Here is a 121,933-nt window from a genome sequence, read left to right as displayed (position 1 = left end):
GAAATATATAAAGAAAAGAATAATAATTCTGAAAAGAAAATAGCAAAGCAAAATAGAAATGAATGGAATAATTCTTTAAACAAACAGAGAAAATTGGAATGCGATTGTCCTATAAAAGGACAATGTAAAATTAATCAACCTATTAAAGAAGAAGAATTTTTAGATATAGATTCTTTAGATATTGAAGATAATTGTGTAATAATAGACTTAGAAGACTTTAATGAATTTTTTAAGGGACATAGATAAACCTATGTGTGAAATAAAATTAAAAAATCCAGATATAAGAATATCTACTAAAAGCATTAAACATACTATGATTGATGAAAAGGATTTTAATCTTCATATAGAAGAATTGAGTAAGCTAAGATTGATTAGGAAATCTGATAGTAGACACCGATCAGCAGCATTTATAGTAACGAAACATAGTGAAATAGTATGAGGAAAAAGTAGGATGGTTATCAATTATAAACGACTAAATGATAATACCATAGAAGATGCTTATAATATTCCAGATAAAGATACTTTAATTTCTCATATACAAGATTGTAAAATATTTAGCAAATTTGATTGCAAAAGTGGTTTTCACCATTTTAAATTAAAAGAGGAAAGTATTGAATGGACAACATTTACTACACCTCTAGGGCATTTTGAATGGTTAGTAATGCCTTTTGGGCTTAAAAAATGCACCAAGTATATATCAAAGGAGAATGGATGAAATTTTCTTAAAACATAAAGAATTTTGTATAGTATATATAGACGATATTTTAGTATATAGTAAAAATATAAAAGAACATATAGGACACTTACATGTAATATTCTCTGAGTTTGTTAAACATGGAATTATAATTAGTAAAAAGAAAATGGAATTGGGAAAAACTTATATTAAATATTTAGGATTAGAATTAGGAGAAGGTACTATGAAACTACAACCTCATATTTCCCAAAAAATTATAGAATTTCCTGAAGATTTAAAAGATTTAAAAACATTACAAAGATTCTTAGGATTATGTAATTATGCTAGAAATTTTATAAAAGATTTTGGTAAATATTTAGGACCATTATATAGTAAAGCATCAATAAAAGGACAAAGGTATTTCAATAATGAAGATAAAAAATTAGTTAGACAAATAAAAGAATTGGTAAAAGGTTTGCCTCCTTTAGCATTACCACTAAATACAGATTATAGAATAGTAGTAACAGATGGATCAGAATTAGGATGGGGAGCTGAGTTAAGAAAAAAGCCTAATAAATATTCAGAAAAAGAAACAGAACAAATATGCAGGTACGCCAGTGGAAAACATAAAGTAAAAAATCTTAGTGCTATAGATTATGAAATAGAAGCAGTAATAAAAGGATTAGATGCATTTGAAATTTTTATTGTAAATAGAGAATTTACTTTAAGAACTGATTGAGAAGCTATTGTAAAATTTTATAATAAATTAAATGAAAATAAATTAGAAAGAAGAAGATGGTTAATATTAAAAGATAAATTTATTAATCATGGGTACAAAATTAATATTGAACATATTAAAGGAGAAGATAATTATATAGCTGATTATTTATCCAGAACTATAACTAATTCTTGATTATAATTTTCAGATGAGACCAGGAAACAATCCTAGAGCAATTATGTATAATCAAGAACAACAGTAGCGTATCCTAGAACAGAATCCTTATCAAAGACCAGTAGAACAGAAAACTGTAATACCAGCTACAAACAGTTTAAATTTTGGTAATGTTAATCTCCAAATATACCCCAGTTCTAATATATCTTTCAGACCACTAGTAGGACAAACTTTTACTTTGGAACATAAATGTATTTTAGATAATTTATGGGTCTCATATAATAAAGAACCTAAAGATAGAAAACATTTTATAGCAACCATGAATGCTTTAGGATATACTTTTAATTTAAGCCAAGAAAGATTTAGATTTTATGTTGTATTTGAAGGTAATAATCCTGGAGTCTTTAATTCCTGGATAGATGTTGTAGAATCCACCAGAAATTTTAAAAATCCAAAGTATAAAGGTTTTCATACAATAGATGAAGCTTTTTCTGTTGCAAGATCTTTCCTAGGTCCTCATTTTCATATCCATCCTTCTCTCAGAAATTTTACTGAACCATTACCATATCTAAAAGCTTCCAGTAGTCAGACAAAAGTTATATTTTGTGATCATTGTGAGATCTTATCCAGAGCGATCAGAAATCTTAATGAGGAGAGAGAATATCTTGTTGAAGAAAGAGAGAGACTTCTGAAACAGATATTTATATTACAACAAGAAGTAAATAAATTTCAGCAAGAATCTTATGGTTTCCCGGCCACAAAAGCGGGTGAGATAGGTAATTGCTCCCTTCTGAGCAATCAAGAAGCTAGCATAGAAGCAGGTTCTATGCCTTCACAAGCTCAAACGGTGCTTGTTGATGAAAAAACAAATCCGTTAAAGGCTGTGGCTTTGCCAAAAAGCCAAGAAGAAAATACTTTAGAAAATTAAAGAGAAAAATAGAAGAGATATTAAACGCACAAAAGGAGATCAGACAGCTAGTAGAACCAGAAAAAGATAAAGAAGAAGAAGATATATCCTCACCAATCTCTGGAGATTCCATGGACACAATTGGAAGGCAGAACATTGGAGACAAAGTCTAGGCGTCAGACTCTATAGCCTAGCCATCAAGACTCTATACTCTAGCCATAAGGACTCTATACTCTAGCCATCAAGACTCTATGGAAGTTTGTCAGAAGAAAAGAAAAGTGTCGGCAGAATTATGATCACAGAATTTGGGAAGATAATCTTTAACAGTGAAAGTCGGCAGGCCTTTTTGTAAATTTAAGTGTCGACAGGGTTTTTTTTTTTAAAAAAAAAAGGGTAAAGTCTTTTGTCAGGAATCAGTCTTTTGAATCTGAAGTGGCGATGGGGCCCAATGAGCACCCGACTCAGAAAAGACAGGATTCCTTGTTTTATTTTAATTCTAGTTTCAATTCCGTATCTATAAATAGGAGTACTATCTAATTGTAGGAGATATCGAGTGAAGTGTGCAAGTACCCTGAAATAACAACCTCCATGTGTTCAACTCTGTAATCCTTCTCTGTTTATAATAAAAATATTTTATTTGCTGAAAACATAAGCTCGCTTTTATTCTCTCAGTTCCTCTAGACATCTTTCGGGGATTTCTGAAAGGGAAATCCTTCTCCTTTCCTAAGGTATTACCATGTCTTCTTAAAAGCTTTTATTTTACGCATATGTATATTCTTCCCCTTGTTAGTTTCTCTTCTGTATATTTTATATTTTCTCATAACTTAAAACTGAGTTAGGTAGTCTTGCCCCGTCTGGTATGATTAACTGTTCACCAACCTAATGGAGTCAATAACATAACCTTGCGAATAGGATGTAGAGCCTAGCTAGGTTAAAAAAAAAAAAAAGGTCTTGAATCGGCCAACTCCGACCACAGACCACAATTGGTGAATACGGGTATGTATAGAGACTAGAGAGTACTATTAGTTTTTTTTTTTTTTTTTTTTGGATATATGATTTCTTAATTTTGGATGGGAATTTCACATTACACATATTAGTTGATAAGCGCCACAAACAATCACGACGGTCTCTCAGAGCAAGCTGCAGTGAGTTGCACATACATAAACTTGCCATGTGGTAATTGGGCACATGTCTGTGTAACTTGTTGTATTTGCTAGATAAGATATTAGTAAATAATAAGTATGGTAATTTATTTTTTTAATTGCAATTGTTTTTTTCTCCAACAGTAACAAGTAACAACTCAACCATAATGAGTAAAAATAAATGACTAACGGGGGAAAGAGAGAGTAAAAAGCCATAATTAATAAATATTCATTTGGGTTTAAATTATAAAAAAAATTATAGGAATATTTTTTGAACCATTAAATATAATTTTTTTTTAAAACTAATTGTAATTAAATATTGAATTCACAGAAAATTTACAACAATGAATAATTGTTAATTAATATTGATAGGAAATTATTAATATTTTTTTTTTAAAAAAAATTAGGTTCATCTATTATCAAATTATTAATATAATAATTAATACTTGTAATAATATACTAATTAATAATTTTAATTATTTTCTATTTAAAATTAATGAGTATAAGGATATGAGATTTTTATAGAAAGAAGAGTCAAAATTATTTTTTCATTATTTTTAATAAAAAGAAATTGGCCAACCAATTCGAAATCGTCACTCTCAAATTGTGCCATGTGGTGCAGTTGGCCCATTTTCCTTTTTTGTTTGTTCAAAAAGTAAGAAAAAAGAATGTCAAAGGGGGGTGTGCGTCAGTAACTACCCGTAACAGTAAATAATTTGTACACACACCCTAAAGTAATATTTTGCAAGAATAAAATCAACATTCGATCAAAACTTTCTTCACAAAGAGGCTGTAGATCATGTAACAAACTTCATCCCTCCTAAGCAATAAAACTCTGTGATAGAGTAATTTGGAACTAATAAAGCTATGGATAATTCAACTTAAAATCTACCTCATCCTATCATATGGGAAAAAACTTAAATAAGTCAAATTCTAAATGGCATCTAGCTTGGAAATTGGACGGATCACCTCAACACATTTCGTCTTTCTTTAACTTTTGGGGGACATTTTACTTACGAATGAAAATAAGGTGAGAAGACATGTCCTCTACCAACCTGTGTCCTAGGTGGTAGGAAAATCTCGAGATTTCAACTACCTATAGAGGGTGTTTGGTTCAAGTTTTTGGAAAGGATTACCGGTAATCCTTCTTTGGTAAATGTAATTACCACGTTTGGTAGAAGGAATAAATTACGATTCCTGGATATCCAAGGATTACCGGTAATTTGATTTATAAAGAAAAGTCACTATTCAGATTACCAAAAATAATATGGTAATTCGGAATACCAATCAGAATACCAAGTAAAGGGAAAGCACAACAATAAATTTTGAGACAAAAATACCCCAATACACATAAAAATCTAGACTCAATCTATCAATTACAAAAGTAAAAATAGTTTGGGGTTATTTTTGTAAAATAACCTCATATTCCAAGTCATATTTCGTTCTAAACCAAATATGGAATCAGTAATTTTTACCAATATTCCCGGTAATATTTTGGCGAACCAAACACATCTTTCGTAAGATTCCAAGTAAACTCAATTTCTACTGAATTCCCATTAATCATGATTCCCGGTCACTAAAAAATTTCTCCTGTACCAAACACACCCATAGGGTATTATTCAAAATCTCGATATTTGAAGGGGAGTCTTTATGCATCGCATAGGGAAGATTCAAGGAGCTTACGAGGAGGTGCTCACAATAAAGGAGAGAAGGTGCATATATTCTACAAAGGGATTTCAATGACCTATAGGGTATTACTCAATGTCGTAGCTGGAGGGAGCATGTCAGAGATTATGCTTACAAGAGTTATGGAGCTAATTGAAAAGGTGGCTTCTAAAGATAACGAGGTCACGCCATCACAACCCAAGAGAGGAATTATGCAGTTGGATGGGTATGGTGCTATGTTAGCCAAGCAGGAGAAGATGAATCAAAAGTCGGGGACTCTTACGAAGTTGCTTACATAATCTCAGATCTCCTTCGTTAATGCCTAATTTTTTGTGGTTTGTGACGCATATGGCGGTCCTCGTCCTACTAACACTTGCGATGCAATAGTTGTAATAGACCCAACCCAGGTGAATTCGATTTGGTACAACCAAAGGAGAGAGAACAACCCCTACAACAACACTTACAATCCTGGATGGAAGAATCATCTTGCATTCTCATACAAGCCCACACTGCAGCAAGCTACTCTGGGAATTCAACCAACGCAGCCTAATTTGTCTGCTACTTGGGAGATAACTTTTGAGAGTTTGACTCATACGACTACTAGTTTTATGGAAGACATTAAGGCGTCTTTTAAAAATCAAGAAGCTTCCATAAAGAATCTGAAAATCAAATTTGTCAGCTTTTCGGGCAATTAGCTGAAAGGACTCCAGGAACCTTTCCGAGTGATATAGTTGTTAATCCAAGGGAGCATCGTAACATTATAACTACAAGGAGAGGGATATTAATTCAGCCTCTGAAAAAGCCCGCAACTGCATTGAGCAGTGATAGTAAAGCTGAGGAAGAGAAGCCTGCTGAAGAGAAAGCATGAGAAGCAGTGGATGAGGATGTCATTATTATTGGTGGAGAGCTGAATGAGAAAGTTAACACCTCAAGGAGGAACGTAATGAAAACTTCCATGGAGGAAATGATGAAGCTACTTAAGAATAATCCTCATGCTAAAGCTCTGTATCCTTCAAAGATTAAAGCAGTAAGCTCAGAATCAGCAAGCTCAGAAGCAACAACAATCTAATTTTTTAGATATGTTCAAGAAGCTGCACATTAATATTCCATTTGCGAAGGCTTTGGAACAAATGCCTTCGTACGTTAAATTTCTGAAGGAGATCCTAACCAAGAAGTGAAAGCTTACAACAGAAGGATCCTCTATATTGACAGATTGGTGCAGTACGATCATGCAGAAGAATTGCCTCCAAAATTAAAGGATCTGGGGAGTTTCAGTATTCCATGTACAATTAGTTCGATAACTGTGGATAGAGTCTTATGTGATCTTGGCGCCAGCATCAATGTCATGCCATTATATATGATGATGAAGTTGGGAATCATAAAAGTGAAGCAGACCAGGATGGTACTGCCACTAGCATACCGCTCCACCAAGGAAGCTTACGGAGTCATAAAGGGCATACTCGTTAAGTGGACAATTTCATCAATCCGATGGACTTTGTTATCTTAGACATAGAGGATGACAATACTGTTTCCATGATCTTTGGGAGACTATTTTTAGTAACCTCCGGAGCATTGATTGATGTGCTGAAGGGCGAACTGATCTTAAGGGTGGAAGGAGAAAAATGTATCCCTAAGGTCCTTGAAAAATAAGTTCCACCACCTACAGTTCAATCAGAAGAGATATTCTTTATTGATGAAAAGAGGGTAAAAGAGGAAGGCAAGAAGGATAGTCAGTCAGATGAGAGTTGCAAGCCGACAATATAGATGTAAAAGCCTAAGAGCAAGGGAAAGCATGTCAAGACTAAGTTCAGAGTTCTTGAGGCCACTCCTTTTTATCCATATGCATGTGAGTACTGTTATGGCAAGGCATAATTTATGAGAAAAAGGATGGTGTTATCACTGAGCTCTAGCTACAAGCCACCATGACCACAAAGTTGTCGCGTCAAACTCGTGACATTAAACAAGAGCTTGTTGGGAGCAACAATTAATCTATTTTAGTGTTAGATAAAACCAATGAATTCCTAGTTTTATTTATTCCTTTCCTATAATTTGATATTCAATTCTATGTTATGCAATTAATTTGTTTTCCCACTCCTAGTTTGTTTATGACCGGATCACTCATAGATGAACACATGAATCTTGCATGACAATAAGGATGTTGGTGTAGGATTTCGATTGGTTAATTGCTGGGTTTTGTTTGATCTAGGGATAAACTTGTGAATCTATGACCTTTAATTCTTGTTCTTAATGTTTGCCCTAGGAGATGTCACTAAGGGATTAGGGTTTTGAATAGGGTAAATGATTGAATCTCCACGGGATTGGGGTTTAATTAATTATGAAAAAATTGTCAATAACATGAATTGAATGTTAGTTATAGGAACTAGTAGATTCATTAGGAAGACATTGGGGAAATCAGTTCCCTAGCTATGTTTTGCATTCTTGATTTCACACTGTTCTTGATTCTTGGTTCTTGACTATTATTCTTGTTAATTAATTGTTAGTTTTATTTTGAATTTTATATTTCAATCATGTTCCCAACAACTTTTATAGTTGATCCAACTTTGATTATATAGATAAATTATTGCTTGATGGATCAATCATCGTGGAAACAATAACTCTACTTATCACTTTATTATTTATACGATCGATATGTTTTCCATAATCGTAACAATAATCATTATAGTAGTCTTATTTACTCAAAAAATTATTCTCACTTTATATAATAATCTTTTTTGTGTGCCCTTAATATGGTAATTATTATGGAAATTTGTGAGCATTTTGTACCGTAATCATTATCATGATCCAATCCTACTTTTATTAAAATATTGTTAGTATTAGAGATATATAAAATCATTAATGTAACATCATACAACAGCTTAAACTTTTGGGTTGAATTGGTTTTTTACATGGAGAATTAAGAAACTGACTTACCACACTAACAACAAATGAAATATCAGACTGAGTGACTATGAGATAATTCAATTTTTCAACCAATATTCTATATTTTTCAGGATTTTAAAAGGGCTCCATCTGATTCGGTAGAAGCTTGACATTTGGATCCATAGGGATATCAACAGACTTAGAATTTAACAAAGCAGTCTCTTCAAGAATATCCAGAGCATATTTCTTCTGATATATCACAATTCCATCTTTAGATTGGGCCACCTCAATTTCCAAGAAATATCAAAGTTTTCCAAGATCCTTGGTCAAAAAATGATGACATAAATGTTGCTTCAACGAAGTAATCCAATGATTATCACTACATGTGATGACAATATCATCAACATACACTACCAAGTAGATAGACTCGGAAGCGGAATGACGATAAAAGAGATAATGATCAACCTCACTCTGAGTCATACCAAACTATTGAACTACATTGCTAAATCTGCAAAACCAAACTCGTGGAGATTGCTTGAGAGGATATAGAGACCTGAGGATACGACAAACAAGAGTTGACCCCCTGAGCAACAAACACAAGAGGTTGCTCCATTTAAACTTCCTTCGCTAGATCACCATGAAGACTTCAAGTTCAATAAATCTCGTGTAAGGAGACATGTTTGAGATATATAAAATAATTAATATAATTTTATGCAATAATTTAAACTTTTAGATTAAAAAATTGGTTCTTAACGGTTACTTTAAAATACAACGAAACTAAATTGTTAGCTGGACAGATTAGACAGAAACTCTAATTACGAGGAGAAGCCACACCGCCTTATATAGCAGTGAAATCTTCCCATTACCTTTTAGTCTTTGGCTATTGTCGCAAGGAAATCAAATATCATTTTTCTTTCTTACTTTTCTTATATTGTAAATAAAAAAAATGGAATTATAGGTGTAGAAAATAATTAACTATATTATAATGAGATAATGAAAATTGTATATCATAAAATGATGTGTTTGTAAATATACATTATTTTTTAGGATTAATATTTCTCATGTTGTAAGAGATAAATTTTATCTCTTACACACATATAAAAGTGTGTGCGACTATGCAAAGAGGAAAGAGAGAAAAGAAATTATGAATCTCAAACACCTTTATGTGTGTAGAAATAAAATTATCTTTTAGAAAAAATGAAACAGTAATCTCTTCCCCTTATCCGCTTAATCTTTTAAAAACTGAAAATGTAAAACGTATCAAACCTGTACTGATCTGTCAATCGAAGCTATCTTCCTTCCTCGAGTGAAAAAAAAAAGATTGGAATTAAAAATAGAGAGGATAATAATAATAACAATATTAACCAGAGCAGAGAGGATTAACGTCTGCTCGCATTTCCCGTGCAATTAGAGTGTGCATGACAACTATTTTATTCCCTAGTACTATTTCTGAAAAGAAATAATTATTTTCTATTTCTGTGCCTTGGAACAATTTCTGAGAAAAAAAATATGTTTGATAACGTGTTCTATTTTTATTCCGATAATGAGAATTGTGTTTGATAACACAACAAAAAATATAATAAAAAACAATTCCTATTAAATATAAAAAAATTTCGGATCATCACTTTTCTTTCCATATGGTGTGGTTATGGTGGTGGTGGCGGCAGCGATACGAAAGTGGTGGTGGCCGTGATGTGGTGAAGATAGAGGTGGTGGTTGTTACGACAGTGGCGGTGGTAATGGTGGCGGCAGCGGCAGTAGTGGTGGGGATGGTGGTGGTGGAGGTGACGACAGTGGCTGCGACAATGGTGGTGGGTATGGTGGTTGGTGACGAAACCAATGGTAGCAATGACATGATGGTGGTGGTGGTGGTTGTGAAGGCATCGTGGTGGTGGTGGTGGCAGTGGCTGTTGCGGTGGTGGTGGTGGCAGTGGTGGCGATGGCGGTGGTGGGGGTGGTGTAATGGTGACGATGGTGACGGTAATGGCTGTGACGATGGTGGTGGTGGTTGGAGGCGGTGGTGACGGTAGTGGCTGCGGCAAGTGGTGGTTGGTGACAGTGGTGGTGATGGTAGTGGTGGCCGCGTGTGATGGCGATGGTAGTGGTGACGGCAGTGGTTGCGATGGTGGTGGTGGTTGATGGCGGTGGCGGCGGCGATGGTAGTTGTGGTGGTGGTGATGAGTGGAGGTGGTGGTAATGGTGGCGGTGACATCGTGGTGGTGAGGGGTGGTGACGACTGCACTCTAGGTACGATAGCGGCGACGACGATGGTGGCGGCAGTCATGTCGGGATTATGGTAGTGTTGGTGATGATGGTAGAGGTGGAGAGTGATTAAGAGATAAGTGTTTCTCATTTTGTGCCCGGGAACAAAAAAATAGAAATTTTTTGTTTTTTTTTTCTGTTCCCCAGCACAAAATTAAACCGGTTTTACCAAACGAGTTTCCTATCCATTTCTGTTCCCAAGAATAGAAATTAAAAAAAAAATTGATTCCAGGAAAGTTGTCATGCACACCCCTAGTATTCTCTATAATTAGATAACTTAAAGAAACCTTATCTTTCCCTTATATATATATGTGTGTGTGTGTGTGGGTTCGTTTTTTCTGCAGTTACTGCAGATAAGTTATCTGCAGTAAGCCCAATACGACGTCGTTTTGGACGGAAATCGTGGTTTTTTTGTAATTTTAATTTATTTTAAGGTTATAATAGTCTTTATATTTATAATTTTTTAAGATTTCAATATTAAAACGACGTCGTTTTGAGAATAAATGCAGATAACTTATCTGCATTAACTGCAGAAACATTTTTCCATATATATATATATATATATATATATATATATATATATATATATATATATATATATATATATATATAAGAGATAAATAAGAATCATGTTGTAAGTAAAAAATTGGTGTCATGCAACCACTGTCGACAAGAAAAAGTCATCGAACACAGTATTACTGCTTTTCATTTCTTTTATTGTTATTTAACTTGTCGTTATTTTGTAGGAAAAATTTTTTTGACCGTATTACATGACGAAACCAAAGGCCTGTATATAATTAGATATAACCGGTGGGATTTCTTACCCCACCCAAACGGATATGAAGACATCAATGTCCACTCTTATCAACTTCATTCCCTTGTCTCTTGTGGCATATTTGTAGCCCCTATATATTGCTTACGTATGGCTATAAAAACTTCATCTTTGGATCTTACAATTCTTATTTCTACTTAGTCTCCTCTCCCTTAAAGTCTTTAACTACTCCCCGCAAAAACAGACAGGCCATAGGTCAAAGAAGGCTTCAAGGTAGAAAAACATACCTAGCTACATTCATATATACAAAAAGACAATCATTGTAAATTGGCTAAGACATTTAGGTAGCTATCATGGCGGGAGGAGGATTTGCATCAGCCGGAGGGAACACCGAATTTGAGGCGAAGATCACATTTACTGTCATTATATCTTGCATAATGGCAGCCACCGGTGGTCTTATGTTTGGTTATGACATTGGAATTTCAGGTACTTACAAACTTAATAACATTCGATATTAAATTAAATCATATTTAATGGGTGAAAATTGTGAATTGCAGGCGGTGTCACATCAATGCCTAGCTTTCTGCAAAAGTTTTTCCCAGACGTATACAGAAGGACACAGGAGCATGGGATTGATAGTAACTACTGCAAATATGACAATCAAAACCTTCAATTGTTCACATCCTCACTCTACCTTGCAGCTTTGGTTGCAACCTTATTTGCCTCTGGAGTCACCAGAAAACTAGGCCGCAAGCAAACTATGTTGATTTCTGGGGTTTTCTTCATTATTGGAACTGTCTTAAATGCGGTGGCAAATACCCTTGTCCTCCTCATTATAGGCAGGATCATACTTGGCTGCGGTGTTGGTTTCGCAAATCAGGTCATTACATATATATATATATATATATATATATATATATATATATATATATATATATATATTCCAAATTTCACTCTACTTTTAAATTCTATTTTTTGTTTTAATTTTTTTCATACATCATCTTTCTCCTTTAATGCTGCTGATTCTTGATCAATTATAATTTTCACAACAGGCTGTGCCAGTGTTTCTTTCTGAGATTGCACCCACAAGAATTCGTGGAGCACTTAATATCATGTTCCAGCTTAACATAACCATTGGAATTCTCATAGCAAACATTGTCAACTGGTTTACTGCAAAGTAAGTTTAATAATCCTTATATAATTAATAGAAATTTGATAGGCACAAAGACTACATGATTTTATTTTGATTAATTGAAATTTTTGTATTGGACTCTAATTGTGTAAGTTGGGGAATAGGATTGAAGGTGGATATGGTTGGAGGATATCAGTGGCATTGGCAGGCATTCCAGCTCTGATGCTCACCGTGGGGGCCCTCATAGTTAATGACACTCCCAATAGTCTTATTGAGAGGGGTTTTGAGGATGAAGGAAAGGCCGTGTTAAAGAAGATTCGTGGTGTGGAAAATGTTGACCCTGAATTTCAAGATATCGTTAAAGCCAGTAAAGTGGCTAAAGAGGTCAAGAACCCCTTCTCCAACCTCCTCAAGCGCCACAACCGCCCTCCTTTGATCATTGCTATCCTTTTGCAGGTCGCTACTTATTTTTCATACTTGTCATTTATCATAAAACAAGAAATATTTCCACTTTTAAGCTTAAATCGTTATGTGATGAATGGACATCAAGGCAATTATTAATTGTATCTAGTAGCATCGTACAAATTTGTTGATTGGTGTTTTGCATAATTTTTTATTTTGAATTTTCTATTGGTATAGGTCTTCCAACAAATGACTGGTATAAATGCGATCATGTTCTATGCTCCGGTGTTGTTCAACACATTGGGATTTCAGCATGATGCTTCACTGTACTCAGCTGTGATCACAGGAGCTGTGAATGTCCTCTCCACCTTGGTTTCGGTGTTCTTAGTAGACAAAGCTGGGAGAAAAGTGCTACTGTTGGAAGCTTGTGTTCAAATGTTTGTGTCTCAAATGGTGATTGGAATAATACTTGGGTTAAAGGTACAAGACTACTCAGATAGCTTGAGTAAGGGAATTGCCATGTTGGTGGTGGTCATGGTTTGCACATTCGTGTCATCTTTTGCATGGTCTTGGGGACCACTTGGGTGGCTGATTCCTAGTGAAACATTTCCGCTAGAGGCTAGGTCAGCTGGGCAAAGTGTGGCTGTGTTCACTAATATGCTCTTCACCTTTATTATTGCACAAGCTTTCTTGTCCATGATGTGCCACCTCAAGTTCGGGATCTTCTTATTTTTCTCGGCTTGGGTGCTTGTTATGACATTATTCACAGTGTTCCTAATTCCAGAGACAAAGAATATCCCCATTGAAGAGATGACTGAGAAAGTTTGGAGACGACATTGGTTTTGGAAGAGTTATATGGAAGATTAAATTCGAGGCCATATGCATGTGGAATTACATTACCTTGAATATATCGTACTGGGTAGGCACACATATCCCGTATCAAATAAAAGGTCTAGTGAACCATACGAAGAGAGCTCTCTCTTTCTTTTTTAATCTTTGTGTATGTAATTTACATCTTTCATCCAAAAATAGTATTCCCACATCTTTAAACTTTATATGTTTAGGATAGAAAAATAAAAAAGAAAGTCTGTTAGAATGTAACTTTTTAGTGTTTTACTATCTGGATTTTTTTGCATAATATTGATTAGTGTATTTTTTTTAATATTCAAATGTTACTATTTTTATTATTATGATGATGATGTTATCAAACCAAGTTTGGGCTTAGAAAAATCCTATAAATTTCTAGTAATAAATCGTGTAAAGAAAAAAAAATTTGAAAATGAATACCAAGGTATAATAAATTTCTATAAAAATTACTTGCAAACAAATATTTCAAATAATCAATTAGACTCAAAAGATTAATTGCCTGTTCTTTTATGTTAATAATTATTGAGCTTGTATTGGTACAAGTTAATGATAAATGTTGCAACAAGAGGATGCAGTAAATGTGGCAAACGAAATTTGATAAAGCAATACTCCTTTAACTGGAACACTGACCATAATGCTACTGTTTGGAACAAAAATTGTCCAACTGTCACATGAACATTAAAATTTTCTAAAGTGTCACGCGTATAAATTTGCTACAGCAAGTAGCGAACTTTGTTTGCAGATGTGGAACCTAGTTCGCTACTACCAATAGAGAACTAGTTGGTCAAAAGTCAGACTGCTCTGAACAAAAACAAGACACGTGTCATCCTCTACCTAGTTCGCTACCTTACACAACGAACTAGAACTAGTGCACAATCCATTTTTTTCTCTTTCTCTTACTCTCTCTGCCAAGTTGTGCTCAGATCTCTTCTTTGAAAATTTTAGTTGTAAAACATCGACTCTTCCACCATTGGATATGGGGTTCCTTCCCCTTCCCACAAATGTATCACTTTTCATTTCTTATTTCTCTTTTTACTTACTTCTTATTCTTCTATTGCCAGTTTTTTATTGTTTTAATGGCTTAAACTAGTTTAAAGTTATTGACTTTCTCCATTTTCGTGGATGCCCATTTATTGCTCATCTATGATTGCAATGTAAGTTTATTTATGATGCAGGGTATTGACTAGTGGTTTGTAGGTTTCACCTTTCTATATTTTTTTTTCCGGGGTTGGTTTGTTATGTATATTTATTTTGCGGTGAGAATCCTTCTTTCCTTGGCTAAGAACTATTTCTCTGCCTTAAGGTTTTTCTGTTTCTTCGTTTCTATTTTGTTAATTAGGTTTAATTGATTGAACTCTGTCTGTAGTTCGTTCCTACGATTGCATTTTTTGTTTCTTTTGTTTATGGAGTTGTTGAGCTCATGGTAATAGAGCTTAGAAAGTAAGAGAAATAGTTTTGGTGGTTAATAATTACTTTATTATTTTTTGAATTTGTTCAATGTGCAATCAATGTTTCAAGCGAGAAACTTATAAAATTTTCAAGAAGAGAACTGAACACAACTTGGCAGAGAGAGAAAAAGATTAAAAAGTTGACTATGCATTAGTTCGTTGTGTAAGGTAGCGAACTAGGGAGAGGATGACTGTTTTCTGCTTTTGCTTAGAGTAGACTGGCTTTTGACCATCTAGTTCGTTATTGGTAATAGCGAACTAGGTGCCACATCTGTAAATAAAGTTTACTGCATGTTATAGCAAACTTGTACGCGTGACACTTTGAAAAAATTTACTATTCACATGATAGTTTGACAAATATTTTTTCAAACAATGGCGTTATGGTCACTGTTCCCCTTTAACTTGAATTCATTCGGAAAAACAAATATCTAGTTTACATCACATTTTTTTTTAAATCCTAGTGGGTCATCTTTATTTTGCTTCTCATTTCAGAAAATATATTTATTATTATAGATATACCGAATACTCGGATTTTTTGGTAAACCACTCCATATCTCTTTTATTAAATATGAAAAAATAACATATTTATATTATTTTTACTTCTATGATTATTGCCTTTTCATGTTTTTTTTTCATTTTGAAAAAAAAATACTTATTCCCTGAAAATGTGCTCCTCGTTCCTTAGCACTGGGTGTGCCAAGGTTGAATTCCCAATGCTCTGCAGACTACAGAAACTTGCAATAGTGAGGTCTGCAAGAAATTTTTTCCTGAATTTAGGCACTGTGTTGTTTCCGCCCCACATAAGAATAGGAAAAAAAATCTCATGCTCATAATTACGTGCACGTTGCGAAAGCCGATGATTTGTTATTACCATTTCAGTTATAAGTTCCTAATAGTGAATTGTATATTGTATCATTTCCACATTCTATAGCTGTTGACAAACAGACCACAATTGGTTAATACGTGTATGTATAGAGAGTACTATTAGTTATAGGGTAAACAACTTCTCTTTTCACGGGAGAAGTTGTTTTTTTCAACTGAAAGAGATTTTTGGTGGGATCCATGGGTTGTTTTGAAAAAAACAAAACAAAAAAATTATCACACATTTCAATGTTTGTGAGATATGAGTGCTGCAACAAAAAAACATCACCTTTAAAAGGAGAAGTTATTTACCCTTAGTTATATATATATATAGGGGTTTGATTTTTTCATGTTGCATGAGAATTCAATTCTCATGTTGTGACTCAACTAGTGGTGGGTCCCATATTTATTAAAAAAGAAAAAGAAAAGAAAAGCTTTGCACGCAAATCGAAGGGTCATAACATGAGAATTGAATTCTCATACAACATGAGAAAATATTTTCCCATATAGAGCTTATCGTTTCTTAAGCTACTTGAGATAACTTTATCTCCTGCTACTAAATCATAACCGTACAAAGATGGATCATTGGTGATAAAGGAAGGGAGAGAAAAAGAGAATCATAATCATTCAAAGATGAATCAATTAATATAAAGAAATAAATAAACAAAGTGATGTGGTTTTAGGGTGGTTGGAGATAAACTTATTTCAAATTGTCGGGGAAATATTTTTTCCATATAATATATAGAGATATGATCCGTTTACAAACTTTTTTTTGCAAATTACACTAGTACGATCGGTTGTACACTGCATGATTAAAGTATGACCGGTCGTACTTAGTGTAGTTTGTAACCAAAAAAGTTTGTAAATATAACATGCTCCTAATATATATATATATATATATATATATATATATATATATATATATATATATATATATATATATATATATATAGGGGAGGGTTCTTTTGACTCCAGAGTAAGACTTTTAAGTCTTACTCCAAATCTCAGCCGTTGATGGACGGAAATCAACGGTTGTCATTAATAGTATAATTAATAATTAATTAATTAATATAACTTCCTAAATTATAACCGTTGGATGGACGAAAATCAACAGTTAGGATGGAGAGTAAGACTTATAAGTCTTACTCTTGAGTCAAATGATCTCTCTCCATATATATATATATATATTGGGTTCGCTTTTTCTGCAGACACTGCAGATAAGTTATCTGCAGTAAGCCCAATACGACATCACTTTGGGCAGAAATCATGATATTTTTGTTATTTTATTTTATTTCAGGATTATTCTAGTCTTTATAATTATAATTTTTTAATATTTTAATCTCAAAACGATGTCGTTTTGAGAGTAAATGCAGATAACTTATTTGCAGTAACTACAGAAATAGTTTTATGATATATATATATATATATATATATATATATATATATATATATATATATATTACACCAGTTTAAGTTACACTCTCAATCTTGGCCATTGATCTCACTTATATCTAAGGGCTCTAATTTTTTAGTAATATGAGTCATTGGATACAAGTGGATCAATGATCAAGATTGAATTTATATATATATATATATAGTATGATCATTTTACACCAGTGTAAGTTACATTCTCAATCTTGTCCGTTTATCTCACTTATATCTAAGGGTTCTAATTTTTTAGTAATGTTAGCCATTGGATACAAGTGAATCAATGATTAAGATTGAGTGTAAGACTTCTAACTCTTACATCGGTGTCAGAATATCCTGCCCTATATATATATATATATATATATATATATATGAGATTACTATTACTTAATTTTGGATGGATATTTCACATTACACATATTAGTTGATAAGTGCCACAAACAATCATGATTATCTCTCGGGGCAAGCTCCCTTGAGTTGCACATACATAAATTTGTCATGTCGCAGTTACGCACCTGTGTGTATAACTAGCTGTATTAGTTAGATAAAATATTAGTAAATAATAAGTATGGTAATATATTTTTTTAATTGCAAATTTATTTTCCAAGACTAACAACTCAACCATAATGAGTAAAAAGGAATGACTAACGGGTAAAAAGAGAGAGTAAAAATCCAAGATTTAATAAATATTTATTTGGGTTTAAATTATAAAACAATTATAGGAATATTTTTTGAACCATTAAGTATAATTTGTTTTAAACTTAATTGTAATTAATTATTGAATTCACAGAAAATTTTCATCAATGATTAATTATTAATAAATATTGATTGGAAATTATTAATATATTTTTTAAAAAAAATTAGGTTCATCAATTATCAAATTATTAATATAATAATTAATACTTGTAATAATATATTAATTAATGATTTTAATTATTTACTATTTAAAGTTAATGACTATAAGGATATGAGACTTTTATAGAAAGAAGAGTAATATTATTTTTTCATTATTTTTAATAAAAAGAAATTGGCCAACCAATTCGAGATCGTCACTCTCAAATTGTGCCATGTGGTGCAATTGCCCCATTTTTTATTTTTTATTTTCAAAAAGTAAGAAAAAAGAATGTCAAGGGAGGGGGTGCATTATTAACTACCGTAATGGTAAATAATTTGTACACACACCCTAAAGTAGTGTTTTGCAAGAAGAAAACCAATATTCGATCAAAACTTGCTTCTTAAAGAGGCTGTAGATCATATAGCAAACTTCTGTAGATCATATAACAAACTTCATCCCTCCTAAGCAATAAAACTTTGGTGACAGAGTAATTTGGAACTAATAAAGCGATGGATCGATGGATAATTCAACTTAAAATCTACCTCCTTCTATCTGGAAAAAAACTTAAATAATACAAATTCTAAATGGCATCTAGCTTGGAAATGGGACGGATCACCTCAACACATTTAGTCTTTCTTATGGCTTTTATTGGGGGACATTTTAATTACGAATGAAAATAGGGTGAGAAGACATGTCCTCTACTAACCTGTGAAACAGGGACACACCTTTTAGGGGGACACCGACACGTTCGGACACGCGTCCGACACGTAGTTGACTTTTTAGGACACGTTGACTAGTGGGACACGCGAATTTGACCGTATCCCACACGCGATCAACGTAAATGAACACGTTTTGGGACACGTTTTGCATTTTTTTTGTAAAAAAGAAAAATTACAAATAAAAAAATACAAAATATTTAATAAAAATCAGAAAGTCTGAACCCTATTCTCCTCCGATCCTCTCTCACGCCGGAGACTTTCTTCTTCGTTGTCGGTGGAGGAAAGTAAAGAGAAGGAGGTCACCAAGGAAAAGACAAGCATGTTCTCTGATTCTGCAGTTGTGACCGCTGGCGCTGTTCATGATGCAGTTTGAAGGCTACAATATTTTTCTGAATTTTAATGACCAAGATACCCGTTACACCTTCACAGGTACTCTCTATAACTCTTTGTGTCTCAAGAGAATCAAGACATTCTTTAGAGATGATGATAAGCTGCTACTTCAGCGTAGCGACCAAATCTCACCCTCTATTCTTAAAGCAATTGAAGATTCTAGGGTTTCTATTGTTGTTCTCTCTGAAAACTATATTATATATTAAATATAATATATATTATATGTATTAAATATGTATTAAATATAAATTATATTATATATTAAAAATTTTATTTAATATCAAAACGTGTCTTAACGTGTTCAAATATGACATTTTTTAAAATTAACGTGTCGGCGTGTCGTATCGTGTTGTGTCCCGTGTCCGTGTCCGTGGATGATTGCTACTAACCTCTGTCCTAGGTGGTAGGAAAATCTCGAGATTGCGATCCACGTTTTTTGATACTGTTCTTGGTCTTAGAAAGATTGACGGTAAGTTCTTCCTCGCTAGGAATGTGCTATTTTGTTCTCCACGTTCTTCAGAGAGTGGCTTCACTCAAATCTAGCCTAGCCCATTAGGGTGTACTAGAATCTTTCAACCATCATACCCTTTTTATCTTTCTGATGACAATTATTATTATTTTTTCATTTAACCGGGGATGAGCGGACAATGAAAAATGGTCGTTGATGGTGGAGGATAAGTAGCTATGGGTACAGTGATTGATGATAGAGTTAATTTTATTTTAAAGTTAATAAATATATTTAATTGATTTAATATTATAGTGTAAAATGGATAAAAAAAATTTTTATACAAAATGGATAATTATTTTAATTGAAAGTACAATGTAGTTTTTTGAAAAAGCACCTTATTATACAGGACGATATCATGTAATTTGCCTAGATAGTTACGTGCATGGTGGCACCAGTGAGTCATCATGTCCAATTTGACTAGGCTTATAAATAAATTGACAACCTTAATTTATTTAGTATCCTTGGTGGCCTTATACGTATTATTTTTGAAAAAAATTCAAACTAATTTCGTTTCCTTTTTTCCTTGCAAAACAATTATAAATATAACAAGTGCAAAGTTTTCACCAACACCATCTGGGGAGGGGCGTAAGTACTGTAATCATTGGACTCGCACCCGAACTCTGGATTAGTTCCATAGACAGCTCAAAGAGTCGAACCCGTGGGGATACCGGGGGTTCTGATTCGCCTTAAAGAGATAATTAGGATCAGTGTAAAAAAAAAAGAAGGGCAAAGTTTTAACTGTTGTTCTGTCTGAAAGACAGAGATGTCCAGCCGGTGGCTGGTATATTTTATGTAGGATCTATGTGCCCTCTCTCAGGTATATGAATGAGATACCTATGATGGTAGGCAGTTCACTGTGCACAATAATAATCGACATAGTCAAGACGTGAGGTGTGTGCGCAGTGATAAGCTAAAAGATAAGGGTTTTGAGAGTGTGTACTTTATTGATTTAACTCCTTATTTATAGAAGAGTTACCTAATAGGAGTGTACTTCTGGGCCCCTTAGGAATATTTTGAATGCCCAAGTTCAACTGCTTAGCTGTTTGGGATAAGATTGTCATCAATAGAATATTCTCTTCCTTTTGTGATGTCTTTCATTGACCCTTCTAGAATATGAACCTTTGTCAAGTCCATAACAACTATAGTGACAATAGAAATGGAATAAAATGAGATAGCATAAAATAAAACGGAATGAGATGCAATAAAATTAAAATAATATCTTTATTTAGATATTTAATTTATGATAGAATAAACTCTCCATTCTATTTAATTCAAACCATTCCAATAATAACACTATTGTTATTCTTTTTTCTTTTTTTTTTTGTAAATATTGTTATTCTTTTTTATTTCAATCAATTCATATCCTAAATAAATAAGCTCTCACTCGCTCCAACCATTTACTAAAATCAAATCAAAGAAAATATCACTCTCACTTTCTCTTCAACTTGTCTGTTTTCAAGATTGCGCTGTGCATGTGTGGATCACAAAAGCATTGAACAAGTGAAGTAAAGACTAGCTCCCTTGATCGGAAATAACCATGGCTGGCGGAGGCTTTACCACCACCGGCGGCAGCGGCGGGAAAGATTTTGAAGCAAAAATAACTCCGATCGTCATCATTTCATGCATAATGGCTGCCACCGGAGGCCTTATGTTTGGATATGACGTCGGCGTTTCAGGTAATGGTTTCTTCTTTCATATACATAACAAGATGAAATCTTTGCATGTTTTCTTGAAGACAAGGATGATCTAGCTAGAACAAAAAGCTTTCGATCTTTAATTGATTTTCTCGTAGCATTTGATGTATAAATAGAGGCCGAATATTTTTATCCATTTAATGAAAAAAAAAGAGTAAAAAAAAAAACTCAAGACGAGTTTTATATTCTCAAATATTTTAATCTTTTATTTGCTTTTATGTATGGATGATGAAATCTTCATATATAATCTATTTTTCTGAAATAATAGTCTTCCATTTGCGTTCACACCTTTTTACAGCGATCGTGATAAGTTAAGAACCACATAATCTGCTAGCATGTTCCCTTTTCTGCTAGTAGGCCACCATGTCTATGTCCTTTTAGTTTCTTTTTTGTCCTTTGGATCACTTCATACGTAACCAATTTATCATCAAGTAAAATGCTAGTTTTCACGAGAAGATATTCGAAAAAATTTACGAATTATGACGTGGTTGGTTGGGAGGACGTGATGTGTGTGTGAATTTATTTTCAAAACCATTATTTACCTTACCACTCATATGTTCGTATGCACTTTTACTTTAGTAGTCAACTTAATGAGACTCTTGTCGTGATGAAATAGAAGTGTTGTAGCATTAGTTAAATCCATGGCTTTTTTTTTTTTAATTAGGTTATATTTACAATATTTTTCTTATAAGTATGAGTTTAATGTTTTTTATATTGTATGAGAAAAATTTATTTCCTACACACATATAAAAGTTAATGGTAGAATAAGAAAGAGAAAAAAATATATACTAGCTCCATACACTTTTACGTGTGTAATAGGAAATAAATTAATCGTGTATAACATGAAAAATAATAAACCCTATAAGTAGTTTATTTTTATTTAATTTAAATTAAAGTAATGGCTTCCATTCAATATTATTTATTAGATTTTCATTCAATATTAATAGTAAAAATGATTATCAAGTTATTATTATTTTATTTTTATTGACGGGGGATGTGGGTTTGAATCAGGTGGTGTGACATCCATGCCACAATTCTTGAAGAAGTTCTTTCCAGAAGTGTTTAGAAAGACAGTGGAAGAGGAAGGTGTAAACAGCAACTACTGCAAATACGACAATGAAGGGCTGCAGCTGTTCACGTCGTCTCTGTACCTTGCGGGTTTAACGGCAACCTTCTTCGCGTCGTATACCACTCGAAGGTTGGGTAGAAGACTCACCATGTTAATAGCAGGCTTATTCTTCATCGGTGGAGTTACCTTTAATGCTGCTGCTCAAAACCTTGCCATGCTCATCATTGGCAGGATCTTACTTGGTTGTGGTGTTGGTTTTGCAAACCAGGTTAGGCTTTTTTTTTTTCTTCTTTTTCCCACTACATTATAACATTCTCAATCATACCGGTTGAGATATATAGTCCCACATTGGTTATATGTGCAACTAATGTGGAGTTTATAAGGCCTTGAGCACTCCCACACTTTGAATTAACTTTTGGGGTGGTGTATTCCAAAGTTCTTTACAATACCAAAATAATATTCATTCGATCAATTAAGATACAAACAAAAGATATGTTTAAAATAAGTTTGTACTTCAACTAGTATATAGCATCGATAAGTAACTTGTTTGAGATTACATATGGTAATATATATTTTTTTAATTAAACACATATGGTGATAATTAACTTATAGTATTTATTATTTTATATATGCATTGATTAGCGTACGTGTGATTTTATTATTGTATTTCTTTTTAATATTATTTTTTGCTTTAATAAAAGAGAAAATAAATATATAGGATAATTATTGGAAGTAATTAAAATGCCACTGTTGTCCTTTTTCATTGACTGTTCTATATGTGATTGACACGTATATGATAAGATATTTTAGGTCACGTTTAGGATTATTCGTATTTGTCCAACAAATGTCCTTTCATAATTTGCTGAACAGAATCAAGGTTTTGTTTTCTATGGAGTTTAAAAGCATATTCTAATTAATTGGACACTCTCTTGTATACTTTTACCAATTTGATGTATGGTTGTTACCTGTTTTAGTAACAGTAAGTAAAATGTTACTTTTCACCGAGTTTTTTAGTTAAATGTCACCTGAACAGTGTTATTTTTTAATCTGTCACGAAATAAGTTCGTTACCCGATGTAGCGAACTCGGTTTGCTGACGTATCACATTTTTAGTAGACACTAAGTTCGCTACACGAGGTAGCAAACTCCATACTTTTTTTTTTGACTTGGTACTTGTTATCCACTAGAAATGTGATATGTAAGTAAACTGAGTTCACTACACTGGGTAGGGAACTTGTTTCCCTGGCAGATTGGAAAATAATATTGTTCGTGTGACAATTAAATAAAAAAATTTGATGAACAGTGATATTTTGATCGGTGTTCCCTCTTTTACAAGTCAAAATTAGCTGACACAGATTCTCGTGTCCCTCGGTTGAATACAAAATTAGGTTTTTGTAGTTTTTACTAGGCGTGGCGTATGTATCTTTTATATAGAGAGAAGATGCATGGCCGACATACCTGACAAAAAATATAAATAATTTGATAAATAAAAAATCCAGGGAGAGCATTGTCATTTAGTAGACATATGAATGCCCCCGCAACAGTATTACGAATTACCACGCGCCAGGTGGAAAGCAAGTTTCTAATTTAAACTAAGATATTTCTGTGACAATTACACAGTTTCCTAGGCTAACCCAAAGTCTCCATCACCGGCTAGTTTCGTCAACTCCAGCGCACCTTTCCGGCATTAAGCTATATTTATTGAGATATTATTTTCTCACTCATGTTTGATACAAAGTGGATTAGTTCCACTTTTTTTCTTTCTCTTTTTTTTTTGGGTTATACTCACTTTTTTATGTATTGCATGAGATAATTTATCTCATGCAACGTGAAAAAACATTTCCCATATTTATTATGGGGTTTTCTTTTCATGTCACATAATAATATTTGTTAGAGAAAATATACTCTTATTGTGTAGAGGGTATTTTTCTTTCCTACACATACATCGATTTTCGTATTTTCTTTTTCTTTTTCTATAAGTGGTTGGATCCCACACATGATTATCTCTATAGCATAAAGGAGCTTATCTATTGTTGCATGAGATTAATAAAACCCTATTTGATAGGCCATAAACATAATAAATAATGAGATCCATTATTTATTAAAAAAATAAACAATTGGAAGAATAGCACGAAATTTGATATCTTATAAGATGATAAAATTATATCCTCTCACATGAAAAAATAATTGGGTTTTATAATTCTCGTTCAATATGAGAACTGAAATCTTCCTACACACCCTTTGATTTCTGTGCTGACATGGGTTCTATACATAATTTTTTTCTAACATATGTGTTTCACATATTTTTTGTCTCTACAACATAAGATTTCAGTAACTTAAAAATTATAAAACTCAACATAATTTCTCATTTACTATTTGAAGTTAATGGCACTTACGGAGATTACTTCGTGTTTTCTCTCATTTAATTACATGATTAAGAATCTCTTCGGAAAATTTATTTCTTGGTCCCCTCCCTTTTTTCTTCTTTCTCCTCTTTATTCTTTCTAGGCGGATTATAAAGGTCGGAAGTGCTGAATATTGTGTCTCAGCAAACTTTGAAAGTGCCAAATAAAACATAATTTATTCAATTTTGTTTCTGGTTCACGAATTCTATCTCTATCTTATCTTTTAGTCATTACTTGGACCTTAACTTTGACTCCTTAAGTAATATAATACAAACGATACAGTTAAGTTGATTCTGGTCTAATTTAATTTTAAATGGAAAGATTTAACCATTTGACTAATATTTTAATGATGTGAGAAGGCAAGTTCAGATTAGTAACAATTACCTTTTGGAACTGACTAATATTTTAAATTGACAATGACAGGCCGTGCCAGTTTTTCTTTCTGAGATCGCACCTTCAAGAATACGTGGAGCATTGAATATATTGTTCCAGCTCAATGTCACCTTTGGCATTCTCTTTGCTGAGCTAGTCAACTACGGCACCGACAAGTATGTTACTTGAGCGCTCCTCGTTGCATCCTTTTGTTTGATTTATTAGTTCATTAGAAATGGAAATGAATCAGATGAGCTGTGTGTTAATAAATTTAACATATATATAGAACAAATAACAGCCAGTGTAGCAGAGGCAGCAAAATGGGTCGACTCGTTCCGATTCGTCATCAACTCGACAAAAATGAGTTAGCCTGTCTTGTCCCACATTTCGATATGGGTTAAAAATCTCAACCTATCCCATTTTATGGTGGGTTGGCAGATTGACGGGTCAACCCGTCTAAAAAATAAAATAAAATAAAATTATTTTATTAATTTTAAAATATTTTTTATTTTCATTTCACAATCTCTTTAATTTTTTACCAATCTCAAATCTAAATGGATACTAATATAAAGTCAAATATTTTTTAAAAACTTATTTTTGCCTCAATATATGGATAACTTTTATAATAAATAAAGTTTTTCTTCTTTATTTTTTTAGGGAGGTACTAAGATAAAAAAAAATTCATATCACAAAAATTTAGTGACAAATAAAAACTACTTATTAGTAAAAAAGAAAAAAACTGACTAGCGTACCCGCCCCGATCCACCGTCAACCCGTTTTGACCCACAACTAAGCAGGGCAGATTGAGGTGGATTGGTGAGTTGAAAAGTATAATCCAACTCGCCTCATTTTGGCGGGTTGGCAGGTTGACCCGTCGGGTTCAACCCAAATTGCCACCTCTACAGTGCAGAAGCTTAACTAGTTTCCCCTGTGTTGGCATTATTCAAGCACAGGTGAAAGCATGACTACTAGAATTAAATTAATGACTATAGCTGTTGGGACGGACTCAGTCCCTCAATCTCGGCTAAGAAGCTTTTATGAAAGTTAAATGTTGAGTTCGTAGCTCGGCACAATCAGAAATTGGCCTGAGTCATCAGGTTGGCCAACGCAGCAAAAACAGAAAGGAAAATGAGATAGGGAGAGACAGATAAATAAACACAGCAAATTTTTTACGTGAAAAAATCTTCTCCAATGTAAAGAAGTAAAAACTCACAGGATACTAGTCTAGAATCAAACTTCCACTATGTAAATAATATTTTACAAAATATCAAACTCCACCAACAAATGGTAGTACACTCAAACCTCATCTACAATGGTAGTATTATCTCAAACTTCCTTAAGAAGGTTTAACACTCAAGCTTCTCCCTAGAGTTGCTCTCAAAATTATCTCAAATCGTCTAACAAGCCAACCTCTCCTCCAACTCTCAACTAATGCTTATATGGGGGAGGAGAGAAAGTTCTAGAAAACTAGGATTTTTTAAATCCCTCAATGGGCCTGGGGCATTGAAGGAGGAATAGCCCAACAATATGAGGGTGGTGCTGGTCAAAATTATCGAAGTTGATGACCTAGAAAACCAACTAAATTATGACCAAATCTGTGACTTCTTTGACACATCCCAACACAAGTGTTTGTTTATGGCCATAGAACGAAGGCTTCCCTGTTATCAATTATTTTATCCTGGTGATAGAGATGTCTAGTCGATGACTGGTATGTTTATGTTGGATCTATCTAGATGTCCTTTCTCAGGTACCTATAGCGGATACCTTAGAGAATAGCGAATCAATGTGCACTATAATAATAACGACACAGTCAAATGGTGAGATGTGTGCACAGTGACCGCGCAGAGAGAGAGTTAACCCTCTATTTATAGAGAGGTTACCTGTCATGAGTGAATTTCTAGGCCTCTCTTAGAAATATTGGGGTTCCAGTTCATGATTCATAGCTGTCATACTATGATTCATATATTTAAGGAATCTTTTCTTAATTTTTCCTTTAGTCGTTAGCCCTTTCAGAATATGGACCTTTGTCAGATCCATAACAATTATAATAATAAATATTTGTAATATTTTTTATATAATGTCAATTAATTTTAAAAATATAAAATTATGAAAATGTAACTGAAATTAAAGGGAAAAAAATTCTAACGACTAAGGAAAAATACGAACTCACGCAGCAGCCCAAGTAAACTCTTGGTTTATCTTATCGCAACCCATCTGGGTAAAGGTCCATATTGTCCAGGCCCAGAAATGTGACTTCCGTAATGATTGATCAAATAGGACATGAGAATGTTGCTTTCAAAACAATTAATCAATGTTATTTTGGCAATGGATTATAAAGAAATCCTGTAATCTATGATTAAAAAAATAAAATAAATACAAGGTACTTGGTTTTGAGGCAAAATAATGGGAAAAGTGTTTTTCATTCTAGATGATACAACTTATATCCTTTCACTCTTACAAAGGGTGAGACCCGCACCTTTTATTTTTTTTGTCCACACTCTCTCCTCATTTATGTATCTTTTTCTCTTACTTAAAATAACATAAATTTACATTCTTTAAAATAACACACACTTTACCCCAGAATAATTGCCAATATGTTTTAGACAAAATGAATTCTGAATCTTCTGCCATTTATTTTGTTTTGATTTTACCTTGGACTATTATTGTTCATTGTTGCTGATGCTGACCATCCATTGTTGATGTTGTGTCCCGCAAGAACAGAATCAAAGGTGGGTGGGGTTGGAGGGTATCTCTGGGTTTGGCTGGTATCCCAGCACTGCTCCTTACCTTGGGAGCTTCATTGGTGGTGGACACCCCAAACAGTCTCATTGAGCGTGGTCGCTTTGAAGAAGGAAAATCTGTTCTGAGAAAGATTCGTGGCACTGACAACATTGAACCTGAATTCTTGGAACTTGTTGAGGCAAGTCGTGTGGCTAATGAAGTGAAACACCCTTTCAGGAATATCCTCAAACGCAGGAACCGACCCCAACTTGTCATTTCCATTGCCCTCCAGGTCACTGCTATGTTCTGTTAACATTTTTTTACATACATGAAACAAAATGCTAGTTGAATCAGTATGCTCAATTGAAATTTACTGATTGATCTTATTGTTCCATTTGGGTGTTCAAAAAAACAGATTTTTCAGCAATTCACTGGCATCAATGCCATCATGTTTTATGCTCCAGTTCTTTTCAACACATTGGGATTCAAGAATGATGCTTCCCTCTACTCTGCTGTGATTACTGGTGCTGTTAACGTCCTCGCAACTATGGTCTCAATCTATTCAGTGGACAAACTTGGACGTCGAATGCTGTTATTGGAAGCTGGTGTTCAGATGTTCTTTTCTCAAATGGTGGTAGCGGTTATACTAGGATTCAAGGTTAAAGACCATTCTGAGGATCTCTCAAAGGGTTTTGCAGCGTTGGTGGTTGTTATGGTGTGCATTTTTGTTTCTGCATTTGCATGGTCATGGGGTCCTCTTGGTTGGTTAATCCCTAGTGAGACATTCCCATTGGAGACTCGTTCAGCAGGGCAAAGTGTCACTGTCTGTGTCAACTTGCTCTTCACATTTGTCATTGCACAGGCCTTCCTCTCTATGCTTTGCCACTTCAAGTTTGGCATCTTCTTTTTCTTCTCTGGATGGGTCTTGATCATGTCCACCTTCGTGCTTTTCCTGGTCCCCGAGACCAAGAATGTCCCCATTGAAGAGATGACAGAGAGAGTGTGGAAGCAACATTGGTTGTGGAAGAGGTTTATTGAAGATGATTATGTTAAAGATGAGAAAGTAGCCAATGATAAAGGCTTTGATCCGGCTTCTCAGCTGTAAATTAGAGGAATCCTGGCCAATAGTTTGGTTTGATAAATAAGCATTTTAGGTTCTATGGAGTACATGGTTAGATTTGGTTATTACATCTAACCATGTTAGTGGCCTATACCTGTAATATTGTAATGCCACGGAAATTATCCTGTTTTGCGAGCCATGTAACATATACTATGTTCTTTTTCTTTTTTTTCTTTTTTTTTAAGAATAATGTAAGAGCTTAGTCCTAGCATATTATTTGTCTTTTGTTTAAATTGTTTTTGCAAGTTCGTTTCCTTAATTTGTAGTTTTTTTTTTCTCTTCCTGCAAACAAGGGATAGCACATGCAGAATAACATTTCTGATGCAATAGCTTCAGATTGAAGTGGAAAATATTGTAAAACTAACAAATAAATAAACCAGCATTAAGCTGGAGGCAAGCTTGGTGATCAAGAATGCAAGGAGGAGTCATGATGTATTACATGGCAGGCACCTAATATATATAATGGGTGTTAAAAGGAAAACAAGTTTAACCAATAAAAAGACCTTATTTGTATTTGAGAACTGCTCACCACCTGAATTGGATGCTTATAAATAATGATAATGTAGCTTTCAATTGGAGGTTGTATAAAGCGAGTGCTATATACTTAATGCTTCTGTCATGTGCAAAGCAATGTGATCACCAAAGGGAAACAATATATGGTGGTTGCCATTATGATGACAGTCACCAATTATTTTTTACAAATAAAAATACAACAATGGTCATCACGGTGCACCCACAAGTTTCTGTAGCAGCACAAACTCATACGATCTGCCCCAACATTCTTTCCTTTCAAGTCTCACAACCTTACAACTATACCCACAACCAAGACTACCAATTCTACAAATAGTAAGGATATTATATAGAAGATCATGGAATTATTATCATACCAATAATCAATATTTAATCAAATATTTACTTTCAATAAAAATACGAGCTGAATCAGTCCGACCCAGCATGCAAGTTTGAGGGAACAGTGGCCAAAGTGGCACTGTTGGAAAAAAAATATTAAAATGTCACGCCAACAGTAAATTTTGTCAAAATGTCACGTGGCATATTTTACTACACTGTGTAGCGAAATATGTGTGCAAATAATTTGCTACACGGTGTAGCGAAATATGCCGCGTCAGAATGCTCAGAACCAAAAATGTCACGTGTCAGGGAGAATTTCGCTAGCATTTTTGGTTCTGACGTGGCATATTTCGCTACACCGTGTAGCAAATTATTTGCACACATATTTCGCTACACAGTGTAGCGAAATATGCCACGTGACATTTTGACAAAATTTACTGTTGGCGTGGTATTTTAGTGTTTTTTTTTATCAACAGTGGCACTTTGGCCACTGGTCCCAAGTTTGACTCATATTTACTTTATCGTAATATGTCTCACTCACTTCTTTAAGTCACTAAATAATACTCAAAATTTCTTTTCAGTTTTCTCTGAGCAACTGAAGTTTTACTTTTATATGGATTTGGAGACATCCGAACAAAATCTCAATCCTAAAATTTTGTCTCACTTTATTGTAAATATAATTATAAAACTGGAAAAAAAATTGAAAACAGTTGAATTCATGGACTGCTGTGCAGTTATGTATTTTTATTTTTGGATCTATTTATCAGTTATTCGAATAGTTCGGTTCAAATATTATTAGACCAATTATAGGAGGCAGCTCTTTCAAAACTTTTTTCTCCCTTCTTAAAGCTCAAACTCAATATTTCTAGTTAACGGGAACAAATTTCTTACCACTTGATATATGCACAAAAAACCCATAACATATATTACCTCAATTATGTAAATTATAATTATCAGCTATTTCTATTAATTGAAATAAGATACCTTAAATAGTACAAAGCCAAAAAGTAGGAGTGCTTATTACTCAGAAACCCCACTACTAACCAAACTATCAACGCAATGAGATTAATCAGATTATGCTGACCACGCGTCGTTCAGAAAATTAATTGCAAAGAGGCTTTCATCAAACCAATTTATTAACAAAGAGACAGGGACCTATTAATTAGCTTTGGCATTCTTCAAGTTCTCCAACTTCCAATGCCCTCAAAGATAGGTAGTCAAAAGGCTCTATAAAGAGTAAAGACCCCAACCTCAGGAAAAGGAGACACAAAAAACAAGGAAAAGGAGGATCTCTAGAGCTTACAGCCATGGCTTTGGTAGAGAGAGCTGTGGTTCTGTTCATAGTGATGATAGCTGTTCAGGTTTCATATGCAGCGGTATACAAGGTTGGGGACTCTGCTGGCTGGACTACCCTTAACAATATAAACTACAGGAAGTGGGCTGCTCCCAAGAACTTCCAATTTGGTGACACTATCAGTAAGTCCAATTGCATGGTTTTTTTCATGTAATTATGTTGTTTTCTGTTCATTGTTAGCAGATATACGAGTTCAAACTTTTTTGGAAAATGGAGAAGTCCTTTTAATAGTCCTGAGCCCTCTTTTCAGAATGATAAGAAGACAAACAACAGTAGCACCATTTTACAATTTCATGATACCCTTTTCTAGCAATGTCCAACTTTTGTAGAAAACTAAAATTTCTCATTTTTTTGATTTTTTTGCCTCAATTGCCCCACCAATGCACTTCCATGGCGAGCATTTCTATTTTTAATCTTGCTACTCTTTGTTGTTAAGATAAAGTATGTGTTTAGGGAGGTCCCTACACAAGACTCCTTAATTTTTACTCGCCAACATAGATTTTTGTTTTCTTATGTTTTCTATTATTGTATGTAAGACTCATTTACACATCAGTTTCATGATGAAGTTGTAAACTAGCATGACCCACCACTTCCACTTGCATTAACCTTTTGTTCTCTGTTGCTCTGCACGAGCTCTTTTGGATACAAAGAAACAAAACAGCATGCAATGAGATTGTTGGTTGGCCTCTCACCTTGGCCACTTACAAATAATAGTATATTTAATAAACATTCAACTCAAAATCATTATAAAGCATGGTCCTTACTTAATTATGATTATTAATATAGAAAGAACTCAAATAGTCGGTGATTGTATTTTCAGTATTTGAATACAATGCCCAGTTCCATAATGTGATGCGAGTGACGCATGCCATGTACAAGTCATGCAATGGGTCATCCCCTATTGCCACCTTCACCACAGGCAATGACTCCATAAAGATAACCAATTATGGTCATCATTTCTTCTTCTGTGGCGTCCCTGGCCACTGCCAAGCAGGACAGAAGGTTGATATTAACGTGCTCAGGGTTTCTGCAGCGGCACCTACTCCATCAGCTTTGAACTCTCCTACAGTTCCAGTGGTCAATGTACCTGCACCTTCTCCTAGCAGTGCTAACTCATTGATTGCTCTAAAGGGAGCCTTTGGTATGATGGGTTTGACCATAGCAATCCTTGCTCTTGCTGTTTCTAGCTATGCTTAATAATACGGAAAATTTTCTTTGGTTTGTGGGCCTTTTTTATTTTCTTCTTGTATTGGAACTGATCAAGGGAATTTGTCTTATTCCCTCCCCTACACTACATCGTAGGCACGTTTGTAAACTATTTTGAATGACAAGAAAAACATATATTAGCTATATTACAATGTATTTTTCCTTTACATGTAGGATTTCTAGGAGTTATGGTTGGGTGAATTCATGAGAGTAGGTTGAAAGAAATAGAAATATGAACATCAAAATTCCTTCCTGTGGCAAATTTTATATTTTGCTGTGTCTCACTTAGTTGTCTTTGTGATACATATAGTGGGGGATTAATACAAGGCTGATATATCAGACAGTTTAAGGTCTTCTAAAGATGGAAACCATAAAAATTGGTGCACACAAGCTTATCTGTTATTATTGACCTTTCCTTCCCCCACACACAAAAAAAGAAAAGAAGAGAGAGTAAAGTTAGAGGATGAGTGCTTACAATTCTGATCTCAACACAGCTCCTTTTGTTGCAGTTGGAGCCTCGTGGGGTGCGTGCTCTGCAAATGATGGTTGTAGGTTGATGATATTGATAACTGGTTTATTTGACATTTGTACCAAGGCACGGGCACCCCTAAACTCTAGAGGAAATATATGAAAGGATGACAAAAATGAATAACTTTAGCCATTCCATTTAAGATTTGGGCATTGATTTTTGGTTTCCAAAAACAATATTATAATATTTAATTATTTAATATTTGAATTTAATTTTGTTTCACGGTCAAAATAAAACAATACATTATCATCCAATTTAATCAAATATCAAAAACAAGATTAGAAATAAATATATTAAAAATGCCATTGAATGAGTACATATCCATAAATAAGAAGAAGAAAAAACAAAATTACAAATAAATTAATTAAAAAAATCACTAAAGTAATTTGATCTTAAAGAATTGGAAGCTAGAGAACACTACGAATGTTAGCCGGAATGTAGCATTATTTTTATGAATAAAAATATGACAATAAGTTGCAGGATCGCTCCCATTGGATGCTTCTGCCAAGTCACCTTACGAGGCGAATACTTGAAGTTTACGATGAGGATAGCTTAATCAAGTGTCTTTATTTTATCTCTGATTTTTTATTTAATTATTTTTTTGGTTAGAAAGATGTCCAAGACCTGTTGAATTGTGGGGGGGGGGGGGGGGGGGGGGGGAGGGAGACCCTCAATTTCACAACGTTTTCTGAGAAGAATCAGTTGCTGAGAGCTCACTGTACATGTCAGATATCGCTTTTGAGAAGCATTCCTTGGCTTGAGGCCTCTTAACCTGAAATGATATTACGAATTATGATGTGGTTCGTTGGGAGGACATGATGTGTGCGTGAATTTATTTTCAAAACCATTATTATTCGTATGACATTTGTTAAAAACATAGCATTAGTTAAAAAAGTAACATTTCTATAACTTATGACTCTGAGTAAAAGATATGACTTTGCATTAATAAAAAAAATAAAAAATACAGTGGCTCACAACCATTACTCAGGTAATTTATACAGAAGTATAGGTAAGTTGAGAGAATTTCGAAATGTTATGAATTAAGAACAATCAGGAAATCCCTTGAACTAAGTGCTTTAGCCTCCCTCTGTATACTCTGTTTTTTTTCTCTCTGTTTGACTTTTATAGTGGGAGTTGCACCTCAAAACCCCTTCAACTAAGGGTGAGCGTGAGGTGTATACAAAACATGTAAAAGTTTTGTTAATTTTTAATTACTTTCATTTAAAAATAAATATAAAAAATATAAAAAATGTGTTAAAACTTATGATTTTTTTTTTTTTTTAAAAAAAAAAGTAACCTACGAATATTTAAATTAATATGTATATAACGTTATTGAATGAATAATATGCGAAGGTAAGTGGTCAATCAAATTTAAAATTCAAAAAGCGAAATAATTAATTGCAATTGCCTCTTTCCCCTCATAAATGTTAGCAACCGGTAATCGCCATTCATTTTCATTTAATAACGTTATTCTTTACGTGGCCTTTAGTGATAGAGGGTTCAGAAACAATGTTTAAATATAAAATAAAGAAATTTTAATTCGATTTTTATTTATAGATCTATTTTGATGAACACCATGCTATTTTTTATTTTTTTATGATTTGCAGATTCGTGTTATATTTTATCTTTCATTATATTTTAAAAATATGATATACGTATAATAAATTTAAAATTATATAATTATATAAGCACTCATAAAATTTGATTCACTTTATTTTCCCACTCATATCATTGGTTCATTCCATTTTCCCACCACATTTTCGCAAGCCCTAGCTTCATCTCTGTTTGCAAATGGTAAGCCTCGATCTTTCTTCTTCTTCATAGCTCTTCCATTGTCATTGTCACATAGTGGTTCTTGTTTGCAGACACTCTCCCTAGTGGTTCTCGCTCGATATTTGTTTAGTCTTCCCCTTTCCTATAGTGGTTCTCCTTCGATAGCTCTTCCTATGTTGGTAAAATTTCCTCCCCTTTTCTTCTAGTTTCTTCTATTTTGTATTTTAACTTTTTGGTTTGAATCGACATGAGTAAATGATTGTTTGTTTGTTGAATGCATTCAATGTTGGAATACCAGAGTTTCAAAATGGAATGGGGCACTTGGTCCAGAAGGTACTTGTCACTCGCACCCTCAAACTGAAGAGGCTTGGTGTTCCTTGCAAACATGTAATCCTTATTCCTTACTTGCTTATACACTATGCATTATTACGCTTAAGTATCTACTCTGTGTGTTTTTTAGCTGATATCATTTTTTCTGTAACATACATTGTTGGGGTTATTAATTCTTGTAGATTTTTTTCTTCGTAGAAGCACTCATGAAACTCCTAATATTTTAAATTTAGGTTTTTTTATGCCTTTTATGATTTAGGGTTCAAACGCCTTCAGTAGATATGAAAGGTTGCGTTTCGGTTGGAGTAAATAATAGGGAGGAGATGAAGGTTTCGCTTGAGGGAAGTTTGGTCTTCGGTTTGCTTGAGGAGGGTTGTTGATTGAAGAGAATAGCTTCAGAGTGTGAGTAATAAAGAGAGTTATAGGCGAGACATAGGGGAATGGAATGGTGTCATCAAGTGAGTTCTTTAGGGACAAGTGGTCAAGGGCATGCGCACAAGATAATGGAAAAGCTCTTGGACACATGGATGGCATGCAATGAAGTTGTATATCAATTGCTATTCAAGGGTTGCATAATTAGGGAATGCCAAAAGGGCTTGAGGGTTTGGGAGCATAGTATATCAATTGATATACTATTAATTTATATACTATATATGCTATTCTACGAGAGCACCAAAGCACCTTGTTCCCATCGCTTATGAGGATTCATGGATTGTGCTCAATGGGTCACTTCACACTTCTATAAGAATGGCCCTGATGAGTGGCTCAATCGCCACGTTGATCTTGGGTTGGTGTTCTTCGCTGGGGACAGTGCTATGGACAAACATTGCACACCAAACATGTGTCTTCGGGTCGGAACAGAGGGGCTTCCCGGTATCAAGCTTGAAGGGATTACTTTGGTTCATTATTTCTTTTGGGCCATGGAACGAACAGAATATGAGGCAGAGAAAACTGAACACCTAGCCATGGTGGAGAATTTGTGGCTTTTTACATGCCCAACATGGAATGAAGAAAAGTGGGTGCCACTGTGTAGTTGAAGTGATGGAGGTAAAAGGAGAAGGCCAACAACGCTCTCTCCTTGCTCAAGCGTATTGTTTCCTTCACTAATCACAGTTAAGTATATGAAATGCATAGTATATCAATTGCTATTCAAGGGTTTGAGGTCATGTGTGATACTTTGGAAGTGCAATCGAAATGAAAGATTTACTGGTCATATAATGGTTGTCTAGGTGAATAAAAAAAAGATGTAATGTGTCAAGTTGAAATCCATGTGTAATAAACGGAGATAAGGGCTTGGATGCCACTTATCGGTTACTCATCAGTTGAATTGGCATTGCCTAGCCACATGTGTGTCATGCGCAAGGTAAGATGGCAAAGGGAAATGAGACATGGACAATATGTGCAAAATGAGTGGGAAAGGAGTGAGAACGTGGAAGACATGCATATGGATGATGGCTTAAGAGTTTTAGTCGTAGGTTAGAATTAATTTATGACCCTGTTAAAGTGCCAATCCCCTGCTCCAAAATCCTGGACTTTTGATTAGTATAAAGAATGATTTTTTATTTTCCTTACTTGGAATTGCTTCTCAAAATACTAGAAAAGTAAAAAATCTCAACTAGTTATTGTTTTTGTTATTAAGTAATTTATTTAGTTGTGTATTTAAATAAATATAATTAATAGTAAACCTCGTTAGTGTCAACATTCAGGTGCTGTAATGTGCAATTTAGGAGGTCAATAATTAAAGATCCAATATGACAATGTGTATCATAAGTAGTATGTGCCAATAAACTTAGCCATATGGTCGATATTTTTGGGCTGCATATGGAGGACATATTTTAGCAAGAATGGATTTGGTTTCAAGGGATACTCCATGTCATGGTCAATTTATCCTTTGGGGGAGTGGGAAGTGGGCAGAAAAGGTGGCTTAATGCTCCAAAATATAACAAGTGTGTTAACATAAATAACTTATTTTATTTATCTAAAAAATTAGTATTAGAATTGTGTGAACTTTTTAAAATACAAATAATTTAGGGTTTATATCTATACTCTCTTCAAAAAAACAGAGTATCGTACTAAATTCTAGAAGACATTTGTCTGTTTTCAAGATTGCGCTGTGCATGTGTGGATCACAAAAGCATTGAACAAGTGAAGTAAAGACTAGCTCCCTTGATCGGAAATAACCATGGCTGGCGGAGGCTTTACCACCACTGGCGGCGGCGGGAAAGATTTTGAAGCAAAAATAACTCCGATCGTGATCATTTCATGCATAATGGCTGCCACCGGAGGCCTTATGTTTGGATATGACGTCGGCGTTTCAGGTAATGGTTTCTTCTTTCATATACATAACAAGATAAAATCTTTGCATGTTTTCTTGAACTCAATGATGATCTAGATAGAACCAAAAAGCTTTCGATCTTTAATTGATTTTCTCGTAGCATTTGATGTATAAGTAGAGGCCGAATATTTTTATCCATTTAATGAAAAAAAAAGAGTAAAAAAAAAACTGGGACGAGTTTTATATTCTCAAATATTTTAATCTTTTATTTGCTTTTATGTATTGATTGTGAAATCTTCATATATAATCTATTTTTCTGAAATAGTCTTCCATTTGTGTTCACAGCGATCGTGATAAGTTAGGTTCCTTCCCTCTGTAATGGGAATCCAACAACTTAGCACCACATAAACTGCTAGCATGTCCCCTTTTCTGCTAGTAGGCCACCATGTCTATGTCCTTTTAGTTTCTTTTTTGTCCTTTGGATCACTTCATACGTAACCAATTTATCATCAAGTAAAATGCTAGTTTTCACGAGAAGATATTCGAAAAAATTTACGAATTATGACGTGGTTGGTTGGGAGGACATGATGTGTGCGTGAATTTATTTTCAAAACCATTATTTACCTTATCACTCATATATTCGTATGCCCTTTTACTTTAGTAGTCAACTTAATGAAACTCTTGTCGTGATGAAATAGGAGTGCTGTAGCATTAGTTAAATCCATGGCTTTTTTTTTTTTAATTAGGTTATATTTACAATATTTTTCTTATAAGTATGAGTTTAATGTTTTTTATATTATATGAGAAAAATTTATTTCCTACACACATATAAAATTGTGAGGGACTATGTGAGAATAAGAAAGAAAGAAATATGTACTCTATATATTTTTATGTGTGTAGTAAGAAATAAATTAATCATGTATAACATGAAAAATAATAAACCCTATAAGTAGTTTATTTTTATTTAATTTAAATTAAAGTAATGGCTTCCATTCAATATTATTTATTAGATTTTCATTCAATATTAATAGTAAAAATGATTATCAAGTTATTATTATTTTATTTTTATTGACGGGGGATGTGGGTTTGAATCAGGTGGTGTGACATCCATGCCACCATTCTTGAAGAAGTTCTTTCCGGAAGTGTTTAGAAAGACAGTGGAAGAGGAAGGTGTAAAAAGCAACTACTGCAAATACGACAATGAAGGGCTGCAGCTGTTCACGTCGTCTCTGTACCTTGCGGGTTTAACGGCAACCTTCTTCGCGTCGTATACCACTCGAAGGTTGGGTAGAAGACTCACCATGTTAATAGCAGGCTTATTCTTCATCGGTGGAGTTACCTTTAATGCTGCTGCTCAAAACCTTGCCATGCTCATCATTGGCAGGATCTTACTTGGTTGTGGTGTTGGTTTTGCAAACCAGGTTAGTTTTTTTTTTCTTTTTCCCACTACATTAAAACATTCTCAATCATACCAAAATAATATTCATTCAATTAAGGTACAAACAAAAGATATGTTTAAAATAAGTTTTTACCTCAACTAGTATATAGCATCGATAAGTAACTTGTTTGAGATTACATATGGTAATATATATTTTTTTAATTAAACACATATGGTGATAATTAACTTATAGTATTTATTATTTTATATATGCATTGATTAGCGTACGTGTGATTTTATTATTGTATTGCTTTTTAATATTATTTTTTTCTTTAATAAAAGAGAAAATAAATATATAGGATAATTATTGGAAGTAATTAAAATGCCACTGTTGTCCTTTTTCATTGACTGTTCTACATGTGATTGACACGTATATGATAAGATATTTTAGGCCACGTTTAGGATTATTCGTATTTGTCCAACAAATGTCCTTTCATAATTTGCTGAACAGAATCAAGGTTTTGTTTTCTACGGAGTTTAAAAGCATATACTAGTTAATTGGACATGTCTATTGTATACTTTTACCAATTTGATATATCGTTGTTACCTGTTTTACAAGTCAAAATTAGCTGACACGAGATTCTCGTGTCCATCAGTTGAAGACAAAATTAGGTTTTGTACTTTTTACTAGGCGTGGCGTATGTATCTTTTATATAGAGATTAGAGAGAATATGCATGGCCGACATATCTGACCAAAAATATAAATAATTTGATAAATAAAAAATGTAGGAAGAGATTTAACCATTTGATTAATATTTTAATGACATGATTCTGGTTTAATTTAATTTTAAATGGAAAGATTTAACCATTTGATTAATATTTTAATGATGTGAGAAGGCAAGTTCAGATTAGTAACAATTACCTTTTGGAACTGACTAATTTTTGTTGCTTCAAATTGACAATGACAGGCCGTGCCAGTTTTTCTTTCTGAGATCGCACCTTCAAGAATACGTGGAGCATTGAATATACTGTTCCAGCTCAATGTCACCTTTGGCATTCTCTTTGCTAACCTCGTCAACTACGGTACAAACAAGTATGTTACTTGAGCGCTCCTCGTTGCATCCTTTTGTTTGATTTATTAGTTCTTTGGAAATGGAAATGAATCAGATGAGTTGTGTGTTAAAAATTTAACATTTATATAGAACAAATAACAGCCAGCAGAAGCTTAACTAATCTCCCTTGTGTTGACAGTATTCAAGCACAGGTGAATGCATCACTAGCAGAGTAGTAGTAGCAACCCATCTTGGTAAAGGCCCACATTGTCCAGGCCCAGAAATGTGATTTGCGTAATGATTGATCAAATAGGACATGAGAATGTTGCTTTCAAAACAATTAGTCAATGTTATTTTGGCAATGGATTATAAAGAAATCCTGTAATCTATGATTAAAATAAAAAAAATAAAAAATGCAAGGTACTTGGTTTTGAGGCAAAATAATTGCCAATTTGTTGTAGACAAAATGAATTCTGAATCTTCTGCCATTTATTTTGTTTTGATTTTAACTTGGACTATTATTGTTCATTGTTGCTGATGCTGACCATTATTGATGTTGTGTCCCGACAGAATCAAAGGTGGGTGGGGTTGGAGGGTATCTCTGGGTTTGGCTGGTATCCCAGCACTGCTCCTTACCTTGGGAGCTTCATTGGTGGTGGACACCCCAAACAGTCTCATTGAGCGTGGTCGCTTTGAAGAAGGAAAATCTGTTCTGAGAAAGATTCGTGGCACTGACAACATTGAACCTGAATTCTTGGAACTTGTTGAGGCAAGTCGTGTGGCTAATGAAGTGAAACACCCTTTCAGGAATATCCTCAAACGCAGGAACCGACCCCAACTTGTCATTTCCATTGCCCTCCAGGTCACTGCTATGTTCTGTTAACATTTTTTTAACATACATGAAACGAAATGCTAGTTGAATCAGTGTGCTCAATTGACATTTACTGATTGATCTTATTGTTCCATTTGGGTGTTCAAAAAAACAGATTTTTCAGCAATTCACTGGCATCAATGCCATCATGTTTTATGCTCCAGTTCTTTTCAACACACTGGGATTCAAGAATGATGCTTCCCTCTACTCTGCTGTGATTACTGGTGCTGTTAACGTCCTCGCAACTATGGTCTCAATCTATTCAGTGGACAAACTTGGACGTCGAATGCTGTTATTGGAAGCTGGTGTTCAGATGTTCTTTTCTCAAATGGTGGTAGCGGTTATACTAGGATTCAAGGTTAAAGACCATTCTGAGGATCTCTCAAAGGGTTTTGCAGCGTTGGTGGTTGTTATGGTGTGCATTTTTGTGTCTGCATTTGCATGGTCATGGGGTCCTCTTGGTTGGTTAATCCCTAGTGAGACATTCCCATTGGAGACTCGTTCAGCAGGGCAAAGTGTCACTGTCTGTGTCAACTTGCTCTTCACATTTGTCATTGCACAGGCCTTCCTCTCTATGCTTTGCCACTTCAAGTTTGGCATCTTCTTTTTCTTCTCTGGATGGGTCTTGATCATGTCCACCTTCGTGCTTTTCCTGGTCCCCGAGACCAAGAATGTCCCCATTGAAGAGATGACAGAGAGAGTGTGGAAGCAACATTGGTTGTGGAAGAGGTTTATTGAAGATGATTATGTTAAAGATGAGAAAGTAGCCAATGATAAAGGCTTTGATCCGGCTTCTCAGCTGTAAATTAGAGGAATCCTGGCCAATAGTTTGGTTTGATAAATAAGCATTTTAGGTTCTATGGAGTACATGGTTAGATTTGGTTATTACATCTAACCATGTTAGTGGCCTATACCTGTAATATTGTAATGCCACGGAAATTATCCTGTTTTGCGAGCCATGTAACATATACTAGGGTTTTTTTTTTTAAGTATAATATAAGAGCTTAGTCCTAGCATATTATTTGTCTTTTGTTTAAATTGTTTTTGCAAGTTTGTTTCCTTAATTTGTAGTTTTTTTTTCTCTTCCTGCAAACAAGGAATAGCACATGCAGAATAACATTTCTGATGCAATAGCTTCAGATTGAAGTGGAAAATATTGTAAAACTAACAAATAAGTAAACCAGCATTAAGCTGGACGCAAGCTTGGTAATCAAGAATGCAAGGAGGAGTCATGATGTATTACATGGCAGGCACCTTAATATATATAATGGGTGTTAAAAGGAAAACAAGTTTAACCAATAAAAAGACCTTATTTGTATTTGAGAACTGCTCACCACCTGAATTGGATGCACATAAATAATGATAATGTAGCTTTCAATTGGAGGTTGTATAAAGCGAGTGCTATATACTTAATGCTTCTGTCATGTGCAAAGCAATGTGATCACCAAAGGGAAACAATATATGGTGGTTGCCATTATGATGACACTCACCAATTATTTGTTACAAATAAAAATACAACAATTGGTGCACACAAGCTTATCTGTTATTATTAACCTTTCCTTGTTTAGTCCTAACAAAAAAACGAAAAAAAGAGAGAGAGAGAGAGAGAGAGTAAAGTTAGAGGATGAGTGCTTACAACTCTGATCTCAACACAGCTCCTATTGTTGCAGTAGGAGCCTCGTGGGGTCCAGGTAACACAGCAAAGCGTGCTCTGCAAATGATGGTTGTAGGTTGATGATATTGATAACTGGTTTATTTGACATTTGTACCAAGGCACGGGCACTCCTAAACTCTAGAGGAAATATATGAAAGGATGACAACAAATGAATAACTTTAGCCATTCCATTTAAGATTTGGGCATTGATTTTTGGTTTCCAAAGACAATATTATAATGGTTAATTATTTAATATTTGAATTTAATTTTGTTTCACGGTCAAAATAAAACACTACATTATCGTCCAATTCAATCAAATATTAAAAACAAGATTAGAAATAAATATATTAAAAATGCCATTGAATGAGTACATATCCATAAATAAGAAGAAGAAAAAATCAAAATTACAAATAAATTAATTAAAAAAATCACTAAGGTAATTTGATCTTAAAGAATTGGAAGCTAGAGAACACTACGAATGTTAGCCGGAATGTAGCATTATTTTTATGAAAAAAAATATAACAATAAGTTGCAGGATCGCTCCCATTGGATGCTTCTGCCAAGTCACCTTACGAGGCGAATACTTGAAGTTTACGATGAGCAGAGCTTAATCAAGTGTCTTTATTTTATCTCTAATTTTTTATTTAATTATTTTTGGTTAGAAAGATGTCCAAGACCTGTTGTGGTGTGGAGGAGGGAGACCCTCAATCTCACAACGTTTTCTGAGAAGAATCAGTTGCTGAGAGCTCACTGTACATGTCAGATATCGCTTTTGAGAAGCATTCCTTGGCTTGAGGCCTCTTAACCTGAAATGATAAATGCATGTACACAAAAAATTATATACTGCAACATAACAGGTTGAAATGAAAAATATATAATCTGAGGACTCAAAGCTTGCCTTGAATGTTGGGGTCAGAAGACCATTTTCCATCGTAAATGGTTCAAGCACCACAGTGACAGCTTTTACAAATTCAAAACCTCTAAGCTAAAGGGAATCAAATAAAGATAAAGAATTTTAATAGTATTAAAGATGAGGTGAAATTATAAGTAAGCCCGTAACAACATATGAATAACTTACCTGAGCCTCTCGTCCAAGAGCATCCATGTCAGCCAAGACAGCTGCCCTTGCTCTTGGATCATTGCAAAGTTGTGCTAAATCATTATACTGCACCCCATGCCCACAAAACAGAGTATTAGTTATTGTAGCAGACTCCTTTCCTAAATCAATACTAACAAATCGGAACAAAATAAAATAATTAGAGTAAATTTCATGAACTTCCCTGGAAATTTGATTAAAATAAAGAATTCTACCTACTTGATTTCAAAATTACACAGAGGCCTGCCTTATTTTTAGATTTAACATATTATAAACTCCACATGGTTTACATAAATTCAACGTGAAATTTTGTCAAGCCTCAAAGGATGACATATAATTTACTAAGATTAAATATAAAAGAACCAACATACGATTATGAATAAAGAACCGCAGGTGAAAAATAGGTGCAAAGCACCACAACAGAGCCTATTTGTTACTTAAAATTATGCCATAAAAAAAAGGAGCAAAAATAAAGAACCACAACAGAGCACCATAATTGACCCAGAAGTAATTTCTTCTAGGACCATGCCATATCAAATATATGTAGTTTATACAATCGTATGATCAGCTATCAAATAAAAGTAGGTTAAAGAGTAATTGTTCACACTATTTCAGGTACAACTATTAGCAAGCAAAAGTACATGCAAGTCCCAAACTTACTAGGCCAAATAATTTTCTTTCAAGAGGCAATTAAACATAAGAAGGAGTGCTTTAGATCTTTGCATAAAAGTCCCAGTGAAGAGAACTTGCAAAAGTTTAGATTGGCGAGAAAAAATGCAAAGAAAGCAGTGCAAGAAGCTAGAGGCAAGGTTTTCGCTGATTTGTATAAAAATCTCAAGAGCAAGAATGGTGAAAAAAGTATATATAAACTTGCAAAAATAAGGGATAAGAAAAGTAAAGACCTCACCCAAGTTAGATGCATCAAGGATGAAAATCAAAAACTTTTGGTGAGAGATGAAGATGTAAATGAAAGATGGATGAACTACTTCAACAAGCTATTTAATGGGGATGGAGATATAAGCGAGGTGGACTTGGAGGACGCTTATGATGATTTGAATAGAAGATTTGTACGCAGAATTAATACACATGAAGTTAAGGAGGCTTTAAAGAGGATGAAGACCAATAAAGCCTTGGGACCTGATGGTGTCCCTATTGAAGTGTAGAGAGACATGGGGGATGTGGCAATAAAATGGTTGACCAATCTTTTCAATAAGATTCTCCAGACTAATAAGATGCCTAATCCATGGAGGAAAAGTATGATTGTGTCTATCTACAAAAACAAGGGAGATATACAGAATTTTTCAAACTATAGAGGCATTAAGCTAATGAGCCATACTATGAAGTTGTGGGAGAGGGTTATTGAGCATCGCTTGAGGAGAGATACCAAGGTTTCTGTAAATCAATTTGCATTTATGCCAGGAAGATGTACCATGGAAGCCATTTTCTTGATGCGACAACTAATGGAAAGATATCGAGAAAAGAAGAAGGACTTACATATGGTGTTCATAGACCTTGAGAAAGCATACGATAGGGTTCCAAGGAAAGTTTTATGGTGGGTTCTGGAGAAGAAAAAGGTACCATCAAAGTATGTAAAGGCAATCAAGGATATGTATGATGGGGCTACTACATGTGTGAAAGCTTGTAACGGAACATCAAGTTATTTCCCTATCACGGTAGGTGTACACCAAGGGTCGGCTCTAAGTCCTTATCTCTTTACCTTAGTTATGGATGAACTAACAAAAGATATTTAAGAGGAAATGCCATGGTGTATTCTTTTTGCAGACGATATTGTGCTTATTGATGAGAGCAAGGAAGGTGTTAATAGAAAACTCGAATTGTGGAGAAGCACATTGGAATCTAAAGGATTCACATTAAGTCAAAGCAAGACTCAGTATTTGAAGTGTGAGTTCTCTCTGGTAAGAGACGTAGACCAAGATCCCGTGAATCTAAGTGGTCAAGAGGTACCCAAGAAAGACGCTTTTAAATACTTGGGCTCCATTTTGCAAAAAGGTGGAGAGATTGATGAGGATGTAAATCATAGAATCAGAGCAGGGTGGATGAAATGGCGCAGTGCATCTGGTTTTTTGTGTGACCGCAAAATCCCCCTTAAGTTAAAACAAAAATTCTATAAAACAGCAGTAAGACCTGCAATGCTATATGGAGCTGAATGCTGGCCCGCACATAGGCAACATGAGCATAAAATGGGAGTAGCAGAGATGAGGATGTTAAGGTGGATGTGTGGTTATACGAAGATGGATAAGATAAGAAATGAAGATATTCGACGAAAGGTAAGAGTACTACCAGTGGCTGAGAAGATGAGAGAACATAGATTGAGGTGGTTTGGGCACGTAATGAGAAGGCCCCTGGATGCTCCCGTAAGAACAGAAATTTGTTACCAAGAGCTCAACACAATAAGAGGTAGAGGTAGACCGAAACTTACTTGGGGGAAGGTAGTAAAACAAGACTTAATGGAGTGGGATATAGATTGGCGGACGGTATATGCCTTAGAACGGAATGGAGAAAAGCTATAAGCATGGTGGAGGGTTAGACCTGTTGTTATTCCTATGTTCCAAATGGTCCCTTTTTAGTCCTTTTTCCCTTCATTTCCCCTTCCCCTCTTCTTCTTTTCCCTTTCTTTTTTACTTTTATTTATATATATATATATTATTACTATTCTATTTATTTATTTTTATTTTTACTTTTATGTTTCTTTTTTTTCAACCTCTTTGTATCTTTCATTTGGGTTCATCTACCACCGACCCCAATTAATTTGGGATAAAGGTGTTGTTGATGTTGATGTGATGATGTTGTTTTCACAAAGTTAAGAGTAAGTCGTTATCATACTTATATTCCAAACTATATTGTGGACTAAAGAAATCTGATTCAAAGTTACTGTCTATTTTACTTATATTACTCTTTAGTCCACAATATAGTTTGGAAAATAAGTATGATTGTGAAGTGAAAATTAGATTACTCATAATATTGAGAAAATAGACAGTGCTTAAAACTTAGTTTTACTAGGGCAAATAACCATCACCAAATATTTTTAAACATTTAATCAAGTTACAAACTAACGTTAGGTTATCCTGAATTGTAAATCTACTAAAAGTATAATTCATTGCAAGGTTTTGAGAGAGACATATTCAACAGGAAGTCAATAAACAGTCAAGAGGAGCATGAACTTAGCAAAATTGCACAATGTCTACAAAGCAGAGATATCAATTTTTCTCATAGCAGTTAAGAAAACGCCTTACGAGCCAATGGATGTGAATTAGAAGATTAGAACAACAAAAAAGTTTAATCTACCATTATGCCTTCTGAAGCAGCCCATGCTTTCAAGACATCATGGTCCACCGAGACAACAGCTACCAAAGAAGAATTTAGGCTATCACCTATAAAAGGAAAAAGAAGCATAAGCAAGTTGTAGAGGGATAAAGGAAGAGACTAGAGAGACACAAAGGACTGCAGGCGCACACATCGAATTTGTAAGAATGACTCATTTCCTTACCATATACAAAGCACTGTGCCACAAACTTGCATTTGACATATACATTTTCAATCTTTTCTGGAGCAATGTACTCGCCTTGTGCCAACTTAAAGATATTCTTCTTCCTATAATGAAATGAAAATCTTTGATTCATATGCTTGAAAAATTCAGCCAATGTTGTAAAAAGAGTGCTGAGAAAGTAAACAGGAAGCTAGAGGTCGTGTTTCTAGTTCATCTTGCTAATATATAGAAGTTAAATGGAGGCAGTATACAGTTACAAGTGTTATTACAATAGCACTCAATGAACAAAGCACCCACAGAAGATAGTAAGTTCACTCTAAAATGCCAGGGAAGTATACTCATTGAGCAGAACACACTTGCGGCCAGATGAATTAAACAGGGACAGTATCAATTTATATATGGATGGTACTTTAAGAAGCCATGTTTCTTATTAAATAATATGGACTATGGTGCGTTTGTATTGACTTTTTAAAAAAGTCCTTTTTATCACTTCCTTATTTTAAAAGTACTTTCTATAAAAGTTATAGCTATTTAGATTTTTTTAAAAATATTTGATTTTTGAAAAAAATATTTAGCTTTTGACTTTTATTTTTTTTTAAAAGCTAAAATTTTCAGCTTCCAAAAAAAAGTAGGTTTTTGACTTTTTTTATGACTTCTGCTTTTTTTAAAAGCAGGTATCCAAACAGACTTTTTTCAAGAAGTGTTTTTTTTTCTTAAAAAAAGCAACTTTTGAAGAAAAAAAAGCCTATCCAAACAGGCTAGTGCTATCTCACCTATCAATAATTTTGAGTCGTCCACCAGGTAACCACGTCCCAATATCTCCTGTATGCAGCCATCCCTCCTCATCAATGACTTCTCTCCTGCTCAATTTGATTCAAATTCAGGTACATTTTAAACAGGACAGGGTAAATTTCATTCATAAGAACCACAGAACAGGCAAGGTGGTTACGTCTGAGCTTCATCTTTGTAATAACCTTGAAAAATAATGGGACCCCTGACACAAATTTCACCACGGGGATTCGGCTGATCATCAGATGTATAGTTCATTTCTGGAACATCTACAAGTTTTATCTCTGACATGAAAGAACAAAACTCTTAGCACTAGGCATCACAATCGACAACCAAAATAAACTAAATAAAACTACATCTTTTATATTCTTTTCAAATTAGGAGGGGACAGGTAGAAAAAGGTTTTCAAATCCCTCTTCTTTTTATGATTATTATCAAATTTCACATTTTTTATCAGGTCATAATTCAGATTCTTTGAATGATGTCATGAACCAACTCTCACAAAAATTTAAAATTGTTAAACATGAATGATTTTAAGAGTGGTAAAGATACTTGATAGATCATAATTTGGAGATTTATCTTGGCTTAATTCTCAATTAATTTCCCCTGTTTAATATCTATATTAGGTAGACTTTGTGTTGATTTGAAGTAATTTGCCACTTGTTATTTATTTTGGGGAGGAGCAACTAGCATTATGAGATTTGGGTTGTTTATGTGCAATTTATTTCCAATTTCTAAGAAGTCGATTTGGGCCTCTTACTTGTTCATTTTTACATTATGTAGGAAAAATACAAGGAAAAGGAATTAAAAACAAGGGAGGAGCCCAAATCAACGAGCCTGCTTAAAAAGGAAGACAAAAGGCCTTCACAAGGGACCACATTAGTAGTGTGACAAGGAAGAATACAAAAGAAAGCTTTTTCTTGCATGTTTTCCAGCCTGGAGGGGAGAGAAAAACTATTAGAAGTGGAACATGCTCAACCAACGCAAGGAAAAGGTGTCATGGGGGCTACTAATTAAGAAAAGCGTGAAAGGATGAAGAGAGTAGGGAGGATATAAAAGAAAAAGGAAAGAGAAGCTGATAGGGAATCCATCCATTCAAATTCTCCATCTTCTTCTTCCTCCACCATTGTTCCATTTTACAAGCTTTAATTTTTGCATTCTCCAGAACGTACTTTTTATTTTTGTTTCATCAGTTCAAGGATTGAAATAGGACAAACTTTGTAATGTCTCTGTTTCATTTCTCTCGTCTTTCTGTTTTAAATTTAGTCATGCTCCATATCATGAGCTAAATCTCTTATGGTTGGAATGTACTAGTACTTATTCTAGATGTTTTAGTTCAAGAACTTTTAGCAATGGATTGTGGACCGAATTCTGATTTTTTTTTTTTGCTGAGGTGACTGACCTCATTCAACCAGTCTAAAAGTTGGCTCCTGGAAAGGTGCAATTTCTGAAACACAGTTTTAGGTCATTTGTTGTCGTACTAGCTCTTTAGCTTTTGCTCACAAGTTGCTCTAGGAACAGGGTATAACACATACTCGTTAATTGGTTTTTGATCTGAAAATCACTCTAGCAATTTCATTTTACGAGAGGAATCTGTGAGATGGAATTCCAGGGAGCAAGATTAGTATGAGAGGAATCTGTCCTAACACATAAGCAAACCTGAGTAACAATCCATTTCTGCTTCAAGATGCTTGGTTAGCTCATTGATTCTGGTTTTGGGGAACGTATGCTCTAGCCTTTCTTCATCTTATTTCACTTCATTTTAATTGTGTTGATTTTAATTTCAGTGTAAGTGTTTATTGACAAGGAAAACTCAAAAATATTTAATATTCTGCATTTACACTTTGATGCACTTGTTCTAATTTTTTGCTCCCAGTTCCCGATACAAAATTTCTCCTAATCTGTCTACTAACATCATTTCCAGTTTTTCCCATACACTAACTTCTATTATTTGACTTACGCACTTTTTCTGTCGAAATGATAATCTAGAACATCAATACTCCCTTTATTACTTAATGTGTATACTTGCACCTGTGAGCTCAGTAGTTGCTCCCTAATTGCCTTCCTTGGCAATTGCTACATTTGCTCTATCAATGCTCAACTGTGATTGAAAGGTTACAGGTTCGAATTCAGGAAATAGTCTCTTTGCACATATACAACGGTAAGGCAGCATACAAAGATTACCATCACCAATGGTTTAAAACATGAATGGTTTCAATATTCATATTTCTAACCCACCCCCACATACAAGAGCTCTTTGGACTTGAAGGGTGGACAATACATAGACCCACCTATCCTGTGCAAAAAATCCCACAATATTTATTAGAAGAATAGGGATAACAAAGGTTGAAGTCTAGACCACTTGATCATAGAGGCTCCAATACCATATCATGAACCAACTCTCAGGCATTTAAAGTGTTAGGTCGCACATGAATTATTTTTATATTTATATTTCTAACAAAAGACAAAAATAAAACTGAACTACGTGGAAACCCATATAAAAAAACACCTCAGCAGTCCGTTAGCATGCATAAATTAGGCATGAAGGCTGAGTCAAGAATTTAGCTAACATTTTTATAGAACAGCATATCAAACAAAGAAAACAGCCCATCCCTTAAAGTCAGTACCAAGGCAAAGAAGAAGAACATTTAAAATAACCACAAATGATGGGATGTTGCAATTAAAATTAAAAAAATAAATTAGATTTTGACCATTTCATGATCAAGTTGGTTGCTATGTGGCATTACCTGACAGTTAAGATCAAGCAGGTTAAACATAAACGTACAGCCAGCTATGTGATGTGAAATTCATACTAAGTACTCACCACAAGCTGTATTAGGAGAGCCAACATGACCACCAAGATTGTCACCCTCATCAATTAAGGTTATAACACAAGTAGTCTCAGTCATTCCATATCCTTCAGTCACTCGACCACCAAAGCAGCTGTAAAATACCAGGAAAAAAATTAATTAAAAATAATAATAAGAGAAGGACAATCCTCTCTAGCAATATAAACTCCAATATTATGCAAAACTTACATCCTTAAAAATTCCATGACATCAGGTGATAAAGGTGAGGCACCTGACACCATAAGACGAACTCTTCCTCCAAGCTTGTCCTTTATTTTATTGAAAACTAATCTGTCCCACATTGGAGATGGGTTCTTGCCTGAAACAAATGATAAAATGGATGTAATTCATTGTTATTGTGAATTCTTTCAAAACTGAATTTTCCTGAGAAATAACATGTTTTCCAAACAATATAAGAAATCAGAAACACTTGATTATAAGCTCAAGTTGAACCTCAAGCTATTTGTCCATAGAAAGTTGGAATTGACAGAGATACACAACATTACAAACTACTACAACAAGTATGCCTAACTAAGATAACAAACTTGTTTTATACTTTCCTGGGAAACCAGGATTGATCTTAGAACAAAATTTTGTTTAAACAATCAGAGCCATACTATAGCTGTTGGTTTATCATATTTAACTCAATACAAAGAAAAAAACCTGAACACAAAGAAGCATAAATTTTACTGCTGATGCCCAGAATTTTAAGCAGTGCTACAGCAAGCGCAGAAAAATGCTAAAATCTAGAAAACAGTACTTCACTACTGCTAATATTTTATCAATATATGAAGAGAATAGTGCTTTCCAACTACAACACAAGTTTAGCAGCAACTTATTTCCCTATCAAGGGTAGTTTCATCAACGAATGAAGAGTGGGACATTAGGATAAATGTTTAGGGTACAACAGCTATCACGTACATATCATAATAAATAAATGAGGTAAAATAACTATATAAATGCATCCTACGCAAAAGATAGCTCATTGTGAACACATTTTACCATGCAATAATGCCTGCCTTTTAGCATTGTAGGCAGCATTAAATAGCCTCTCCCTCAGACCACCGGATGTTTTAACAGCATTAATAATACTGCCAAAAAATATCCAATTGAATGGCACAATGAACATAAAAGAAGCTAATGAACAGTTCTAAAAAGTACAGTATAAATGTATAATTAATCTACCCAGCATATATTCTATTATAAAGCCGAGGAACGCTACAGAAGATGGTAGGTCTTAGAACAGCTAGATCATCCATTAATTTCATAGTATCCTGCATGCAAATGTTAAAAAGATGTTAGGCTTATCTGAAAATATTACAGAATATACTGAAATAAAATTAATCACAGCAAAATCTACCTTAACACATCACATAAGGTAGTGCCTTGGTTTGACAAGTTAGCTTGGGACACTAAAGTATATTACTCAAATCAGATTAAATTACCTGATAAGACAGCTTAACAGTCAGGCAGAAAAGGTAGTTATTATTCAGAAAATTTACATACTAGGTTGAATCCATGCATGGACAAAAAAAATCCATACAAAACCCAAGGAGACTTATTTAAAATATTGTTATTCGTACAGAAATCTTTTTACCAATCAATGCAGCATTTCATGAAATGGCAAGTATGAAAATGTAAATATGCTGGCCTCATAAAAATTTATATGAGCTCCTTAAACTACAGTATAATATAAGAGAAATCTTTATTTCTATCTTATTTTAAAACTAAATAGCTATAAGCACCAAATCCATGCAATACAAGTCTAAAGCAGCAATTATAACACATTAATTTTTCAGAAAAGCATAAGCACATTTAAAATGATTAGACATATGCTAAATAAAAGGAAGAAAGAAGCATATTTTGTTTAAGACACACCCCCTGGTAGAATCCCACTGCAATGCCAGTATATACTACATTGACCTGGTTTGTTCGTTCATAAATGTGTGCCAAAGGGAGATAGGATATATAACTGAAAATCAAAAGAAATTAAGGTAAAGACATTAGAAAAAAATATCACAGCCAAAAACATTAACAAATATTGTATACATTTAAAATGAACTCACATATCCGAAGGCTTGAAGTTATCATTTAGAGAGAACCCAGCAACAGTTGCAATAAAGTTTCCATGAGTCAAGACAGCACCCTGACCAGAATTTATTGAACAGAAAGATGAAGAAGTATTTTATATAGCTACTATAAGCAAAGCAATCATTTTAGGGGAATAATATACCACCCAGAAAAGTAAACCACAATTTTATAAGAACCTACGCACCTTTGGGGTTCCAGTTGTACCACTTGTATAGCAAATGGTTGCAACATCATCAGGTTTTGGCGGGAAAAAGGGCTGAAGATTACTAAGCCCCTAAATCCAAATCGCACAAACAATGAGGTAAGAAATATATTAAATAGCAGCAGATCAAATCAATTGCAACACCATTTACAAAGAGACTTAAAACTGATAGATAGATAGATAGATAGATAGATAGATAGATAGATAGATAGATAGATAGATAGAGCACAACATGAGTGACACTTCCTAACTAATCCAGGGAAGCCTATAATATAATATAATATAATATGAACACACTATCTGTTGCTCCATAAAATCAACATTTTTTGACAGAAAACAATTAGATTACCTGATTGAGTAGCTTTGAATATGTAATAACCTGGACTCCAGCTGATGATGGTAGTGATGAAATTTGATCATCCATACCTCCAACCACCTGCATAGTAACTAAAGATAAGCCTGGACTTACTTTGTGAAAGAACATGTAATTGCAAACATAAGCCATAAATTCACACATACCACAATTAGACGTACAGTTGGAATATCAGACAAGTAGCTCATCAACTGCACCAAAATAAAGACGTTATCATCCACATAACATATTCAGCGACTTTGTATATTATGATAACAAAAAGTAATATAAAATTATAAGCTTTAACTGAAACTTGATTGCTAAGGAGAATGGGAATTTGGGATAAAAATTCTTAAGTTCCAATTCTATAGATAATAGTGACTACTGATGAGTGAGAAAGGTTATTGAAAAAACAATGATTTAGACTCAATATACTTAATACAGAGTATTTGCATATGGGGATGCATCAAGCTCACACAGAGACATCAAAAAGGGAACTAATGATTCTATAGTACTCAATATGAAGATAATAGAAAGGGTATGCCATATTGAGTTTAAGTTGAAGCTCACAGATACTTACTGAATTTAATGTTTGAGACACACAAAATATAACTTGTACAACAGCATGATCAACAATATACTTGACAGCATCAGGCCCTACAGAGCAAGCATTTTCTTGCTGTTAAATCTAAAGGCTAGGCCAAGGTAAATATGAAGAAGAAAAAAATTCCTAGATCAATTATAGACAATATACCAAGAGTATCATATAAAGGCACCGATATGTATGAGTACGCAGAGCAAGCATGATCAACAATGACCCACTCAGGTCTGTTAATAAAATATAACCCAATGCTGGAGCCCTGCAAATGAACATGTAAACTATTGGTTAGATGATTTTATGTGTAAAAAATAAAATAATAATCAATCATATAACCATAATCTAGCATTCACCTTTGGGATTCCATAATAAATCAAACCAGAACCTATTGCAGACCGAGCAGTACCTGCTTCTCCATATGTCATCCATTTGTACCTTAAAGAGTGCAGGAAGAATGGAAATGATGAGTAGGATGTAAAATAAATTTGAATGGAAAATCAAGATCATAGACTGATAACTGAGCTGCTTACTCTCCAACTGTTCCATCAATGCGGATCCGGGTTCCCAGATATTTGCAGTCTTGAAAAGTATCAACTGAGCGCCTATTATTACAGAGTTTGATAAAATACATATCAATTTCTCAGGCATGAAAAGTAAATCCTTATTAAAGTATTGCTCATCAATTTTATCAAGTTGAAAATAAAATTTTGCAGAGAAAAAGGAGTAATGCTCACACAAAATTATCATGCAGTGTACCAATTTCAGGATGATCTGGAAACCTGCTCACCAGCTTCAGAGGAGAACGTGCAGATCTGCCAAAAAGAATCAAAATAATATCAGAGACTTGGCCCTAGAATGACGTATAACAATTGAGATTAAGAACATTGGAAGAGGTATACCTATATACGTTCCACTTTCCTGTCTGCAATTTCTCTGGGAGTACAACACTGTACCCTTGTTCTGCTCAGAAGTAAAGATCAGAAATTCATAACTAAAGCAAGTAAATTCAAGAAGAAGGTAATGTAATAATACCAATAAGCCATGCATATGAAAAGATTCATTAGTCAATGGTTATAAAAAATTCAGCAGTTGTTAGTAAAGTTCAAGAAATGTCAGCATTATGAATATAATCAACCTTTGAGTAATGTGATCAATAGTGGTCATAGAATTAGGACAGTCTGCCATTTCTAAACTCATTTCCCTTAATTAAAAACTCCAGAATGTGTTACCAAATAATGATAAATGACATTCCAATTTGATCTTAGCTCCTCCCATTGACTCCAAAAAATGTAAAATGAATCTGAACAGAATTCAGAGAGATGGAGGAGCAAAAAAAATTTATTATGTCAGACTCCACTCCATGCCAATTTATTAATTCAAGAAATACTTTCATAAACCTAGTACACCTAGAATTGGTGCAATAGGTCAATCACATCATTGATTAACAGGTAATAATCACAGTTGATTAACAATTATCTATCAAAATTAGTGATGTGATTAGCTTAGGTCGCCAACGTAAATGGACTAAACAAATCCGCACTTTTTTTTCTTTGCCTCCAAGTCCAAATTCAAAAACGACAAATCACATTCATCCACAAACAATAAAAAACAGAATCGGATCCTCCACACAGTTACACCACTATCATGTCCAGAAAGAATCCTCTCATGTCAATAAATTAGCGGTTATCTTTTCTCACTCTCTCCCAACACTTTCTCTCTCTCTCTCTCTCTCTCTCATCAATGATTTGTCTATGACCGACTGATATCGTTTCGCATGTGGTGATGTGAGTCGTGAGAACATTCATTCCCCTGTTCTATCCTATACTCATTCATCCAATTTCCCAAGTGAGCCCCGCAATTGCAAGGATAAAACTGGTGAAGATTGAGTACCGGAGAAGAACTCGCCGGCGGTTGGATTAGATCGGAGGTAGGAGGGAGAATCGTCGGCGGTGGCGGTGGCGATGAGGTGGGAGTGAATGGCTCTGAGACGACGTTGCGCAGCAGGTGTGTGATCCATGAGATTGGAACGAACGACAATCTCCGGGTGGCGTTTTGGTGTGTGTTTGTCTTCTTAAAGGGAAACAAGATTTAGAAGAAAGACACAATGTAGTTAATGAAGAACTTTATCATGCTTGATTGACGAAGCGTGCTCCATGGTACATGCATTTGAATATTTCCCTTTTTATTAATGAGAAAAATATTTTTCATTTTAAATTACATAAAATTATATTATTTTCAAAACATAATTCTCCTGCGCTGAAAACAGAATTCATTGCCATTATGTAATAGCTTTTTATCTCGTTTTCTTGCCTAGTGTTTTTTAATAACGTGAAGAGAAAAAAAGTATATTAAAAAATATAAATAACTAAGAGGTTATCACATCCATTCTTTAGAACTAAGAGATTATATTTATGACTAAGTAAGTTTATCACCTCTTATTATTATTTTTTATAACTGTTCGACAAAATCAAATTAATAGTTATCTTTTGATCCAAATTTCCTTTATTAAAAAAAAAAAATCTTTCTCTCTCTTCAAGCATGTTGGTTATAAAAGATGTAACCAGAGGTAATAAACTTAATTGGTGATAAATATAATTTTTTTGTCATTATCAAGCATTCAAGCCATGCCTCTTGAATAATATTTGTGAAGGAATCAACATTAACAAACGTTTGTTCTAAAGTTATAAATATTGATCCATAAGTGGGATAAAAAGACTTAAAAAAGGACATATTGAGATGAGATTACAGTATGCGTATTTTAAGACGAAACTCGACAATATGAATGTGCTTTCATTTTTAAGGCATCAATGTTCTATATCTTCGAACATAGCGTTGATGGTTGCAAGGCTTAAGAAACATGTTATTATGTTAAAAAGCGTATTTTGAAGTTATATTTACCATCTCTTTTCATGGTCATGTCCAAAAATTTCAACATCGCTCCTAATCCTGCAATCTATGTTGTGTTTGTGTGTTGAAATTTTTCTTTGGCAAGCGATTAGGTTTATGGTAATTTAATCCGTTCTTGGTCGAATATGTATTTTGTATGGATTATGTAGATAAATGGTTTTCAAATGCAAATCCAACCATCTTCAGATTTTCTCTCGATTTTTCAGAATCCAAAAACCCCAAGTTTAGATGCAGTGATTTGAGTTTTAAGATTCCTACATTTTTATTTTTAATGTTCATACTTGATATTTTTCTCCGGTTCGGTTATATGCAGTCAGCTGAACTGGATTATAAACCAGTTAACCAACATCATTTTTAATCAAATAAATGATTCGGTAATTGCACTGTTTTTGTTGGATACTGATGGTGCAGTTTAATTCCGTTCATATTATGGTTTGGGTTCACACAGGATTTTTGTATACCCCCGCTAATTAGTATATATGACATTGCCAGTAGATCACATAGCATCAACAAAAATGAATGCAAAACATGTAAAAGAGAATTTACAGAGACGTTGAAACATTTGAAAACCTGTAGGCCTGTCCTCTAAACCTGTAATTCAACAATTTATATATCAAACTTCCTAAACAACACTGATGATCAGAAACTCCCTCTCAAGGATGCTAATAATCTTGTTCTTTTGTACTTTTAGAAGAGCTATTAATTGCTACGAGATATCTGCATCAATGTGAGAATCCATATTAATAACTAATAGAAGAATCTCAATATTAAGTTCAGTCACACATTTTCAAGACACTTCATTTGACACGGGGTTACAAGATTAAAAGCTATATTTTTTATTACTAGAATTTTAAATAACTAGGCTAAACAGAAACTTTTAAGAGATGTAGTCCAAATGAAATCAAAAGATTGACCGGAATAAAGATTGCTCCTCTTTTTTCTATTTCTTTTTTTTTTTTGAAAAGCAAATTGTTCAACTGCCACAAGATAGTAAAGATTGCTGAATTTCTTCTTATTTGAGATTTATCCTAATTAAATAAATTTTTGTCAATTTATTAAACTGCGATGCACTTATCTAATGCTACTGAACCAACCACTTCAAAACGGAATAATAAATCCAACACTGTCAATATTAAAACAGGGAAGTGGGTGCAGGGTACCTAGAAGAATGGATGTTGTCTGGAACTCTTGCCAGATACTATGATAAACAGCAAGATCCATGTTCAGAAACTTGGCAGCAAGATTTGCAGCTCCAGCAGCAATGTCATGGGGTTTAAATTGAAGCCATAGAAAGTTCCGAAGCCTGCAAGACATTTACCAGCTTCGGAAAACCATACAAGACACACAACACTACTGCTAGCATTGCTCAACACAAAAAGAGATACAAAGTAGTCAAACTAAACACCCGAGGCAACACTAACAGAAGATTCTTGAACAATTTAGCAAAGGTACCCACCATGACAGATCATAACAGCTATTAAAATGAGCAGTAATATGAATTAGATAATACAAATAGCATTCAACATTCATACCCAGTGGAAAACACAAATTTATTAACTCCTCACCAACTAGAAAAGCAGCAACTCAGGAAGAATACTATTCCAATAATCTATGCACGATTGCTGATAAGAGTACCAAATTATTGAATTATCATATACTCTCATTCAGTGAATCTATCAGACTTCCAGACCCCAACACTGCAGTGAGGGCTCTTAACTCCGGAAATTTATGCAAATTAAAATAAGAAAGCATGAATGGAGAGCAGCACATTGCAAACAAATGAATCTTACAAAGCTAATGATATTGCCACATCTTCTCAATATTTTCACCTGATATGCGGAGGGAGACCCTCGATTTCACAATGTTTTCTGAGAAGGATCAGTTCTTGAGAGTTCACCGTACATGTCAGATATTGCTTTTGTGAAGTATTCCTTCGCTTGAGGCCTCTTAATCTGAAAAGTTAAATGCAAGTATACAAAATATGATATACTGCCACATATCAGGTCGAAATGAAAAACAGATTATGTGAGGACTCAATGCCTACCTTGAATGTTGGGGTCAGCAGACCATTTTCCATAGTAAATGGTTCAAGCACCAAAGTGACAGCTTTTACAAATTCAAAACCTCTAAGCTGCAGGGCATCAAATAAAGATACAGATATTTAATAGTATTAAAGCTGAGGCGAAATTACAAGTTAGCCCAAAGATAAAATGAATAACATACCTGAGCCTCTTGTGCAACAGCATCCATGTCAGCCAAAACAGCTGCCCTTGCTCTTGGATCATTGCAAAGTTGTGCTAAATCATTATACTGCACCCATGCCCACAAAACAGAGAGCAACAGTTATTCGTATCAGACAGCTTTTATAAATCAACGACATCACATTGCAGCAAAATAAAATAATTAAGGTGAATTTTATAAACTCCCCTTGAAATTTGATTAAAATGAAGGATCCTACCTTCTTGATTTCAAAATCATACGGGCCTGCCTTATTTTAAGTTTTAACACAATACAAACTCCCCATGTTTTATACAAATTCAGTGTAACATTTTGACAAAACCTCAAAGGAGGACTATTAGATTTACCAAGATAAAATATAGAAAGCCATCATACAAATAAAGAATCACAGGTGCAAAGCACCACACCAAAGAGGCTATTAGTTACTTAAATTTATGCAAAAAAAAAAAAGGAGCAAACATAAAGAACCACAACAGAGCACCATAAATGACTCGGAAGTAATTTCTCTAGGATCATACCATATCAAATATATGTAGTTTATTCAATTGTATGACCAGCTATCAAATAAAAGTTAAATGTAAATATTTCAGGTACAACTATTAGCAAGCAAAAGTACATGCAAGCTCCAAACTTACTAGGCTAAATAATTTCTCCTACAAATTTGTTTTCACAAAAATTGCAATTAAGTCCAAATCATACTTATTTGTCAAACTATATTGTGGACTAAAGAGGAATCTGATTCAAAAATACATTTGAAGACATTTTCAAATACATGCATGAAGTTTTTAGTCTCCATATGCTTGAAATACATGCATGACAAATAGGAATAAAAACTATAGGGAATATTACAGTTAAGGATATCCTGGCCACATTTTTCAAATTTAGGATGAAAAAAAAGAAGAAGAAGAAGAAGATTGGTCCAGTTACACACTAACCATCATTGAATATTTTTAACCATTTAATCAAGTTACATACTAATGTTAGGATATCTTACGGGTTCGATCCTCACCGCCCCCCATTTAGTTAAATAATTAATTAAGTCTTGTGGAGATTCTTAGTACAAGTAGGTGGGTTGTGCATTGTCCACCCTTCAAGTCCAGTGGACTCTCGTGTGAGGGGGTGTGTTAGAGAATAGTATAAACCATTAATATAGCCTCACTCATTTGCTTAAGCTTTTGGGTTAAATTGGTTCTTTACACATACTAATGTTAGGATATCCTAAATTGTAAATGGGTTTAATGTTTCTTCTGTAACTGGAGATAATCTAGGGAAAGATATTTTTGTAATTTTGGTTTACTTTGGGGCTAATGTTAGTCTTTTATCTTGACAAAAAAAATTTCCCATATCATTTTCGGGTGACGGGAGAAACATCAAATCCATTGTAAATCTCCTAAAACTATAATTCAATGCATGGTTTTGAGAGGCATATTCAACAGGAAGTCAATAAAACAGTCAAGAGGCAGCATGAACTTAGCAAAATTGCTCAATGTCTACAAAGCAGAGATATCAATTATTCTCTTGAAAGTTAACATACACCTTATGAGCCAATGGATTTGAATTAGAAAATTAGAACAACAAAAAAAGTTTAATCTACCATTATGCCTTCTGAAGAAGCCCATGCTTTCAAGACATCATGGTCCACCGCGACAACAGCTACCAAAGACGAATTTAGGCTATCACCTATAAAAGGAAAAAGAAGCATCAGCAAGCTGTAGAGGGATAAAGGAAGAGACTAGAGAGACACACAGAAGATTGCAAAAGCGCACACACTGAATTTGTAGTAATGAATGGTTTCCTTACCATATACAAAGCATTGTGCCACAAACTTGCATTTGACATATACATTTTCAATCTTTTCTGGAGCAATGTACTCCCCTTGTGCCAACTTAAAGATATTCTTCTTCCTATAATGAAATGAAAAACTGATTTATATAATTGAAAATTTCAGCCAATGTTGTAAAAAGTGTGCTGAGAAAGTAGGCAGGAAGCTAGGGGTCATATTTCTAGTTCATCTTGCTAATATATAAAAGTTAAAAGGAGGCAGTATACAGTTATAAGTGTTTTAACAATAGCTCTCACTGAACAAAGCACTGACAGGAAGATAGTAAGTTCGCTCTAAAGTGCCGTTGAAGTTTACTCATTGAACAGAGTGCACTTGTGGCACCATGACTTAACAGGGACAGTATCAATTTACTGATGGATGGTACTTTAAGAAGCCATGTTTTTTACTAAATAATATTGGACAATAGTTAGGTTGGTGCTATCTCACCTATCAATAATTTTGAGTCGACCACCAGGCAACCACGTTCCAATATCTCCTGTATGCAGCCATCCCTCCTCATCAATGACTTCTCTCCTGCTCAGTTTGATTCAAATTCAGGTATATTTTAAACAGGGAAAGGTAAATTTCATTCATAAGAACAACAGAACAGGCAAGGTGGTTACGTCTGAGCTTCATCTTTGTGGTAACCTTGAAAAATAATGGGACCCCTGACACAAATTTCACCACGAGGATTCGGCTGATCATCAGATGTATAGTTCATTTCTGGAACATCCACAAGTTTTATCTCTGAAATAAAAGAACTGTTAGAGAATAATATAAACTATTTAAAAAGGCTCTCACCCAACACCTTAAGGTTTTAGGTTGAAATGGGTTTTTACATGGTATCAGAGCTTCAGTGACCATGAGTTCACGAGTTTGATCCTCACCGCCCCCACTTTCAAGTGGAATTAAATAAGTATAAGGTAAAACCAAAAAAAAATAAAAAATAGACCTGTGCAATATCCACTCTTACGTGTGAGGGTGTGTTAGAGAATAATATAAACCATTTAAAAAGGCTCGGGTTAAAATGGTTCTTTACAAGAACAAAACTCTTAGCACTAGGCATTACAAGCTACAGCTAAAATGAACAAAATAAAACTTCAGCTTAATTCTTTTCAATGTAGGAAGGGACAGGTAGAAAAAAAGTTTTCAAATTCCCTTTTTTAATGATTATTATCAAGTTTCACATTTTCTTTCAGGTGATAATTCAGATTCTTTTTGAATGATAAAAATAAGATTGCACTGATTGAAAACCTATATAAAAAACCCCTCAGCAGCCCATTAGCATGCATAAATTAGGCATAAAGGCTGAGTCAAGAATTCAACTAACATTTTTACACAACATATCAAATAAAGAAAACATGCCCGCCATAAAAGTCAGTACCAACGCAAAGAAGAACAACATTTTGAATAACCACACAAATGATGGAATGTTACAACCAAAATTTAAAAAAATAATGAAAAAAAATACAGTTTGACCGTTTCATGATCAAGTTGATCTATCTGTAGCGTTACCTGACAATAATAACAAGCAGGTTAAACATAAACGATCAGCAAGCTATGTGATGTGAAATGCACACTAAGTACTCACCACAAGCTGGATTAGGAGAGCCAACATGACCACCAAGTATGTCACCATCATCAATAATGCTTATAACACAAGTAGTCTCAGTCATTCCATATCCTTCAGCCACTCGACCACCAAAGCAACTGTGAAATAGATGCCACATATCATTCAACCATGAAAAAAATATTAAAAATAATAATAAAAGAAGGACAATCCTTTGGCAATGGAAACACCAATATAATGCAAAACTTACATCTTTAAAAATTCCATGATATCAGGTGATAAAGGTGAGGCACCTGACACCATAAGACGAACTCGTCCTCCAAGCTTGTCCTTTATCTTATTGAAAACTAATCTGTCCCACATTGGAGATGGGTTCTTTCCTGCAAAAAATGATAATATTGATGTAATTCATTGGTGTTGTGAATTCTTTCAAAACTGGTTTTTCATGAGGAAGAACATGTTTTCCAAACAATATAAGAAATTAGAAACACTTGATTATAAGCTCAAGTTGAACCTCAAGCTATTTCTCCATAGAAAGCTGGAACTGACAGGGATACACAACTGCACAAACTACTACAACAATTATGCCTAATTAAGGTCACAAACTTGTTTAATACTTTCTTGGGAAAACAGGGTTGGTCTTAGAATCCAAAAATAAATAAACCAGCCATACTATAGCTGCTGATTTATCATATTTAAATCAATTCAAAGGATAAAATCCAAACACAGAGAAGCATTAGTTTGACTGCTGGTGACCAGACTTTTAAGCAATACTACAGCAAGCGCAGAAAAAGGAAGCTGTAATATGCTAACATCGAGAAAACATTACTTCATTACTGATAATATTTTATCTAAATCTTAAAAGAATAATGCTTTCCAACAACAACAAAAGTTTAGAAGCAGCTTATTTCTATATCAATTGCAGTTTTCATCAACGAATGAAGAGTAGCAAAATAGGATCGATGTTCAGGGTACAACAGCAATAAGAATTAAGATGTATGAATGTATTGTATTCAATTGTATATAGAACTGTACAAGAGTTCTCTATTTAAAGAGGTTAAATGACCTAATGGGCCAAGCCCAAATAACCTTCTAGAATAATAGAATAATAATAATAAAATACAATACTATTTCTAACAATAAGGTATGTAATATAATGAATAAATCAGGTAAAATAATTATAAAAATGCATCCTACACAAAAGAAAGCTCATTGTGAATATATTTTACCATGCAATAATGCCTGCCTTTTAGCATTGTAGGCAGCATTAAATAGCCTCTCCTTCAAACCACCAGATGTTTTAACAGCATTAATAATACTGCAAAAATCCAAATGAATGGAACAATGAACATACAAGAAGCTAACGATCAGTCTAAAGAGTACAGTATAAATTTAAAATTAATCTACCCAGCATATATTCTATTATATAGCCGAGGAACACTACAGAAGATAGTAGGTCTTAGAGCAGCCAGGTCATCCATTAATTTCATATTATCCTGCATGCAAACGTCAAAGAAAATGTCAGGCTTATCCGAAAATATTACAGAATAAAGTGAAACAAAATTAACCATAGAAAAATCTAGCTTAACACATCATATAAGGCAGTGCCTTGGTTTGACAAGTTAGCTTGAGACATTAAAGTATATTACACAACCAGATTAAATCACATGATAAGACAGCTTAACAGTCAGGCAGAAAAGGTAGCTATTATTAAGAAAACTTGCATACTAGGCTGCATTCATAATCCATACATGGATAAGATAAATCCGTATAAAACCCAAGGATACTATTATAAAAGATTATTATTCCTACAGAAATCTTTTACCAATCAATGCAGCATTTCAGAAATGGCAGGTATGAAAATGTATATATGTTGGCCTCACAAAAATTTATATGGGCTCCTTATACTACAGTATATTGTAAGAGAAATCTTTATTTCTATCTTATTTAAAAACTAAATAGCTATAAGCACCAGATCCATGCAATACAAGTCTAAAGCAGCAACTATAACACAATAATTTTTCAGAAAACCATAACCTCATTCAAAATGAGTAGATAAAATACTAAATTAAAGGAAGAAAGAAGCCTAAATAGTTTAAGACACACCCCCTGGTAGAATCCCACTGCAATGCCAAAATATACTGTCATGACCTGGTTTGCTCGTTCATATATGTGTGCCAAAGGGAGATAGGATATATAACTGAAAATCAAAAGAAACTAAGGTAAAGACATTAGAATAAACTATCACAGCCAAAAATGGCAATGAATATTGTATATTTAAAACTAACTCACATATCAGAAGGGTTGAATTTTTCATCCATAGTGGACCCAGCAACATTTGCAATAAAGTTTTCATGAGTCAAGACAGCACCCTGACCAGAATTTATTGAGTAGAGAGATGCAGCAGAAATATTTTATATAATACAATAAGCAAAGAAAGCACTTTAGGGGAATAATATACCACCAAGAAAAGTAAACCACAATTTTATAGGATCCTATGCACCTTTGGGGTTCCAGTTGTACCACTTGTATAGCAGATGGTTGCAACATCATCAGGTTTTGGCGGGCAAAAGGGCTGAAGATTGCTGCGTCCCTAAATCCACATCATACAAACAATGAGGTAAAAAATATATTAAATAGCAGTAGATCAATTCAACAGCAACACCGTTTACAAAAGAGACTTAAAACTGATAGACCAAATCGATAGATAGAAAGAGCAAAACAGGAGTAACACTTCCTAACTAATCCAGGGAAGCATATAATATAATATAGAGTAGATACCCTTTTGGGTCCTCAACAAACAATACGGAACTCATTTTAGTCCCTTAGAAAAAAAAATTACCCATATTAGTCCTTTTGAGGGACTAACATGGGTCTTATTTGAATTTCAGACGGACCACAATTTAAAAAAACTAGAATTTCAGAGAGACCACAAGTCGATTTTTTTTAAAATGGGTTCCGTGTTTTTTGTTGAGGACCCAAAAGGATATTTACTCTACAATATAACACATTATGTATTGCTCCATAAAATCAACCTTCTTTGACAGAGAAAATGATTACCTGATTAAATAGCTTTGAATATGAAATAACCTGGACTCCAGCTGCCGATGGAAGTGACGGAATTTGATCATCCATACCTCCAACCACCTGGATTCGAACTAAAAATCAGCATGGACTTACATTGTGAATGAACATTTAATTGCAAACATAATCCATAAATTCACACATACCACAATTAGACGTACAGTTGGAATATCAGACAAGTAGCTCAGCAACTGCAAGGGCAGGCAACATGATACATAAATTTTGCAATAGAAGATTGACAGTTATATACAATAGGCCAGCAAGAAAAAGTAAACAAAAGTGGGTAAGAACATACCCACATTTTATCTGTTACATCATAGGATGACCTATTAGTTGATGCTAATCATAATGTAGATAACAAAAGCTCTTCTTTTATACCCCAAAAATAAAATGTCATCATCCACATAACATATATCAGCAATTTTGTACATTATGATAACAAAACCTAATATAAGATTATAAGCTTTTAAACAAAACACCAACCTGTAATCACTGAATTCGGGATAAGAATTCTTAAAGTTCCAATTCTACAGATAATAGTGACTACTAACTAGTGAGCTTACTGGAAAAAAATGATTTAGCTTCTTCTTTTTCTTTTTTTTTGGCAAATGTGATTGGTCCCACAAAAGTTAACCATATATGGCCTTTGGAGTTTGTCTGGTAAGTCAGCACATGCATTCTCCTTTTGAAGAACATCTTACTTCAATCAAACGCATTTTACGATATCTGAAATCTACATGTAAAGAACCAATTCAACCCAAAAGTTTAAGTTATTGGGTGAGGCTACATTAATGGTTTTATATATCTCAACACTCCCCCTCACACGAGAGTCCATTGGGCTTGAAGGGTGGATAATGCACAGGCCCATCTACCTGTACGAAGAAAGAAATTCCACTAGAAAGAAAGTAGGGGACAGTGAGGATCAAATCCGGTACACCGAGGCTCTAATACTGTAATACCCCATATTTTTATTAATAAAATAGTAATAATAATAATAATATAAATTAATATGGTAATAAATTATAAATTAGTGGTAATAATAATAATGTGTGATAAATTGTGATTAATTGATTGATCATTGATGCTTTAATGTTTGATTATTTGATTGGTAATGTTTGATTGGATTAGGATAAGTCAACAAACATAATTTGATTAGATACGATGAGTCAGCATTGAATCAATAATGAGTCAGTAATGAGTTAGCGATATTTTGAGATATAATAAAAAAATAAAATAAAATAATGTATGAAGCCAATATCTGAGTCAGATACATCAATAAAGAAAAAGGAAATAAATGCACGAAACCCATATCCGAGCCCAAACCTTCAGCTATAAATAGAGGCCTAGCTTAACCAAACCAATTCACTATTCAACATTTCTCCTCTGCTACTCTATTTCTTCTTACTCCAAAAATTTATTTTATTTTATTTTTATATTCTTCTGGTTACCAACCGGTTCTCTGCCCCAAATTATTCTCTTTCTTCTAGAAGCTAGCGAAAACGGAGACCAGGTAATCCTAATCCCTAGAGAGTCATAGATTATATTGATATGAATTTTGGTATATGTAATCCTATTCGTAGGTTTTTTCTTTTATATAAAACTTGGATGTAATCCTAATCTCTAGGTGGTTTAGGATTTGTTGTGTATGAATTTTTATTGGGTGTGTCTTATTCTTTAGGTAGTTATATGTTTGATATATGTAATCTTAATCCTTAGAAAATTTTAGGATGTTTTCATATATTATATGTAACCCTTAGGGTATTTAAATTAAATTATTTTAACCTCTAGAAATTAATTGGATTAATTATTAGATTTTGGCTTTACTCTAATAGATGTGAATATTTGAATTCTGATTTGGAAAAATTATGATATGATGATTGGATTTGGGTTTTACCCTTTGAATTTTGATTTGGAAAATTATGATATGATGATTGGATTTGTGTTTTACTCCAGTAGATGTTAAATGTGAAAATTATGTATTGTTGGATAACGGATTTGGAAATTATGATATCATTGAAAGATTGAATTTGGAAATATACTCTTGATTAAATTGATGTGGAAATCATGAAAACTATTTGACAATGATGAGAATCGGGAAAAGATTGAATTGATTGTGTGTGATTGTAATAAATAATAGTGGGAGGATAGCTTTGGGATGGTACCTCCCAAAGTGATGAACACAACCTTTGGGCTTTATGCCTTTGATATTTATTTGATGTGACAATGATGTTTCCGTTCTTCCCAAAGTGGTATCTGGCAACAGTGGTTATTTCCCGGGGTACTAGTAGCAACTTTGGGAAGAGGTGTGCACACTAGGATTTGATATTTTGATGATGGCCAATTTTGATGATACGTGGCTGGCAACAGTGGTTATTTCCCGGGTCACGGGGTAGACTGGCAACCGTGGTTATTTCCCGGGTCTATCATGGTTCTCTTCCCACTAAGTACAATGAACTTAAACATGATTAATAATGAAATGTTATTTGATTTGATTATGATGAATGTCATTGAGTTGTGAATATTACCATTTATGTAATATTATGATTAATGTTGTGTTGAATATGTTAGTTGATAAATTACCCTTACTAAATACAATAAATGGACTAAATAAAGATTAATATAATTAATAACGAGTTGATACTTGATTTGAATTTTTGAGTTATATTACTTGATTTAATTATTATGAGTTCTATTTATTTATTTATTTATTTTTGTATTTTGATTGGGATTACCAGCTTTGCTGACTTTTGTGTTTGTTGACTGCAATGATCCTGCGGCTGCGGGGGAGCAGATTTTCAGTAAATCAGGTTGCAAGGATGGGGCTAGCAGTGGGCAGTGAAGATACGAGTCAGGATTTCTATTTGTAATAAATATTATGTATAAAAAAAAACTGTAGTCTTAGATTTTTATTTGAATGTAATAGAGTTAGCCTTGCACTTGTCCCTGTACAGGTGCGGCGGTAACACTTCCCAAATTCGATTATTTTGAACTTCCGCTGTTATTTATAAAATTATTGAATTTATTTATGCTATTATAAATTGTTAGAATTTGGGGTGTTACAAATACCATGTAAAGAACCAATTCAACCCGAAAACTTAAGCTATTGAGTGAAGCTACATTAATGGTTTTATATATCTCAACACTACACCAGGGAAAGGCTTATTCTTTGAAAAAAATGAGCTTAGAAATGTGGAGGATTTTACAGATGGAAATTGGGTAGGTTCGGCTGAAGACAGAAGATCAACTTCAATTTATTGCACAAAGGTTTGGAGCAATCAGGTTACTTGGCAGACCAAGAAACAAACAGTTGTAGCCTGTAGCAGTGCTGAAGTATAATTCAGAGCTCCTACTCAAGGAACTTGTGAGCTGATTTGGTTAAAATGGTTAATGAAAAAAATGAAAGTGCCTAGCCTGGCTCCTATGAAGCTGTACTGTGACAACAAAGAAGCCAACAATATAGGCTATTACCCAGTTCATCACCAGATATGTTGAGATAGACGAACACTTATCAAGCAAAAGATAGAAGATGGAATAATCTGAATGACAAATGTGCCTACAAAACAAGTAGCAGATTTCTAACTGAAGGGTTGCCTAGGCTAAGTTTTGAGTGCTGGTAGACAAGCTAGGAATGACTAACATCTACTTACCAGCTAGGGGGAATGTTGACAGCTCTTCCCAGACATGCTTCTTGATTTCTAGGGAATATTTTCATGATGATTTATTCCCAATTATTTCCCGATCCTTAGCTTCCTTATTTCTTGCAATTTTACTGATTTCAAGGTCTGTATTTTTAGGAATTTTTTAATGTAGATATTCTGTACCTAGCCATCTGAACAAATATATACAGAGAATAGAATTTCTTCTCGGATTACACATACAAATGGTCCAGAAGTCAAGAAACCCAAAACTTAAAACTTGATAAATTTAACGAAGAGTATTTGCATGTGGAAATGCATCAAATTCACACTGAGACATCAAAAAGGGACTAACTGCAGTACTCAATATGAAGATAACGGAAAGGTCCATGCCCTATTAAGTTTAAGTTGATGCTACCATATACTTACTGAATTTAACGTTTGAGACACGCAAAATATAACTTGTACAACAGCATGACCAGCAATATACTTGACAGCATCAGGACCTACAGAGCAAGCAATTTTTTGCTGTTAAATCTAAAGGTTAGGCCAAGGTAAATATAAAAGAAAAAACATTTCCTGATCAATTATAGACAACATACCAAGGGTATCATATAAGGGCACGGATATGTATGAATACGCAGAGCAAGCATGATCAACAATGACCCACTCAGGTCTGTTGATAAAATATAACCCAATACTGGATCCCTGCAAATGAACATGTAAACCATTAGTTACATGATGTTATGAACTTATGTGAAAAAGAATATAATAATCAACCATATAACAATAATATAGCATTCACCTTTGGGATTCCATAATAAATCAAACCAGAACCTATTGCCGACCGGGCAGTACCCACTTCTCCATATGTCATCCACTTGTACCTTGAGTGCAGGAATTCGGAAATGATGAGAAGGATGTAAAATAGTTTTGAATGAAAAAAAAAAAAAAAGGCCATGAAAGCCTCATAGATTGGTAATTGAGCTGCTTACTCCCCAACTGTTCCATCAACACGGATCCGGGTTCCCAGATATTTGTAGTCTCGAAAAGTATCAACTGAGCGCCTATTATTACAGAGTTTGACAAAATACTTATCAATTTCTTATTAGAGTATTGCTCATTAAGATTACTCGTCAATCTTATCAAGTTGAAAAACAAAAAATTGCAGAGAACAAGGAGTAATGCTCACACAAAATTGTCATGCAGTGTACCAATTTCAGGATGATTAGGAAACCTGCTCACCAGCTTGAGAGGAGAACGTGCAGATCTGCCAAAAAAGAGTTAAAATAATATCAGAGACTTGGCCCTAAAATGGTGTATAACAATTGAGATCAAGAACATTGGAAGAGGTATACCTATATACGTTCCACTTTCCTGTCTGCAATTTCTCTGGGAGTACAACACTATACCCTTGTTCTGCTCAGAAGTAAAGATCAGAAATTCATAACTGGAGCAAGTAAATGCAAGAAGAAGGTAATGTAATAATACCAATAAGCCGTGCATATGAAAAGATTTAGAAGTCAACGGATATAAAAAATTCAGGGGTTGTGAGGAAAGTTTAACAAATGTCAGCATTATGAATATAATCCACCTTTGAGTAATGTGATCAAGAGTGGTCATAGAATTAGGACAGTCCGCCATTTCTAAACTCATTTCCTTAAATTAAAAACTCCAGAATGTGTTACCAAATAATGATAAATGACATTCCAATTTGAATCTTAGCTCCTCTCATTGACTCCAAAAAATGTAAAATGAATCTGAACAAAATTCAGAGAGATGGAGGAGCAAAAATATAGCAACGCCATTTCGTATATCAGGCTTCACTCCATGCCGATTTATTAATACCAGAAATAAATACAAGAACCTATGGTGCACTAGGCCAATCACATCATCAATTAACACTAACCCATTAACTAAAGGGATTAATTTAAATCCGTACTCTTTTAATTTGCCTCCAAGTCCAAATTCAAATACGACAAATCACATTCATCCACAAACAAAACAATAAAAAAAACACAGAATCGGATCCTCCACACAGTAACACCACTATACTAATCATATACTCATCCATCCAAATTAAAAAGTGAGCCACGCAAGTGCAAGGATGAAATTAGCCAAGAGAGAGTACCGGAGAAGAACTCGCCGGCGGTGGGGTTCGATCGGAGGTGGGAGGGAGAATCGTCGGCGGTGGCGGTGAGGTGGGAATGAATGGCTCTGAGACGACGTTGCACAGCAGGTGCGTTATCCATGAGATAGGAACGAACGACAATCTTCGGGTAGCGTTTTGGTGTGTGTGTGTGTGTTTGTATTCTTAACGTAAACGGGAGAAGATGTGGAATGCGAATGATGAATGATGAATGATGAACAAGATTAGATTTAAAAGAAAGACACGGCAATGGCACGCACAACGATGTTAGTTAGGATAGAAAATAACTTTATCATAAAATTCATTGAGGATGCGTACTCCTTTGGACATGCATTGAATATTCAAAAAGACCAAAACATAATCCTTCCCTGAAAAGGAATTTTATTATTATTATAATTATACTTATAAATTATTATTTATTATTATGTAATAGTTTTTATCTCTCTTTTAATATCTTTTTCTTGCCATGTGTTTTTAATGACGTGAAGATGATGTCTACGTTCAAAGATAAAATTAATAGTGACATCTTTATGAATAATCACTGCATATGGATATATTTTATTATATGTTTGTGGGGAATTATCAGTTTTGTAAAAGGATGTAAGTTGTGTTCTTTAAATTTTTTTACTTTATGTATTTTTAGTAACACATACTTATAATTTTTTTTATTTCTCCTTAGTCACATCTGACGTGAAAAATAAAAATAAAAATAACTTTTTATATTATAACTATGTACTACCTAAAATAAAAAATTGTATTTCTAAAAAAATTAAACCCATGTTTGTATCATATATTTGTTTGTTTCTGTTTTATGCTCTTTCATAATAAACAAATTCCTTAACATGGAGACGGAGGAGACTATTATTCATGTTCTTCGTGATTGTAGACATGCTAGAAAAATTTGGCAATCTTGGTTTACAGGTTCGATACCCAATTCCTTTATGAATTCAAATTTGCAGGATTGGTTGACTTTAAATATCGATAACATGTGGTCCTCCAATAAAGTGAAGGACTGGAGGGATATTTTCTTTACTACTTGTTGGTTTTTGTGGAAGTGGAGAAATTTGGAGATCCATGAAGATCATTTCTGTCATGATAAGCAATCGCAGGCTTCAATTTGGATGTTTGTCCAACAGATTCTGCAAGCCCGAATTTATCAGCGCCGTGGTGATTCCAACGATAGCGTTTGGACAGCCCCCAAGCAAGGGTGGGTTAAGTTGAATTGTGATGGAGCTTCTTCTAGTGGCATGAAAAAAGCTAGTTGTGGTGGTATATTAAGAGATCACAATGGATCCTTTTTGGGAAGCTTCTATTGTAATTTAGGTTCTTGCAATCCTCTTGATGCAGAATTATGGGGATTACTAAAAGGTTTGGAACTGCTTTGGGGAACAGGATTAAAAAGAATAGAGCTAGAATGTGATTCTAGTCAAGCCATCCAGATGTTAAAGGAGCAGCATGAAGATCCTAGGGACTCTCAAGTCACTAGCAGATTGAGATTATGGTTAAAAGCAGATTGGACTATTCATCTTGTTCATACCAAGAGAGAAAACAACAAATGTGCTCATTGGTTAGCTAAAGCTGGGCAGACTAATAATCTCTATTTCAAGATTTTTAAAGATCCTCCTCCTCAGTTGATAGAACTTATAGTTGCTGATGCTAGAAATATGTCTAGCTTGTTAGTTTCTGATTTGTAATTTCTTTCTGTTTTTGGGGCTTAGCCCCTCTTTCTTTAAAAAAAAAAAAAAAAAATTCCTTAACATGGAGACGGAGGAGATGGAAACTTGGTGCCGGCCTTAATGGAAGACGCGCATATTGTCCGTCACTATCTTCTAAAATAAAAGGATATCCACAAGAATCAGGGTCAACCCACGTTAATTTTTATGCGTTTTGCTTTTCATTATTTTTAAGCCGATTAGAGGTTCGTAGTACTTTTTAGGCATATTCTAATTAATTATTTTACTCAAAATAAAAAAGGTGGATGAGTTGAGCCATTTTAATAGAATAAAAAAAAAATAGTTTTTGATTTCCTATCAATATATTATTAAATCTTCAGAGATATTTGATAATCACAGCAATTATTTAGAATCTAATTATATTAATAATGTTCTAATACATAATTTGATAATAATAGCGAGAGAGAAAAAAGAAAAAGCTGACAATAACTATCTTGTAAAATTAAGAATACCATTATACCAAGAGAGTTAGAAGTATACGTTTTTGTTACTAAGCATTTGTTCTGTTAGTCTCATTTATACCATGCCACTTGAATAATATTTATGAACGTATCAACAAGAAGAAAGCTTATCTGGGTTAAAGAAAAGGGAAAAAGATTTCTTCTCCTATTACTTCTAACAAGAACAAAGTAAGAAGTAGGATTGTTAAACGAATCAGGAGCCTTTGGTTCGGCTCGTGAAAGCCTGAACTTACATGTCTAAGATTGGTTGTTGGTACCAGGCTTGACTTATATAAAAGCTCGTATAATAAAAAAGCTTCAAGCTTCAATTCAAAAGCTCGGTTTTAGAACTTCTCAGGCTGACCTAGTATATTATTATTATTATTTTATATTTTTTATACTACTTGTAATAGCGTTCTCTTTCTTCTCAATCCATTTCATTCTTTTTATTGGTTAAACAGACTTTTTGAATGATTTTGTTCTATATTATGTTGTTTGGATATACATTGAATTTATGAATATTTATAGAATTACGTTGTATATTCTATTTGGATAAATAGTTGTTGTCTTATTTTTTTTAAAACAGACTAAATCATGCGTTTATTTTTTGTAAATAAGTCAGGTCACATGTCGATATTTATATTTTATAACAGATAACAGACTTGGTCAGGCTGACACATTTAAACACAAATTTAACCTTTTAAGATCAAAGTTCGACCCGACTCGGCCCGTTAACACCTCTAGTTAGAAGTATATGTTTTTTTTTTTTTTTTTTGGAGTTACTCAACCCTAATTATCTCTTTGAGACGAGTTGGCTCCCTCCGGTATCCCCACGAGCTTCGACTCTTTGAGCCGGCTATGGGACTAATCCGAAGTGCGGGGGAACAGTGATGGCTAAAGGTTCAGCCCCCTCCCCAAGAATTCATTCAGCGGGAATCGAACACATATCCAACCCCACTAACTCAACGTCAATTTACCAACTGAGCTGCACCCATTGGGTTTAGTATATGTTTTTCTTATGTTGCATAATAAATTTATTCTCCTATCACTCTCTTTTTTATGTTCGTGTTAACCATTTTTTATTTTCTATTTTTTTTAAAAGAGTCTTACTTCTTTCTTTTTTTTTATTAGGAAAACGCTAACTTCTTATACAATGTAAAAAGTTGCAATCCCTTAAAAAATAAAAAAAGTATATCGAGATAGAATATGCTTTCATTTTAAAGTATCAATGTTTTGTAATCATTCGAAGGTAGCGTAGATGATTGCAAGGTTTGAGAAACACCTTATTATGTTAAAACAACATTGCGTTATGTTATCAAAAAAAAAAAAAAAAAAAACAATATTGCGTTACGGTCATATCATATCCAAAAATTGAACCTTTTTAGAATGCGTTATATTTTTATGATAATAATACTTTGTCAATACGATGGGCTAACTTTCTTGTTTGTCGTCCGTTGAACTCTTCCCTGAAATCCTATGATCAATAACGGCGACTTGACTAGATTTGGCTTATAACGGGACGGTACGAATGTGAGGTTTTTGGTCAATCTGTTCCGTCATGTTCCGCACCTCACATTTATATAAACATTATGTTGGATTTTAATTACTAATAGAGTTAGCTGTATCAATTATTTTTGTTAATTTAATATTTATTATAAAAAGTTTAGTTTATAAGTAATATTTAACTAATTTTAAGAGAATAATTAATTTATATAAAATTATTTCAAAATATTCTTAAGCATCGGAAGAGTGGGAATAATGGTTTTTTTAAAAGATAAATGCAGGTTTTAATCTTTCAAAAGTGTTACTTAAAGTTTGGGTTAACAGAACTTAGCCCTGTTCTCAAGATTAATCATATTGTCTAGATATGGGACTTGGTTTGGTTCGAACGAAAAATAATTTCCTTGAATTTAAACAATTGATAACGAAACTAAATAAAAGCCCGTTTAAAATTGTAATGGTATTTCTTTTCATTTATTAAAACCAGTGTGACTAAGCCATTAAGAAGGATTAGTGTTGAGAAATTTAGGTAGTTTGTATTAGATTATATGTTTAATTTTCACTATTATATAAAAAATTAAAAATAAAATCAAAGTGCCTTGGTCCATATTGTCATCACGCTGTTAATTCTTTTTTTTTTTTTAAGCTTCCCCGTATTTAAAAGAAAATATTAAAAAAAATCAAATGACAGTATTATTTGGGGGGTTGATCCTTTAATGTCTTATTTAACCTGACATAGTCATATTGAATAATTATAATCATACAAAGATAAGTCAATAATAATAAAAAAAAAGAAAAAAATATTATAATAAGTAGTTATAAATTTTTTATCATTGATTTATTTTTATATAATTATAATTTTCATGCCATGGTCATCCAAAATAAATCCATTTATACTGTTGTAACGCACGTTAGGTAAATCCTGTTACGCACAAAAGCAACTTGATTACCCCTCACAGAAAAAGCTTGACCTTCACCCAAAAAAGGTGCCTGTACACTAAACCGACAATTCAAAAAGTTGAGCATGCAGCGACATAAGTGATGATATATATAAGCTAAGATGGCTTTTGTACACGTGACTTAATGCTGTTTGTAAACAAAAATTAGGTTAAATAAATTTTGAATAAAGCTTTTATAATAAAAAATTCTTTTTTTATAATAATGAAAAAAAGTAAAAAGTAAAAAGTTCCTAAGAAGAGTTTTTTTTTTAAAGTCTTATCAGCTTTTTTTGAATTGCATGCTTTTTTTTTTTTTGAAATTAAGAGATATAGAAACAGGAAGAGAGTTTTCTTGAAATATATATTTTTAAGTTAAAAAATTTATGTAATTATCAAATAATTTTTAATTTTTTTAAGATTTTTTTTTAACTTTAATTTATAAGTAACTTTTAGCTTAATAATAAAAAAAAATTAAGAGAGACACACGAGAGTTACTGCAATGAAATTCGTGACTATCTAATCTCTTTTTCTTATAAGTGCAAACACAAAGATAAGAAAGAGAAATAAGTGACCCAGTTCGCACACCCTAATTTTAGAAATTGAATCTGGTACAATGATCCTTGAGCACAAAAGCATTCCAACTGAAAGGTATCAGAGAATAAGAGAAAGAAGAGTTGAGAGAAGAGAGAATCTGTATTGTATTGAAAGACCAGAATATCACATTGTGTTGGACTAAGCCAAGAGTACAAGTATTTATACAGTTATGCTTAGACTATGATTAACTGATAACTAATTAAATCTGTTATAACAACTAAGCTGAATATAAGGAAGTAGTTAGATCATTTAACAGATGAGTCAACATCTATTCTTTCATTCCCCCGCAAACTCAACATTGAAGGTATGGAGAGGGTGAGTTTGTCTCTGAACTCCAAGAACTTAGAACTTGACACTGCTTTGGTTAGTCCATCTGCAATTTGGTTTACAGAAGGAATATGACTCACAACCACAGAGCCACTAAGTATCTTTTCACAAACAAAATACAAATCAAGCTCGAGATGTTTTGTACGAGAGTGAAAAAGAGGATTTGCTGTAAGAAGAACTGCACTGAGATTATCACAAAATATCTGAGGCGTGTTCGAGTAAGAGACCCTGAGTTCTGACATTAAGGATCTGATCCAAGTCAGCTGCTACAATGGCAGCTAGACACCTGTATTCAGCTTCAGTGCTTGAACGACTTACCACTCCTTGCTTCTTGGAAGACCAAGATACTAAGTTCCCTCCTAAGAAGATGCAGAACCCAGAAGTGGAGCGTCTATCATCTACATCAGAGCCCCAATCCGAGTCACAATAAGCAAGGAGCTGAGGTTTCAGAGAAGGAGCAACAATTAAACCCATATGAGCAGTTCCATGAAGATAGCGCAAGATGCGCTTAACTGCTTTCCAGTGAGAATCCAGAGGTGTATGCATGAATTGACACACTTTGTTAACAGAGAAAGTAATGTCTGGACGTGTAATAGTTGCATATTGAAGTGCACCTACAATTGAACGATAAAGAGAGGGATTATCAAATTCACTGCCATCACGAACTGAGAGTTTTAAACCAGAAACCATTGGATTTGGCATTGATTTACTAGTAGTTAATCCTGCTTTAACAAGCAAATCAGCAATGTATTTGAACTGAGAGAGGTGCAGAGTACCATTAGGTAGGAACTTTGCTTCAATACCCAGAAAGTAATGAAGAGATCCTAAGTCTTTGAGAGCAAATTCAGCATTGAGAGCTATTATAAGTGAGGAGATCATTGTTGAGGAAGAACCAGTGATTAAAATATCATCAACGTAGAGTAGAACATAAGTTGTAGCAGTATGATTGAATGACACGAATAGTGAAGAATCACATTTGGTGGAATGAAAACCAAGCTTGATGAGAGTACTGCTTAGTTTCTCAAACCAAGCACGAGGTGCTTGTTTGAGACCATATAATGCTTTGTCTAATCTGCAAACAAGTGAAGGATTATCTGAGATAAAGCCTTGTGGTTGTGTCATGAAAACCTCTTCTTGAAGAGTACCATTAAGAAAGGCATTATTAACATCTATTTGTCGGATAGACCATCCTTGAGAAAGGGCAAGAGTAAGAACAATCTGAATAGTCACAGGTTTGACAACTGGACTGAATGTTCCAGCATAATCAAATCCTTCACGTTGATTGAAGCCTTTTGCAACCAATCGGGCTTTGTATTTATGAACAGATCCATCAGGGTTGTACTTTACACGAAAAACCCATTTGCATCCTATTGGTTTTCAGCCAAAAGGTAATGGTATCAATGTCCACGTTTTATTCTTCATTAGAGAAGCATATTGATCTTTCATGGAATTGAGCCAATGAGGCTGAGCTAAGGCCTGAGCTACATATGTTGGTTCTAATGAAGTAGTGTAGAGACGAGGCTTGAATACACCAGCTTTTGCTCTAGTTATCATGGAATGATTATTTGTCAAGGGAGCATGATCAGCAACAAGATCAGTAGCAGTAGATGGTAATTGTAATGGAGCAAGATTATTAGCAGACCTGCAAAAAGAATTTGAACCAGATGGCAAAGTAGGTACAATACTGTTAAAGGTGTTAGTGGAAATTGCAACATGTGAGTCACTCAATGGTAATGAAGGAGTAATGGTAGGAATGAATGGTGTATGATTTGGGATGGATGATGTGGTTTTAGTTAATGGTTTGTCTGTAATTTGTTTATAGGGAAAAAGATGCTCATCAAAAATGACATGTGGAGTAATAACTATTTTTCCATTTGGTGTGAGACATTTGTACCCTTTATGACAAGGACTGTAGCCTGGAAAAGTACATTGAGCTGACCTATAATCTAGTTTGTGAGCATTATAAGGTCTGAGATATGGATAACATGCACATCCAAAGGTCCTGAGAAAGGTATAATCTAGTTCTTTTGCAAACAGGAGCTGATGGGGAGAGATATGGCCAAGGTTAGGTGATGGAAGAAGATTGATAATAATGCATGCTGATATAAAAGCATCTTCCCAGAATCTTTGTGGCAAGAAAGAGGTGGCAAGCATGGATAAACCGGTTTCAACAACATGTCTGTGTTTGCACTCAGGTGTGCCATTTTGCTGATGAATGTATGGGCAGGATAATCTATGGATGATACAATGGGTTTAAAGAAAAGGTTTGAGAGCTAAGTATTCTTTTGCATTATCAGTTTGTAGGGCTTTGAATTTGGTGTTAAGTTGAAGTTCAACCATGGTTTTGAATTGAATGAAAAGAGAAAGTACTTGGGATCTGTTCTGCATAGGAAAGAGCCAAGTGTATCTGCTGTAAGCATCTATAAAACAGATATAATATCGAGAACCATTATTGCTATTAATTGGAGCTAGTCCCCAAACATCTGAATACACAAGGTCTAATGGATTGTGATATGTATTTACAGAAGAAGAAAAAGGTAATTGGTGCATTTTGCCCATACAACAAGGACCACAAACAATTTTATTTTCATTTCAAAAAGGAATTTTACAATGAGTAAGAAAGGATTTTACAGTTGAAAAGGAAGCATGTCCTAATCTAGTATGCCATAGCTCGAGATTTGAGTTGCATTTATTTGTAGAAACATCAGTTTCTGTTTGAACTTGAAACACGGAATGGTTGGAAGCAGAATGCTTGGGATACGAATGCTTGGGATGTGAAAGTGTTTGTGCTCCTTCAAAAGCATATAGACCACCTTTAAGCTTTCCTTGGAGAAGTGTCTCCTTGGTAGCCTGTGATTTGACATAGCAACTATTAGCATGAAATTCAAAAAATACATCATGATCTTGAGCAAATTGTGAAACACTCAAAAGGTTCTTTGACAGTCCAGGTACATGAAGCAGGTTATTTAAAGGAAAGGATAATGACTTTGATGATGAATGTAGTAAAGAGTGACCAATATGTTGAATTTTCATACCTGCACCATTACCTACTTTGACATTTTCTTGCCCTTTGTAAACAGATTTAGAGATCAGATTTGATTCATCTGGTGTAAAGTGATTTGTGGCACCTGAGTCTGGGTACCAAGTTGGATCAAAGGCTATGTAGAAATTAGTGGTGTCATCTTGATATGTTGATGTACTGGCAGTTGTAACATTTGCCTGAATTCTTGAATTCGATGATTCTCCCTGTTTTGATCTGTTTTGTTGCTGAAAAGGATTTGCATAGCTTTGATTGAAACGATTGTAACATTCAAAGCCTATATGGCCAAATTTACCACATACTTGGCACTGTGGTTTGCCAAACTGCTGATTAGTTCTAGGTCCATTTCTGCCAAAACGGCCTCCGTTGTTGAAAAATCTGCCTCTATTAAAGTTGAAACCTCTACCAGAATTATTTCCATGAGATCTTCTGATGTTCATCTGAGCTATGTTAGCTTGTAGCACTCCAAGATCACTTTTCTTGTGCTTTTCAATGCGTTCTTCTTGAGCCATTAATAGAGCTTCAATTTCACCAACTTTATATGGATCTGTTCTAGAAGTAACAGAAGTGATGAAATGATCATAGTCTTCACCAAGACCATCAAGAATTGCATCAATATGCTCCTCTGTAATAATTGAAGAACCTGTTGCTGCTAAAGAATCTACAATTTTCTTGATTTCTATCAAGTATTTGGAAATTGAAGAATCTTTCTTGATGTTTTTCAGTTGAATTTTCAATTGCTTTAGTTTGGCTCGAGTTTGAGAAGTAAAGAATTCTTGAAGTTTGCTCCATATTTGGAAGGAAGACTTACATCTTACCATTCTTGTATGTAATGATTCTGACATTGAAGCAAGTAACCAAGACATGAGAAGCTGGTCTTGCTGCTCTGCAGAATTTTCAACTTCATCAGTGATGAATCTTTGTAAATTGAATCCTTTTATTGTTGCTAAAGCTTGTTGCTTTCATGGAAGAAAGTTTCCTTCTTCAAGTTTGAATGACACAGGATTAGAAAAGGTATGGAGTGTAAATTGAATCGGCTGAGTTGGTTGAGCGAAAGAGTTTTTTGTCTCCATGGATCTTGGCTCTGATACCATGAAAGGTATCAGAGAATAAGAGAAAGAAGAGTTGAGAGAAGAGAGAATCTGTATTGTATTGAAAGATCAGAATATTACATTGTGTTGGACTAAGCCAAGAGTACAAGTATTTATACAATTATGATTAACTGATAACTAACTAAATCTGTTATAACAACTAAGCTGAATATAAGAAAGTAGTTAGATCATTTAACAGATGAGTCAGCATCTATTCTTTCCACAACATAAAAATTAACTTCCGATAATCCGAACCCGAAGATTGTTGCATATTCAAAGTGACAAATTTTTGCCGGCACGCACAATAGGCTACTCCATCACTAAACTCGACCACCTAATTTTAGGTTTGGCACAGTTTGGTTCGGCATTCAAAACCAAACCAAACCCAATTGGAATCAAAACCAAACCAAACCCAATTGGAAATGGTGTTCAACTTTTTTAAACCAAACTATTTTCGTTTCATATGAAATAAAAGTATAAAACCAAACCATATTAATTGGTTTTGTCAGTTTAGTTAACCAGATTTAAACAAATCGGTTTTGGTTGGTTGTGACTTCAACCAGTTCAGCTTTATACAAAGAACTCTCAGTCTTTCTCAATTCAGCTTCTAGATGTAAATCCAACCGGTGTTGAAGTCGTAACTGAAGAGTTCCTTCTCGTCGGGGCCGGTGAAGTCCTCAGACCAACAGAGATAAAGCCAAAATAACAATGGAGCAGGAGCCAAGCTTAATTAGGACAAGAAAATTCGAGACAAACTTTATTAACTTGGCCAATTGAAGCTCTGGTTAAACTTGTTACAATTTATGTTTTCCCTTCGTTCTGTGTCTAAAGGTTACGATTTTTCTGTGATAAATTAAAAAATAAAAATAAAAAAACTCTCATATTACATGAAATAAAATTATCCCATACAACACATAAAAAAAATAAAATCTATTTTTTTTTTCTCTCTTCTCCTTAATAGTCCCACCCACTTTTCTTATGCGTTGTTTGGAAAAGTTCGCTTATTGGTGTAGCACTTTAATTCAGTTCATGATTTGGTTTCGGTTCACACGGGATTTTTGTACACCCCTGCCTAGTTGGTATAATGACATTGACGGCAAATCACATAGCATCAACAAAAATGAATGCAAAACATGGTCGACATTTAGCAGAGGAGTAACAGAGACGTTGAAACACTTGAAAACCGTGGGTCACACCCTCAAAACCTGTAATTCACCAAATTATATATCAAACTTCGTAAGCAACACTGATGATCTGTGACTGCCTCTCAAGTACGCGACATTTTGACTTTAAGTGGTACACCTGCTTATAATCTTGTTCATTTGCACTTTTAGAAGAGCTCCATTAATTGCTGGGAGACATCTGCATCAATGTGAGAATCGATATTAATAACTAATAAAGGAAGATTCAAAATACTGAAGTTCAGTCACACATTTTCAAGACACTTCATCAGAAATGGGGTTACAAGATGCAAAACTATATTTTTTTATGATCTAAATTTTAAAATACTAGCTAAACAGAAATTTTTAGTAGTCGGAATGAAATAAAAAGATTGACCTCAAAAAGATTGCTCCTCATTTTTTATTTTTTATTTTGGAAAACAAATTGTTCAACTTCCACAAGATAATAATATTGCTTAATTTTTTCCTGCACAATACTTATCCTAATTAATCTATCTTACTGAACTGCAATTCACTTATCTATTGCAACTGAACCAACCATTTCAAAACAGAATAATAAATCCAACAGTCAATATTAAAAGAGGGAAATGGGTGCAGGGTACCCTGAAGAATGGATGGTGTTGTCTGGAACTCTTGCCAGATATTCTGATAAGCAGCAAGATCCATGTTCAGAAACTTGGCAGCAAGATATGTAGCTCCAGCAGCAATATGATGGGGTTTAAATTGAAGCCATAGAGAGCTCCGAAGCCTGCAAAACAATTTTCAGCATCAGAAGACCATACAATACGCACATCATTACTGCCAGCATTGCTCAACACAATTATAGAGATACAAAATAGTTAAACTAACCATCCCAGGCAACACAAACAGAAGATTCTTGAACAACTTAGCATATGTTCCCACCATGACAGATCATGTCAGCTATTAAAATGAGCAGTAATATGAACTAGATAATACAAATAGTATTCAACATTCATACCAAGTGGAAAACACAAATTTATTAACTGTTCCTTACCAACTAGAAAAGCAGCAACTCAGGAAGAATACTAATCCAAGAATCTGAGCAGGATTGCTGATAAGAGTACCAAACTATAGCATTATCTTATACTCATTTAGAGAATATATCAGACTTCCAGACCCAACTCTTCTGTGGGGGCTCTAAACTCCGAAAATTTATGCAATTAAAACATGAAAGCATGAATGGAGAGCTGCACATAGCAAACAATTGAATCATTCAAAGCAAATGCCACTGCCACATCTTCTCAATATTTTGACCTGGAGAGCCTTTCTACCTTGCACATTGGAATGCTTACAATGAATGCAACTTATTCCACACTACAAAATAATTCTCAAAATCCAATCAATGTCCATGTTGCCCGTGCAAATTGAAATTTAAAAATCATTAAAAATACGAAACATAAAAAAATGGGAGAAAAGAAAAGAAATTTTGAATTACCCTTGCTCTAAAAGAAAAAAATGAAGCAGAAAGCTTGTTGATGATTTTAGTACAAACTTATTGAATTTTTACTACAAGGTTAGCATACATACAAGACACGAGGGCAAATCTATAAAGTTTGATTTTAGTCTGTGGTAGAAAAATATACCCTGTTCTAGCACTTTCATTTGGTTCAAGAGTAGGGAGGTCCTTATTGTGACCTGAGAAAGTAAGAGGAATGGTATTCAGGGTGATGGAACATTATGCCCGATATTGCAAACGACGGTGTCACGTAGTGGAAATAGTGGTTGGGTGCTGCTACCCACCACCACAAGCAAACCTCCGGATCTAAAAGCATGAGTGGTACAAGCAAGCTAACCTCAACCAGTCTAGCACTATTGTTATCAAAACCAAATTTGCACATAATAACCCTATAAGTGGAACAATGTCAGATTATGACAAGAAAATTAGACTGCACAGAACCACTATGTTACAGCCACCTAAGATACCAATTGCACCATTTTTTGATGTGGATCAGAGATAAAAACAGGAACTGGAAACAAAAAGTTCCTCTTTTTCTCATTACCCTTCAATGTTGAGCACAGGAAAAAGATGGAGTACATTATCATTTTCACAGTAGTTGTGAAGAACTTTCCGAAGCATTCAGGGTCAACATTATTGTTTTAAAATACAATCAGAGAAGAGAAGGATAAAAACAAGAAGGGCTGCTCACAAAACACCATAGCACTTGTGCAAAACTTTTTTGAGCAATGGAGGTCTATGTCATCTTTAAGCCAAAAGAAGAATAGAAGGGAAAAGAGGACCTCTGTCCACAGCCCATCCAACATGTGAACATTTGAGCAATTTAACTCCAAAGGAAGCAACCTTTCTTTTATACATAACATATTCAAATTTAGCAGGCTCTCCATACAAACGCGTGACACTGTTCTACAATTAGAATTGATATTTCATGAAGAGGCTGGGCCATTCAAATTATAATAAAGATCAACCACTCCAACCAGTGGCATTTCAAAGAACTAACACTGGCGTTTAAAGAAAAAAACACTCGATGCCAAATGATGTGAAGAATGAAAGCAAAATATGCGCCAGCTTCAGAATAATGCTTGAATCTACAAGGCATGCATCATATACTGGGAATGATATAGGAAAGTACAAAATTTAAATAAGATAAACTGGCTACAACGTTTCTAGACACAAAAGCATTAAACCCCAAAAAGGAAAAAACATTTGCTGAAAAAGAAAATGTTTGCTACAATGTGCATTTTCTGAAAAAATTAGTGCATGCACTAGTTGCACCAGAGCAAAGAAATAATCAATTGGATACAACCACATTTTGTTTGGGGGTACATAAACAGAAATATATTCAATAAACATATTGAAGAGCTTCTATAACTAAGAGAGGAATGACTACAAACATACAGGAGAAGGTATCATCCCAAAATCACATGGAATTACTACTAAAATCATTGATTGATATAGTCAAGCATCTAAGCTTTAGGACATCTATTTCAAAATTAGAACATATAAATGCAAACTAATTGCTTCCCATTTCATGTTTTCAACATCATAAATAATTTTGGCTGCAAGCTAGGTTCACACAGAGGAAGACCTTACAAAATCATTGACTACAATGCCTGACTATCAAGAGTGGATCCCTAGTAATGTTAAAACTGAAAAATCAATTGCTAAAAGGAAGTAAAGTTCTTACAATTTTGAGTTATTTCCTGTTCCCAATGAGCCAGTCAAATCTTAAATTACAAATTTAATAACTAGACTTAATGTCAATGAACAATGAAACAAGTAACCATTTAAAAGGGCGGAAAATCTAAGAGATTAACAGGACCAAGATAATTAAACTTTTGTTAAAAAAATGGTAAGGCTAAAATTAGAATAATAATGAAGGCCCAAGATGCTCAACACCTAATGTAAAAATTTAAAGAGTTTAACTTTGATACATTGTCAGTATAAAATTTTGAAAATTGTCATGCAATCATTTTTGACACATCATTAAGAAGGTAGTTGTCATGGTCAAAATCTCTTCCTCATATGTCAACAAATGACCGGATGAAAGTGTAAAAAGGCTTATACGTTATAAGTGGATCAATATTAAGCCCAAATTAAAACACCTCGGAAAAAGAATTAAACAAATCTAAACTTATCCATTTGAGTTTCCAAAAAATTCAAAGTGGCTGGAAATCAGGGAGAAATTAAGACAACTCGCACAAACCCGAAAGTTGGCTGGCAATAATAGTGACCACAAAAAGATAATTTTATTAGCAGCTGATGCACGAGAACAGTTTTCCTCCAAATCAATTTATAGACCAAGTGGAAAGGTTTTCTTTCATTAAAGGAAAAGAGAATAAACAAAAACACAGCACCAGCAGAAGGACTCTGTCAAGTGAAAACAAACCAGCAGCAGAAAAGACCTCTGTTTTCCTCTACATAATAAATTGACGGTAGTTGGAAAGCCCAATTTTGATTAATGGGTAATGGCTAACCAAAATCTGTTCCTGACAATAAAAAATTCGGTCTATATTTGAACTTCAGACTCTTGCTTCTTTTTTTCCTTCCTGTAGGTTTTTTATTGTCAAATCACTTCTATGATCTTTTTTCCACCCACGTTTACTAAATATTAAAGAGAGCACATTTGGCTAATGGTAATCAGCTTAAACTACAAGGCATTGAGGGTTAGACAGAAACTCTGGGTTAGGGGCTTGGGACTCTTGTAGCTATCTTGGATAGCCCAAAGAAGAGTTGATAGGACATATTAAAGGTAAAACAATCCATTACACATCAGTAGTTCACTTCAGATGGAAAACAAAACTTTCCATGAACAGCATATCAATCCGCCAGCTAAGAATATCATACAGGCCAGCACGCTAATCTTGTGAATATCCTGCAGTTATATGCATGCCAAAAGAATCAATATCCCATGACAGAATAACTACACAGAGAAGTTCGGCTAAAGAAAAATATTGAGAGAATCAAACACTATTCTGAACCAAAATTTAGAAGGGGAGACAGCAAGGTATCTTCCTCAGCCACTAGATTTCCAGATCTCAAGACATGCTATTGCTTGAGACTTAACACCCAACACCCCATGACCTGTTTCCTAGACTATGTTTTTTCATTCCAGTCACTCTGATAGATAACGAGAGGCTGCCAGTCAGAACCAATGAATGGGATATCTGAAGGGGACACCAGCCAACAGCTCAGAACATATACAAATTTGATTTGAGCCACAACTAGTTTTTCCCTCAAATGAATGGCTATAAACAAACATCACCATTGCAATCATAAAGGTATAAGATTAAAGATTACGAAAACTCACCCTTCACTGACCAAGTTTAATGCCAGATTCACCAAAACAGTCTTTGATAGACCTAATTTGTTAAGAACAGAAGTAAGAGGTGCATATGGATGTTGCACATTGAGTTCAAAATTTAGAGTAGTAAGTATCAACTGTTCAGCCTCAAGCACCCGCTCACGATACTGTTGAAACCAATCCTGTCAAACAACTCAAATCAAGTTAATATAAATGAAAATTACAGTTGAAGTTTAACTAGTATTCAACTATAAGCCAGACAGAAGGACCTATCTAAATTGACTTACTTGAGCTAAAATCATATTCGAAACATGATATCTATCCAAAATTTCATGGTGAATTGGCAAACATATCCAAGGGTAATTTTATAGACAGACCAGGCATATCCATATACAAATTAATAGAGGCTATTATTCGGTAGAGGTGGCAAAGCAGGTCAACCCGTATCGTCTATAACTTACAAAAACCGGGCAAGGCAGGTTGACCCACTTTCTCAAAATAGATTGAAAACACCAACCCACCTTTTTTTATGACGGGTCAACCCACCTAAATAACAATTAAAAAAACTAAAGAATAAAACCCTTTCTTCTTCTCATGCCCGAGCGCAAAAGTTTCCATCAGAATGAAGCCAGTTCACACGCTTGACCCAGTGAATTCAATAATTTGCAATATTGACACAAGATTTCCTACTCTTCACAAATTCCTTAAAAAGATAATAATTTAAAATATTAATATTTAATAAATTGTTCCAGGAAGAAAAATTCAAACCAAGATTATATGGACACACTTCACTGTTGTCCCCACATTAATTCTTATATGTTGTCATCACCACATTGATTCTGATATAGTGGCGCCGCTTCAATAGCAAGGGTGATTATCATGTGTATTTACTCTTCTGACCTCTTCTGATTCAACTCCTCCTTTGCCATCCTTTTTAACCTAGTTTTCATCGAATACGGCTTTCTCAGATTTCAAGTAATCTCAGAGGCAGCTTGATCGGATCTCGGAGGTTTCAGTCCATTCTAGACCAAAATCACCAATTTCTTTCATGGAACAATTATCAGTCACCTAGAGGCTTTACTACAAAGGTATTATTTGTCTCCTCAAAGCTTTTAGTTCAGTTTTTATGAGTGGTGTGCATGTTTAGGTCGTTGAAGCTGTCTGCTGCAGAGAATCATAGGTCTTCTACGAAGGTTTCTGTGCTGTGTGCATTTGTCTGGTGAGAGTGGTGCCTACTAATTCGTAGGTTGTCATAACCGTCTGCAGCAGCAAGCACGGAAGGGGAAAGAAATCATAGAATTGGGTGAAAAAACCCTAACCCAACAGACCACTAGCCCCACCCCAACCTGTTATAACCCATATTTTATGTGAGTCAGGTTATATTGTTGGGTTAATTTTTGTGACCCAACACGTCAAAAGTGACAGGTTAAAAAAACTGACCAGATAGGTCAGACCTGTTTCGCGAACCCTATTATTTGGTGTTTTTTCCAAGTCTTCCACAGTTAACATAATATAAAAGAGGATGAAATTCAAGGTAGTTTGAATTGTACTCACAAGAGGAAACTGGTAGGACAAAAGAGCAAAGTCCTGTTTATGTAAGATTTCATAGGATGCTCTCAACACTTCATTCAAAGGGCGTGGAGATTCCTCTGACTTTGCAGCAAGAAAAAGAGCAGCAGTAGCAATCAACTGCAGCAAAGATCAAAATTAATAAAAACACAGCTTGGTTATACAAGTGCAACTTGAAGGAACAAATTACTCATACCATTGCACAATTATTTAAATAAAATACCAAGCACTAACACCATCATACAGATCCACAACAAAATTTCTGTGCATATCTAATCCTAGAAAAAATTCCATGAATGTTGTAGTTTTCATTGAAGTATTTAGGGAGAAAGTTAAAACATGTATTTAGAGCAAGAGGACAATTTAAAACTCACAAATCTGTCATGGCAAGCATGTGATCGTCGAACAAAAAAACGATGGCACAGAACCATGGCTGTCCCAATGGTGGTTTGAGGCCTGAAAAGGAACATGTGATAATTTTATGCTGGTACTAACTAGTATCAGGAAATGAATTAAATCCACGAACCAAGATCATATAAGAATATAACTAGTTAAGTTCTCTTAAAACAACTATAACCATGTGGTCAATGATGTGAGTCTTACAGCTCAAGCCGCATTCCAAGATTCTGAAGGAAGGCACAATAGGAGTACCGCAAGTATGTCTCATGACGTACATCAATACCATCTTTTCTTGATGGAGAGTATCTATCAATCTCATCCCTTGACAAAAAGACTGGCTTATCATCTTCGAATATAGAGCAATCACCCTTGCTACTAGCTGATGTAGAGGTATCAGCATTGGATATTGTAGGGGGAGCTTGAAAAATACAGGATGAGGGTATATTGTTATGGACTGTGGAAGGAAGATAGTATTTCTGGCTTTCTTCCCAAGCAGGAACTGAATATTTTCTCCTTTTCAAAGATAAGGGGACAACATCACACTTAACATAATTAGCATGATCCACCTTGTAAAAATTAAGGTTGTCATCATAAATGTTATAATTCTTGTCATAATAATTGTTCCTGCTTCTTTTTCTATTGGTGTTGCCAAAGTTGTTTCCATCATAGGTGGACCAATAACCACTACATAAACTACTATCTTCTGCTTGAAAATTCTGCACAAAAGACATAATTCCTGCGAAATCATATAAACCAATAAAATTAGACATACAATTACATGCACTTATAATCTCATCACAACAATGTCAGGGATAACAAACAAAACAAATCATTTGTTATTTTATTTGTATGCTGCAATAAACCACCACAACAATAAAATTCCGATTTCATCATAGGCCCTCTGGCAAGTAGTGTTCAATTATAAGAGAAAAAAAGTTTAAAAATAACAATTCTAGCCATAACAAACCCAACTAATATTTATAACGAACTATGATTTGATATCGATTAATAAATCATCCATATGAGGGTGTTTTGCATTCCCATGATAGATTATGGCGGGAAAAAAAATTGTCTTTGGAACATAAAAAGTCCAGGAACTGAAAACCTAGTATGTCATCCCAAAATAACCACACAAAAAAACACACACAATTACTATATGATTTATAGCATCTGATGCGAAAGAGAACCAAAAATAAACAGAACTGGAAATTTAACTAAGCGAATCTGGTCGAACATGAATTTTGAAATTAAACAAAATCATAAACTAAAACAATCGTGAAAGAACAGAATTGGGAGGCACACCTGAGAAAGCAGCAAAACCGATCTGGTGAATTGAGATTAAAGAGAAATTAGGGCTTTAAAAAGAACGGATGAGGAATAGCTTGTATTTGAAGCTCAAAAAGCAGAAAAGGAAAGATAATCTAAAACGGCAAGCAGTATCGACATTTTAAAAGTTTGGTCAGCATGCTCAAGCTCAACCGCTTTTTGTTTTGCCCTTGTTACCTACTACTTTTCTTTCTTTCTTTCTTTCCATCGATTTATATATTGGAAAAAGTGTCTATACATTTAAATTACACAACTTACATTCTTTCACTCTCACAAAGAGGTGGGACCCACAACTTTATTTTTTTTGTCAACTCTCTCTCCTCCTTTATCTATCTCTTTCTCTCTCTTAAAATGACACAACTTTACATCCTTCAAAATTATACACACTTTTCCCTTATATATTTGTATATAAAAAAAGGGTAAGTTTTTATAGTATAGGTGATAATATTATCTCTTATATATACATAAACGTATATGACCTAATGTGAAAAAAAAAGAAAAAAAAAACATAAACATCGTATGTTTCTAGGGAATAAGAGATAATTTTATCTCTTACAACTAAAGAGATATTAAATCCAAAAAATATAAGAAGAAAAAAGTCAAAACCCATGTTATTAGCTGCATAATTTTTACCTTTATATTTTTTATTATTATTTACTCTTTAGGTAAAAAATTTCATCCAAATCTATATTTAATATCATTAAATATTGGATCAGTATATTCATTTTGCCTCATAAGTATTAAATAAATTATAAAAGAGGTAAGTGATTAAAAAAATAAGAGTATCAATAATATAAGAATAAATTATATTGAACTTTTGAACTTTTCCTTTACAACAAATTAAAATATAAAAAGATTGTTGTGAGAGATAATTTAAATTTTAAGCAAATAAGTTAATGAGATATATGATAATTGCACATAGAGAAATTCTATTCAACATACACTGAACTTTATATCCCAAAAAAAAAAATTAACGTTATGATAAAAAAAAAATATAAATTGAAATGAATGTCGTTATGTTATAAGAGCACTCTTGTGCTTCTTAAATAAGGATTAGAGACGATGTAAAATTTTTAGTTTTTTATTTTTTGAAAAGTAAACATATTTGTTTATAATTTTTTATTTCTATTATTTTAATCTTCAATTTGTTTTAAATATTAGTTTTAATTATTATTAAAAAATTAAAAACTAAAAATTTAAACCATTAGGATAATTAATATGTTAGATGTCATATATAATGCAATGTCATTTTTTCTTTAGCAACCATCTACTTGTATACTAGTAATATATTCGAATACAACAACTAGCAAGCATAACATGTGATCAAGGTTGCACACAAATCCTCTATTTGTACAGGTCATACACCTTCAATAGCTTTTCAGTTCCACATCGAGGCAAGTCTTTTCATTTTTTAATTTTTGTAAAAATAAAGTTCAAAAAGCCCTATGCGGATTATTCTTTTATCACTTATTCCCTAGTATTTTTTTTTTCTAATGGTTTATCTAGCTTGTGTTTTATTTAATGTTCATGGGGGGAAATGGACATACTAGCCCAATATTTAAGAATATTAAAAGTAGATTTGGATGAAAAAATTATAGAAAAACAAGTGATACAAAAAATTATTTGAGGTAAATGATTATGGCAATGTTTTTTTTTTAACTTTTCCCTTATTTTTATTCACATATTTTCCTATGGAATATTTTTGCACGTACACAAAAGCCATCCAAAGATACTACTAACAGTTTGCACTTACAATTTATTAATCTGAGAAGCTTATAGCTAACGATATTAAAGAGTAGATTTAAATTTCTATTCTAACACATTTGTGATTTCAATGGTATTGTCGGAGAGATTGCCAATTTTGCTGCTTATGCATTTGCTCCAGCTAGGTCACCCATCTTGGTGCTCTTAGCATCGTTATCAGGCATGATAAAAATTTAGCGCCAAATTGATGCTTGATTGACTCTTGGTAAATTTTGATTTGTGATGTTGTCTTGCAGTGCTGCTCTTGCTCATATTATTTTATGGGAGAGGCTACATATATTTGGAATTCCTGATTGTGCTTTGTGTATTGTCGGGTATACGACAATTATTCTGCATGCACCTCAATAACGGTTAATTTAATCAGTGAGAGAAATATGGAATCTTGTTATGGACATAGGTAGCCATGTTCCTACCTGAAATATTACTCTCTTTACTCAAAATATCATGCTAACAGGTCTCTGGCTCAATAGTCAAATCTCCTAACCGTGCAGGAAAAAAGATCACGATGCAATACATAAAGTTAACAAATGCCAACAAGAAATTTGTAATTGGATCAAACTTCTCAATTCAACAGGGCATAATGGAATTTTTAAATATTTATCACTATCCCCCCTACAGAGTATGCAGAAAAACAATCTGCTATTGTTAGCAGTGACATCACCCATGTCCTCATTTTTTACTCAAGAAGATAATGATCAAAACTGGAAACATTAGTAACTATGGCACACATAACTTTCCAATGAGAAGTATACGGGAACCAACAAAATCATATGGTCTTTCAACAAGTGACAAATGATTTATCTTGCTTCAAGGCTTTACATTTGGGAACATGAATACAAGAATAGATGTTAACGAACGGAAGTTCAATACTTCAATATAGCATATATATATATATAAAAAGGAGAGTTCAATGTCAAAACTTCGCTGATGTGTCATAAATGTTTTAATTTTCCATGTTATCATAGTATGCAGCTTTTCTACATCACTTTCACGTCAGATTCTAAGGCAAAGAGACAGAAACAAAGCCCCAACCAAAAAAAATAAAAATTCCCCGAACATCATCCTGGCATCTTCATATTAAAAAACCAAAAACCCTCTTCTTTTTTTGGCACATAGATTAGTCAATCACTGTATTTTTGTTTTTGAATGAAAGAGTTCTTGCAATGTGTGATTGCTCCTTGTATTGCATTATTCATCTCTTCCACCGTCGAAGTGTCACCGGATAATATCCTACCGGAAAGCATACCGGAGTGGCTCGGCGATGATCTCGTCGATGAAGGACAGCTAGAAACGACGCTTTTCCTACGGAGAGGATATCTCAAGTTTCCTGAGAAAGAATGAGAAACCACACTCTTTGTTTCTTTCCTCTCGTTAATTTCCTTCGTGGATATCTCTGTTTTGGTGAACAGAGACGGCACTGTTCTCTGTTGTTCTTGTTGCTTCTGTTTGAGTGACAGCTTCTCGTACAATGGCTTCACCTTCTTCGTATACTTCCTGATAACCTCTTTGACAGTGTTGCTCATGCGCTTCACCGAGGACCCAGAAACGCTTTCTGGGTGGGGGGTCTTGGGGTTATGTTTGCGGAAAACAGAGGAGAATCTTGAGAAGGAGAAGTGGTTGGTGGTGGTCTTCTTGTTGTGAAGGCGCTTGAAGTCGTCATCCTCTGTTACTGTTACGGAGCTGGGACGAAAGGAGTCATCGCAGTCAGGGAATAGAGCGAGGTCGCTGGTGAAGGAAGATTGTGAATCGGTGGAGTCGCGAGCGGCGGAGGAGGTGGTGGTGGAGGTGGAGGTGGAGGAGGAGAGGAGGAGATTGCGGACCATGGAGATGCGGGGAGAGAGGTGGAGAGGGAGGAGTCGGCCCTTGTAGAAGAGTTCATCGGCGGGGGAGAATGATTTGCGGGGTGAGATGGAGATGGTGAACTCGAAATCTGAGGAGGAAGATGATGACGATGAATGAGATGGTGATGGTGGAAGCGTGTAGGATTTTGCTTCTTTCCCTCCTCTTGTTCTCGCCATCTCTACACTACACTGCATGGACAGAGTTTTGAGACTTTTGAGTTTGAGTGTTGGTCACTTCGATTGTGCAATTAATTTATAATACTCTGAGGAATGGTCAACGCTTCTGAACTAAATTATAGCGCAGGGGTGGCGAGTAATCAGGACGCTCCCCCACTTCCACCGCGTAAAGTATAATCCATGTTTTTGGCAATTTTTTTAATTAAATAGCCTTTTTTCTTGATACATTAATTGTGATTAGTATATTAATTAAATAGCCTTTTTGCTTCATTTTCTTTTTTTGATTGTGATCGTTACATTAATCCACGCGTAAAGTATAACTTTTGATTGCACCAATCACAATTAATATACCAATCACCGATCATTTCGAAGGCCATAACTTTTGATTCAAATATTAAAATCAAATTTGTTTATTTATTTCACGTAACTTTTTGAAATTTACGCAATGATATCTCATTTGACATATTTTATCTCTCACAAACATCGTTCGAATTTATAACAATGGTATCACAAACAATTAATATATCAATAACCAATCACAATTAATGTACCAATCAAAATTAATTGTGATCGGTACATTAATTGTACCGATCACAATTAATTTAAACAAATTAATTCAAATGTAATTAAAGTAAATTTAAACAAAATACATCAAATTATAAATTTATATCTTAAATATAATTATATTTCAGGAATTTACTTAAATTTATATAATCCGTAAACATAATTTTTTTGTTATTTTGAATTTATTTTTTAAAATTAAAAGTTAAATAAAATTTATATAAACATGAATTTGTTTGTCATTCACTTATTCTGTTGGATTTTTTATTATATTTATTATATATTTTCATATAAATTTGATTCAATTTTTAATTAAAAATAAATTTAAAATAATAAAAATCAAAGTAGGTTGAAAGTTTATATTTATAGATTACACATATATAATAGTTCATATTGTATAATTATTTCTGAAATTCAAATTTATAATTTAATGTATTTTAGTGATTTTGTTTGAAATTGCATTTATGATATATAATAAAGGGTTCGTTTTTTCTACGGTCACTGCAGATAAGTTGTCTGCAGTAAACCCAATACGATGTCGTTTTGGGGCAGAAATCATGGTGTTTTTATTATTTTAATTTATTTTATAGTTTTTATAATTATAATTTTTAATTTTTCAATTTCAAAACGACGTCATGTAAATGCAGATAACTTATCTTCATTAAAGAAATATTTTTCTGTATAATAAATATAAAAATAGGAGTATGATAACTAATAACAGGTGTTGGTTTCAACATTCACCAAACGAACTTTAAAAATATAATTATTATTTTTTTTATAACAAAAATATAATTTTATATATTATATAATTTTATATAATAAATATAAAAATATAATTTTATATATTATATAATAAAATTTATATTTATTATATAATAAAAGGCTTTAATGTTTCTACAATGAATGTCAATAATATCTATGTTTACTTTCAAAATGACATCGTTTTGAGTTGAAAAATTAAAAAATTATAATAAGAAAGACTATTATAACCTAGAAATAAATTATAATTACAAAAATACCTTAATTTCTGTCTCAAAACGACGTCGTTTTGGGCTCAATATAAATAACTTATCTACATTGGCTGCAAAAAAATGAACTCATAATAAATATAAAAATAAGAGCATTATAACCAACAAACAAGTGTGACTTAGTGTAACATTCCCTGTAATAGGTTACATCGAGGATATCACACTATTTCTTTATTCTTATTTTAAATAAAAGAACGACAATTATTCTGAGATTCTAACGTAGCGAATAAAACTAAGGTATATGATAAAGTATTCTAAAAATTGAATTATATATATGACTGAGTCAATTATATTGGTTTGTTGTCTCTAAACTATTTTACATCAAATAGGAACTTTAACTAAGCTTGTATACACGATCTTCGTGAACTCTGTATGCTCCTCATAATCTTTAATCATGGTGCTTCATCTTATTCCAAAGATTCATATGCTGGCATTCTTACTTTCTAGAAAGGTTAAACATAAAATTGCACGTGAAAAAAATATCAGTAATATTGAGGTTTACTGATTATAACCATTCCAGCAGCAATAATGAAAAATATCATTCTCTCAAGTCAATTTATAAGGATAAAATAATTACATAAATAATCACATGTAATAAATTGTGTAATATTTAACTGAAGCTACCCAATTTTTTTGGATCTCTGAATGTGAAAAGTTCTGTATGGCGAAACTCAAGCCATAATAAGGCGTCTCTTATCCTATAATCATTATGATCCCCTCGTGGGTCAATTACATTAAAATCATACAGTTAAAATTTTACACATTCTCGATCTTGATATTCATTTGTATCAAAGGAATTTCTTAGTTCTATAGTCTTGATTTTAAATCATGCTCATAACTGATATAAAATTGAATCCATAAAAAGCAAATATAACAGATAAATCAAAATAGTAGAAGAAAATATTTGGACAAAGCAACAACATCTTCACAACTTTTAAAAGAAATATCTTCGGAAATATCAACTTTAAATATTACCTTCCTCTTTATTTTCCCCACTTTATTCTTTATGTATGTCACTCCTTCTCCTTCCTACTTCTCACTGTTTCTCTCGTTTCTTCCTTTCTCCTCTATTTTCTTTTCTTTACTCAGTTTTCTTTCGCTTTTCTATTTTCCTTTCTCTGTTCTCACTCTTTTTTCTTTTCTTCTCTCTCGGTTTCTTACTCTCTTTTTTTCTTCGTCGGGTGTGTACCTATTTATATAGATAAATATTCTGACTCGATTGACTAAAATAATTATTGCATATAGTTAGATTTTAACAAAACTAACTAAAATTTAGTTAAAATGTAACTAACATTTAATTAAGTAATATCATTACCTAAAAAAATATTAGATATTTTTATCTCTCTGTTTTACATGATGTCTACACATGGTACTGTTTCATTTTATTAAAATTTATGGGAATAACATTTGTCATTTTAAAAGATATAAGTTTATATCATTTTAGATCCTAACCGTTGATTTCCATCCATCAACGGTTATAATTTATTGGATCAAAATTATTAATTAATTAATAATAAATTTGGCCCATTAAGTTTGACCTAATAGATTATAACCGTTGATGGACGAAAATCAACGGTTAGGATCTAAAATGATATAAGCTTATATCCTTTAAAATGATAGATATTTTTTCCAAAATTTATATGGCGCTACTGCGCCATTCTTGTGACGCAATATGGCGCTTTTAGCATCAATTTTATACCAACAATTTTTTTAGTGCTTTTTGCACGATATTGTTCATATGAACAATACAAGTGAACAATGTGTGTGCGCGCGTGTGCGTGTGGCATGTGTGTATATATATAGGAGTAGGATTCTTTGACACCGGTGTCAAATTTAAAGTTTGGCACCTCATCTGAGAGCCGTTAGATCAAAAAATATCAATGGTGTCACATATTTACAAATTAGAGTCGTTGATCTTTTTTTATCTAATAACTCTCAGATAAGATAAGGTGTCAAACTTTAAATTTGACACCGGTGTCAAAGGATCTTACCCTTATATATATTTATTTATATATACACACGTGAAATCATTAAATATGGGGAATCATAACCATACACATGTCATTGTTGTACGTAAAGCGGCTGTAGAAATGATTTTACCCCTCTCTCTCTATATATATATATATCTATATATATATAGGTAGGATCTTTTTACACCAGTGTCAAATTTGAAATTTGACACCTCATCTGAGAGCCGTTAGATAAAAAAAGATCAACGACCCTGATTTGTAAGCATGTGACACCATTTATCTTTTTTGATCTAACGGCTTTAAGATGAGGTGTCAAATTTGAAATTTGACACTGGTATCAAAGGATCTTACCTCATATATATATATGGGAAAATACTTTATCATGTTGTTGGAGAAAGTATTTCTCATGTCACTCATACATCGATACGTGTGCTTTGTTTTTATTTTATTTCTTAATGGTGGGACCTACCTTAAACATGTGTGTGTAGGAAATTTCTTTTCTTATGTGAAAGGAGAAAAACAAAGCCATATATATGATATACATATATATATATATATGGGAAAAACATTTCTCAAGCTGCTGGAGAAAATTTATCTCCGGCCACCCCAAAACTACGTCGTTTTGATTATTTATTTTCTTATATGTCTTGATTCACCTTTGAATGGTTATGATTCCCCTTTTCTCTCTCTTCTTTTATCACCATTGATCCATCTTTGTACAGTTATGATTTAGTAGCCGGAGATAACTTTATCTCCGGCAGCTTGAGAAATGACTATATATATATATATTGGATATTACACTTAACGCCCCCTACTGAAAAACAAATTACCACAGATACCAAACCTGAAAAATGGAATTCCAAAAGCCCTAATGGAGTCAAATAGCCTAAATTAAGTTAGTTCTATGCATATCCTTAGCAAATCCAAAGTGAGGCATTCTTCTGTATGTTTTCCCTTTCATCCTTGTATCATTTTCAAACTTATAGCAAAAACTTACAAGTTTTTTTTTTTTTTTTTTTTTCCGGTAAACTACGAGGTTTTTTTTTTTTTTTTTGATAAATAACTACAACTTTTAGGTTGAGCTATCTACATTGACAGCTTCTTCTTTTTTTCAATTAATTTCATATTAGAAAATTTCGTTGTTATTTCTTGTATTTCAATTACAATATCAACAATTATACAATGTTATTAAGGATAAAAATATGAAAATCGCATAGTATTATATTGGGGATATCTGATTTTAATTTCAATTAATTATGGAAATCATATATCATCATATTGATGATATCTTATTCTAATTCTGCAGATATTATTTCTTATATTGTACTTATATTTTACATGTACAATATACAAAATAAAAATAATAAGCCTTGTGTTGAATAATGAAAAATATATAATATTTTTTAAAATATTTATCATATTTTTATTTATTTAAGTTTTATTTTTTATTCTTTAATTTTTTTTCAAATCTTTCTTCTTCTCAATCTTTTAATATTATGATTTTAAACTGAGTTCAAAAACTCATAAAATACAATTACTTTTTATGAAAGAAACTCAAATTAAATAAAAAAATTAATTAATTTTAAAAGTCAAGTATGACTCATATATCATTAGACCTAATGATTATTTAGGTTATAACCTTTAAATTTATACAAAAATGACAAAATAAGTATTGATCATATTAATTTTTTAAAATATTTGGAGAGGAACAGTTAAAAATTTAGAAGGTCAGACAAATTAAACTATAGAAAATTAGAAGAAGAAAAATATATGTCGCTGCATAACAAATTAAAAGTCTTACTTATTTGTTCACCAAAAAAAAAGTCTTACTTATTTTATAATGTAATAACTATTTGTTTGATTTTTTCAGATCACTTTAATAATATCGACTTCTTCCTATGGACAGCTATGGTAGCTCACCTTCCGGTACAACGCATTCCATCATGCTTCTCAGTGATCTACGAACGAGACAAGACCATCCAGATGGGACAATTTCAATTTTCTACTAACAGATAGAATATGGTACCAAATGATTGGTTTGCTTCATTAATTAGTTGCCTTTAAATAGGCTTAGAATAAATACAAGCAATTAGCAAAACTTGAAAAGAAACTAACTAACTAATCGCCTAAAGCTGTACGTGAAAATAGGCTAACAGCATGCTAACAATATCAACAACTATGCTAACAAGCTATCAAATAGGAAACTACTAGGATTACAAGGAAACAGAATATATTTACATGCTAACTGCATATATTCTTCCAACTCTCCCCCTCAAGTTGGAGCATGTAAGAATGAAATGCCTAACTTGGGAAGGAATGCAAGAAATACAAATTGTCCCAAAGCTTTGGTGAAAAGATCTGCCAGTTGAGCGGAGGAGCGACATGTGAAGTAGCAATGGTGTTCGCCTGAAGGTGTTCTCGAACGAAATGGCAGTCTAGTTCAATGTGTTTCGTTCGCTCATGAAAAACGGGGTTAGCAGCAATATGAAGAGCTGCTGTATTATCACAAAATAACTGCATGGGTGTTGAATGATTTACACCAAGAGACGCAAGGAATCCCTTTAACCAAATTAACTCTGCTGTAGCAGCTGCCATAGCTCTATACTCAGCTTCAGCAGAAGAACGTGCAACTGTGACCTGTTTCTTTGTTCTCCATGAAATAGGTGATGTGCCCAAACATAACAAAATAACCAGTAACAGATCGTCTTGTAAGAGGACAAGAGGCCCAATCGGAATCACAATAGGCATGAATGCGGAGATCACATGCGCTTTTTAATAGAAGTCCTTGACTAGGATTTTGTTTCACATACCTTAACACTCGTAGGACCGCATCGTAGTGACCTTGTTTTGGATGCTGCATAAATTGAGAAAGGACATGTATAGCATAACTCAAATATGGACTTGTAATATTTAAATAAATCAATTTTCCAATCAGTCTCCTATATCTCTCAGGATTTTCGATATCTGGGCCATCAGCAAGACCAAGTCTATGATTTTGTTCAATAGGAGATACAGCTGGTTTGCTTCCACTAAGACCTGCTTCATGTAAAATATCAAGAGCATATTTCCGTTGACACAAAAATATCCCTTCTTTGTTACGGGCTATCTCAATTCCAAGAAAATATTTTAGCTTGCCTAAGTCCTTGATTTTAAAACACTTGTTTAAATATTCCTTGACTTGATTACATGCTTGAGTATTATTTCCTGCCAACACTATATCATCAACATAAACCAGAAGAGCAAGAAAAATATCACCTCTTTGGAATGTGAACAAGGTATAGTCTGCATGAGATTGTTGAAACCCGTATTTTATAAGTGATGAGCTCAATTTGCTAAACCAGTTTCTTGGAGATTGTCTCAATCCGTAGAGAGATTTTTTCAAACGAAAGACTTGATCTTTTGTTCCATTGCTAAATCCTGGAGGGAACTTCATATACACCTCTTCATTAAGCTCTCCATTTAGGAACGCATTATGCACATCCAGTTGATGCAATTCCCACTGCTTGGCTGCTGCAATAGCCAAAAGAGTCCTAACACTAGTCATTTTTGCAACGGGCGCATATGTCTCACCAAAGTCTTCGCCTTCTATCTGATGGTTACCTGCAATAACTAACTGTGCCTTATATCTTTCCACGGTTCCGTCATAATGATATTTTATTTTGAAAACCCATTTGCTAGGTAATGCTCGTCGATTAGAAGGCAAAACCGTGACTGCCCATGTTCCATTATCTTCTAGTGCATTAATTTCTTTTCTCATAGCTTCTACCCATTGTGGATTTTGCATGGCTTCTTTAAAATGATGAGGCTCACATCCTGCATCAAGAGCTGCTACAAATGCACGATGGGATGGAGAAAATTTAGATAAACTAAGAAAATTACATAATGGATATTTAATACCTGACCTTGCATTTGAAGAGTGACTGATTTGGGTAGCAGGAAGAGATTTATGTGTTTCGATAGCATTGCATTCATAATCTTGAAGATATGCCGGAGTTTTCCTTGATCGCTGGTTTCGGCTTGCTACTGGTTGCGGTTCTGCTACTGTTGGTGGCAATAAAAGCACCTGATCGTTGCTCCCCCTGTCAACTGTATCGGATTCAGAAGTTGCTAGACAATCAGTGTCGCCTGCCTGCTCGCGAATTGCACCAGTTTGACCAACGTTATGGTTTGGAAGTACGGCATGTCCAGTGTCATTTGTATGTGCCTGAAGTGCACCAGTATTATCGGCGTCTGCATGTGTCCGAAGTATACCATTGTGATCAGCGTCGTCTGCCTGATAATTAACCAGCATGTTTTGTCTCATTGGAAGGAGGGATTGCAGATGAAAACTCAGGTTGATGCGATGATAAGGAAGCCAAAGGAAAAATTTCTTCATAAAATTTCACATCCCTGCATACAAAAAATTCTTTATTTTCCAGATCATATAATTTCCACCCCTTTTGAGTAACCGGATATCCTATAAACATGCACTTGCGAGAGCGAGAAGCAAATTTATCCGTAGGTTTTGGTCTAACATTAGCATAACACAAACATCCAAAAATCTTCAAGTGTTCATAATTTGGAGCCTCCCCATATAAAACTTCGTGAGGTGTACTACCAGATAAAATTTTGGATGGTGTTCTATTAATTAAATGGACTCCTGCAAGCACACTTTCTTCCCAAAAATCGACGGGTAAACAAGCTTGAAATAATAATGCCCGAGATACATTTAAAATATGTCTATGCTTTCGCTCTACTCGTCCATTTTGTTCTGGTGTATAAACACACGATGTTTGATGAATTGTCCCATTATCATGATATAACTGCAGCAATTTATTTGATTTAAATTCGGACCCGTTATCAGAACACAATATTTTTATCCTTTTTCCAAATTGAGTTCTGATCATAGCAAAAAAAATTTGAATACGATCGCATGTTTCCTTCTTTTCAGCTAACATATATACCCAAACAAATCGACTGAAATCATCAACAATCGTTAAAAAATAATGTGCACCTGAAGAAGAAGAAGAGCGATAGGGCCCCCATGTATCACAATGAATTAAATCAAAATATTCTTTACTGCGATTATTACTTGAATGAAACATAGTCCTAGTGTGCTTGGCACGGCAACAAATGGTACATGTCGTTTTAGTTGCTGCAATTTTAGCTGACATATGGGAAAACAACGGAAGCAAAGACACAACTTCATAGGATGGATGACCCAACCGCTTGTGCCACAACTCTGCAGACTCCTGAATTCTCACAGTAGAAACTGAAGCATGCTTTGGTTGAAACACATAAACTCCTGCATGAACATCACCCAATCCAGTCTGCCTCATCAATGCTTGGTCTTGTAAAATACATTGTCCATTAGTAAATATTAGTTTATTATCACTCTGCTGCAATAACTGAGAAACTGAAATCAAATTGCACCGCAAATGAGGAACAAATAAAATGTTAGACAATGTGAACTCATCATTAAACACCATTGTCCCTTGTTGTTCGGCATGAGTAAGTACACCATTAGGTAACCTCACTACTAGGGGTTTGATTTTTGTAACATTAGTCAGTAATTCCAAAGAACCTGTCATGTGCTGCGAGGCACCACTATCAATAAGCCATTGTGTCTGAATAGCCTTACCAGATAATTTGTCAGTAGCCTGATGAGAGTGATCCACCAGTGTCATGAGTTTATGCACTACTTCTGGAGTGAGGACTGAATAAGCCGCTGCATTTGCTGTTGAATAAGGAGCTGAAGGTTGCGACGTATTTCCTGGTTGAAAAACATCCGAAGATTGCACCGCGAAGGCTTGCTCATGCATCCCACGTCCATCTGATCGTCCCCTTCCACGGCCGCGAGGTGCACCACGGGTAAAGGGAAAGCCAATAATTTTCCAGCAACGGGAGGGATCATGATTAGTCTTCCCACAGTGTGGACACGGTGTGCGAGCAACCGAGGGATCAGCAATCATGCGCGACGCAACAACCGCTTTTCCTCCGTCAGTTTCCATACGCGTTGCGTAACCAACGACAGCACCTCGATCATCATGGCCGCATGCAATGGCGCAGTGTGTTTCCTCCTGTGTAACAGTTGCATAAACCTTATTCAAATTTGGAAGAGGAGAAGCATTAAGAATTTGAGAACGTAAGTTCCCAAATGACGCTTCATCCAATCCCATGAGAAACTGGTACACTCGTTCATGTTCTCTAACTTCTTCGATTTCTTTTGCCAATGCACAATTATCTCCACACGCGCATGATTTGGAAATCTTGCTGCCTTCGAGCTCATCCCAGATCGCGCGGAGTTTGGTGTAATATTCACCAACGGTGCTTCCCTGCTGCCGTGTGTGTGTGAGAGAAGCTCGGAGTTGATACTGTTTAGGAAAATTCTGAACATCATACCTTTCCTTTAAGTCGTCCCACAAGTCTTTGACGTCATCAAAATATTTGATCAGTGGTTGCAACTGAGGGTCGATTGTGTTGTGAATCCACCCATTTATCATCGAGTTGCACCGAACCCATGCACGCCATTCCGCGGCGTTATCCTTTTCTGGTTTCTTCACATCACCAGTGATGAAATCTAGCTTGTTCTTTGCACTGAGTGCATTTTTCATTAACTTGGCCCAATTATCATAATTGGCCTCTCCACACAGCTGCACGATGGTTAGAATCACACCTGGATTATCCGATCCTCCTAGATAAAAAGGAGAGTCAGGATCCGAAGGCTTCAGTGCGCTGCTGTTTTCTCCTGCCATTTCTCACGCACTTGTGTTTGCGGAAGTATTTCGTAGGATCGCTCTTATACCAAGATAGAATATGGTACCAAATGATTGGTTTGCTTCATTAATTAGTTGCCTTTAAATAGGCTTAGAATAAATACAAGTAATTAGCAAAACTTGAAAAGAAACTAACTAACTAATCGCCTAAAGTTGTACGTGAAAATAGGCTAAGAGCATGCTAACAATATCAACAACTATGCTAACAAGCTATCAAATAGGAAACTACTAGGATTACAAGGAAACAGAATATATTTACATGCTAATTGCATATATTCTTCCAACTCTAACAACAAAGACGCTACTACATTATTTACAATTTTTTGGTACTATTCCGTATCTCGAAATCTGGTTTGGCTCTATAATATTAATTGGAGCCAAATTAGTTCATGGGATCAATTTCTGATGTTGCGTCTTTTGGAATTGTCAAAACACTATTTTAGAATCTTAGTCGTACTATGATTCCGTGATCCCATGTTTATGGCTATATGCTTATGATTTTCATAATCCGTGTTTTGGAAAATGTAAGATGACAACTGCAAACTTCCAAAGGAAGGTCCTTCTTTTTAAATAAACATTATTATTTTCAAATTGAAATTTGAATGTGTTGGGAAATTCGTTCCCTCAAACTCCAATGTCAAGCAGGTCCAGGGGAAGCCCGTGGCGGGGAAGCCCGTGGCGGGGAACCACCACCAATGAGCTAAGGCTACACCAACCGTAGCAAGTGGATCTGACACCATGTCTCAACCCAAAACCTTAAGGCATTGGGTTCATGGGTCCTTTCACTTATATACTCTTCACTTAGCTCATTACCAACCAATGTGGGACTCATCACACTTGAATATCTCAACAATCTCCCCCTCAAGTGTGAAACCCACCATTGGTATGCTCTCCCTCAACCGAGTACCCGAAGCATAAAGTACTCGACCCGCCTCCTAGCCAATCACTAGGCTAGCTCGAGCCCAATCCGGCTCTGATACCACTGTTGGGAATGGAACGAGGGAGCCCAAAATCCTTTGCAAAGGGTACATCCACTAAAGGGCCAAATGACAAACCATAATAAGTGGACCGACACCACATCTCAACCCAAAACCTTAAGGCTGTAGGTTTATGGGTCTTTCACACTTATATGGTCATCACTTGGTCTATGTCTAGTCTATGTGGTACTTCTTTACAACTCATACTTGATTATTTCCAACAGAATGAACTAGTGGGTGTGCCTTAAGATGGCAAAAAAATGAAGATTTTAAAAGACAAAATAGAATTAAAATTGTATAACAGGAAGATTGGATATAAAAAGTTACTAAAATAATGAATGATCCGATATGCAGTTGTGAGCTCTATAAGCAATCATGTGCAACTCTATTTACAGAAAAATTATTATCCAAAAACACATTGGTTGCCATTTGCCAATGTACTATAGTTTTCGGAATGTCTATTAACCAATAGGAATGAGTGCAGTGAGAATAATATAAAGGGAAAAGTTCATCAATGCTCATGTTATTTGTTTCAGAATCATCTATATCCTGTGATTTTTTTTTTAACACATATGTCCGTGTGCTTTGTAAAAAATAAAAAATCACAGGGGCATATGTGATAAAAAACATACTTATTTGCAAATCACAAGGACTTATGTGATAAAAAAAATCACAGGGGAATAAGTGATTTTGGAGTAAACCACAGAGGCATTGCTGAACTTTTTCCTAATATAAATCATTAAAAAACTTATCACCTAACACTTGACTTTTGTTTGGGAGTTTGGAAGGGAGGGAAAAGAAAGGAATCCAAGGGAAAGGAAGGAAAAAGAAATGAAGGGTATTCATTTTCCTTGTTTGAGAGTTAAAAAAATGGTAAGGGAGAAAAATAGAATGTTAGTGAGATATTTTTACCATTTTATCTTTTTTAAAAAATTAATATAATTATTATATTTTACAAATAAAATTAAATTTAAATTTAAAAAATATTATTTATATGTTTTTCCCACTACTAAAATAGATCATATTTTTGATAAAATTTCTATGTTTCAAATGACGAAAAATACATTTCGACAAATTTTTTTTCATCAAAAGGCAACAAAGTTTTTTATCCTTCGAAAATTTGACTGAAATAAATTTGCATCAAAATTTTCAACAGAACATAATCCCTTCGAAATTTTTGACGGAATTTAGTTTCCGTCCAAAGTTTTGAAGAAAATGATTTCTTAAATTTTTTCAATAGAAAAAAATTCCATCGAAAGTTTGGACGAAAAAAAGAACTCCGTCAAAATTTTTGACATAAATGTTTTCCGTCAAAAAATTTTACGAAAATGCTTTCCGTCAAAAACAATTGATGGAAATGTGTTCCATCGAAAAAAAAAATTTGTCAAAAAATATGACTGAAATATTTTCTTCCAAACTATGGACGAAATTTAGATTCCGTCAAGAATTTTGAAGGAATTTTTTTGGTCGAAATTTTTCGTTGAAAATGTGTTCCGTTGAAAATTTTGATGGAAATATTTTTCATCAAAAATTTTACGAAAAAGTTTCGACGGAATTTAAATTATGTCAATAGTTTTGACGGAATTTATATCCGTAAAAAATTATTGTGACCAAAACTTGTTATGTCTCTAATTTCGTCTTTAGTTTCGATAAAAAAAAATTGTCTCTATTTTTCACGAAATATGATTTTTGTCGAAAATTCCATCACTATTTTCGACAGAATACTCTCTGTAGATAAATTCTGTTGGTATTTGAAATGTTTCTAATAGTGTCACATTTAAAAAATAATACACACTTATGTAGTTTTCACATTTTAATGCTAAGGATAAATAAGTAATTTCATATATTTCCCCCTCAAATCCCTTAAATTAGGAGAACTTTAATTTTAAGAAAAAATAAGGGTTTTGGATTATTTTGTGAAAATCCTCAATTCCTTCCTCTCACTTTTTTAAACTCACAAACAAAGGAAAAGATTATTAAAATCCTCGCATTCCTTTCATTTCCCTCCTAAAACTAACTCCCAAACAAAGCCTTAAGGTTTTGGGTTAAAGCAGTTCTTTACATGATATCAGAGCTTTAGTGACCGTAAGTACAAGGTAAAATAAAAATAAAATTAGGCATATTCAATATATATATATGCTTCAAATCCAAATGGCTCTTGCATGAAAGAGTGTGTTAGAAAATAATATAAATCATTAAAAAAAGTTATCACTTAACATTTTAAAATTTTGGGTCGAAGCGGTTCTTTTTATATGTATTAAAAAAATGGTAAATAAAATACTTTTGCTGCTAAACCAAATGCTTTGCAGCTTGTGTAGTTTTATACCTTCACAGCTACATTTGTTTTTCAGCTTATCAATAAGTTGATTTAACGTTCATTGTCTACATGAAATCCAAAGCCTTGGGTAAAAGATGGGTCCAATTTCTCAAGCGAGAGAAATGCAACTGTACATGCAATCGATGGCAAGCATAACTATGATTAAAAAAAGAAGCCCGTATATATCACTTACGTTATTTACCTCGTATAATTACATATTTAGATGTGTATTCGAGTTTGTGTGAAATTATCGATGCGATAAAATCAGAACGTGGATAAGTATTATATAAAAAATAATATTAAATTAATTATAATTAAATACTATAAATTATAGAAATATTAAATAAAGTCCAAATTGATATATATAGAGAGAGAAATACTTTTACTATCACATGAGACAAAATTATCTTCTGCAATTTTAAAATTACGTCTTTTTAAGAAATTAATTAATGGTGTTTTAATAATTTCTGCAAACACGGCATTCAGCGTCGGTGATATTTGTGCTTAGCGGCCATTTAAATCGCCGGAGAAAATTTCTCTGGCCTTTTCGAAACCGACTCTGAATTTGGGGTCGTCAAATATTTCCACGTCGGTTTTAAATAACAGACAGAATAACCGCCATTGAGTAACAAACGGTCGTTGTATTCTATTAACCGTCGTGGAGTAAGGTGACTATATAAATTTAAAGCGGCTATTTTTAAACCTCGTGAAAGTTGAAGATTCAGCCGCCTCTGTTTTATATTATATTCAGTAATATTATTATTTGAAACACATTATTAATTTATAGTATTCAGGCCTATCAATATAATATCATCAAATTTATATTAAATTAAATATAATCCTAAAATAAACACACAAAATAATAATAATATTAAATTCAAAATGTCTTTCATTAAAAATTAATAGAATCCAATATATGATTAAAAAAAAGTAAATATGTTTTTTTACAAATTAAACATAAATAAAATCAGAGTATCAATAAAATTACGAATATTTAAACCTAAATATCTACTATGTCTGATGACTTGTACACCAGTGGTCTTCTTCACAGGTGCCGTTTGAATCTCCATCACATTTTGTTTTGAAGTAGATTTGTTAGTTTTCCTTTTATCTTCCTCTTCCTCTGATTTACTTTCCTCATTATTACCTTCACCTTTTGGCACTGAAATATCTTCATCTTCCTGAGAATCAACTTTTGCATCTGAAAGTTCAGAATGAGATAAATTACATCCCAGATTTTCCATGGAAACAAAAGGTATATCAGGGAGAATCCTTGTATGCAAAAATTGAATTCCCTTTGCTATTTCAATTACAGCTCCTATGCGTTGGGTCCAACTCAGTGATTTTCTAGCATGCCCATCTGCCAAAAAATATGTGTACTCTTGTTTAATAATACCATTTTTACAACCTCCAACCTGATAAAGTAGTTGGTGTTTTTAACGAATTACCAGAAATCCAGCTATCCCCCAACCAGTGATTGCTAGTGTGGGAAGTTCAAGTTTCTGAACTGTGACAGAGGTGTCATAAGCATAATCTATTAGAGAGACACATGCAACTAATTTTCCAACTATCATTCTCCTAGTTCTATATTTAGGCTCATAGGACATGGCCATTGGCGACTAATAAAACCAAGGAGAGCATGAAATTGACCATCACACTCACTTAAAACCCAATCAGCAATTCATAAGAATTGACATTGACATTCCATCAAACATGTAATATTCAAGCTACATACATAGAATCTGCAACATCAAATATATCAATCAAACCGTTCGGGATGTTGAAAATGAGAAAGCCTAAAAAAAGAAGAATTTTTTTCAATGAACTACTACTAATAATACAATAATAATTCGATACTACTAACACAAGATTCAATGAACTAAACATGCAAAGAATCAAGGAAATCGCAGTCATATGATGTGTGCTACCTCCATGAAGAATCGTAGAAGGTTTCGTATTGATGCTGAGAAATAGAGCTACAATTGAAGAAAACTCTAGCGCATGCAAAAGAATGAAAGAAGTTTTATCTAGTTCTGTGTTAGAGACTAAAGTGTGTGTATTGAGTTATCGTGCATGGAAAAGAGAAATTAGGAAAGAAAACTTGGGAAGGTAAAGGAAAAATAAAGAGGAATAAAATTTGGAAGCTCTACAAAACTAAATTAAATGAGATACAAGTTGCGCTTTGTGTTCAGAGTCAATTATATGAATCGCCCGAGAGAAACCGCCACTGCATCCCGCTTTTCTTGTAGTATATATATATATATATATATATATATATATATATATATATATATTTGTGTGTGTTTGAAAAAAAGACTTCTCCTTTAATAGAAGAAGTCTCATCTTCCGGGGGGGAAAGCACCATTTTGAAGTTTTTGGATAAAAGAATTGTCCGGTTAAAGCTGATTGGATAAGTTTTTCCAAAGTAATGCAGTCAAACATGTCACCTATGCTGACGGGACTAGTCCCGTCACTGATACTGACGGGACTCGTGCCACGTCAGCGCCACGTAGGCAATCCAGTTACCGTAAATCTTCGGAAGACCATAACTTGTGACTCGGGTACTCAAATCAGATGATTTTTTTTTTGATTTCACATAATTTTTCGAGATCTACGCAATGATATCTCGTTTGACATATTTTATCTCCCACAAACATAGTTTGAATTTGTAACAATTGTATCACAATCACAAGAGTGTTTATCCATAAGACTATGTTTATGGGAGATAAAATATGTCAAATGAGGTGTCATTGTGTAGATCTTGAAAAGTTATGTGAAATAAAAAAAAAAATCATCTGATTTGGATACCCGAATCACAAGTTATGGTCTTCCGAAAATTTACGGTAATTGGACTACTTACGTGGCGCTGACGTGGCACGAGTCCCGTCAGTATCAGTGACGGGACTAGTCCCGTCAGCATAGGTGACATGTTTGACTGCATTACTTTGGAAAAACTTATGCAATCAGCTTTAACCGGGCAATTCTTTTGTCCAAAAACTTTAAAATGGTGTTTTAACCCATCTTCCGGAGCAAGCCATTTTTTTTTTCAAGGTGAATCCCATTCCCACCTCTTTTTCTCTCATCTCCGACTATTTCGAGAAGTTGCAAGCCCATATTATATATAGTATTTTTGTATGCGAATAACTTGAACTTTGGTCTTTCAACAAGTGACAAATGATTTATCTTGCTTCAAGGCTTTACATTTGGGAACATGAATACAAGAATAGATGTTAACGAACGGAAGTTCAATACTTCAATATAGCGTATATATATATATATATATATATATATATATATATATATATATATATATATATAAAAAGGAGAGTTCAATGTCAAAACTTCGCTGATGTGTCATAAATGTTTTAATTTTCCATGTTATCATAGTATGCAGCTTTTCTACATCACTTTCACGTCAGATTCTAAGACAAAGAGACAGAAACAAAGCCCCAACCAATAAAAAAAAATTACCCGAATATCATTCTGGCATCTTCGTATTAAAAAACCAAAAACCGTCTTCTTTTTTTGGCACATAGATTAGTCAATCATCGTATTTTTGTTTTTGAATGAAAGAGTTCTTGCAATGTGTGATTGCTCCTTGTATTGCATTATTCATCTCTTCCACCGTCGGAGTGTCACCGGATAATATCCTACCGGAAAGCATACCGGAGTGGCTCGGCGATGATCTCGTCGATGAAGGACGGCTAGAAACGACGCTTTTCCTACGGAGAGGGTATCTCAAGTTTCCCGAGAAAGAATGAGAAATCACACTCTTTGTTTCTTTCCTCTCATTAATTTCCTTCGTGGATATCTCTGTTTTGGTGAACAGAGACGGCACTGTTCTCTGTTGTTCTTGTTGCTTCTGTTTGAGTGACAGCTTCTCGTACAATGGCTTCACCTTCTTCGTATACTTCCTGATAACCTCTTTGACAGTGTTGCTCATGCGCTTCACCGAGGACCCAGAAACGCTTTCTGGGTGGGGGGTCTTGGGGTTATGTTTGCGGAAAACAGAGGAGAATCTTGAGAAGGAGAAGTGGTTGGTGGTGGTCTTCTTGTTGTGAAGGCGCTTGAAGTCGTCATCCTCTGTTACTGTTACGGAGCTGGGACGAAAGGAGTCATCGCAGTCAGGGAATAGAGCGAGGTCGCTGGTGAAGGAAGATTGTGAATCGGTGGAGTCGCGAGCGGCGGAGGAGGTGGTGGTGGAGGTGGAGGTGGAGGAGGAGAGGAGGAGATTGCGGACCATGGAGATGCGGGGAGAGAGGTGGAGAGGGAGGAGTCGGCCCTTGTAGAAGAGTTCATCGGCGGGGGAGAATGATTTGCGGGGTGAGATGGAGATGGTGAACTCGAAATCTGAGGAGGAAGATGATGACGATGAATGAGATGGTGATGGTGGAAGCGTGTAGGATTTTGCTTCTTTCCCTCCTCTTGTTCTCGCCATCTCTACACTACACTGCATGGACAGAGTTTTGAGACTTTTGAGTTTGAGTGTTGGTCACTTCGATTGTGCAATTAATTTATAATACTCTGAGGAATGGTCAACGCTTCTGAACTAAATTATAGCGCAGGGGTGGCGAGTAATCAGGACGCTCCCCCACTTCCACCGCGTAAAGTATAATCCATGTTTTTGGCAATTTTTTTAATTAAATAGCCTTTTTTCTTGATACATTAATTGTGATTAGTATATTAATTAAATAGCCTTTTTGCTTCATTTTCTTTTTTTGATTGTGATCGTTACATTAATCCACCGCGTAAAGTATAACTTTTGATTGTAGCAATCACAATTAATATACCAATCACCGATCATTTCGAAGGGCCATAACTTTTGATTCGAATATTCAAATCAAATTTGTTTATTTATTTCACGTAACTTTTTGAGATCTACGCAATGACACCTCATTTGACATATTTTATCTCTCACAAACATCGTTCGAATTTATAACAATGGTATCACAAACAATTAATATATCAATAACCAATCACAATTAATGTACCAATCAAGATTAATTGTGATCGGTACATTAATTGTGATTGGTTATTGATACATTAATTGTGATTAGTATATTAATTAAATAGCCTTTTTTCTTCATTTTCTTTTTTTGATTGTGATCGTTACATTAATTCTGATTGGACAATGAGATTGTGTCACGCAACGCACCAAATTCTCTATCCCTTGTAGCGAACTTCGTCCAATCAACTTTTTCTGCAAAAATATGTCACGTGCCACCAAATCATTGGCTACCAAGTTCGCTACCAATCATAGCAAACTTGGACATGTGGCAGTCAGTTTTTTCTCCAAAAGTGTGTCACGTTTCAAAACATTATTGGCTACCAAGTTCGCCATCAGCCGTAGCAAACTTCAACGTGTGACAGTATGGTAAATTTTACTGTTCGTGTGGCAATTTTGTATATAAATGCCAAAAACGTGGCACATTGATCACTGTTCCGATACCGACCCCGACTCGAAACCTAACATTTCAACACGTTAATTATAAAAATATTAGATTTTGATATATTAGGACATGTTTTGATATTAAATAATATTTTTAATTTATATAGTATATATTATATGGGGTTTATATTTCTTATGTAACATAAGATGAGAATTTTTGCAGCACACATATACTCAGGTGGGCCCCATTGGAAAAAAGTAAATTAAAAAATTAAAAATATTGCCACGCAAAATAGTGTGAGTGTAGCTTGAGAAGGCTCTTCTTATGTTGCATAAGAAGTATAAATCCCATATTATATTTAATATTCAATAAATTAAAAAAAAAATAAAGTTAAATTTAAAATACCCATCAATTTCGCAAAGAAATATAAAATATCCCAAATATTTATATTAAACTCAATAAAATAACAATCGTAATGCAACGACTTAAATAATTGAAACTAAAAATGTAACAACGTAACTTTTGAACTATTTTTTTTGAGTTATGCAATATATGTTAGAGTGACAGAATATCAAAAAAATGTCAAAAAATATGAGACATGACACATCAAGTTTATTTGAAGTGATGGTGCACCGTATGGTTCGTATTTTGTATTTAGTCAATGATTCATGTTCCGATAAAGTTAACGGGCTCCGTGGGCCGCTGTCTGGGTGCAAGGGGTGACATCCATTTTTGTAAAGGCCTTGCATTATTTTGGTTTTTATAATTATTTTTTGTTTAGTAGTTTAAATACGGACTTATAAATAAATGTGACTTAAAAATTTTCTAAACCTATTTATGTTTTATTAAAGTTGAGTACTTGTAAACCAACAAAAAAGAAAGTTGAGTACTTGTAAAAAGAGTTCGGTAATAAAAATATCGGAAAATAGTTTCTCCTGTTGCGGGAGGAGACAATTTTTCCTTTTACTCTCACAAATTGAATATAGGGCCCATTTATTAATTAAAATAAAATAAAATTATTGAAATATGTCTTAAGAGTCTAGGACAGGAGAATAGCATTCTCCCCCAACAGAAGAAAAAGGCAATTCTTCCTAAAAATATAATAACAAACTTACCCAATATAGCCCGTTGTATCGAGGAGAATTGGATAAAATGCCCCACGTACATATCTATCCTTTATATTTTATTACTATTTTCGATTATGTATGTGATTGCTTTGGTTTCTCTTTATATTTGAATCCTATGAGAGAAATCGGTTGATTGGCGATTTTGTTTATATTATTATCACTTTGGCCCTTTTCTCAAATTTTATATTAACATGTTTATCTGTGACCTGATTTTAGTTCTTGTTAAGTCATTTATTGGAGTAAATGATGGTCAATTTGAATGAAATAAGGGTATACTACCAATCTCATCATTGTTAGATTAAAATTAAATCTAACGGTCCATAATTATTCCTTATAATCTTATTTTTTCTCTCACATTCCCTTTGTCTTTCTCTCTCTAGGTTTTCTTACCCTCTCTCATCCTCTCTTCAATTGTTGTGCGCTTTCGATATTGATTCTCTGTGACAACACATTTTAACTCGCTGTCTCTCTTCAATTGTTGTGTGCTTTCAAGGGAAGATGATCAGATTAACAAATAATAGTTCATAATAATCAAAAATGTATTCACGTATTACCAAAAAAAAAAAAAAGAATTCAGAAGACCCTCCCAAGTCCCACCAGTATTATGAAGAACGAGCAATGAACGAAATAACTTTTGGCCAATTGTTTAGCATCCAATTCAACTCGAACTTTTGGCCAATTAACAGAAATAAATCCAGATCAATAGTCATAACGAAAACTTTTTTTTTCTCAACCTGAATTAGCATCCAATTCAACTCGAACTTACCCATGAACAGATGCAAGTTTGAAGAGAGGATGAGAGAGGGTATGGAAACCTAGAGAGAAAGGCAAAGGGAACGTGGGAGAAAAATTAGGATTATAAGGGATAATTATGGATCATTAGATTTAATTTTAATCTAACGGTGATGAGATTGGTGCTAAGGGCGGTAAACTTATCTGGTGGTAAGTATATGTATAACCATCCCCTACTAATATATAATTTAATAGGACTTGGTACATAATTTGAAAAGAGTGAGAAGAAGAATAAACTAATAATCTTTTTAAAATATAGAAACAATATAATCCATGAGCGATAAAATCCATTTCTTATTTGATAATATAATTATCCATGGAAAAAGATATTATTTGGAGGATAATGTTTTCTTTTGATTTTTATAAGGTTTTTCCTTTTGGATTAGAAAAGGGAATGAAAGGGGAAGTTATTTTAGGAATTAACTAGAATTGAAAAAGATTAATGTCGTTATTCTTTGAAATTTCACAAATTTGTATTTACAAAAATTGAAATCAGATTTAGTAATCTATATATATATATATATAAAGGATATATATATAAAGGAGAGTTCAATGTTCGGAACTTCGCTGATGTGTCACTCCCTGCTTAATTCTGAAAATTGTGTTCACACTACATGACATATAAAAACTTTCCTTCTTCGGTAAATTGGAAAAAGAATTTCTTTTAAAAATCGATTTTTTTTTTTAATCGAAAAATAAATGACCATTTGTGGTGGCAGACAAGGCATTGAATGTCCCACTGCCCATCACATTGGAATTGGTCAGCTGATTTAATTGCTTTTTACATTAGAATTTTGAAATTCGAATTTTGATTGCTCATTTAATTGGAATGACTCATCTGATCTAAAATTCGAAATTTGAAATGGAATGACTCAGCTGCTTTAATTGCTCATCTGATCTAAAAATTTCAAATTTTAAAATGGAATGACTCAGCTGTTTTAATTGCTTTTTACATTGGTATTGTTCATTTGATCTAAAATTCGAATTTTGAAATGGTTTCAAATTTTGAATTTAAAATATGGATGGTGGGAAAAGATTTGGAGAGTTTTGGGTGTCATTCATTTTTTATAAATAGAGAAGTTGTGTTTCTTATTTTTTTTTTAGCTTGCCTACGATTTCTTTCTTCATTTCTGTTTGTAGGGGTTGTTGTGTTGGTATTATTTTTTGTTTTCTTTGGCTTTCTCCGATTCGTTTCATATTTTAATGGAAGATCCTTCTTCTGCAAACGTGCCAGGATTGAGGAAAGTGTTTGTTGATCTTTGCAATGCTATCTTCTTATAAACAAGACGTAAATAATCTTTACGATTCATTTTTTTTTTATACTAATTATCTTTTTTTTCATCGTATTTCATTCTGTGTGGTTCTTGCCTACGTTTTTTTTCCTTCGTTCGTATGTGTAGCGGATGTTGTATGATTATTATTTTTGTTTACCTTATAAACAAGTTGCTATGAATTCGTGTTCTGTTTTTTGTATACTAATTCTCTTTTTTTCGTTTTGTAGGGCGGAAGGTTTCGTCGTATTTCATGCTGTGTGGTTCTTGCCTACATTTTTTTTCTTAGTTCTTATGTGTAGCTAATGTTATATTATTATTATTTTTGTTTACTTTATAAACAAGTTGCTATGAATTAGTTTTCATCATAGGCCCTCTGGCAAGTAGTGTTCAATTATAAGAGAAAAAAAGTATAAAAATAACAAATTCTAGCCATAACAAACCCAACTAATATTTATAACGAACTATGATTTGATATCGATTAATAAATCATCCATCTTAGGGTGTTTTGCATTCCCATGATAGATTATGGCGGGAAAAAAATTGTCTTTGGAACATAAAAAGTCCAGGAACTGAAAACCTAGTATGTCATCCCAAAATAACCACACACAAAAACACACAATTACTATATGATTTATAGCATCTGATGCGAAAGAGAACCAAAAATAAACAGAACTGGAAATTTAACTAAGCGAATCTGGTCGAACATGAATTTTGAAATTAAACAAAATCATAAACTAAAACAATCGTGAAAGAACAGAATTGGGAGGCACACCTGAGAAAGCAGCAAAACCGATCTGGTGAATTGAGATTAAAGAGAAATTAGGGCTTTAAAAAGAACGGATGAGGAATAGCTTGTATTTGAAGCTCAAAAAGCAGAAAAGGAAAGATAATCTAAAACGGCAAGCAGTATCGACATTTTAAAAGTTTGGTCAGCATGCTCAAGCTCAACCGCTTTTTGTTTTGCCCTTGTTACCTACTACTTTTCTTTCTTTCCATCGATTTATATATTTGTATATAAAAAAATGGTCTGGTGTTTGTCATTTTAAATAACATAAGTTATGTTATGTCATTTTAGAAGAGAGATAGACACAAAAAATTTTAGGATTTGGTGTCTGTATCTCTCTCCTAAAATGACATAATTTTCTGTCGTTTAAAATGACAAACACTTTTTCCATAAAAAAAAAGGGAAGGATATACTTACCACCAAAAAAGTTTACCACCTTTACACCCAACCTAATTTCCGTTGATTTCCGTCAATGTAACGATTATAATTTATTGAATTTATTGGGAATTAATAAATAACTAACAAATGCGATCCAATAAATTATAACCGTTAGATTGACGGAAATCAACGGAGATTAGGTTGGTTGTAAATGTGGTAAACTTTTTCGGTGGTAAGTATATCTTGTCCAATAAATTATAACTGTTAGATTGACGGAAATCAACGGAGATTAGGTTGGTTGTAAATGTGGTAAACTTTTTTTGTGGTAAGTATATCCTGTCCCAAAAAAAAAGGTAAGTTTTTATATTATAGGTGATAATACTATCTCTTATATGGGGTTTGATTTTCTCATGTTGCATGAGAATTCAATTCTCATGTTGTGACTCAACTAGTGGTGGGCCTTACATTTATTAGAAAAAGAAAAAGAACAGAAAAGTTTTGTACGAAAATCGAAGAGTCACAACATGAGAATTGAATTCTCATGCAACATGAGAAAATGTTTTTTTCTCTTATATATACATAAACGTATATGAGCTAATGTGAAAAGAAAAAAGGAGAAAAAGAAAACATAAACATCGTATTTTTCTCTATATGAATAAGAGATAATTTTATCTCTTATAATTCAGGAGATATTAAATTCAAAGAATATAGGAAGAAAAAAGTCAAAACCCATGTTGTAAGCTGCATAATTTTTACCTTTATATATTTTTATTATTATTTACTCTTTAGGTAAAAATTTCATCCAAATCTATATTTAATATCATTAAATATTGGATCAGTATATTCATTTTGCCTCATAAATATTAAATAAATTATAAAGGAGGTAAGTGATTAAAAAAATAAGAGAATCAATAATATAAGAATAAATTATATTGAATTTTTGAACTTTTCATTTACAAAAAATTAAAATATAAAAAGATTGTTGTGAGAGATAATTTAAATTTTAAGCTAATAAGTTAATGAGATATATGATAATTGCACATAGAGAAATTCTATTCAACATACACTGAACTTTATATACCAAAAAAAAAATTAACGTTATGATAAAACAAATATAAATTGAAATGAATGTCGTTATGTTATAAGAGCACTCTTGTGCTTCTTAAATAAGGATTAGAAATGATGTAAAATTTTTAGTTTTTTTTTTTTTTTGAAAAGTAAACATATTTGTTTATAATTTTTTATTTCTATTATTTTAATCTTCAATTTGTTTTAAATATTCGTTTTAATTATTATTAAAAAAATTAAAAACTAAAAATTTAAATCATTAGGATAATTAATATATTAGATGTCATATATAATGCAATGTCATTTTTTCTTTAGCTGCCATCTACTTGTATACTAGTAATATATTCGAATACAACAACTAGCAAACATAACATGTGATCAAGGTTGCACACAAATCCTCTATTTGTACAGGTCATACACCTTCAATAGCTTTTCAGTTCCACATCGAGGCAAGTCTTTTCATTTTTTAATTTTTGTAAAAATAAAGTTCAAAAAGCCCTATGCGGATTATTCTTTTATCACTTATTCCCTAGTATTTTTTTTTTCTAATGATTTATCTAGCTTGTGTTGTATTTAATGTTCATGGGGGGAAATGGACATACTAGCCCAATATTTAAGAATATTAAAAGTAGATTTGGATGAAAAAATTATAGAAAAACAAGTGATAAAAAAAATTATTTGAGGTAAATGATTATGGCAATGTTTTTTTTTTTTTAACTTTTCCCTTATTTTTATTCACATATTTTCCTATGGAATATTTTTGCACGTACACAAAAGCCATCCAAAGATACTACTAACAGTTTGCACTTACAATTTATTAATCTGAGAAGCTTATAGCTAACGATATTAAAGAGTAGAGTTAAATTTCTATTCTAACACATTTGTGATTTCAATGGTATTGTCGGAGAGATTGCCAATTTTGCTGCTTATGCATTTGCTCCAGCTAGGTCACCCATCTTGGTGCTCTTAGCATCGTTATCAGGCATGGTAAAAATTTAGCTCCAAATTGATGCTTGATTGACTCTTGGTAAATTTTGATTTGTGATGTTGTCTTGCAGTGCTGCTCTTGCTCATATTATTTTATGGGAGAGGCTACATATATTTGGAATTCCTGATTGTGCTTTGTGTATTGTAGGGTATACGACAATTATTCTGCATGCACCTCAATAACGGTTAATTTAATCAGTGAGAGAAATATGGAATCTTGTTATGGACATAGGTAGCCATGTTCCTACCTGAAATATTACTCTCTTTGCTCAAAATATCATGCTAACAGGTCTCTGGCTCAATAGTCAAATCTCCTAACCGTGCAGGAAAAAAGATCACGATGCAATACACAAAGTTAACAAATGCCAACAAGAAATTTGTAATTTGATCAAACTTCTCAATTCAACAGGGCATAATGGAGTTTTTAAATATTTATCATTATCCCCACTACAGAGTATGCAGAAAAACAATCTGCTATTGTTAGCAGTGACATCACCATGTCCTCATTTTTTACTCAACAAGATAATGATCAAACCTGGAAACATTAGTAACTATGGCACACATAACTTTCCAATGAGAAAGTATAGACGGGAACCAACAAAATCATATAGAGCTAATTATCTCTTGCACGTAAAAAACATATTTTTAAAGAACATTCAAGAAACATATAATGTGTAATTCTTGACACCATATTTGCCAAATGTTATGGACCTACATAAGGTCCATATGTTTAAAAGGTCTACACGAGGAATCAGCATTTATTCGTCCTATTAATCCACGTGTCAAATTGTTACTGGCGCTATATAAGACGAATTAAGCTCTGCCACGTAATTTCACTACACGGTGCAGCGAGATTACGTGGCCTTAAACTTGCTGACATTGTGTCACGTAATCTCGCTGCACAGTGCAACAAATTTGATGACGTGACATTCTGACAAAAAAAATTTCTAACGTGACAATCCAGTAAATTTTTGCCAAAAAGGTGGCAAAATCGTCGTTGTTACATAAAAGAACTCCACTGCCTCCAATCTGCATGTCAACAGGAAACCAACATTGAGAATCATAGATGGATAAGAAAGAAATATAGTGGTCACAGTTTTTATATGCAGTTAAAAATAGTGGGCAATGTATTATGCTAAAATATAATGCCATATAGACTAAATAATCATATAGACTACAAAAAAATAATAATAATCATATAGACTAATACTTTATCCAGAACCGATACAATCGGTTTGTCTAAAATCCACTAATTCAGACACCCAGCAACCGTCCTCAGTCTACCATCCTCTCCTCCTAGGTTCCCCAAAAGTTCAATATTATCTTCATGAGCTTGATAGAAAAACAAAAACTGCTTTGACAATTATTACAAAAACCCACGTCTCTCAGTTGTTGCATGGACTTGTATAGTGCTTTCTCGGGCACGCATATGGTTACAGCATAGTGGAGTACTGTTATCTTCCCGTCCCTTTGGCAGAAAACAGGACTTACAATCAGTGGCGGACCCAGCCTCAGAAATTTTTTTTGATATAACTTTCACATGGAGGAGTTGACTTATCAACGTAGGAAAAACATATAGGATAAATAACAATTCTAGGCAGATAAAAATATAAATTAGTAAAAAATAATGTATAAATTAAGAGAAAAATATGTGTCATTTTAAAGGATATAAAATTGTATCATTTTAAGTGAGAGAAAGAGAGTGAAGCTATGTCCAATGATTGTTGAGAGAGTCATCCTAGAGAGAGAGTGGGTCCCTGCAGACAGACAACCAAGCACAACTCATAAAATTGAGAAAGAGTTATATCCAAAAGATGATACTACTTATCATTATAATATGAGTTTTATAAGAGTTATGTTGTAGGAAAAGTGATTGTGTAATGTTATATAAATTCGTTTTACGTGTCTTAGTTTTTTTTTTGCTTGAAAAAGTGCAGGCTCAACAAAATATTGTGTGTGTAGAAAATTTTTTTGTGTCATATGACATGATAGATGCAAACCCCTTATAATATAAAGATTAATTTAGGAGATAAAATTATCTCCGATGTGTGGGACCCATGTGGAGCTATGTGTAGAGGAGGGAGAAAAAAAGAAAGAAAATATGAGCCCCACATATTTTTATTTATGTGTGTATATGAAATAAAATTTATCCTGATAAACATTAAACCCTGTTTATAGTATAAATCAAATTTGGCTAGTGTAGAAACCAAATGCTAAGAAATATTTCATTTCATATAACACCTGCAACCCAGATAATGATGAATGATTCAGTACTCTCTCAGCCACTTCCTCTGCATTGCTTCCCCTCATGTTTGCAGTAACCTGCCATGGTGCCTTCCATATGGTGGTGCCCCTGTACGACTATGTAATCACTGCAGCCCTTCACTGATTGCCCTGCCAATGCTGCCTTCCAATATAGCATCGGCAATCCCCATCTATAGAGAGCAAAGACACGATTATCTAGATAAATATCACGTCCAGCATATGGTGGCAGGCTGGA

At 33.8% G+C, this 121,933-nt stretch overlaps 9 protein-coding genes across 16 annotated transcripts; 4 read left to right on the top strand and 5 right to left on the bottom strand.

Moving 5' to 3' along the window:
* Positions 1 to 11,546: 11,546 nt before the first annotated feature.
* On the top strand, positions 11,547 to 13,594 carry LOC133318546 (sugar transport protein 13-like). Its single transcript, XM_061520549.1, has 5 exons — positions 11,547 to 11,679; positions 11,751 to 12,073; positions 12,246 to 12,370; positions 12,490 to 12,781; positions 12,965 to 13,594. The coding sequence occupies exons 1-5, from the start codon at positions 11,547 to 11,549 to the stop codon at positions 13,592 to 13,594; spliced, it is 1,503 nt and encodes a 500-aa protein (XP_061376533.1).
* A 7,726-nt stretch (positions 13,595 to 21,320) lies between these two features.
* Positions 21,321 to 29,148, top strand: LOC133318511 (sugar transport protein 13-like). Its single transcript, XM_061520510.1, has 5 exons — positions 21,321 to 21,459; positions 22,489 to 22,814; positions 25,374 to 25,498; positions 28,044 to 28,335; positions 28,459 to 29,148. The coding sequence occupies exons 1-5, from the start codon at positions 21,321 to 21,323 to the stop codon at positions 29,146 to 29,148; spliced, it is 1,572 nt and encodes a 523-aa protein (XP_061376494.1).
* A 2,147-nt stretch (positions 29,149 to 31,295) lies between these two features.
* On the top strand, positions 31,296 to 32,667 carry LOC133318558 (mavicyanin-like). Its single transcript, XM_061520570.1, has 2 exons — positions 31,296 to 31,488; positions 32,187 to 32,667. Exons 1-2 carry the CDS (start codon positions 31,320 to 31,322, stop codon positions 32,561 to 32,563), a joined length of 546 nt encoding a protein of 181 aa, XP_061376554.1. The 5' UTR covers positions 31,296 to 31,319; the 3' UTR covers positions 32,564 to 32,667.
* Positions 32,668 to 37,386: 4,719 nt separating this feature from the next.
* LOC133318510 (sugar transport protein 13-like) lies at positions 37,387 to 41,585 on the top strand. The gene is made up of 5 exons (XM_061520509.1): positions 37,387 to 37,522; positions 38,575 to 38,900; positions 39,826 to 39,950; positions 40,480 to 40,771; positions 40,896 to 41,585. Exons 1-5 carry the CDS (start codon positions 37,387 to 37,389, stop codon positions 41,583 to 41,585), a joined length of 1,569 nt encoding a protein of 522 aa, XP_061376493.1.
* Positions 41,586 to 42,465: 880 nt separating this feature from the next.
* On the bottom strand, positions 42,466 to 56,039 carry LOC133318508 (long chain acyl-CoA synthetase 6, peroxisomal-like). Of its 3 annotated transcripts, XM_061520505.1 has the most exons (24): positions 55,810 to 56,039; positions 54,819 to 54,879; positions 54,654 to 54,731; positions 54,450 to 54,521; positions 54,273 to 54,354; positions 54,076 to 54,181; positions 53,902 to 53,978; positions 53,489 to 53,533; positions 53,319 to 53,405; positions 52,952 to 53,041; positions 52,743 to 52,822; positions 52,555 to 52,648; positions 51,862 to 51,950; positions 51,679 to 51,767; positions 50,866 to 50,995; positions 50,652 to 50,770; positions 47,988 to 48,111; positions 47,812 to 47,898; positions 47,039 to 47,142; positions 46,837 to 46,922; positions 43,513 to 43,599; positions 43,333 to 43,419; positions 43,112 to 43,240; positions 42,466 to 42,491 (listed from the first exon to the last, which is right to left on the bottom strand). In XM_061520505.1, exons 1-23 carry the CDS (start codon positions 55,934 to 55,936, stop codon positions 43,145 to 43,147), a joined length of 2,097 nt encoding a protein of 698 aa, XP_061376489.1. In that variant the 5' UTR covers positions 55,937 to 56,039; the 3' UTR covers positions 42,466 to 42,491; positions 43,112 to 43,144. The 3 variants fall into 3 exon arrangements, with proteins under 3 accessions (XP_061376489.1, XP_061376490.1, XP_061376488.1); XM_061520506.1 differs by lacking the exon at positions 42,466 to 42,491 and having other exon boundaries at positions 42,796 to 43,240; positions 54,819 to 54,882; XM_061520504.1 differs by lacking the exon at positions 42,466 to 42,491 and having other exon boundaries at positions 42,796 to 43,240.
* A 1,258-nt stretch (positions 56,040 to 57,297) lies between these two features.
* On the bottom strand, positions 57,298 to 71,589 carry LOC133318509 (long chain acyl-CoA synthetase 6, peroxisomal-like). 2 transcript variants are annotated; one of them, XM_061520507.1, is made up of 25 exons: positions 71,307 to 71,589; positions 70,534 to 70,594; positions 70,368 to 70,445; positions 70,171 to 70,242; positions 69,981 to 70,062; positions 69,778 to 69,883; positions 69,605 to 69,681; positions 65,687 to 65,731; positions 65,517 to 65,603; positions 64,960 to 65,049; positions 64,749 to 64,828; positions 64,563 to 64,656; positions 63,864 to 63,952; positions 63,686 to 63,774; positions 62,707 to 62,836; positions 62,478 to 62,596; positions 61,510 to 61,633; positions 61,334 to 61,420; positions 60,865 to 60,968; positions 60,659 to 60,744; positions 59,050 to 59,136; positions 58,871 to 58,957; positions 58,656 to 58,778; positions 57,987 to 58,129; positions 57,298 to 57,543 (listed from the first exon to the last, which is right to left on the bottom strand). In XM_061520507.1, exons 1-23 carry the CDS (start codon positions 71,425 to 71,427, stop codon positions 58,683 to 58,685), a joined length of 2,091 nt encoding a protein of 696 aa, XP_061376491.1. In that variant the 5' UTR covers positions 71,428 to 71,589; the 3' UTR covers positions 57,298 to 57,543; positions 57,987 to 58,129; positions 58,656 to 58,682. The 2 variants fall into 2 exon arrangements, with proteins under 2 accessions (XP_061376491.1, XP_061376492.1); XM_061520508.1 differs by having other exon boundaries at positions 70,534 to 70,625; positions 71,307 to 71,323.
* Positions 71,590 to 81,795: 10,206 nt separating this feature from the next.
* On the bottom strand, positions 81,796 to 90,403 carry LOC133318545 (cyclin-T1-3-like). 5 transcript variants are annotated; one of them, XM_061520547.1, is made up of 8 exons: positions 90,220 to 90,403; positions 89,122 to 89,653; positions 88,893 to 88,974; positions 88,504 to 88,638; positions 86,956 to 87,131; positions 82,771 to 82,916; positions 82,290 to 82,349; positions 81,796 to 82,192 (listed from the first exon to the last, which is right to left on the bottom strand). In XM_061520547.1, the coding sequence occupies exons 2-7, from the start codon at positions 89,646 to 89,648 to the stop codon at positions 82,318 to 82,320; spliced, it is 1,098 nt and encodes a 365-aa protein (XP_061376531.1). In that variant the 5' UTR covers positions 89,649 to 89,653; positions 90,220 to 90,403; the 3' UTR covers positions 81,796 to 82,192; positions 82,290 to 82,317. The 5 variants fall into 5 exon arrangements, 3 of the variants coding, with proteins under 3 accessions (XP_061376531.1, XP_061376530.1, XP_061376532.1); XM_061520546.1 differs by having other exon boundaries at positions 81,796 to 82,349; XR_009752482.1 differs by lacking the exons at positions 81,796 to 82,192; positions 82,290 to 82,349 and adding an exon at positions 83,184 to 83,376 and having other exon boundaries at positions 82,781 to 82,916.
* Positions 90,404 to 93,128: 2,725 nt separating this feature from the next.
* Positions 93,129 to 94,025, bottom strand: LOC133318539 (probable membrane-associated kinase regulator 1). Its single transcript, XM_061520539.1, has one exon. It carries the CDS (start codon positions 94,023 to 94,025, stop codon positions 93,129 to 93,131), a length of 897 nt encoding a protein of 298 aa, XP_061376523.1.
* An 11,122-nt stretch (positions 94,026 to 105,147) lies between these two features.
* LOC133318538 (probable membrane-associated kinase regulator 1) lies at positions 105,148 to 112,071 on the bottom strand (the record flags this gene model as incomplete). The annotated part of the gene is made up of 2 exons (XM_061520538.1): positions 111,189 to 112,071; positions 105,148 to 105,164 (listed from the first exon to the last, which is right to left on the bottom strand). Coding segments are annotated over exons 1-2 (900 nt in total), but the record flags the coding sequence as incomplete, so codon positions are not given.
* Between the last annotated feature and the right edge of the window lie 9,862 nt (positions 112,072 to 121,933).

This window comes from Gastrolobium bilobum, unplaced genomic scaffold, assembly GCF_033153095.1.
Source record: "Gastrolobium bilobum isolate Gb01-03AN ecotype WA unplaced genomic scaffold, APGP_CSIRO_Gbil_v1 utg889, whole genome shotgun sequence".
Taxonomy (NCBI): Eukaryota; Viridiplantae; Streptophyta; class Magnoliopsida; order Fabales; family Fabaceae; genus Gastrolobium; species Gastrolobium bilobum.
The sequence above is the reverse complement of the archived record's forward strand: the minus strand, read 5'-3'. Positions and strand labels throughout refer to the sequence as shown.

Coding starts and splice junctions, on each gene's coding strand:
- LOC133318546 (XM_061520549.1), top strand. CDS start 11,547: ATGGCGGGAGGAGGATTTGCATCAGCCGGAGGGAACACCGAATTTGAG. Junction 12,074..12,245: donor GTGTTGGTTTCGCAAATCAG/GTCATTACATAT, acceptor TTTTCACAACAG/GCTGTGCCAGTGTTTCTTTC. Junction 12,371..12,489: donor GTCAACTGGTTTACTGCAAA/GTAAGTTTAATA, acceptor GTTGGGGAATAG/GATTGAAGGTGGATATGGTT.
- LOC133318511 (XM_061520510.1), top strand. CDS start 21,321: ATGGCTGGCGGAGGCTTTACCACCACCGGCGGCAGCGGCGGGAAAGAT. Junction 21,460..22,488: donor ATATGACGTCGGCGTTTCAG/GTAATGGTTTCT, acceptor GGTTTGAATCAG/GTGGTGTGACATCCATGCCA. Junction 22,815..25,373: donor GTGTTGGTTTTGCAAACCAG/GTTAGGCTTTTT, acceptor TGACAATGACAG/GCCGTGCCAGTTTTTCTTTC.
- LOC133318558 (XM_061520570.1), top strand. CDS start 31,320: ATGGCTTTGGTAGAGAGAGCTGTGGTTCTGTTCATAGTGATGATAGCT. Junction 31,489..32,186: donor CCAATTTGGTGACACTATCA/GTAAGTCCAATT, acceptor TTGTATTTTCAG/TATTTGAATACAATGCCCAG.
- LOC133318510 (XM_061520509.1), top strand. CDS start 37,387: ATGGCTGGCGGAGGCTTTACCACCACTGGCGGCGGCGGGAAAGATTTT. Junction 37,523..38,574: donor ATATGACGTCGGCGTTTCAG/GTAATGGTTTCT, acceptor GGTTTGAATCAG/GTGGTGTGACATCCATGCCA. Junction 40,772..40,895: donor TCATTTCCATTGCCCTCCAG/GTCACTGCTATG, acceptor TCAAAAAAACAG/ATTTTTCAGCAATTCACTGG.
- LOC133318508 (XM_061520506.1), bottom strand. CDS start 55,936: ATGGATCACACACCTGCTGCGCAACGTCGTCTCAGAGCCATTCACTCC. Junction 54,732..54,818: donor GGAAAGTGGAACGTATATAG/GTATACCTCTTC, acceptor TCTTTTTGGCAG/ATCTGCACGTTCTCCTCTGA. Junction 47,143..47,811: donor CGACTCAAAATTATTGATAG/GTGAGATAGCAC, acceptor ATTTCATTATAG/GAAGAAGAATATCTTTAAGT.
- LOC133318509 (XM_061520507.1), bottom strand. CDS start 71,427: ATGGATAACGCACCTGCTGTGCAACGTCGTCTCAGAGCCATTCATTCC. Junction 64,829..64,959: donor GTACAACTGGAACCCCAAAG/GTGCATAGGATC, acceptor AATTCTGGTCAG/GGTGCTGTCTTGACTCATGA. Junction 61,421..61,509: donor CACAAAGATGAAGCTCAGAC/GTAACCACCTTG, acceptor CAAACTGAGCAG/GAGAGAAGTCATTGATGAGG.
- LOC133318545 (XM_061520546.1), bottom strand. CDS start 89,648: ATGTCTTTTGTGCAGAATTTTCAAGCAGAAGATAGTAGTTTATGTAGT. Junction 88,639..88,892: donor ATGCTTGCCATGACAGATTT/GTGAGTTTTAAA, acceptor TCTTTGCTGCAG/TTGATTGCTACTGCTGCTCT. Junction 87,132..88,503: donor TGTCCTACCAGTTTCCTCTT/GTGAGTACAATT, acceptor GTTGTTTGACAG/GATTGGTTTCAACAGTATCG.
- LOC133318539 (XM_061520539.1), bottom strand. CDS start 94,025: ATGGCGAGAACAAGAGGAGGGAAAGAAGCAAAATCCTACACGCTTCCA.